This window comes from Pistacia vera, unplaced genomic scaffold (assembly GCF_008641045.1).
Source record: "Pistacia vera cultivar Batoury unplaced genomic scaffold, PisVer_v2 Contig598, whole genome shotgun sequence".
Lineage (NCBI taxonomy): Eukaryota > Viridiplantae > Streptophyta > Magnoliopsida > Sapindales > Anacardiaceae > Pistacia > Pistacia vera.
In genome coordinates this window covers 763680-907858 of record NW_022196443.1, presented here as the reverse complement: position 1 = coordinate 907858, position 144179 = coordinate 763680, and the positions used below count along the sequence as shown (strand labels likewise).

The window sequence follows — 144179 nt, the reverse complement described above, 5'->3', positions numbered from 1 at the left end:
CGAGTTCATTCATTCCCCCGCTACTCTCCTTGGAACATTCCTTACCGAGGGTCTCATGTAGCTATTACTAGCCATCACCTCAATAAATTTGTAAGCTTCCTTTTGTGTTTTATTGTTAAGAGCACTTCCACTTGATGCATCTACCATGACTTGTGTATTAGGTAGCAAACCGTTGTAAAATATTTGCACTTGCAGCCAAATCGAGAACCCATGGTGAAGACACTTTCGTAAGAGGTTTTTATATCTCTCCCAAGCTTTATATAGTGACTCCATATCTTGTTAGAAAAAAATTGCTTATGTCACTTATCATCTTTATGGACTTGATAGGTGGAAAATACTTTGCAAGGAATGTTTGAACCAGCTCATCCCAAGTGGTGATTCCTTCAAGTGGTTGTGATACTAACCAAGCTTTAGCTTTATCCCTACGCGAGAAGGGAAATAGCCTAAGTCTAATTGCATCATCGGATACCCCATTGTGTTTGAAAGTGTCACAAAGGCTCCAAGAAATTTGCAATAAGCAAATTAGGATCATCACTTAGCAACCCTTCAAATTGTACTAATTGTTGTATCATCTAAATAATGGCCGGCTTGATTTCAATGTTGTTCGCTTGAACTGGTGGTCTCTTGATGCTAGAAGCACATTCCTCAATTTAGGACTTGAGTAATCCTTTAATGCTCTTTGAACTTCTTCTTCTTCTGTATTAGCCATTGAACCTAATTCCTCTGTATGATCCAGGACCTAAAAACAAGAAAAATAAAACTAATAAAAAAATTTTAAAAGTAAAAGAATAAAATAAACCTAATAATAAAATGGAATTTATTACAAATACAAGGCAAAACAAAACAAAAATCAAATTAGCAACAAAATCGCTTGCATTGATATGGATAAAACAAATAGTAATTCCCCAGCAACGGTGCCAAAAACTTGTCCTCTAATCTGCAAGCGTACGCAACGTGCAAGTAATGTAGTATGAGTAACGGATGTCGAATCCCAAGAGAATTACTAGTTAGCAACAACCAAAATTTAATATCCTATTACTATTTGGTGAACTAAAATTTTATGAAATGAACAAACTAAAAATAACAATCTAAGATAAACTAAAATATGAAAGAAAATAAAATTAAATGAAAATTGTTGGTCGTAAACAATAGGAATAAACCTAGGGCAAAGACTTCACACCAATTCTACTCCTATATATTGATAATTATTGCTAATATTATTAAGCTTTTTCTATAGGCCAAACTCCCTGGAATTCTAATAATTTTCTCTTGAACAATTATCGGATTAACCCTTTATTACTGACCTAAGATATCTTTAAATTGGATTCAAGTCTTAAGAGATCATTACTCTTTATGGAATTTACCAAAGCTTCACAAATCGTGGCAACCTATCTCTAGCATTCGCTCAACCTATGGTCTTAGTATATTAGACTAAGTAGATTTCATCTCTCAATCTCAACCTTGTCCATTAAATCAATCAACTTCAGGCCTAAAAGAATTGAAGCATTAAGAACCATACTGAAACTTAGAAAATATATGCTTAGCAATAATTAACAACAATACATCAACACATATTCATAGAATTGGGCTATATCTTGTTGGAGTCCCACACTGACTAGGCACGCTCAAGCCTATTAATTTATAAGAGAGGGTAATCCTCCCATTCAACAAGGTCTTATCATGGTATCAGAGCCAAGTTCAGTTGAGCTGAGTGTTTGACTAGCGGGTGAGGAATTAGAGCCAAAGAACTACCTCTGTCAACAGGCATGACCCAATATATGGGCTTGATCGTGAGGGAGAGTGTTGGAGTCCCACACTGACTAGGCACGCTCAAGCCTACTAATATATAAGAGAGGGTAATCCTCCCATTCAACAAGGCCTTATTGGGTGAGAAGCACCTCAAATTTTATCATATCTTAGCCCTAGAAACTTTATTTAGTTCACAATCAAAAAATAAAATAAACAACCATTGTAAACCTAAGTTCAAGAAAAATATAGAAAAAAAAAAAACTTCCCTAGATAATGAACCAAAACCCCAAGAGTTGCTGTTTTGATTTATGAATAACGGCTAGTCTCCTCTCTATCCTCTCTCTCCCTCTAAAACAACTAAAGACACTTTATTTATATCACTAGGGTTGTAAGGTTGTGTTTCTCACAATCCTATTAAAATTGGAACACAAAAGCTAGTTGTAATACAATCAGCGCACAAATTCTAGAAATCATCGTTGTGTCGCGGCATTGTGCCACGGAATAAACAGGAATCGTAAATGTTAATTTTTTGCAAAAGCTGCTCTGTTGCGGCATAAAGACATTGTGACATGAAAAGATGATCAAATATGAGCATGAATATTTTTGAATCTAATGAAGTCATCAACATATGAATTGTAGCTCTTATCATCAGCTATCCAATGGTTCATAAATCATCTCATTACAAGGTCCACAGCTCAAGTTATCTTTAAAATGCCAAAGCATGTTCAAAACTAAAGCATATTCCAAGATTTTCACTTCATCTTCAAAACACCATAACTTTCTCGTTTTAACTCTGATTCCCGAAATATTTGCTTCCAGTCATCACAAATTTCACCGCCAACATAATTCTTCATCCGAATATTATTTTTAAGCATTGATAACCTGAAAATACACATAGAATACCTATGATCCCATAAAAGATATTTATAAATTAATTAAGTCAAATTGCATATATTAAACCTAATTTCCCACAAATAATCCCAATAAACCACTAAGCACAAGTGTATTTTCAAGCTCTTATCATTCAGCTTAGTATTGACCCAAGTAAGTGCTCTATTACACTTTGTTGATAAATTTTGTGATTGGTTGTTAAATTTTAATTGAATTGGTTGATTGTGGTGTTGGTTGAACTTGTGTTGAATTTGGAAGAGTTTTAGGGGTAGAGTTTTAAATTCGCAAACCTGGGTTGAGAATAAATTGCTTCTGGTTTGTTGTTGATTTAAAATACTTTTGTGGAGTGTGTATTTGCTGGAATTTAGTGTCGGTGAATATGGCTCCAAAAAGGAAGGAAATAGGCGAAGGGAGTAAGAGTAAAGGAATGGCGTACAACTTAATGATGCTAGGTTTGTGAGTCTGACCGCAAAAGAACAATTTGAAAAAGCAGTGAAAAGAAAGAAAGGTTTTATAGAGGAGAAAGGGATTGATTTTGACGAACAAAATGTTCGCAGGACTATAGATAAAATCGCCGCTTTGGGTTGGGAGAACTTCTGCAAAGAGTCTAAGGCCATTGTGGTTTCAATAGTGATGGAGTTCTATGCCGATGCCCCGAAGAGCACAACTGGAAGAACAAGGGTTAGGGGTGTAAAAGTAGCTTTTCATTCGACCATTATCAATGTCTATTATGGTTTGTCGAACATAGAGGGTGAATATTAGGCTTACTTGCAAAATGTGGATAATACTGAAGTGATTAGGAAATTGGCCATTAGTGAAGCAGAATGGGAAATTTCTAATGGTCAACATAGGACATTTGATGGTAAGCACTTATTGGGTGTCGCTCGGATTTGGCAAATACTTTATATGTTTTGATTGATGCTGACCACCAATTATAGTACAGTGGATAGAGACCAAGTCACCATGATGTATGCCATTACACGAGATATAAACACTTAAGTTACTTCTTTCCTCTACTCATTATTGCCTTGTGTGCTCAAGCTGGATAGCATTTGCTTCCGATGAAGTGTTGATTCAGCCAGGGTCGCGACTCTAATTTACATAAGGAACCTCACCAGTGGAACAAAAGCTACAAGGTCTAGTAAAAAGGCTTGTTCATCTAAAGCATCGACAAAAAACCAATTGAGCACGTTGAGAGAGGAGATGTAGACATTGAAAGAGTATCAGTTTTAGGGTTTCGAGTGGATAAGTTGACAAATGAGGCTACAAGCTCAGTATATGTAGTCATGTATGCAATCCATTCAAGAGATGCAAAGGTTACAACTCTCCCATGTTGGCATCGACTATAGTCGTCTTAGGCCAGTTCTGGAGTATCAAGGGCAAGAGTTCGTATTTAGGCCACTTGCTGAAGAAGGTGAAGCTCAAGAAGAGGATGAAGCAGATAATCACATGGAAGACTGAGACTTTGGAAATTTCCAATTTTTTATTTTGTTTTGTTTGTTTTTACTTGGCTTATTTTCATTTTCTGTTTTTCTATTTAGTCTAAATGACATTGATGTGTGTTTGTTAATTTGACTCATACCGTTAACTAGTGATGTGTGTTACTAACGTGGTATACCATAAGCCTGACTGTTTAGCTAGATTTGGATATGGATGGTAGAATGACACGAGAGTGGTGACCGAACCTTCAAGCTGAGATACATTTCGCTATTTTTAAAAAGGAGCCTTTTTTTCCTTTCTTTTCTCTATTTCCTTTGTTACATTTATACATTAAGGATAATGTTGACTTTAAGTTCGGGGGTAGGGAAAGTTTTTCTTCAAAAAATTTCAACATTTTGTGTTAATTTTCTTTGGTTTGAGTCACATAAGTCTATGATGAGAGTATGATTGTAGGGGTATATTATGGCTGGAAAATGTTGAATACTGCTTAAAGTTTGAGTTGGTTGACTTCAATTTGATAAGAGAATCTTTGGGTAGTATAACCATGGGAATTATCTATTTGGCATGCTTAGCGATATTTTATGTGAATTTTGTGAGTTCTTAATGGTTTCAACAAATTCTAGAAACTATTTGATGATTGCTTGAGGTGAAATTCTAGATTGGACATTCTTGAGGAGATGATCTACACTATATTTGGATCATTTGAGCCTTTCTAGCCAACCTTTATCATATTTACCACTGGTCACCCTGCTTTTTGATATAAGATAGCCATATTTTTCTTGTATAGCCAAATATGTCGAACCCTTTTCGCATAAACATTTTATCCCTACTCTTTAAGAGGACTATGTAGCATATACATAGCATAAAGAGCAAGGACGATGTGTGTACAAGTGGTTGATCAATAAAACTTCATCCTCCCAAGGCTATAAAAATGATAAGTTTAGGGTTGTGTAAAGTCGGCTTGAAGAAAATACATTCTATTTTCAAAAAAAGAAAAATTAAGATTGTGTTTGCCAAAAGATAAAGGTTGACCAGTGATGAGAAGTTATGACTTAAAGTTTATAGGCTCTTTGTGTTTGCATTGTGATCGAAGTGACTTCCCTTACTTTTTGTATCCTATCCTTTTGCTGGAGCCTATTACCTTAGCCTAACATTACAAACTCCATAAAAACCTTTTGAACTTTGGCAATACTCTAGTCTACATTAGTGGAGAGTTGTTTGAAAAGTAGGCTATGGAGTTTGTAAGAGAACCACAGATATTTGCCTGTTTGCATAAAATGATCTGAGAAGTCTAATGATGATTTGAAATGGGGATTACATACTTCGGGAGCTAATAGAGAAATATGGTTAATTTTTTAGTTCTGAACTTTTGTAGTATTTGGTTTTTTTCCTTAAATAATATATCATAGGCAATCTTTGAGACATAAATTGTGATATAAACTAGTGTTTTGTTTAACTCAATTTATGTTTCTTTTGCTCAAGGACTAGCAAATTTTAAGTTTGGGAGCAAATTTTAAGTTTGGGATTATTTGATAATCCTATTTTCAATCATGTTTTTATTTTAAGTTTTCATGGGATTTAGGTTATTTTTCCTTCTATTTGGCTTTGAATTGCTATTTATTGGAATGATTATTCTTTGTTGGCCTCATTTCTAGTTTTGAACATAAGAGAAGGATGTAGCTAATTTATTGGGCGTTACAACTCGAAATGATCTAAATCGAGCAACTATGGAAAGCCAAGAGGCAGAGCTACCAATTTTATGCCTTGGATTTGGCCTAATTCTATTGGGAAGATGGTGAAAACATGGCTGGAAGTTTCAGGCAGAAGAAGGAAAGCCGATTGGAATAGGAAGAGTCAGTGTTGCGGCATCGAAATTTGGATGTTGCGGCCATGAGATCTCAGTTGTGATTGGAAAAAAAGCACGTAGGGGAAAGGATTTTGGTGTGCCACGGCAAAACAGTCTCGAGAAATCTAGCAATCAGTCGATGTCATGGCATTGAATTTCTTGTGCCATGGCGAGCGTTAAATAAAAATAAACAAGAATTGTATTTGGGTTGGGACTCCTTTGGAGGCTTGGGTTTCTTGTCCTGGACATATGAGGAGTCTAAAAAGAATAGTTGAAGACAAAATAGGGGTTCACAACTGTTAAACTCTAAATATGGCTCATATTCTTAGAGGGGGAATGAATAGGAATCAATAAAAATTATCGCGGAATAAAAACTATCAATACAAGTAATAGCAAATGATGAGTTTAGCAAATCTATGCTCAATAAATAAGCTCAACAACCAATGAATGACAAAGTTAATGTTAATGCAAATGAGCAATAAAGATATCCAAATGAGAACAATAAATACAATCAACTTATGAACAATAAATAAGAGCAATGAATGTATGAACAAGAGTAATAAATAAGTTTTGAGAGAAAAAGAGAGAAATGCTCAAAGATTTATAGTGGTTCGGAGCTATATCCACAAGCCTCCTACATCCATTTCTTCAAGGCAACCTCCTTGAAGTTCCACTATAATCGGATTGCGCCAAATACAATAGTTTTACAAGATTTTGCCACACACACTTAGATTTATGGGATTACACCTAGTTTTATAGGATTTTGCCCCTAAGATTGTAATCAAAGTATTTTGTGAATGATTGCCTCTTTCTATAGGCTTATACACACAATAAGAACAAAGACACTCTCAATGATTTACAAGATGAGTACAAATGAGAGTAAGTCATTTGGATTTGAGCTCAAGGGATTATATGGGAATGTTCTCTGATCTGATATCACTCTTCTCTACCCTTTTGCATAAAAACCTTGAGTTTTTATATACCTTAAAGAGTTAGCCATTGCTTCATTTAAGGCAGCTTTGATAAAGCCTACAGAATCCAGAGAAACGATTGTTCCATAATCGTAAACAGTTGTCCCTAACACAACAGATAAATTTTCTCAAATCTAGGGTTTCTGAAATGAACATTCCACCATCCCGTATGATCGTGCAAAGGCATCGCACAATCATTCCACCACGCAGAATGGTCTCACCCAAATTGCTCTTCCAAATCCACAAGATTTTCCAAAAGCATGCACGGCTTCTTGGAACATTGTCGTGCAAAACTCTTCATATAGGAATGGTCGTGCCACCATGCAGAACGGTCGTGCCCCTTTTGATACATGAGTTTTGACTTGACTGACTTCGGAAATAGTCAAGAGCACGAAGGATTCTGAATTTGAATATCTTGACTTTTGACTTGAATGGAACGGTCATGCAGGATGGTCGTGCAAGTGCCACACATTTTGGCAAGATGATGATGACCATGAGGAACAATGTCCTGTGATACGACATGTTCATCTAGGCAGTTTTCTTCTACTGAACGGTCGTTCCTTGATCTCGCACAATCGTACCACTTGAAAAATCTATTTTCGCATAATCATATCACCTGACAAGTCTGTTTTAGTTTGGTTATGAATAATGTCATACCTTAGCATGTTTTGCTTAGTAATCAATCAACTTTTTAGATAGTTTTGGCATATCAAAACATATGAGAGGTTACAGCAACTTCTTAGAGATGGCTAATCTTAAGGATTGCAAGTCGAGTAAACGAGAGAAGCAACTTTCTTCTTTTATTTGTCTTTCTCCAAGATGTTTTTAGTTTGTTTGTGTTTATTGATTTCTCCATTATGAACTAATTTTAGTTTTACTAAGGCTAAGATGTAGCCTAGTTACAATGATGCAATTTTATTGATTCAATCTAATCTATATTCTATTTTCCTTAATTGAGTGTTTATTACTGTTTTTAATTTTGTTGGATGTTTGTTCACCATTCACTTAGCATTGTTTTCATAATGAGAGTGAAAAGTGATTTATGATGTTAGCTTCTGGTAATAAATATCATAGATTAAGCGAATACTAGAGATAGATAAAAGCAATTTGTGTGACCTTGGGTAGAATTTCATAGAGCGTAATGAACCTAGAACTATTAAACTTCAAGTTTTGGTTCAGAAGGTTAATAGGAAAGAGTGGGTCAATATAACTTAAGAAAGAGCATTGAACAATTTAGGGAATTCGGTCATCAATCAGAAGATAGAGTTGGATTAGTAAGAAGTATAAGTTGTATCGTGATAACTAGGTGAAATCAAATGCTCTAGTGTTTACTCTTGATTGAATCAGCTTGGAAATTTAGATACTTGAGTTATAATTGCTTTCTATTCTTATTTTTTGTTAATTTCTTAATTTATATTTTTAAATTATTCACAGTTTCGGTTCTTCACTTGGTGTTAGGACTAGTAATTTCAGTCATTAATAAGTTAACTTTCCGCGTGGGATCAACACTCTATTCTCCACTGTATTACTTGAGCGATTTAGTGCACTTGCTAAGTTTTACGCATCAATTTTCTATCCCAAACTTCTAAATGAATCCTCTTACCAACGCTAAGGGTGAAATTTTTTAACCTAAGGGCTTAACGCAAACCTAAGGGCTTAACGCAATTAATCCCCCTACATACTTTACATAAACAGCTTCAAATTAAGCTTAAACTTACATTCCCAACTTACATATCTGTTGTTGGAGTACAGGTTCATATTGACATGGTTTTTACGGAAAATAAAATTTCATCCCTAAGGTTTGGCTTTAAAAAAAACATTTTAGTCTAGTGGAATTTTTTAGTAACTTTTCGGTCCCTGTTAGAAACTTTAGTCTATGAGGTTTGCTAATCTCAGGGACTAAAATGTTACTGACATGGATCGAAACATTATTAAAAAGTTATATTGAACTAAAGTGTTACTTAAACCAAATCTCAGGAATGAAATTGTCATTATCCCGGGTTTTTACAAGCACACGCACAAGAATGAAGATGCCCAAGTGTCTAATAACCCTTGTAAGGTAGTGGTATGGCCTTCAATGGAACAGCTTTCCTAAGCGTTATACCCATTCGTTCACTCATATCCATGTTTTCAGGCTTAATCCCATCTGCCAACTTCCAATCAAATGAGTACAAAAGCGACCCTAGTGCTAGCGGAAGCACACGAGAAGCAAGAGGCATGGCTGGACACATTCTACGCCCAGACCCAAATGGTATAAACTCAAAATGATGCCCCTTGTAATCAGCCTTGTCCTTTTCCAAGAACCTCTCTGGCTTGAGCACTAAAGGGTCTTTCCAAGTTTTTGGGTCACGTCCTATTGCCCAAACGTTCACTAGAATTTGTGTCTCCTTCGGAATATAGTAGCCCAACATGTTGCACGAGTCCATGGCCATGTGTGGAACTAAGAAAGGTAATGGTGGGTGAAGTCTCAGTGTTTCCTTTATGACTGCTTTAAGGTATGGAAGTTTTTCAATGTCTTTCTCTTCAATCTTTTTTTTGGGGCCAATGGTGCTCCTCAGCTCATCCTGGACTTTCCTTAGTTTCTCTGGGTTGTGAAGTAGCTCAGCCATTGCCCACTCCAATGTGCTTGTTGTTGTGTCAGTTCCTGCTGTGAACATCTCCTGATAAAAGCATAACATTAATTATGCCTTCTAATAAATTATTATGAAATGACTAATTTTCTTGTTATGACGTCTTAAATTAATTATGTGAGGACCATGTTAATCAATGAATTCAAAAATAAAGTTCTAGATTTCTTAGACTAAAGAATTTTGCATTATGAAATTGAAATAAATTTATTATTAAATAACTTACAAACACGATAACGTTGATGGTTCGTGAAGAAAATTTAGATGGCTCCTCAAGTCCATCACCACGAAATTCCAAAAGCACATCCAGAAAATCTTTTTTATTTAACTCTTTGTTACTCTCGGTCCTTTCTTGAATGAACCCTCCAGCGATTTCAAAGGCTCGATCAACATGGAACTGGGTTTTCCTCCTTATACCTTGAGGATCAAGCCATCTTAATATTGGCAAGAAATCTGCAACGTTTGGTTTGCCAGCAAACTCCATAACTTTACCTGCATGGTAAAAAAAATTGGCCCCTCTTTCTGATTTGGGGTCTAGTAAATCCTTCGAAAATATAAGATTTCCAATCAAATTAAAAGCCATCAAGAAAACGAATCTCCCAACATCAATGGCATTGGTACCACACGAACTGGCGTCTTCTACATACTGTACCATGCGATCGATGCACCGACTCCTCACACCTCGCATAGCGTCAAGACGGCTAGACACAAAGAACTCAGTGGTACACAAACGCCGCAACATACGCCAATGGGGACCATATTGAGATGTTATAATAGACCCCTCAGTTCCATACTCACCTTTCATGGCCTCATAGATTTTTCTTCCCGCAAGAACGACGTCGTGGTTCTTGAACATGTCGCGAGCCACTTCATTGGAAGAGACCACCACGGTACACATTGAGCCTAGCCATAAAGTCATGATGGGGCCATGTTTATTTGCCAATTTGGCAAATGATACGTGTGGAATCAAACCCAATTGAAAGATGTTCCCAACAACTGGCCACCATTTTGGTCCTGGTGGTAGTTGCCTTAGCTCTTCCACACGACGGTGGCGACGCTCGGTCACCATTGCCCATATAACCCATAGCAAAAGTGCTATGACTATTCCCACTATCTCGCTATCCATTTATGTTAAATTATATTATGTTTTGTTATGTTCAAGGCATTGGCAAACCAGGTTGCTTTTATAGTGTTTCTGCACAATTAACAGACAAATGCCTTTGAACATTTTCCAACAGAAGAAACTTGTCAATTATTGCAGGGAATCTTGACAATTTGTTCAACGGAAATGTGAGTTTTGGTGTTTTGTTTTGTATGATATATAAACAACCAAAATCGATTTGATATATGTGCTAAACAGGTTTTACCCTTCTTTTTATCTTTTTTTTTTTTTTTTTTTAATTTAATCTTAGATTTGTTTCTTCGTATCTCTACCAAATTAATTTTCTTGATTAAATTATTTTTGGAGCGTTACACGACGGAGGTAACATCGAGCTTTGATGGAAACAGGTTAACAAGAAAATATAAGAGTGATGAACTGATTGGTATGCATCCGATCATGATAATATTCTTTGATTTTAATTATATTCTTATACAAACTAAAAGAAAAATGTACGTTTAAAATTGAATTTTAATCTATCTTTAATTTTATTTTAAAATTAAAACTAGTTTTTTTTTTTTTTTTAATTTAAAGTGTGTTTATCTGCATATCAGATTGCAATCTAATTTGTAATCTTTTTTAGATATATGATTATCAGAGCTTTTGTCTTCTCCCACAAGTTATTTCCAATTTCATTGCAAAACTTGGGACAGGAGTAAATAATATTCAGCACCTAATTCTTTCAAAATTTCAATTATATTTTTTTTTAAATTGTAATGAATTTTAAATTACAGATTTTATAATCGATTAGTATAAATATTGCAATACATAATTAATATTTCAAGTAAAAATACATATTATTTTATTTTATCAATAATATAATATTAAAAAATATCAAGTGAATAATATTAAGAGGTAGAGATTATCTTTTACAATTAATTCTGACAATTTAATAATAAAAAATATTATAATCAAGATTATGAAAACAGTTTTCCTAATTAATTTTTAAAATTAAAACATTTAAAATGCTTCAAAAACATTTTAATTAATATTTAGAAACCAAGACCAAGAAAAATAATTTAGTCACTTAATGATGTAAAGATAAATCGTGTTGCAGTTTAAACTTTTTCGAAATTACTTATTGAATGAAAAACAAGATTTTATTATTAAAAAATAATAATGTCAATGCAAAAATAATAATGTCAATGCAAAAATGCACCAACTAGAGCGATCCAATCGACTTTGACGGGTTCCGAACTGATGTGTGCGTGATTACGGGTAACCAGCAATGAATAAACAGAAAATGCAGTAAAGTAAATGACAAGAAAGTTTTTAAAGTGGTTCAGCGAGTTTTTCGAGCTCTAACATATGTTTGCTTCTGTTTCAAGTACCCAGAGGTGAGCTGTCGTCATGTCTTCATCAAGCAGCCATACATTTGATCGCATGTTCAACTCCTTGGCGAGCTCGATAGTCCTTGGTGGCATACTCCTTGAGGTTTCCGAGGATATCGTTATGCGAAGTTCAAACTCCGATGCAGCGGGCTCTTCTAACAATGTCTCTGCGGAGGTCGCTCAGCTAAAGAAGTCTCCGTCTCATAGGTCGCGCAAGGAACGACAATCCTCTTATGCACCTCAACTTAACTTGAGGGTTCTGGGAGGCTTCTCCCGAAAGAATCCCCCTATAGGCTATGTAGCAATTTCTGAGTCCCTTCTAAGGTGCGAGATGTCTATCCCCACCTACCATTTCATCAACAGCATTTTGAGACGGTTCGACATCATCTTTCTCTAACTATCCGCGAATTCATACATTATAATTGTAGGTATGTACATAGCATACCAGATAGTCGAGTTAGGCGAGCAGTCTTTTAAGGAGCTCGTTCATTTGTATAGATTAAAGAAACATCAAGACTAGACGTACTACCTCTCCAAGGCAAGGAAGGTACATTTTAACGGTCTTGACGACATTCCAAAGAAAGTCCTGCATTGGGACCCTCAGTTTTTGTTTTAAGAGGTTGAGAAGACCGGCGTTTTTGCTTCGGAAGCTAGTAAAACTTTGACCCCTAGTGTGTGCAAAAAGTGTTTTCAAGCTCAACGGTTGGCTGATTGAATTTCTTTGTTTTGTAATAAACGTCGAGCAGAATTTTCTCCCTGCGGCGAGCTTACAGAGGCTTCAACGCTTTAGCAATCTCTCCGATAGGGAGCGCAACGTCAATGAGATTATCTCGCTTCCTCGGTTGAGGGCATACGACTTTTGCGTGGACAATGCCAATTTCAATACCATCCTCAAAAAAGGTAAAGTGTTTACTTGCTCGCGCTTTTTTTTTTTTTTTTTTTTTTTTTGTAGGTCGCTGATTGTTTGCTTCTCCTTTCATAGAAATGTGTGCCGAAAAACTGAACGGCTTGAAGAAGAAAAAGAAGGCGACTTCTGGGGTTGCCAAGAAGTCACCGATCGCTTTGGCGAAGAGGCAGCCTACCGATGCTGCTGGAACAGTCAGGTTGGATGCCTTGCATCCGGCCCTTAAACAAAGCGGTGGCGAGCTTGGGGAAGACCCAAGTGCCAAGAAGCCCACGACTGCCTCCAAGGCAATCAGAAGGAAAGGTGCCCCTGAGCTGCAAAAGGGGTCGGCAAAGAAAACATCAGAGCCAACTGGAGGCTCGAGGAAACAGAAGGCGTCCGAGCAACATTATAGCTCGGGGAAGAAAAAGATGTCGGAGTAGCATGAGGGCTCCGGCAAAAAGAAGTCGACCGAGCCTCAAGAGGGCTCGGGAAAACAAAAGGTTGGAGCAGCAAGGTGGCTTGGGCAAAGAGGTCGCAGGGCAAGCTGGAGGCCCACAGAAATCCACGACTAAGGACTTGGCCAAGAAGAAGTCCATTCCCATAGGCGAAGCTATTATTCCTGTGGGAAGTAAATCAAGCTCGCCTCAACAAGGAAGGCACAATGTCGAACAAGGAAACTCGAGTTACGCTTGATGCGATAACCAGCCAGCTCCCTGAACACATCAGCATTGGGGCCTCAGCGGTCAGGGACGCTGTCACCCTGCGAACCTATGTAGGCATTAGGGATTCGTTTGCTCCACAACTGTTGACTTGGGTATGCAGCTACGTGACTAAGATATCAGCAGTTTGCACCCCTTTCCCTTTTTTATATACGTTTTTCTTTATTCCTCACTAACTTTCATTATTTTCTTTTTTAAGCCTACGTGTTGAGCAAACTTCTCTATGATGAGTGTTACCCAACATTGATGGGCACTCACCAGTGGTGGCAAGAAACAAAGACGCTCAAGGAGGATGCCTTGGCTAGGGCCGAGGTTGTAAAGAAAGAGAATTACTCAAAGCAAGCCGAGCTTGAGCTGCTTAAAGAGGAAATGGCAGCCTTCAGGGTCAAGGAAAGGGAATTCCTTGACAAAATTCGGGTAATTGAGGCAGCTCAAGCAAAAGCCGAAGCCAAAGTGATTGAGGCTGAGAAGAGTTTAGCACAGTAGCGAGGTACCAACAATAAGCTGATCTCCGAGCTCACCTCAGCTCAAAAAAACTACCTCAAATTGGGAGGCAAAGTTTAAATAGGTCTCACGACAAAAGGTCGAGGCTGAAATTGAGTAGTTGAGGCTTGAAGTTGGGGAGTTAAACTAGGTCGTCACGAACTGAGCTTGGGAGACATCGGTATTCCTTGTACAGAAGTTGCGGAAAGCTCACTCTCGATTGACTTCTCCTTTCTTTTACGGGCTTATCAAAAAGAAGTCGACAAGATAAGGACCGAGGCTCAAGGGATGGCCTATGTTTACTCAGATGACTCCGAGCTTAACGGTGAGGGCAAGAAGGAGGTCGAGGAGGGAGAGGAGGATGCACATTAAGTAGGAAATCGAGGATCCGACTCCCCTGGCTACACTCCCACCTATTGTTGTCGACCTTCCTCCAGTCGAGGCTCCGAAAGACGTCCTAGCTCCCAACCCTGAAGAGGCTACAAAGACTCTTGCTGTTGACGATCTCTCTACCCAAATTGGTGACAATGCCCCCGCTCCTCCAACTGCTTAGAAAAAAAAAATTTAGTTTAGTTTGTAACTAAACTTTACAATTAATTAAAGACATTTTTGCATATATCTGTTGAGCAATTTTTAATTTCTGCAGAGTCGCTTTAATCGTCCTAATTAGATTTATCATGAACAATTCGAATTTGCTCCAAGTTATGCGTAGCTCGATTTTTGAGGAACTTTTTGAATACATATAAGAAAATCTTGTGCGACAACTCTGAGTTTGGACTAGTTGTCTGTCTCAAGTTTTAGCCGCTGGCTTATGACTGATTTTCCTTCAACGTGTTTTACTTCAATTTTTCCAAGTGTAACTTCGTCGATTCGGGGAGTTTCGCCCCTAATGAGTTAGATTTTGGCGTGGTTTACCAAGCTAAGCTGCCTTTTTCCAAACTCTTGACTCTGAGTTTTTAGGTGTGATCGCGTAGGTCATGATTTTTGAAACCAAAGATGGTAAACGATGAACAAGATATTAATAAACAAAGAATGATAAACAAAGTAAAGTTCATGAATAATACCTCTTTTTATTGATGATACTTTGGCCATAAACGACCTTACAATAATTATAAGAGAGAAAACAAAACATGATTGGAACCTGAGCAGCTCATTGGTAATACCTTTGCAAATGCTTGGCATTCCATGCTTGCAATATGGCTTCACCATTGAGGCATTCCAAGTGGAAAGTTCCTGGTACGAGCTTTTCAGAGATCCTAAATGGATCTTCCCATTTGGGCCCAAGTGCCCCCAAATTCGGGTTTTGTGTACCTTAGACAACCTTTTTGAAGACTAGGTCACCCATTTCAAAGTTTTTGTTCTTGACTTTGGAGTTGAAGTATCATCTGGCTCGTTGCTAGTATGAAGCGAGGCTTAGCTGAGATTTGGCTCGATGTTCTTTGATTAAGTCTAGCCTCAAGCGGATAAGATCCTTGTTCATTTCTTTATTGAAGACTTCCCTCCGAAACGAACTAATCCCCACTTCAATTGGGGTCATTGCTTCACACCAGTGCGATAGAGAGAATGGGATTTCTACTGTCGAGCTTCTGGTTATCGTTTTGTAAAACCATAGGGCCTCGAGCAATTCCTCAACCCATCTTCCTTTCAGAGCATCAAGCTTCTTCTTAATAGTGTGCTTGATTACTTTGTTCACAGCTTCTACTTGACCATTAGCTTGAGGTCAATAAACAGCGACGAAGCTCTTCTTAATACCAAGCTATTTGCAGAAAGATCTGAAGTCCTCACTGTAGAACTGTTTTCCATTGTCGGTTATTATTGTGTGGGGGATTCTAAATCTACAAATGATGTTTTTGTAAACAAAATCTTTCAGCTTGTTCGATGTGATGGTAGCTAAAGGCTCGACTTCTGCCCACTTAGTGAAGTAATCTACTACGACCACTACGAACTTAACACCTCCCTTTCCTTGAGCGAAAAGGCTGATCAGATCAATCCCCCAGATTGCAAATGGCCAAGCACTTGTCAAGGTGGTTAACTCTTGAGATGGAGCTCGCAGAACATCTACAAATCTCTGACATTTGTCGCATCTGCACACATAGTCTACTGCATCGTCAAAAACTGTTGGCTAGTAGTAGCTCTGACAAAGCACCTTGTATGCTAGAGATCTTCCCCCTGCATAGTTCCCACAGATGCCTTTGTGGATCTCTCTCAGAATATAGTCCACGTCTTCATGGTCAACACACCATAGGAGCAATGAATTGTACCCACGCTTATACAATTTGTCATTATGAGCATATATCGAGCTGATTTTGCTTGGAATGTCCTGGCTTCATTTCTTCCTTCAAGAACTGTTCCATCTTTTAGGTAGGCAACTATTGCATCCATCCAGTTGCATTTCTACCCTATTACTAAGATTGATTCTTGTGGAGCGAGGATGCTTGGACTTAAGAGGAATTTAACAAGTATTGAATCAGTCTTCTCTTGGCTCATTGCAGAAGCTAGGCGAGCTAGAGCGTCGACCACTGAATTCTTCTCCCTTGGGATTTGAAGAATAGTGAAGGATTTGAACTACTCAAGCTCGGATTTTACTTGCCGGAGATAAGATGTCATTTTCCCTTCCTTGGCTTGATATTTCCCAAAAATCTAATAGACTATGAGCTGAGAATCGTTGTAGATCTTGATGGACTCTACCCCCATTTCTTTGGCTAGACAGACCCCTACAAGCATTGCTTCGTACTCTGCCTCGTTATTGGAGGCAACAAACTTGAATCTGACTGAAGCTCCGATCTAGTTCCTTTCGAGACTTTCGAGCAAGAGTTAAACTCTTGCCCTTCTCATTTGAGGACCCATCTACATACATAGTCCACTGCCATAGATCGTCAAGCTTGGTTTCTGTTGTTCGCTTACCTCCAAGGTGTTTGCCTCTGGCGAGCTTATTTCTCCCTCGAGTTGATAGGAAAATTCTGAAATGAAGTTTGCCAAAGCCTGACATTTTATCGTTGTTCTCAGGATGTACTTGATATCATGCTAACTCATGTCCATTGTCCACTAGATCAACTTGCCCAATGCCTTAGGCTTCGACATAATTTTCCTCAATAGAAAGATAGTTAGCACATGTATAGAGTATGCTTGAAAATAAGGTCGTAGCTTCTAAGTGGCGATGACTAGTGCGTAGGCTAGCTTTTCCATCTCAAGGTAGCTTGTTTTAGCATCGAGCAACCTCTTGCTCATATAGTACACTGGTCATTGCACTCCCGCTCCTTTGTGTACCAAAGCTACCTTGATCACGGACTTAGATACCAATAAGTACAAAAGCAAAGGCTTGCCCTGGATGGGCTTTGATAGCAAAGGAGGATGCCCCAAATGCTTCTTCAATTCTTGGAATGCTTTCTCGCACTCATCTATCCATTTGAAACTCTTATTTCCCTTCAAAGTTTTGAAGAATGGTAGGCACCTATCTGTGGCTCAGGAGACAAATCTACTGAGTGTAGCCACACGCCCTGTCAAGCTCTAAATCTGTCTTATGTTGTTTGGGCTTTTCATGTCCAAGAGAGCTTGAATCTTTTCTCGGTTGGCTTTGACACCTCGTTGATTTACTAGGAAACCCAGAAACTTTCACGAGCTTACTCTGAAAACACACTTCAGAAGGTTGAGTCTTATTCTGTATTTTCTGAGGATGTCGAACATTTCCCCTAGGTGTTCAACGTGGCTTTTGGTGACCTTTGATTTTATGAGCATTTCATCAATATACACCTCCATAGTTTTGCCGATTTTGATTGGTCACCCCAGCACAACATAACCTTGTAACAGTAAATACACCGGTCAGTAATAAATGAGGTGTGTTCTTTGTCGAGCTGATACATCAATATTTGGTTGTATCGTAAGTATGCATCCATGAAGCTAAGTAATGCATTCCCTGCTATCGCATCTACTAATTGGTCGATCCAGGGTAGTGAAAAGTTGTCTTTGGGACAAGCTTTATTTAAGTCTATAAAGTCGACGCAAGTCCGCCACTTGCCATTCGACTTTTTCACCAGGATTGGGTTGGTGAGCCAGTTTGGCTATTTCACTTCCCTGATGAAGTTGATGTTCAAGATTTTGTCAACTTCATCCTTAAGCGCTTTAAAACGCCCGCATCCATAGATCTTCTCTTTTGTCTGATTGGTCAAGCTGTTGGGTCGACGTTCAATCTATGGCACATTATCTTAGGGCTGATCCCTACCATATTCGCATGTACCCATGCGAATACGTCAAGATTTTTCTTTAGAAACCCCACCAAACTGTCGACCATTTCTTTGCTCAGACTACTACTGATCTTTAATACGCGAGTTAGGTCTTCCTCGCTGATAGATATATCCCGTAGCTCTTCTATTGGCCCTACTGCAAGCTCTTCTTTATGGATGTGAGATTCTATGGTATCCTCAAGAGATTTGGGGTTTGGCTCGAACTCTGCAATGACCATAGTTCTCGAGAGTAGCCATTTTAGTGCAGCATCAATGGGCCGATTATAACATTCCTGAGATTCTTTCTTGTAGCTTTTGATTGACACTACCTCGATTAGAGTCGAGAACCTCATTGCTTGGCAACACACTGAAGTGATTACACTCAGATCATCCAAGATCGGCATTTCGAGGATGACATTGTATGTGGTCGGGTAGTCCACCATTAAGAATTTTGTCATCACCGTCCTGATTTTAGGTTCTGTCCCTAAAGTCATGGGCAGTTCGATCGTTCCCTTGGGGACTAGGTTGTCTCTGGTGAATCCATAAAGTGGTGATAGGCATGCCCTTAAATCTCTCTCTGTAAACCTCATTTCTCGGAAAGCTCCCAAGAAAATGATGTTCGTTGCACTTCCATTATCGACCATCACCCTTAGTACTCTAGCATTACCAATCCTGGCTGCAATCACAAGCGCATCATGATTATAGCGAGAAGATTCTTCACACTCTTCCACTGTAAATCCTATCATATCACTCTCTTGTCTGGGCTGCTTCGACGGCTTCTGTTCATAGCTCATTACTTGGGGGACCGAGTCTGTTTTGGCCTCTTGAGCATATTGCTCATGAGAGCACCTTAAGTTCCCTGTAATGTCGAGACCCATGTAGATTATGCCCACTAGGACTTCATTGTTGGCGTTGGCCGAGGCTTGCTGGATCTAGTTATTCTACTCGCCAGTACTTTCGCGAGTTGGTGCCTCCTTAACAAATTCTTTTAGGTGGCCCCTTCGTATTAGATCTTTGATGGCATCCTTCAAAGTCTGGCACTCATTGGTGTTGTGCCCGATGTCTCGGTGGTATTGACAATATTTTTGCCGATCTCTTTGTCTAGGGCCCCCCTCATTCTTTCTAGAGTAGGCAGTCTTTTAGCCTCACGGGAGACTTCATATATGTGAGCTTTGTCTTGTGTGAGGAGGGGTGTATTTTGCATACCGCGGGAAAGGCTACATTTTCCTGCGATTTTCTGTTTTCTGCCTCTTGTGGAACATGTTTTGGTCCAGGTCATTGCGATCTTGACCCCTTCGTTTATCTGATGGGCGATCTTGTCGCCTATCTAAAGCTCTCCGTGGCGAGCTTCTGGCTAGGGCGGCTAACGAGCTTCTGGCTAAGGCGGCTAGCGAGCTTTCTACTCGCTGATGCTTAGCTACCATCTAGTAAAACTTTGCTAGGCTCACATGATCTTCACTTTGGAGCTATTTCCACAGCTCCATTTACAGCCTGATGCCCGCAATTAGCAAAGTCCGGATTGATTCTTCATATGCATCTGCAACCTTTGCCTGCTCATTCTGGAACCTCGTTAAATACGAGATCAATCTTTCGTCTCTCTCCTAATGAATGTTGCTCAAATAGCTGAGCAGCATTGCGAACTATCTCCTTGCTTAGAATTGCTGTAAGTACAACAAGGAGAATTGTTGCCAAAAACTAATGGAGTTCGCCTTGAGTCTTTTGTACCACCTCTTGGCATCCCCTACTAGTGTGACTGCAAAGCAGCAACACTTTGCCAAGTCACAAACCTGATACAGCTCTATCAGGTCGTTGAAAGTGTTGAAGTGGTCTCTTAGATCTCCTTTCCCATCGAAGTTACTTTTTAGCGCCTTGAATCCCTAGGGAAGCGAGGCTTGGCGAACTTTCTCTATAAAGGGAGAGCTCACCATCTCTTCTGCTGCATTGTTCTAGCGGGCTCTTAGATCATCGAGCATTTTTTGTTCCCGATCTAAGTCTTCGTTGTGAGGATTGCACAAGCCGACTCTGTTCAGCCTTACCACGAGCAAGTGAGTTCGTAAATCTATTGCTTGTGAACCCCCTCCATTACGCGCATTGATGTGCGAGGTTGAGTCATGATGACTAGGCTAGTAGGTGTTATCATGCTTGTCAGTGCATTTCTGGCGACGTTGGTTATAACCAGAATGTCGGTCATTACCAGATTGGCGCACATGACTCATCTCGTGAGCTTGCGAGGTTTGAGCCTACCTTAGGCATGGGTTAAAACTAACACATTGACGTTGGGGATACCGCCGAGCAAGTTGAATGTCCCTTGGGCGACCATTACCTTCATTTTCCCCTATTGGTTGTTTTCCTGGTCGCCTCTCAGGGTTAGTTTGTCCGCGGGACTCATGTTCATGAGCGGAATGGACTCTATGACGTCGGGGATGTTGATCACCCCTTAGTGCCGGTGAACCAGATTGGTCACCAGCTGAATTTCGACCTGTCAAGGTGATATCTGTAAAGCGTGGCTGGTCAAGGTCCTAGGAAGTCAATAGCTGATTTCTTAACTTAGCCATGTTCTGTTGCACTGCTTGTGCAACCATTGTTCTGATCATCTCCACCAGTTGGTTGTTCTCGGGATTCAAGGTCCCTACCCCTTGGTTATCCATGGCATGTTGCCCTAGCAGCACTGGTGGTCGACGCCCAGCAGCATCTTGTTGCACCTTCTGGTGGGTGGTTTCCATGTTGTCATGTTTTCTGGTGGTGGTTTTCAATCTTGTACGTACCATTTTGGGCTTTGAGTGATTGGATCACTGGGATTGTTTGCTGGAAATTCTGAGATTTTGGCAGAGGCCCTCCTTCTAATGTCAAAATGTTGGTGTATTTTTGCATCAACAAATAATAAGACAAATTTAACAATAATCCATTTTAGAATCAAATTAGTGACAACGGCTACTCGTCTTATGTGTGATTTACAATTAAAACATGATTTCATGAAACAAAAGAGTTATGATTGTTATCCGAATCTATATAGATTCATTCAAGATTGTTAAAATGTCAATACAAAAGGAACATTTTGGAAATACATGGGGTTTGTTTAGATAATTAAAAAAAAAAAAAGTTTTAATAAGAATTTTTAAATAGTGAGGTTTAATAAGATAAAATATGGATATAATTAATTTATTATACAAAAACTACAAATATTTCATTAATAAAAGATTCATATATAGCAAATATTAATATTTATATAAATAATATTGATACATTCAATTGGGTGTTACAATTTCATTTTATTAAACAATTGTATGAGTGACTTGATGAAACGGTTCCACCTATGTTTTTTCTTACAATACCAGTAACCTAGAATCCCCTTGAAAGAAAAATCTCTTCTATTTGTATGTAGATCTCTCAGCATCACCTTTCCTTTCAAATAAGAACCATAAATTTTTTTTGTAATATATTCATCTAGTAATATATTAGCATATATGTATTTGTTTGACCTTCTCTAAATTTAAGAAATACAAATAGATCAATTGGTGAATTTTAAATTATTATTTTTTGGTAAAAGTCTCGAGAGGCTAAAGGTATAAGACTAATTCTCAATCGAGGATCGGGTAAATGCATTTGGCCACAAGCTGCTTCCAATGAGATTCGAAGCGCTAACATTGTAAGTAAAGTTCGTCACCGAGAGTCCAGTTACCAACTAGACCACATCTCATTATTGTATCTCTTTTAATATTATGAAAGCAATAATGTTTTTATAAACTAATGTGGACGTTGAAGTGTTAACTTCACCTTAATTATAGGTTGATATGATAAAATATTTGTTTTATTATAATTAAAATAATGTTGACACTTTAATAAACACATTTATGGGGATTCTAACTTCGTATTTATTACAATACTCTTATAAAATCTTCATTTGCTTTTTCTGAAATTTAACAAAAATTGTTAAACCTCTCTTAAAGTTACAGTAAATTTGTTGGATTCTTCTATAAAGCAGTAACAAATGAAGATTTAAACTAACCCATCTTTATTTTGAAACTTAAAAAAAGAAAAAGAAGAAAGAGATTGGAACGATAACGAATTGGTAAAGTTGATCTAACAGTAAATGTTCAGTCATTATCTAATATATTTTAAAATAATATAACTTAAAACTAAAATTTCAAAAGATGATCACGAAGCAAAGTAGACATGCACTTATGTTAGATAGTCGGGACCATATATATACAATAAAATATTTTGTCATTTGTGGTACCCTCTTCTTTTTCTTTTTTCTTTTTTGTTTTTATCGAGGTGTCCTATTCAACTTGCATGCAAACTCAACTAATATTCCGAGACCCTAAAATTATCAGTCGAGCATGAGCATTAGTGGTCACCTCTATTAACAATCGAGGTAAATTGAACTCAAAACTTCTTGAGTAATACACCCAATAGTCTTAATTAATCATTCGACTACCTAATGATAGTTGTCATTTTTTCATACTTGCAAAACAATCTAATGACATTGAAGCCATATCTTTGAACTTCAATCATATCATCATCCTAATATGTATAAAAGCCTTTAAGCTTTTATTTGAATGCTAAGTTATAGTATTTTAGGGGCCGTAAAATTTGTCCTAACTTAATTTCAAATTAAAACTTTCTTAGTCAAAATCACACATTTGAGGCCGCACTAAAAACTAATACCAAGGGAGAATAACAATTTCATCCATTAGGTTTACGCAATGACAATTCGTCCCAACATTATTTGATAGTGACATTTTAACCCATATTTTTTGACATATATCAGAAAATTTTTAAGAGTTGGACATATATAGCCAACTCAATAATCATAATTTCCCAAAATGTATAGGTTTTATTTAAAGGACAAATATAGTCGTAAATTCTAATGACTTACCAATTATACCCTTAATAAAATAACAAATTATATATTTTTAATATATAACACTAGACTATATTAGACTATACAAAACTCAATAGTCTAACATTTAACAGTTAGTTTGATATTCTAACTAAACCAAGTTAGATTAAACTTGGTAGTTTAATACATTTAGACTACTTTTGTCCTTGTTACTTTTCATTAAGGATAATTAGATTAAGTCATGTGATTTTTAACGCTAAATTTGTCCTTTAACCAAAACCTTGATATTTTGGAAATTAAAATTAGTAAGGATGGCTATATATGAGAATATTTCAAATTTTAACAATGAAAAGGTAAAATAGACAAATTACACCCAAAATGTTATCAAGATTACCTTAAATTATGTTATCAAATTAAAACCCTAAAAACTCTTGTCCCAAAAAAAAAAAAAAATCTGCATCTCTATCTCCCAATCTCAATTCCAATTCTCCATCTCTTATCTTTAAAGAGTGTTAAAAATTGGTGGTGCAGAGCGTTAAAGTTTAGGGACACATAGTGGTTGCCTGGTTGGCATGGCATGGGGTTACAGATGGTGCAATGGTTTGCTTGGCGACAGTCGGGGCGTTATGGCCTCATCTGGCATTTCAAGGCAAAATTGTAGCTAGTCTTGGTCGAATTTGTATCAACAACGCTAGATTGGCCAACATGTTGCCTCCCATGAATATAAAGCTTTGTATTTCTTATTCATAAGATATGTTTTTCAATTTCTTTCAAAGTTTCTTTGAAGATAATGAGCAACTCTTGTTAAAGAGAATGGTTTTGTTAGGGCCAAAAATCGTCCTTGGCCCAAATAGGAAAATGGGCCCGACACTGATGAAGCAGCCAAGCCCATTCCTGATATGACCCTACCGGGTTAGGTCCATTCGGTACAATGTGTAGCCGGCCCAGACCATGTGGGCACGAGCTTCCTAATCCCAGCCCATTTCTCAAGTCCATGGGCGAGTATAGAGCCCACGATCTCCTCAGAATACTTCCCATTCCTGATCACTTTCCTGTTCGAAGTTACTCTCCTAATTAGAATCACCTTCCTACTCGGACACTGGCAAGACAGCTCACCACGGCCCTAATTCTTCTAGGGTTTGCATTAGAATCATACTAGGACTCCTACTTCTACCAGGATTGGGAGACCAGACAGTGACTATATAAGCAGAGGCCAGCCCTCTCACAGAGGACATTCAACCTTCACACCGAAAGCTCTGACTTGAGAGCTTCACATCACTGCCGTAGTCACAGTCCCCGACTAGACTTCCGGTAACCTTCTATTCCCTAGCCTTCACTATATTAGCCTTTCAGCCTTGCTGACTTGAGCGTCGGAGTGCCTACAACAAACACCACCCTGGTGTTTCCCGTTCGCTTCACGTGTGTGTTTCTCTACGTGTGCAGGTACAGCAGATCGCTGGTGGCCTCAACCTCACGGGATCAAACCCCCTTTTTCGTACAGGTAGAATTTTACGTCTACAGTTTGGCGCCCACCATGGGGCCTCTAGCAATCATTCGGCTTGACGAACCTTGCTACATGGAGGAATATTCCATGGCTGACAATCCTGACGACGTTAACTCAGGTCTTGAGGCCAGACTGGAGGCTTTGACCGCCCCCATGCAACAAAACTTAGACAAGGTGGCCGCACTGGAAGCCGAAAACACATCCATCAGGGTCGAGAACCAGTCGCTAAAGGAGAAAGTAAGTCGATTCTATGATCTCGAGTTTCTGTCCGACCAAGCACCCCCCAATCGGTTCCGCACCACTATCCCATCCCTGCAACCCCTCTCCACACCAGAGCATCAACCCTCGGATTCTGGTAAAGGGCCGCGTCAGTTAAACGCACTGGCGCTCGACTACTCCGTTCTGACTAACGGGGATAAAGATACAACAGTGCGCGGTCCAGTCGACCCATCCCAGCCTCATGATCAAAACGATCCAGCAATAGAGAGCCCGCAGGATCAACCCATCCCCACCATCCCACTTCACCTCCAGTTAACCCAAACACAAACCCGATTCGGCTCGGCTCACCCTCGCGGGTTGAACGGCCAAACCAAACCAACTCCAGCACTTGAGCCCATCCATCCTGACGGACCGAATGACTACCAGACAACTCCCCTGACCCTGCCCGATGAACATACGGACACCTTCAAATCGGCCCTACCGATAAACGTACGGACACCTTCAAATCGACCCTACCGATGAACGTACGGACACCTTCAAATCGGCCCTACCGATAAACGTACGGACACCTTCAAATCAGCCCTGCCCGATGAACGTACGGACACCTTCAAATCGGCCCTGCCGATAAACGTACGGACACCTTCAAATCGGCCCTGCCCGATGGACGTACGGACACCTTCAAATCGGCCCTACCCGATGAACGTACAGACACCTTCAAATCGGCCCTGCTCGATGAACGTACGGACACCTTCAAATCGGCCCTGCCTGATGAACGTACAGACGCCTTCAAATCGGTCCTACCAATAAACGTACGGACACCTTCAAATCGGTCCTGCCCAATGAACGTACGGACACCTTCAGATCGGACTCGCCCGATCCCAGACTCGACACCTTGGGACCGACCACATTCGACCCAAAAGCTGAACTGAAGATGCAACGTCATCTAGGGGACTACACACTCGGTCAGCCAGACCGAATGAATGATTCCTACACCATTGACAAGCAAAGCACCAACCCAGCCCAACATAAGGCCTCCATGCCTTAGCCATTGGGCCACGCTGAAGTAACATACACAAACATAATGCATCAACCAGAAGAGAAATAAAAGAACAATTCATTCATCCAAGGAGACAACACTAGAAATCAAAACAGTCAAAGGTGGTATATATGGCATCAAACGCCCCAGTTCAGAATACAAAAAACGGCACAGACGCTAGACAAAAGGGCATCGTAGGCCCCAAAATACAAAACCTAGAGAGCTCTAAGCCTCCTCAGCATGAGCCTCATCTCCCATCACCAAATCAGTCGCCATGTCTACACCGCTAGTGCTCGGCCCCGTAGCCTGGTCGCTCACACCTCCAACACCCGACTGCCTCGACTGACGAAAGTCAGGCGCCCGTTCCTCGTCTTGCCCCACCGGATGACCAGTTCCTTCTTCCAACAACTCCTGCATGAGCAGAATGTCTTCATCCGAATCCCAATGAGAGGTCCGCCCTTCCTTGAACTCTAGCATGAGCTCGCCTCGGGCCTTGATGATGGCATCATCAGCAATGGAGATGCACTGCTCCCTGAGGGACTCGACCTCCGCAGTCCTCTCGACCAACTCGCGTCGTAACCTCTCGACTTCGGCCTCACTGTCCCTGAGGCGCTGCTGACTCTCCTGCTTAGCCTTCCGGAATGCTGCCTCCTTCTGCCGTAAACCAGCGTTGGCCTTGGATACCTCCTGTATCCGCTTCTCCTGCGCCACGACAGACTTCCTCAGATGAAGACTGCTAGTGAGTACCTGCACAACAATAACTCAGCAACGAGAACAAAGCCAAAAACAGGAAAAATAAAAAATACTGTCGTACCTGAACGGCGCGGGATACACCCCAATCGACGGCAGTAACTGCACCCATGTGATTCAGGCGCGCCTCGTCCGCCAGGAATAGGAAAGAGTCTGCCAGCCTACTCATAGATGTCGCGTCGAAATAAGTCGACGCAGTAGCCGGAATAGTGATAGTAATAGTCCCAGCTTCCTCATCTACAACGGCGATATGGGACGACCCGGCTCCCACTGAAGGCTGTCGACTCGGCGGTTGCTGACTCGACGGTGTCGCCAACACATCTCCTACCCTCCTCTCCTCCCTGGCCAAGGACTCCCTCCTCCTCTCCTCCCTGGCCGAGGACTCCCTCCTCATCTTCTCTCGGCGCCGGGCAATAGACTCGCTCGCGCTCGGGACGGTCAACTTCTTCATCAACGATTCTGCAAGGGCAAATTCTCCAACTGTTAGTGGGTTCAGCCCGGACTCACCAAAAATGATATGGTTGCAGTATCGGCTAAGAAGCACATCCCATGTCTGCTTCAGCGAGGGGAAAAGAGTACCTCTCTGAATAGCCTCTACTCCGGCCCAAAGAATGCTGCTCCTCAGATTGGACTCTGCTAGCACTACTCGCCAATCCCTCTGCTCCAATGGGATGGCTAACACCCTCTGGGTAGCTACGTCCAAGCCGTCCCCGCTCTGCCCAGCACGATTGAAATCAAGCTCTGCAAACAAAAAACACAATCAAGATTTAGTAATCAAAAGTACGAAAGAAACGACTAAGTTCTCACCAGTGGCTCGCCAGCCGATCGGGATCTCGCTCGTGCCCCTCTCTCCAAAAACGGCATGACCCCTTAAGAAAAAGTAGCGGTCTTTCCAGTTCTTATCACTAGACCGCAGGTCGGTCACCAGATGAGACCGGTCGTGCCTCAAATTCAGTAGATATCGGCCCTTCTCCTTATCGTTCTCCTTCAGAAAGTACGAGTACAGCAGCTCATGCAACCCGAACACAATTTGGTGCCGAACACACAGATCTTCTAGGGCCATCAGCAATCTCCAAGCGTTCGACATAAGTTGGGAAGGGGCGATAATGAAGTGGTTTAGCACCTCCTAGACGAGGCGAGGCACAAGCAACCTCAACCCGTCATGAAACCATTTCTCGTACACACAAACCCAGCCCTCAGCTTCCCAATCAACCCACTCATATGACCGCGGGGTCCAGATTTTGACCGAACTGAGGATATGATACAATGTACGGATGTGCCACACGTCACTGTCCTTCAGCATGGGCGGATAATCCCTGGTTAGAATCCCACTGTCCTGCTGGCTCCACTCTTCCTCGGAGCTACTACCGGATGAAGATGGACTGCTAGCCCCTCCGGAGTCTTCCCCACTCCTACCATGCCTGCCCGAGCCACTCGGCCCAGCTTCACTCGACCCTGGAGCAGCAACACTAACTACGGTCGGCACGCCCACCGGGACGCTCCCTTCAGGCATCATCACAATAGTCGGGGCACGCTCATACTCATCCCCAACATCCACATCTCGACTCGACTCTACTGACGTATCGTCTGACATATCGGATCGCTCGCCCGTCCCAACCGACTGACTTGTTCCTTGTTATGGAACACAACTATAAGAAACGCTCAAGTGTCAACCTAGCCCCCGGTCGCCCTTTAACACAGACCGACACCCCCGAAAGTCAAGCCTCTTCAATCTCAGTCGACCCGTCCTCTCGAGAGTGGAACCTTAGAAGATCAGTCGCCCCACCTAACTGATAGACCGAAGGAAGAGGCACGCTACTAGTCGACTTGCCCGATAACCAGACCTCACCCTACCCTTGGTCGACCTCTCCAACCGACCGACCCTGGAACCAGGTTCGACCGAGTACGTCGCTCGCCCCAGACGACCGACCCACCTCCAAGCTCAAACCAAGTCACCTACTCGCCTTGGTCACTAACCCACCAACCTAAAAACTCTCACTCGCCCTAGATGACCGACCGTCTCTTCAGTCCTTTCCACGCGCCCCCTCTCCACCCGGTTGGATGGAACGGATGGCCTAACTCTTGACTCCAACGAGGTTACACCCTATTCGGTCAGGGAGACCGACCGAACGACCTCGTACTAAGCATGACTTTGTCTTCCCGATCCCAACTAAAAAAACCCAGAAAATGCTCGAAATTGTCAGATTCTTCCTGGAAATCGATCGGAAAATCCTAAATGCACACCTCTTTTCTAGTAAAATACGTGGCCTAAACACCTCAAATCCCCCTCAAAGTTCCCAAAAACTTCAAAAAATTTCTCTCCTCTCTAAAAACTCAAATATCTCGGTCTCTCCCGCAAACAAAACCAAAACCAAACGAACAAACAAAATAGCTGAAAGGGAACAGTACTCACCGTAAAGCCGTCCCGGAGACCAACGAAGGAAACTACCGCTGCTCAGGAAAACTGGAACGAAAACGAAAACTGGAAAAGAAAAAGAAAGGACCCAGTTGCAGAAAAAACGCGAATGGAATATGAACGGACCGTTCATCAGTTTTTATAGAAGAGGCCTGACAGAAACAGACACGTGGCGGCTTTCCACTGCACAATGGTCAGGACGCCTTTTCGTTTTCCCGCCTCGAAAACGAGGAGTCAATCCCCACCGAACGCGTGGCAAACATCCGTGGCACCTAGGAAACCGTAAAACTGTACGAGCCGTACTCCATCGCCCTATCTTCGCGGCCGAGCAAGTATACTGCTCCCACCTGGTCGATCAGCTTGGGATGACCCGGCCCGAACTCACTATTGAAAAAACAAGAGGCCTCGCCCTCTCATCCTTCCGTAGCGGACGAACGAACAGTTAAAGGTCAAGGCTCGCGTGTCCGTTCCAATCGATCGCCCGCTCCTTCTGACCAACTCAGCCATTCGAAGCACTCACAATGTCCCATGTTTCGCCAGCCCAGGAGGTCCGGTCGACTGATCGATCAGCTTGGAACGGCACGTTCGGCCCCCTTCAGAACAAAGAGGTCTCACCCGGTCGTCCTTCCGTTGCGGACCAACGAGAAACCTATGTCAAGGTGATTGTATCTCATCCACTGGGTCATCCACACATACCGACCGAGCGAATGATTTTAGATCAATGAACTTCCTATCTCGCTCCACCCGGCATGCCGAGCGAGCATCCAGGCTATGGAATGCTCTCCTATCCAATCGATCGAACGTACCGAACGATCCCGTGAGCTCCAGAACTTGTTTCCCTTACCCTTCGGCTCCTCATACCGTTCTATCATGCTTACTTCGGATCGTGTATGGATACCGAACGACCCCGGGATAATCATCTGCAGGATCAGCTACACCAACAACCGGTCATACCGGAAGGACTACCAAGCACCCATCGGTCGCTTCCTACTCTCTAACTCAAGAAACTCTTAACTCAGAGAGTGGGGGGCAAACTGTTAGGGCCAAAAATCATCCTTGGCCCAAATAGGAAAATGGGCCCGACACTGATGAAGCAGCCAAGCCCATTCCTGATATGACCCTACCGGGTTAGGTCCATTCGGTACAATGTGTAGCCGGCCCAGACCATGTGGGCACGAGCTTCCTAATCCCAGCCCATTTCCCAAGTCCATGGGCGAGTATAGAGCCCACGATCTCCTCAGAATACTTCCCATTCCTGATCACTTTCCTGTTCGAAGTTACTCTCCTAATCAGAATCACCTTCCTACTCGGACACTGGCAAGACAGCTCACCACGGCCCTAATTCTTCTAGGGTTTGCATTAGAGTCATACTAGGACTCCTACTTCTACCAGGATTGGGAGACCAGACAGTGACTATATAAGCAGAGGCCAGCCCTCTCACAGAGGACATTCAACCTTCACACCGAAAGCTCTGACTTGAGAGCTTCACATCACTGCCGTAGTCACAGTCCCCGACTAGACTTCCGGTAACCTTCTATTCCCTAGCCTTCACTATATTAGCCTTTTAGCCTTGCTGACTTGAGCATCGGAGTGCCTATGGCAAACAACACCCTGGTGTTTCCCGTTCGCTTCACGCGTGTGTTTCTCTACGTGTGCAGGTACAGCAGATCGCTGGTGGCCTCAACCTCACGGGAACAGACCCCCTTTTCCGTATAGGTAGACTTTTACGTCTACAGGTTTCAATTTTTTTTTTTTTTTAATAACCGAGGCATTCGAGCCAGCTTACGCGCACCTCAATTGATTTCTAGGGTCCATTGAACACCTTATAAGTTAAATGTTCCAGATAAACCACAACTGTAATTGGTGGCTCCAAGATGATTTAAACCCAGGAAGTCAATAAATAGAGCAAACTTTCTTGACCACTAAGCCAACATTTTAGGGTTTGAATGGTTTCATTTAGTTGATGAAGATTAATTAAGCATGATTGGGAAGAAGAAGATGAAGATGTGCCAATTTAGGGTTTTAACTATTAAAACAAAATTATTACAAACTCAATTATTTGTATATTAAAAATAAAAAATTGATCATTGAAACTGACAAAATTAGTTTAATAAGACAGAACAAAGAGGACGTAATAGTCTTTTTTGAAGAAAGTTTCAAATTTTGCCAACTATCTTAGGGTAAACCTAATGGGTAAAAATGGCATTCCTCTAATATCCATACAAATTTATTTTCCAACACGATCAATCGTAGAGCAAGGAATTATTACAATTTATGGGTTTTTTTATTAAAACAAAAAAGAAAGAAAACCATTAGTTAATTACCGTTGTAATATATTAAAATCTTTTTATGGATATTTTATATTAGAAAGAAGAAGTTTAGAGGTCCAATATTCCTTATACCAACTTTGAGGAAGGACCATTCAATTTGTATACATGTACATGTAGGGTTGGGTGTTGTACAAATATTAAAGAAAAAAACATATATTAAAAGATTTACTTATACAAAGATTCAAAGATATCTCTTGTTTCAAAGAATTCTTAAAAATTAAATAGATATTATATTATTATTTGTTATTTAAATTAACCGTATATGACTGTCTCATTTGTTGGGTAAATTAATTTACTTAAAGAGTAAATAACATTAATCCCTCTCTTTAAGTTTTTTTTAAATAATAGAATTTTTCTGAGTGTTAAGTTTTAGGATTAAAATAAATGACAAAAGGATAATTCCGTAAACATTTATTACCTCATAATAGGATATAAATTCTAACAACCCACAAACAACAAAAAGATTTTTTTATTATTATTATTATTTTAGAAACCTCCAAAAAAATTTTGTATACACAATATCTATGCTCTCACTTTCTTTTAACTTTTTTTTTTTATTTAACTTCTTGTCAAATTGAGTTTGACATGATAATAATGACCTGGAATCAGAATTAAGATTATGAATTAAGTTTGTAAATTTGGTCCCCTCGCTAGAACACAAATATATCAAATTGTTTGCTTAAATCATTTTCCATACTAAATCATATCATCAAATCAAACAAATTTGGTCCCTGCTGACTTTGTCCCCAATGTACTAACATAATGTATCGGCTAATATTTGAATTAGGGACCATGTTTATAAAATTCGATTTTATTAGAATTAAAATAGATAATTTTATTAAAATAAATGTATAATAATAAAATTTGATTTTATTTGAATTAGGGACCATGTTTATAAAATTCGATTTCATTAGAATTAAAATAGATAATTTTATTAAAATAAATGTATAACAATAAATTTCAGGAGGTTACATCAGCCTATACGTATAAATTGTTTGGTCCCCGCTTGCTTGATCAAACCAAGTACCTAATTATAGCTTTGATTGAGATTGAAGTTTGAACTACGTTAATTAAATTTACATCAACCTAGTTAAATAATTGGAACAAAGTTTAATTGGTTATTAATTGGTCCCCAAAACGTACTAATCTGTGGATTAATCAAAAATGGACAGAACAGCGACGCTTAATTTTTGCATTAACGAAGAACTGACATAACAACTAGGTTTAATTTCTAGAATAATAAAGAATCCACAGAACAACTAGGGTTTTGGATTAAGTTACTTGTAGTGTTTCCAATTTTGATTCCCCAGGACCAACAAATTGAAACACAAATTTACGTTATTATCAAGTACTTATCAAGTTATCATAATTAATTTTGACTATCTTAAGTTCTTAACCATATTAAACATTGAGATAATGTTAATTTATTTGAAAAAAGTTATAAAAAAAAAAAATTAAAATAAATTATTTTAGAAATGAACAGTTCAAATTTTTAGGGCTTAACACCCCCTGTGCTTAGCTTTTTTTTATAGTAAATACCCATTGGTTTCAAAACTAGTTACCTAACCCACGTGTCTTTGACATTTTTTGTAGTGAGTACTCGATGGTTTCGAAAATGTAACCCTTTCCTCCATTTATTACTTATTGTTAGGTTATTCTATTTAAGTTTGTGAGAAAACAACATTTTACTATTCCCTTAAATATAATCAATTTAACATCCAAATTTTGTCAAAAATGTTGAAAGGTTAATAAATTTTTAGAAGTTAAATTGATGAGACTATTGACAAATTTGAAGATTGAATTGATAACATTTCCAAAACTAACAAATACTCACTAAAAAAACCAAACACATAGGAGTCAAGGTCGCATTTCGAAACCAACAGGTGCTTACAAAAAGGACCTAACACAAAAATTTTTACAATAAAATAAAATAAAAAAGGGAAGGAGAGGAAATTGTAAAGATGTTAGAAGTTCAGCGGGGTCATGAGCCCCATAGGGCCTTAATGGCATGTCTCTACTTGGCGTCTTTACATAATTACATTAATCAGAAGCCGCAGCCGAGCTAGGGAAGAAGGAGATTCTCTCATGCAATGACCGAGTCTCCTGCTGGAATGTTCCAAGTTTCACTGGCTTCTCATGTTTAACAATTATTATAAATCTTTTAGTTGTTGTGGACAGGTATCCACATCACCAAAAACATATGGCAGCATTTGCATGTAAGATAGGGGTGGAAAAAACCGGTTAACCGGTATCTTGCCGATTTTCGGTTTCAAAAAAAAATTTGTTTGGATTTGTTCAGCCCAATTCGGTTAAGCCCTCCACTTTGATCCTTTTTTCTTTTCCAGGTTTTTTTTTTTTTTTAACTTGAATTAAAGTTATATTAATAGAAATATTAACTAAATTTATCTTATTTTTGTATTTACTCTCCATTTTGTCACTGTCCAAACAATCTGATAAAACCAAACCCAGGGGAATGATTGCAAGGATTTTAGATCCTTCAACATTTTCAAAAACTGCAGTTTTTTATTACACCATTTGATTGCTTAAAACTGCAAAAGAAAATAAAATGCTTGTGATATTTATGCAGAATTGGTCCACCTTCTATTAGTTGAATTCCAAATGCATGTATATAAACTAAGGTCTTTTTATTGAATGGTAGCTGCAAAACATCTATCAAAGACCATGATTTCAGAAAAATGCTGACAATTAATGGAATTTAAAATATAAAATTTTGTTCAAGTCTGTATATGCAGTACATGTTAATAATAACGTAGCATATATAATTAAATTTGGTCTACTTTCTAAAGAGTACATTTGACAGATTCAGCAAAATATTAAAGCTTAATTTTTAGTAATATTTCAACTATTCTTTGGAAATAAGAACAGCAAAAAGTGTTATCACATGGTGAAAGATATAAAGAAGCATTAACAAACAAGTAATGGCTCCTTTAAAATCCATGTAAACAATCATTTACTGCCACAAAATATATGTAGGAATCTTTAAGTTTTACAGGGTTCAAAGAATTAGAATTCCAGAAAATAAAAATTACAACTCTTGGGAGATTATTTATTTCCCTACAATACAAATAATGACACCTTTAGACTTCAATCAAGTCTCTAATCAGATTATGCCGGCTGTAGAAAACAACGGAAGAGAAAAAATATATAACTAAAACAATAACTATACATTAAGTGGTGATAAGATAATAAAGGTTAATGCAGCCTGCTAAGCACATTTGTAAACGTACTTAGATGACGACGTAAATAGGTGAAGAAAGAAAATCAGTGACTAAGAGCAAAAAGTTTCAGACATTTGTACCTGAGGTTGGCTATGGCTGAGGCGTGAGAACTGAGAGAGTGAGAGTTACTGAGACGCGACTGTAGTGAGCCAGCAACTTGGTGAAGGAAGAAGAATGGTGACTGCGATTGGTGACTGTCGACAGTTGAGCAAAAGATCGGTGACTGGTGAGCTTTTCGGTGACTGTCGACTAGTGACTGGTGAGCAAAAGAAAGAAGAATGGTGACTACAACTGCCTGGTGTCTGGTGAGCAAAGATCGGCGATGTGAGCAAAGATCGGTGGCGACGCGGCGTGAGAAATTTGTGTGGCTGAGGCGTGAGTCGTGACCGCATGAGAACAGAGAGTCGGTGGCTGATGCGTGAGAACACAGAGTCTGAGAGGACGGAGAGTGAGCGAGAGACTGAGAGTTAGGGTCTTAGGAATTGCAAAATTGCAAAGTCAAAAACCCCAAAATGCATAATTTGTTTAAAAATTCGGTTTACAAAACCGGTTCTGGGTAACCGGAATTAATTTTACCAAAAATCGAACCGGATATTTAGTTTTTTAAATAACCGAACTGAAACCGAAAAAATCGGATTTTCGGTCCGATTCGATTTTCCGGTTTTTTTCCACCCACTAAGATGTACAAATAAACTGGGTCAATCCGACCCGAGGTACCTAAGGAATATTAACAGCCGAGCCTCAGCCTGACTTTTCAAGCCCGAGGATTAATGTTCGTGGGCCAGCTCGGCTGGGGCCCCAGTGTTAAAATTCTTTATTTTAAAATATATTTATTACATTTATTAATCGAATTCTAACATAATTTCACAAATTCTGTGTGTCGACATTCCTTAAAATTGATATCTTAAAATTTTGCTAATATATAATAACATAATAAAATATCATATATGAGGGATACAATGGAAAACCCAATAAATAAACGGGCTGTAAATAGAAAGCCAAAAAAAATGAAGCCCAAACTAAAAGCCGAATCCAATTGAGGTAGTTCACAAACTAGCAAAAAACTTTCCCACTTGAGCTCTCAACTAAAGCTCAACTGAAGCAACAAGCTTAGTCAGTTACAAGCCAACTGCCACGCAAGAAAGAAAGTGTGAGCAGTTTAAATAAACATGCAAGGCAGCTAAGGACGGTTACAAGTTGTGAAATAGTAAGAACAGAGTAATTGTCAATCAAGCCATTGATGAACTGAACACACAAATGAAACGGGATCAGATTTGTATAAATTTGAAAAGTCCTTTAATAGTTAGAACATTTTTCGGTTAACATTGTTAGTGTACTTTGTTTCATATTTATCTACATGTGCAAAATCCTCTGTGAAATACAAAAACAGCAAGTTTATCATGTAATCAAGATGATTCTTCAACCGGAACAGTTGAGTAGGTACATGTGTAAGTCTCTACCTTCGAGCCGTTTTCTTTAATCTTCGTCCATGATATTTTCCATGTCTTAAGAAGACTTATCCTGCATTGATCAACCCAACAACAAAAGAGACTCAGAAAATATTGGCATAATGCAAAATGCATTAGTTAGCAGCACAGAAGTATTTTCATTTTGTGAAGTATCTTTAAAATCTAAAATACGATTTTCATGTCATTCTTGCCAAAAAAGAAATGCATCTCATATTTTCATTTCATGAAATTTCTGTAAGCCAGTAGTTAAGGTTAATGCCTACAGTTGTATAGCAGAGTATCATCTGAAAGGATCTTGAAATCTAAAATGACATCAGCACTTGAAACTCAAAATTTGCTCAATTCAAAAACCATATAGTAAAACTATCCCAGACGTACTCATTTGCATATAATGATAAAATAATCATAATATCTCACTATATAGATTTATCATGATACAGATCTTAATATCTATGCATTATCTACTATTCATCATCTCCTCCTGGGCTGGCGAGATAATTTTATTAAAATAAATGTATAATAATAAAATTTGATTTTATTTGAATTAGGGACCATGTTTATAAAATTCGATTTCATTAGAATTAAAATAGATAATTTTGTTAAAATAAATGTATAACAATAAATTTCAGGAGGTTACATCAGCCTATACGTATAAATTGTTTGGTCCCCGCCTGCTTGATCAAACCAAGTACCTAATTATAGCTTTGATTGAGATTGAACTTCGTTAATTAAATTTACATCAACGGCCTAGTTAAATAATTGGAACAAAGTTTAATTGGTTATTAATTGGTCCCCAACACGTACTAATCTGTGGATTAATCAAAAATGGACAGAACAGCGACAATTAATTTGTGCATTAACGAAGAATTGACATAACAACTAGGTTTAATTTGTAGAATAATAAAGAATCCACAGAACAACTAGGGTTTTGGATTTAGTTACTTGTAGTGTTTCCAATTTTGATTCCCCAGGACCAACAAATTGAAACACAAATTTACGTTATTATCAAGTACTTATCAAGTTATCATAATTAATTTTGACTATCTTAAGTTCTTAACCATATTAAACATTGAGATAATGTTAATTTATTTGAAAAAAGTTATAAAAAAAAAAAATTAAAATAAATTATTTTAGAAATGAACAGTTCAAATTTTTAGGGCTTAACACCCCCTGTGCTTAGCTTTTTTTTATAGTAAATACCCATTGGTTTCAAAACTAGTTACCTAACCCACGTGTCTTTGACATTTTTTGTAGTGAGTACTCGATGGTTTCGAAAATGTAACCCTTTCCTCCATTTATTACTTATTGTTAGGTTATTCTATTTAAGTTTGTGAGAAAACAACATTTTACTATTCCCTTAAATATAATCAATTTAACATCCAAATTTTGTCAAAAATGTTGAAAGGTTAATAAATTTTTAGAAGTTAAATTGATGAGACTAATGACAAATTTGAAGATTGAATTGATAACATTTCCAAAACTAGCCAATACTCACTAAAAAAACCAAACACATAGGAGTCAAGGTCGCATTTCGAAACCAACAGATGCTTACAAAAAGGAACTAACACAAAATTTTTTACAATAAAATAAAATAAAAAAGGGAAGGAAAGGAAATTGTAAAGATGTTAGAAGTTCAGCGGGGTCATGAGCCCCAGGGCCTTAATGGTATGTCTCTACTTGGCGTCTTTACATAATTACATTAATCAGAAGCCGCAGCCGAGCTAGGGAATAAGGAGATTCTCTCATGCAATGACCGAGTCTCCTGCTGGAATGTTCCAAGTTTCACTGGCTTCTCATGTTTAACAATTATGATAAATCTTTTAGTTGTTGTGGACAGGTATCCACATCACCAAAAACATATGGTAGCATTTGCATGTAAGATAGGGGTGGAAAAAACCGGTTAACCGGTATCTTGCCGATTTTCGGTTTCAAAAAAAAATTTGTTTGGATTTGTTCAGCCCAATTCGGTTAAGCCCTCCACTTTGATCCTTTTTTCTTTTCCAGGTTTTTTTTTTTTTTTAACTTGAATTAAAGTTATATTAATAGAAATATTAACTAAATTTATCTTATTTTTGTATTTACTCTCCATTTTGTCACTGTCCAAACAATCTGATAAAACCAAACCCAGGGGAATGATTGCAAGGATTTTAGATCCTTCAACATTTTCAAAAACTGCAGTTTTTTATTACACCATTTGATTGCTTAAAACTGCAAAAGAAAATAAAATGCTTGTGATATTTATGCAGAATTGGTCCACCTTCTATTAGTTGAATTCCAAATGCATGTATATAAACTAAGGTCTTTTTATTGAATGGTAGCTGCAAAACATCTATCAAAGACCATGATTTCAGAAAAATGCTGACAATTAATGGAATTTAAAATATAAAATTTTGTTCAAGCCTGTATATGTTAATAATAACGTAGCATATATAATTAAATTTGGTCTACTTTCTAAAGAGTACATTTGACACATTCAGCAAACTATTAAAGCTTAATTTTTAGTAATATTTCAACTATTCTTGGGAAATAAGAACAGCAAAAAGTGTTATCACATGGTGAAAGATATAAAGAAGCATTAACAAAGAAGTAATGGCTCCTTTAAAATCCATGTAAACAATCATTCACTGCCACAAAATATATGTAGGAATCTTTAAGTTTTACAGGGTTCAAAGAAATAGAATTCCAGAAAATAAAAATTACAACTCTTGGGAGATCATTTATTTCCCTACAATACAAATAATGACACCTTTAGACTTCAATCAACTCTCTAATCAGATTATGCCAGCTGTAGAAAACAACGGAAGAGAAAAAATATATAACTAAAACAATAACTATACATTAAGTGGTGATAAGATAATAAAGATTAATGCAGGCTGCTAAGCACATTTGTAAACGTACTTAGATGACGACGTAAATAGGTGAAGAAAGAAAATCAGTGACTAAGAGCAAAAAGTTTCAGACATTTGTACCTGAGGCTGGCTATGGCTGAGGCGTGAGAACTGAGAGAGTGAGAGTTACTGAGACGCGACTGTAGTGAGCCAGTGACTTGGTGAAGGAAGAAGAATGGTGACTGCGACTGGTGATTGTCGACTGTTGAGCAAAAGATCGGTGACTGGTGAGCTTTTCGGTGACTGTCGACTAGTGACTGGTGAGCAAAAGAAAGAAGAATGGTGACTGCAACTGCCTGGTGTCTGGTGAGCAAAGATCGGCGACGTGAGCAAAGATCGGTGGCGACGCGGCGTGAGAAATTTGTGTGGCTGAGGCGTGAGTCGTGACCGCATGAGAACAGAGAGTCGGTGGCTGATGCGTGAGAACACAGAGTCTGAGAGGACGGAGAGTGAGCGAGAGACTGAGAGTTAGGGTCTTAGGAATTGCAAAATTGCAAAGTCAAAAACCCCAAAATGCATAATTTGTTTAAAAATTCGGTTTACAAAACCGGTTCTGGGTAACCGGAATTAATTTTACCAAAAATCGAACCGGATATTTAGTTTTTTAAATAACCGAACTGAAACCGAAAAAATCGGATTTTCGGTCCGATTCGATTTTCCGGTTTTTTTCCACCCACTAAGATGTACAAATAAACTGGGTCAATCCGACCCGAGGTACCTAAGGAATATTAACAGCCGAGCCTCAGCCTGACTTTTCAAGCCCGAGGATTAATGTTCGTGGGCCAGCTCGGCTGGGGCCCCAGTGTTAAAATTCTTTATTTTAAAATATATTTATTACATTTATTAATCGAATTCTAACATAATTTCACAAATTCTGTGTGTCGACATTCCTTAAAATTGATATCTTAAAATTTTGCTAATATATAATAACATAATAAAATATCATATATGAGGGATACAATGGAAAACCCAATAAATAAACGGGCTGTAAATAGAAAGCCAAAAAAAATGAAGCCCAAACTAAAAGCCGAATCCAATTGAGGTAGTTCACAAACTAGCAAAAAACTTTCCCACTTGAGCTCTCAACTAAAGCTCAACTGAAGCAACAAGCTTAGTCAGTTACAAGCCAACTGCCACGCAAGAAAGAAAGTGTGAGCAGTTTAAATAAACATGCAAGGCAGCTAAGGACGGTTACAAGTTGTGAAATAGTAAGAACAGAGTAATTGTCAATCAAGCCATTGATGAACTGAACACACAAATGAAACGGGATCAGATTTGTATAAATTTGAAAAGTCCTTTAATAGTTAGAACATTTTTCGGTTAACATTGTTAGTGTACTTTGTTTCATATTTATCTACATGTGCAAAATCCTCTGTGAAATACAAAAACAGCAAGTTTATCATGTAATCAAGATGATTCTTCAACCGGAACAGTTGAGTAGGTACATGTGTAAGTCTCTACCTTCGAGCCGTTTTCTTTAATCTTCGTCCATGATATTTTCCATGTCTTAAGAAGACTTATCCTGCATTGATCAACCCAACAACAAAAGAGACTCAGAAAATATTGGCATAATGCAAAATGCATTAGTTAGCAGCACAGAAGTATTTTCATTTTGTGAAGTATCTTTAAAATCTAAAATACAATTTTCATGTCATTCTTGCCAAAAAAGAAATGCATCTCATATTTTCATTTCATGAAATTTCTGTAAGCCAGTAGTTAAGGTTAATGCCTACAGTTGTATAGCAGAGTATCATCTGAAAGGATCTTGAAATCTAAAATGACATCAGCACTTGAAACTCAAAATTTGCTCAATTCAAAAACCATATAGTAAAGCTATCCCAGCATATAATGATAAAATAATCATAATATCTCACTATATAGATTTATCATGATACAGATCTTAATATCTATGCATTATCTACTATTCATCATCTCCTCCAAGTGAGTGCCAATAAAACACTTAGACTCTTTTAATGATCATTTATCAAATAAAAGAAATTTAAGAAAAGTGCAATACTACACTTAAAACCCAATCTCATAACTTTTCTCTCATAATTTCGACGTAACAACTCACAATTGGTTTCTAATAAATTTTTCTGTCTAACCAATTAAAAGCTACAACATCAGAGTTGTAAGAGAGAATTTGTGAGATTGGATTGTGAGCCAATCTTCATTGTTAAGAAAAATACACAAACTTCTAATATTATATCACAATCCAAGACCTATCAAGACATGCTGAATTTTCCACGTGTATACAGTCTCCATGAGGGCAAAATGTTGCCAGGCTATTTGCTGCAACGTTAGAAATCTGAAACTCTCACACACTTGATTCTGTGATGTCTTCATCGTTTCTTCATCGTTGTTTTCAATGTTATAAACAATAGACTAATGTAACTACTTCCACTTCATTCACCCAATATCTTAATTCTTGATTCCCCTGTCTTGCCCGCTTTTAGACTTAAAACATCAATCCCATAATATTTCTCCTCAATTAGCCTTTTGTCATACTTACCACCATTCTTTAGATTACAACCTCCTTCAGTTGCATAGAGCTTAGAATTCTTGGGTGCAAGTTAATTTAGTTATAGCAAGAATTATCATGGACCCTCCCTCTATGATGTAGTACACGAGGGAACCAATGTGCCAATGTCTACTCACAATGCAATGATAGCAACATAAGACCATGAGATTTGATAGTAGAGTAGGCTCAAATTCTTATTAATGTTGTAGGCTCCCAATTTCCTTGCCAAATACCTTAAAACTTACATAAGCATGGTTGGAACCACCAGGAGGTAGGATAAATAATAAGTTCTTGGGGAACCAAAGGTAACTTATATGCTTTTTCTTTTTTCTGTTTTAAACCAATATTCTAACCAAGTGTTGAATTTTTATTTAAAAAAGAGGAAACATAAGAGTGAGTTCTCCATGGTGTCACAGCCTTTTGAAAACTCAGTTTATGAAGATTCACCATTTTCAGAATGATTGAGCAGAAGGTCAATAAGTACAACACAGACAATAAATTTGTTTGCACTTCAACTAGGTACTTCAAGGTTTCTGGATACTATAGACTCAACATAACAAATAAGTTTACATGTTTCACTAATTCCTGATCCAAGATCAATTTAGCAGTAACATATTTATCTAAACCATGATTTTACATTATAAATATCCTATACTAGTAGCAAAAAAAATATGCACTAGAGACAGGCAGCAGTATTAGGGACAGAAAGACATTGGCCAGGGAGAGTCTAAGAGAGAGACCCACAATAAGCATAGAAGTTTATGGCGCTGAACCATAAGTTCATAGGACAAATCTACTACTGCAACTCATATATTCATCAAAAAGTTTTTTTTTTTTCTTTAAAAAAAAAAAAAAAAGAAAAAACCTAAAGAGCAACATATCCCTCAATTTGCACTACCATCAACCTTGGTTAACATACAAAGAATAGTAATTGGTACTTAATGGGGGAATATTGTAAATTTTTTAAAAAGGCATATGACTACTAATATAAACTAAAATATATGAAATGCATTCAGTAACATACACTGCCAAGGAAACCTGATCAAAGGGAGTAATGTCAAAGTGGCCTTTTAGCAAGGACATATCCCTTTTTATGTTTAATCATTTAATCATTCATTGAAAAATTTCTCTCTCTACATCATTCCAATGAAACATTGAAGTTTCAGGGTAGAAGTCATACGGTCACAACAAAATAAATAAATAAAATACCTTTGTGTTTCAATACTTCTCTTTGCAAGCATGAGTGTCAAGAAGACAGGAACCATTGCAGCACACAGATGCTTAAGAGTGTGGCCACTGACAATGTGATGAGTCCATCTATATATTGGTTTATCTGCTGCTTCTTCTACCTTAGCTAAAAGATAAAATGCTGCAATTATGAGATTGAATTCAGAGTCAGTAATGCGAAAGAACCACAATACTGCCAGAAAAATGAGAGAGGAACCCGCAAGATGAAAAGCAAGAACCTGCTGCCCAAAGCCAGTAAGAGGAATGTGTGTACATTGGAGGCAACAATATAGCCATCAGAGGAATGGCAATACAAGGAACAAACTGGACCAAAGCATACGGCCTCAGGTCATCAAAAAACCTGCAGAGGAAAACACAGCATAATTAGGCAAATTTGGTCAATAGGGACTGTCTATCACAATAATCTCCACCAATGTTTAACCCATCAAAACTTTTACATCAATAAAAGCATAGATATCAAAATCAACTTGTCACAACACTATACAAACCATATATGACAATTCCAACTTCAAACCATGGTTTTAAGAGTATCTCCAAAGGACTCTTTATATGATCCAAACTCTTTATTATAAAGAATTTGTCCATAAAAACAAGAGTCTAATAGACTTTTTATTCTTTAAATATAAATTAAAGAGTGAGTTTAGCTCTCTACATCTAAAGAGTCAAATTTCACTCTCTGTCCCAATTTTATTTAATAAATTACAAGTTTTTATACATTTTATTATTAATTCTCTCTCCTATTAAGTCTTTCTCTTATTCATTAAGTCTAATTTAAAGAGTCCATTAGATTTGAATACAAATTTTGTTCTTTATATTTAAAAATTAATGAAGATGCTCTTTATTTATGTGAAATATGCTTTTTAAAATAAAGATCACCATTAGAGATACTCTAACAGCTGTACAAGAGCACTAAATCAGTGCACAGCAGCAAAACCTCTAATTCTTTTTGTACAAGAAAATACTTTCACTAATTTAATGCCTAAACCATGCAACACAAAAGCCAGATCACAACAACCATGGTAATAGTATATAAATAAATAGCTGATAGTGACCACTAAAAACTAAAGAAGCAGCATTCTCACCTCCAATACAAAATGCTAACTACACCAGCCAAAACTAGAGGTATAAGTGACACAGTTCCCTTCTGCTCATCAATCCTTTCAATGATAAAAATCGCAATTATCGACGTGAAAGCAATTGTCATCTACAATTTCCACAAAAGAACATATGCAAACATAAGGAACCAAAACCAATATAACAAAAACTAACTCCCCATTCATAGCAAGAACAATAAAACTCACAGGCAACCGATCCCACACAAGACGAGCATCATTAGGCTTGAGATGATAGTATGATGATCCAATACCAACCGCTGCCACGCCAATGAAAAAACATGTCCAACCCCAAAGCTCACCTTGCAAGCTTTTCAAGTCCAAAATATATAAATTTCAAAATCAATAACCATAAAACAAAAAATATCACTCTTCCTGCTTCTGATATTATTGTAATTGGTTAAATTTTCAATCAAATTACCCTAAGAGTAGCCTAATTAAAAACAGACCCACGCAATCTAATAAAAATTATCTAATTGAGAATACCTTAGCTTAAAATAATTGCCATGATAGCAGAGCACTAGCCCGATGAGACCAATAACAAGAAAGGGAAAATTGGAAACGACATTTAGAGTATTAGGTATACCTGAAATTAACATTAGAGAACAATTCAGTCAATTCAATAGAATAAACTCTTTAAAATTCGAAAAATTATCTAAAAATCTATGAGAAAGCGAGAAGAGATACCAAAGAACTCGCGTTGGTCAGCGAAATCGTGATATTCTTGAGACTGAGGGATGGCAGGCGTGACGATCATCAGCACAATGAAGCAGATAATCGCCACGCTCCATGCGTAAACGGTGCGCTTTCTCATTCTCAGCGTGCGTGTGCGTAGAGGGACTTCCTATCGATTTTGTTGCTCGAATTTCCGTGGACTTCTTAATTGCATCGTACCGAAATCGTGTACAAATCACCCAAGGTTACATACGGTTAAACTTGGATTCTGATTTTGGGCTTCTTGTAGAAAAATCGACAATCTCACCAAAGAAGGGCTAATTAGACATTTACCTTTCCTCCACCTCAAATTTTTTTTTTTTTTGGGGGGGGGGGGTGGGGGGGGGGGGGTTCGGGCGCGGCGTGCGTTGTTAAGTGCTTTAATATAGAAGTGAAAGAATATACAAAGGCCTTAAAAGCGGATCATCCTACCTCAGACATGCCCCAGTTTAGGAACAAAAGAATAGCCTAAGCCTAAACAATCTTTGCTTTTTCCAATCCGTTGGCAAGGGATTAGAATCAAGGAAGACCAACCAAAACAAAAAAGAACCATCTTACCATAGGACAAACCAACCCAACAAAACAAAACAATAGGCATATGATTTACAATGACAATACTATAACCAGAAGGCCCAAATCCAGGCATGAGAAGCAAACCTACAAAGAAGAAAGGAGTTTAATCCAATTAAGGTTCAAAATGGCCATAGGTAAACCCGAAGAACTAGAAGTCTCCTATGTCCATTGAGTGTACTTTGGTAATATCCCTAGCCCTATCCCTAACTAAGTTCCTTATCATATTATGAATTTTTAGGGCAATATCCTCCCCAAAAACTCTAATGTTTCTTTCCTTCCAAAGAAATAAATAGTGGCCCCAAACAAAGTTTCCAATAATATATTTCAACCCTTGCCTTCATCTTACAGAGGTTATCAATATACTCAAGCCAAGGTTTAAAACATATCCCATAGAACTCAACTCAAGGATTTGCTCTAAATATTCTTTGTGGAGGACAAGCGAAAAATAGGTGGTCCAAAGTTTCTGGTTTGAATTACAAAAACAACAAACATCACTAGAAATGACACCATACCTCACAAGTTTGTCTTTGGGAGAGGCGATTTTTGCATGCATCAAGTATAAGGGAGTGTCTTGGGATTGCTTAGGGAACCAAACTAGATGATGCCAAGTCACTTGGCTCCCATGACGTCTAACACATCCCAAGCCGATTTGATTGATAGCAACTCGAAGGGCTTGGTTGCCATTTACTTTGTCTTCATTGCCCAAAGGTAAGAAGTCCACATTATTTGGACATCAAGAAGATCACAAGAACTTGCCGGAGGCCATTTCCAAATTCCATCTTCACAAACTTCACTCACCTTTGCATTGTAGTGAAGGCTAGAGTCATCGCTGATACGGGAGTCATATCTATGTAAAATACATTCATATTCCAATATTCATATAAAAGTGATAATACAATCAATTTCAAATAAAATCTCCATGGAAATATGCGGAAGCAAATGGAAAACCTCCAGCCATAGCAATGTGTGTTTGATCTTCTTGCTTCTTTAAAAATTATAGGATCTTCCACTAACTGCAATTTTAAAGTGATGGTTTTGAAACTAAAATAAAAATTGTGTCACATGGGGACCTGTAAAGTCTCCTTCTTATATGCAGTTGTCTTTCCATCAAAGACAATGCTCAGAGACACAACCGTATGACCACATCAGTCTAATCAGTAGGACCAAAATGTATTATATGAAAGTGTAGGACCATATGCGAAAAGTCTAACATTCTCCCACTTGGTCCAAACTTGTATAATATAATCCAGAACAAAAGAGATGATATGCGGTATGTTCAATTAGAAAGGGGAAATTACATAAATCATAGCGGTAAGTCCCTTTTAAACAAGTATTACCTTCCATGTATTACAATGCAATTTTCTCTTTCTAAATAAACGCTTAAATGTGGAATATCACTTTATGAACAAACCTCAAATGTTGTGCTAGGTCCTCTAGAATGTTCGTTTGTCTCCAACCAAAATGTATACAACTTAAAAGAGAAACAAACTAAATTACAAAGTTTCAGACAATGAAAGTATTACCTCTCATAGTGACAAAGCAGGACATAATCCCATTTGAACAACATGATCCTTGAACGTCTTTGGTGGCATGCCTTTGTTAGAGGATCAGCAATCATCTGCTCGGTAGTATGGTGTTAATGAGCACTTCTTTGGCTTAACGTGCCCTTATTGCTAAGTACTTAATATCGATGTGTTTACTTCGACTTCCACTCTATTATTCTTAGCAAAGAATACAGCAGTTGAATTGTCACAATATAGCTTTATTGGCCTAGAGATAGACTCAACAACTCCAAGCCCAGAAATGAAACTTCTCAACCAAATACCCTGTGTAGTTGCCTCAAAACAGGAAACAAACTCAGCTTCCATGGTAGAAGTGGCAACTAAAGATTGTTTGGCACTTCTCCAAGATATAGCACTCCGGCAAGCATAAAAACATATCCGATGTTGATTTTCGAGAATCAACGCAACCAGCGAAGTCTGAGTCTAAATATCCGACGACTTCTAAAATGTGGATCGTCTATAGTAAGCATGAAACCTTTAGTTCCTTGAAGATACCTATGACCTTCTTGCAGCTCTTAATGATCCAAACCTGGATTACTTTGATATCTTCCTAACATGTCAACTACAAAAGCGATGTCAAGTCTAGTATAGACTTGAGCATACATTAGGCTTCCAATAGCTGAAGCATAAGGAATAGTTTTCATTTGTTCCTTTTCAATCTCAAGTGTAGGACATTGGTTCAGATTGAACCTGTCACCCTTAACAATGGGTGCAACATTGGGTGAACAATCTTTCATTTAAATCTCTCAAGAATTTTATAATATAGGCTTCCTGAGATAGTCCCAAAACATGTGAGACCTATCCCTATGAATCTTAATGCCAATGACATAAGACGCCTCACCCATATCCTTCATACTAATGTGAGAGAGAAATTGTTTCACTCATGTAGCAAACTCAAATCATTGGTTGCAAGTAGAATATCATCTACATATAACACAAGAAAGATGATTACTCCCACTGACCTTATGGTATATACACTGATCCATGACATTCTCTACAAAACCAAATGAAGAGATAACAGTGTGAATCTTAAATACCACTGTCGGGAGGCTTGTTAAGTCCATAAATAGACTTCTTAAGCTTGCAAAACAAATGCTCACCATCACTTGAAATGAACCATCAGGTGTGTTTCATATAAACATTTTCTCCAACATCCATTGAGAAAAGCTGTTTTCACATCCATTTGATGTAAATCTAAATGAAATGGGCAACTAATGCCATTATGATACGAAGGAATCCTTTTAGAAACTGGAGAAAAGGTTTCCTTATAATCTATTCTTCCCTTTGTGTGAACCCCTTGGCAACAAGTCTAGCCTTGTATCTCTCAATGTTGCCTAATGAATCCTTTTGGTTTTAAATACTCATTAACACAATAGGTTTCTTTCCAGTAGGCAACTCACAAGGTCCCAAACTTCATTATCCGCCATAGAATTCATCTCGTCTATCATGGCATTAACCGTAACTTAGATTTACTACGTGTTCATAGCTTGCAAAAACGTGTCTGGATCATCCTCAATACCTATGTCACAGTCAAACTCTTGCATATACACTTCATAATCATAGGAATTGCTGATCTCTTTGTTCTAGTAGATCTCCTTAATGTTGTATCAAACAGTCTCTTGTGAGACTGTTGCACAACTAGTTGTTCCTCCTGTATCGGAGGTTGTTCAAAATGATCTTCTAAAACAATCTCATCAGAATGTGGATTTTGATTAAATGGTTCCTCATTATTCACCCTGTTGGATGAACAACCAATCTTTTACTAATGTAGAAGCATTGTCTAAAACATCAATTTTCTCAAGGACTGAGTCTCTGATTTGATCACTCCCACTAACCACATCATTTTCAAGAAATTGGCATTTCTTGATTCAACAATTCTACTGGAATGGTTCGGACAATAAAATTATATCCCTTGGATTTTTCCGCATATCAATAAAATATGCACTGATAGTCTTAGGATCTAACTTCGTTCTTGTGGATTATAAACTCTAACTAACTGCAACCCCAGATGCGTAAATGACTTAAACTTGGTTTCCAACCCTTCCATAATTCGAATGGCATTTTGGGAACCGCCTTAGTTGGAACTCGGTTTAATATATACGCTGCAGTTTTGAGAGCTTCAGTCCACAAGAATGAGGAAGTTTGGAGTTACTCAGCATACTCCGTACCATATCCATTAATGTTCTATTTCTCATTTCTGCTACACCATTCTGAGATGGTGTGCCAGGCAAGGTGTACTGAGCCACAATACCTTACTCTTGAAGAAATTTAGCAAATGGACCAAGTGCTTGTCCTGTATCAGTGTATCTACCATAATATTCACACCTCTATCAGATCTCACGATCTAATTGTTTTCCACATTGTTTCTCACTTCTGCTTTATATATTTTGAAAGCATCCAACGCTTCATCTTGTGATAAAGCAAATAGAGTACATATATCGTGAGTAATCATCAATAAAGGTGATGAAATATTTCTGACCACTAGAGCTCATGTCAGGGCAACAAATCTGTGTGTATGATTTCTAAAAGTTTAGAACTCTTCCTGACACCCTTCTTGGATTTGTTAGTCTGCTTTCCCTTAATACCGTCTACACAAGTATCAAAGTCAGTAAAGTCAAGAGTTTCAAGAACTCCAGCATTTACAACCTTTAATCCTATCAATGGAGATGTGTCCTAATCTTCTATGTCACAAAAAAGAAGAGTTTTCATACATTACGTTTCAATAGTGTTAGCATGTGAAGTCATAAGACTATAAGGAACATTATCACTTAAATGAATTTTAAACAAACATCAACCAAAGTATCATTTCCAACAATAGATGAGTTCTTAATTAAATTAAAAGAACTACCATAAAAGTTGAAAGAGTATCCACAAGATACAAGTTTAGAAACTGAAATTAAATCCTAGAAAAACTAGGAATATAAAAGGTTCATTCCAAATCCAAAGCATAATTAGTACTAAAATAAGTCTAAATGTTCAAAAGCTTCAACACGTGAAGGCATCCTGTTTCCTGAATAGATGTAGCATTCACTTCCCAATGGCTTCCTTTGATCCAGAAAACCCTGTATGGTATTAGAAACATGGATGTAGAACCAGAATCAATCCACCATCATTAGTGAAACACAAATCATATTAGATCATAACACACAAAGATAAGAGGTTACCTTCTTGTCAAGCCAGGCCTTCCTCTTAGGACAATCCTCTTCACGTGTCCTGTCTTTTTACAGAGAAAACACTTGATATTGTCCTTATTACCTTTGCTCAAACCTCATGCAGCTTGCCTTTTCCCTTCCACTTCTTCTTGTTTGAAGTGTACTTGACATTTCCTATCACCAGATGTGCAGTTTCATTCACTTCCTGAAGCAGTCTCTCCTCCTCCTGAACACACATGGTCAAAAGCTCATTGTGACCATTTATCCTTCTGTGTGTTATAAGATATCTTGAAAGGAGTATAATGAGACGAGAGAGAGTTCAGGACATAATGCACCCAGAATCATCATTAATCACCATCTGAAGGGATCTCAACTGAGTAGCGATGTCCCGCATTTTCATAATATGCTCACTGACTCCTTAATGCCAGTGAATTCATGGATGTCAATCTACTCATTAGGATGCTTCCTAATGCCTTGTCTGATGTTTCAAACAGTGCATGAATTGCCTCCATCAGATCCTTGACATTTTCACACTCCGGTATCGACCCACGGATACTAGTCGTAATGTGAGATTTGATAAACATCTTGCTTAAACGGTTAGATCGCTCCCACCGTTCATACAAAGCAATCTCAGCTTGAGAACTAGTATCTGTAGGTGTAAGTGGCTCTTCCTTACGAAGAGCATAGTCAAGATCAATGCACCCTAAATGAAGAAGGACAGCCTCTCTCCAGGATTTGTAGTTATCACCATTTAAACTAGGAACCTTATCCTCATCCATCATCAAAGTTTGATCAACTGTAGGTATATCAATAGACATGCTTACTAAATAAATAATGAGGCACAAACCATAATAACAATTATAAGTTTACCAATGTAAAACAAATAATAAATCATAAATGAATCGACATATCATAAAATCTCCCTGTGGGTAAAGACATTATATATTATGATTCATTTTCCTTTAATTATGAAACCTAAATTATTAATATTTCTAATACATGTGGGCTATAAAAATAAGAAAAATTTCATTTTCACCCTAATTAATCATAAAAATATACATTCCCTGTGGGTAAAATGATATATTAATATGATTAACTACAAAATGATGTTATTAACCTTAATATGATCATAAATAATATTACTTAATGCAATATTATCATAATTTAGATGTTGTGGCTACTCTAAATTAATCAATATATACGATCATAAAACATCAAATAATTTATAACATGAATTATATAATAACACAAATCAATACAAAATAACACATTATTATGCATAACAAAGCAAATATGACATAAAAAACCATATACAAGCTGTCAACGATTAAAATGCCACCGTGACTAAAACACGTGTCCCCACGCGCCTTCACGTGCCGCCAGAAGATAGCACACATTCCCACGAGCCTTCACGCACCTACATAGCACCGTCACGCGCCTGACGCAAGCACAAGCTCTCTCACGCGCCAGCACGCTACGGGTCTGAATCTGGGTCGGTTTGACCCGTTTGACCTGGTCGGGTTGACCCGGTTCAGTCCATTGGGCCGGTCTAAACTGTTGACCGGTCTGACCCGTTGACCAGTTCATTGACTGACCTGACCCGTTGACCGGTTCGTTGACCGGCCTGACCCATTGACTGCGTTGACCGGGTTGGATTGATCTATCGGGTTTTGGGCTTTTTTTACTAGGTTGTTTGACCCGTTTTGACTATTGACTTGGACCGGGTCAGTTTGACCCGTTTATCCTATTGGGCCGGTTCTTCTTGACCCGTTTCTGTAACTTTTTACCCATGTTTTCTGCAACATTTTAACAGCCCGTTTCCAGCCATTTTTCTGGCATTTTAAAGGGGACTTAAATGTGTACATATAACCTATATCGGTGACATCCCAAATGACAATTTCGTTCTAAATCAGTGCCGGAAATGGCATCCGAAAACACCCAAACAATAATTTCTAACCAAAACTTTAAATTAGCATAACTTTGCATCCAGAACTCCATTTTTGACAAATAATATACCGTTGGAAAGCTTTTTCAACAAGGATTCCAATGACACCAAAATCGAAAACATATTCTATTTATAATAAAAGTTATGCTTGATTTACAGTACGGGTTTTAATGGAAAAAATCCCAAATTTTATGCAATATTTTTCAAATTTGCAACAAACAACTTCATGCTAGGCAGAGATTCAAATAATGCTTTGATACCAAATGTAAAATACATTCATATTCCAATATTCATATAAAAGTGATAATACAATCAATTTAAATATAAAATCTCCATGGAATATATGCGGAAGTAAATGACAAACCTCCAGCCATAGCAATTGTTGTTTGATCTTCTTGCTCCTTTAAAAATTACAGGATCTTCCATTGACTACAATTTTAGAGTGATGGTTTTGAAACTAAAATAAAAACTGCGTCACATGGGGACTTGTAAAGTCTCCTTCTTATATGCAGTTGTCTTTCCATCAAAGACAACTGCTCAAGAGACACAACCGTATGACCACATCAGTCTACATCAGCAAGGACCAAAATATAATTATATGAAAAGTGTAGGACCATATTGTAAAAAGTCTAACAATCTACTCTTCAGAGGTCCATGGGAGTGCCAATTATCATGCCAAAAGGAGGTGTACTGCCCATTTTCCGATCACATGAATAATCCTATCCATGGCTTCTCTTCTCAATTTAAGCATGCTTCACCAAATCCAAGAGGCATCCTTGGGGGTTTGCATTTTTGCAGCCAATAAGGTACTCTTTAACCCAATCAACCCAAACCGAGTTGTTATGAGATTGGGAGATATTTCATACATGTCTTAACATAGCCACCTTGTTCCACTCCTTGGATTGAAAAATGTCGAGCCCTCCTCCTTCCTTTGGTAAGCAAACTTCCTCCCAAGCAACCTTAGCCTTAGATGTTTTCAAATTCGTGCCCGCCGAAAGAAAAGCTCTGAGTTTACCGTCAATCTCATCATGGATTTTGGAGGGAAGGGTAAATAAGAATGACCAATAAACTTGGATACTTGAGAGGACCGATTTGATGACAGTAGCCCTTCCGACATAAGAAAGAAACTTACTCTTCCAAAAGCTAATTCTAGCTAAAATTTTATCCAGAAAAGGTTTGCAATAGACATGACTAAGCTTTTTAGTAATGAGAGGCACCCCCAAATACTTCATCGTCAAAGACTTTTCCTCAAACCCAAAAATATCTAACAAGGCACCTTTTTGTCCACCTTCCACCCCAGAGAAGAAAATGTTACTCTTCATGGGATTAGCTTTGAGGCTTGACCAAAGAGTGAATTTGTCCAAGGTAGTCTTCAACAACTCAAGAGAGTTTTTATCCGCATGACAAAAAAGCAATAAGTCATCTACAAAACAAAGGTGAGCTAGTTTTAAAGACTTACACCACCAATGGTACTTGAAGGCTTGGGCCAAGGAGACTTTATTCAAGAGTCTAGAAAGAACTTCCATAGAGTGACAAAGAGGTAAAGCGAAATAGGATCTCTTTGCCTTACCCCTCTTGAACCCCCAAAGAACCTGCTAGCTCACCATTAATAGCAATAGAGATTTTAGAAGACTTAATGCAATCATCAATCCAAACAATAAACCTCAAAGGAAATCCAAACCGTTTAAGCACATCAATAATAAAATTCCATCTCAAGAAGTCATAAGCTTTCATTAAGTCGACTTTGATTGCACATTTCCTTCCTTTGGCCGACTTCCTATTGTAATGGTGGAGAAGTTCTTGGCTTAATAAGACACCATCCCAATCTTCCTACCTCCCACGAAGGTCGCTTGAGCTTTACTAATAAACTTCGGTAGCACACCCTTAATTCTATTAGCCATAATCTTGGAAATGCACTTGTAAATTGTATTACAACAAGAAATCAACCGGAAATCATTACAAGAAAGACTTCCCCCTTTGGGACTAAAGCAATAATAGTACAATTCATTTCCTTTAGAAGTTTATCTAACTTAAAGAAATTTTGGATAGCCGCCATAACATTATCACCCGCAATGTCCCAAGCTTTTTGGAAAAACAAGACACCATAACCATCTAGGCCCGAGACTTTGTCTTTGTTCATTTAAAAAATAACCTTTTTGATTTCTTCTCTAGAAACTTTAGCCTCCATACTAATAGCTTCCTCATTAGTAATGACCGGCATGATCAGATCATCAAGACCATCAAAAGTACCTCTCGGCTCATTCTCCATAAACAAGTTTTTGTAGAAACTCACAAACTTTTCTTTAATTAACTCCCTATCACTAGTAGTTCCCCCCCCCCCCCCCCCTCCCAACTCGTCCTTCATAGAGACAATCCTATTTTGATTTTGGTGCCCAGAGATAGATTTATGAAAATAAGAGGTGTAGGAGTTCCCTTCCTTGAGCCATTTAATTCTAGCCTTTTGCTTGGCAAGAGACTCCTCAGCTCTAGACAACTTATATAAAACCCCCGCTTTCTCCTTTTCTTCTTGGTAGTACATATCATTAAGAGGATCTTCTTAGATTTTTCCTTGAACAAAAAAAAAAAAACTCATCCCTAGCCACTTTAACTCTTATCGATATGTTCCAAAATTCCCTCTTGTTCAAAGCACAAAAATTCTTTTTTCAAAGGTTTAAGTTTAGATACCAACGTGAACATAAGATTGCCGATGACATCCATCTTCCAAGCATTTTCCGCTAACGGTAAGAATTGGTTAGTCTCGACCCAACAATTAAAGAACTTAAAAGGAGACTTCCTATAATAATTAGGTACCCCACAATCCACAACCATCGGGCTATGATCAGAAATTCCCAGGGATAAAAAAGAAGCATAAGAAGAAGGGAAGCACAAACTCCACCTATCGTTAGACATCACCTTATCAAGCTTACACCACATTTTCCTATTCACATCACCCTTGTTGTTCCAAGTATAAAACGCACCCACGGATCTAAGACAATCTATTTCAGCTATGTTGCAAATCTCATTAAGATCCTCCCAATGTGGCTTCTAAGTTATGGAATCCCCCATTTTCTCATTCGTACCTTTTATGGAATTAAAGTCTCCCATTACAACCCATGGATTATGACCATGACTCCTAGATATATGGATCATGTTTTGCCATAAAGATTTCCTCTCAACCAAGCTATTAGACCCATAAATAATTGAGCAAAAGAAGCGGTTATTGGTTTTCAGCACCGAAACAATGCAATGGAAGGCTTGGGCCGAGCCATGAAAATTTGCACATGCACCTTCTCGTCATTCCAACCCAACCAAATCCTACTTTTTCCGCAAAAAGATAAATTGTCAACCACTCTCCAATTTCTAAACACCGAACTCCTTATTCTATCCCTATTACTCTCCTTGACTCTAGTCTCAAGAATAGCACATAAATACAACTTCTTACTACTAATCAAGTACCCAACTTCCTTTTATTTAATAGAGGAATTAAGACCCTAATATTCAATGTGGCTAAGTAAATCATGGCTAAGAACTAAGGTGAGTGCTCTCCTTCTGAGTCAATTTCTTCTTTTGACTCCTAGTTAGAGTTATAATGCCCTTTTCCTTGCCATCTTTTTCATCAACGCTTTTCAAGTTCCCAAACAATGCAACTAAAGGTGAGTTTGAGCCAAAGTCACTATCCTCCATATTGCTATTCTTAACCTCAATTCGGAACAGTGAACCCTTCTCCTCTGCCTCGGCTCCCTCACCCTCCTTTCCACCCAAGGACTCCAATCGCAACCCTGTCTCATGATTAAGATCTTTAATCCCACTCATGTCACACTCATAAAAAACAATCCTACAATCATCATCCTCCTCACCTCTTCCATGTTTACTAATATTCCCTTTTTTGACATTCACCTCGCTTTTACCCCTTTCCCCTACTTCAACCAAACCCTCTTCCCTCAGAACAATCAAATTGGTTTCTAATGCAACCTGCTCACATTCTGATTTTTCTTCATTGCCCTTGACCCCACTCTTACCAAACTCACCAATCTTGTACCCCTCACCCAACTCAGCCACACTAGTTTCAGCAAGAATAGCAAACACGTTAGAGTTCTAACGAGTAGAACTAACCTTATCTTTGGGCTGGATTTTGGACGAGCTAGACTTTGCCACCTTAGAACCCTTTACATCATGTAAATTGCGATTTGATACTTGTCTCCACTCTTGGGTACTATGAGGTCTCTTGATGGGAGGCACCGATGGAGTTTCCTTAGGAGCATAAATACAATGTTTTTGAATATGTCCAAAGGCCTTACACCAAGCACAAGTGATAGGTGTCCAAGCGTACTCCACTTTAATGTTAACCATCTCACCATTCAACAAATCCATTCACTCATCTCCCTAAACATCAAGGATGAATCCATTTCAGTACAAAACTTTGGCATATTCTAGCTTATCTCCAAAGTCCGTAATAGTATCCATATGGAGAGGTCATCCTATGGCACTAGCCACATAGCTTAAGCCCTTAGAAGTCTAGAACTCAAGAGGTATCCCATAGAATTTAACCCAAATTGGAACCTTAGAGACTTCATTAATACAAATGTTCATGTTGGGACACCATTTCCTCAAGAATAAGGGTTGTCTGCNATTTTTCTTCATTGCCCTTGACCCCACTCTTACCACACTCACCAATCTTGTACCCCTCACCCAACTCGGCCACACTAGTTTCGGCAAGAATAGCAAACACATTGGAGTTCTCACACGTAGAACTGGGTTGGATTTTGGACGAGCGAGATTTCTCCACCTTAAAACCTTTCACATCATGATGAGATTGATGGGAGGCACCAATAGAATTTCCTTAGGAGCATAAATACAATATTTTCGGATATGTCCAAAGGCCTTACCCCAAGTACAAGTGATAGGTTTCCAAGCATACTCCACTTTAATGCTAACCATCTCACCATTCGGCAAATCCATTTCAATCATCTCCCTAAACACCGATGATGAATCCATTTCAATACAAACTTTGGCATATTCCAGCCTATCTCCAGAGTCCGTGATAGTATTCATATGGAGAGGTTGTCCTACGACATTAATCACATAGCTTAAGCCATTAGGAGTCCAAAACTCAAGAGGTATCCCATAGAATTTAACCCAAATTAGAACCTTAGAGACTTCATTAATATAAGTATTCATGTTGGGACACCATTTCCTCAAGAATAAGGGTTGTCCGCCAATAAACCAAGGACCATTCTTCAGGACATCAACCATGGTAACACCATCCGATAAGTAACAATTTCACCCAAAACAAGGGCTAATTTGACATTTACCTTTCTTTCCACTTCAATTCTAAGTAAGTCAAGGATGTACAATACTTAGACCCAAACTTTCTATTGACCAATCTTATAAATTTAAGGTGTATTATTAATTGGAGGACAGAAGTACTTTTTATGATGCATTAATGCTTTGATCTTATATATAAGTTTTCCTTCAATAGTCATTTAACTTAAAATTTTGAATTAATTTGTCCCTAATTCATAGTTATTTAAATTTTAATCCAATTGTAAAAAATGTAATGAGGTGAGACAATGAAATAATTATTAACTTTTTCTTCATAATTATTAAGGATAGATGGCCATCGATCTATCCATTTGGGCAAATTGCGATTACCGACAACACCAAAGGTGACATCAAACTCAACAATCGTGTCTATCGACCACCATGTGTGACTTCACCTCTACTGTCTTTGATGAGCAAACTCTACCCAAATCGACATACCACCAACCATCGATCCTTCACGCATCGATGGTGATGCTAATAGTGTGTAGGACAATCATCATCCGACCACATTAACCAATGGTGGACAAATTTGAAACATTATATTTAAATAAAAAGAATAAATTATATTTATCGTTAATTATATTATATTGTTTTATTTATAATTTTTAAATTTAATTTAAATGTTTTATGAAATATTTTGAATTATGGGGTAATTTTTGTCAAATTAACTTTTAGTGTATTCCATTTTGTGATAAAATATACATATATACTCATTTAAACTTAAGGGTATTTTCATTCAAAAATCATAAATTTTATTTCACTCTATCAACGATTTGTTGCTACAAACTTACAAGTAGAAGGTAATCCTAATTAGAGCTGGGCATTTGGGACAGAGCCCAAAAGCCCAACCCCAAAACCCGGTCTTAGGCCTGGTCCTTGAGAGGACCGGTCCTAGGAGGCCTGGTCCCAAAACGGGACTAGGCCTAAGGAGGAGGGCTCGGGCCCTCCTCCAAGGCCCGAGCCTGGGCCCAATTTTTTTTTGTATTTTATCCTTTTAGTCCCCTATAAAATTACATTAAACCCCTTATTAATTTTAAATAAGTATAAATTATAAGGACTAAAATGAAATTTTACAAAATTTATTTAAAAAAAAAAAAAAAGTATTTTAACTTTTTAAAACCGTTGGCTACCAACGGTCACAGCAGCCAATGGTTATAATTATATTATTAATTATAAGTTTTTTTTTTTATTCTCCCCCCCCAACTACACTATAAATAACCCTAAAATCTTTCATTTTTTTCACACCAATCAATCTCTCATTCTTTCATTCTCTCAATCCCTCTACTCCAAATCTCCAATCAATTTCTCATTCAATTTATATTTATAATTTATTCATATAATTTATTTATATTATTCAAATTTTTTTTCTATTTTTCAATATCATCATAATTTCATATTATTATTTAATTTCTTTTCATTTTAATTATTTATTATTTTATCATAAATTTATAATGTCTTCCCCAAATGAGTTTTACGTTCCATCCACCGAAGAAATTGAAGCCTTCAATCCATTTTCACCATTTCCTCCAGAGGAAGCAGCTGTAATTCCACAACCACATTCGGCCGGGACGAGGTGTAGCCAAACACATGTGAGCTGCGAGTCAACGGGCACGGACATAGCCCAACCCCCCCGACCGTCAAAGAGGGTCGTGTCCGATGTCTGGCGATACTTCACCAAATCAAAACGGCCAAAGACAAATGGGGAGGGGGAAGAATCGTGTGGGATATGTAATTTATGCGGAACCATTATTGGGGCTGAGAAGGGGACTTCGACGATGCGACGACACGTAGAGAAGAAGCATCCCCAAATAAATGCATCTTCAAGCGGATCAGGTAGACAAATTCAAACTCAACTTAATTTTAATCCACAATCCTCAACTCTCTCAACATGGCAATACAATACACATGTTGCACGAGAGGAAATAGCAAGATATATAGTTGCTACGGACTCTCCCATTTGTTTATCTGAAAATCCTTTTTTTGTTAATATGGTTAAAACTGCATTTTGTCCAGCATATACCCCTGTTAGTAGAACTACAAGTAGAAGAGATATACTAAAACTTTATAACAAAATAAATAATAAACTTAAAAACGAATTTCAAAATTTTAGGAATATATCTATTGCACTTACATCAGACATATGGGCTTGTAGATCAAAAACCGATTTTTTAACTGTTACAGTACATTTCTTAGATCATAATTGGGGTTTACAACAAAAATTGATAGGTTTTAAACCATTATATGAAAAACATAGTGCTGAAACTATTTATTTTACGATTCTTGAAGTTTTGCAAGAATATTTATTAACTGATAGAGTTGTAGCGCTAACGCTTGATAATGCAGCTGCTAACACCGCGGCAATATCTTTATTTGAAAAGAAATTGGATCCGCTTGGTGAAGGCAAATTTTATCACCAGAGATGTGCTTGTCACATCATCAATTTGATAGTTAAAGTAGGTTTAGATGCTATACATTCAAAGATGGAGAGGGTGCATAGAGCTATCGGATTTATCGTCGGCGGTAGCAATAAAAGATGGCAGGAGTACGTCAAATATTGTAAGCAAGAGGACCCACCGGTTCGACCTTTGAAGTTATGTACAGACATGCCTATCCGTTGGAACTCTACCTACTTGATGTTGGAAAAAGCTTTGCCAACCGCGAAACAAATTACAGATTTCGTCAACCGGAAGAACTATCCAGAGGAAGTTGTCAACTATGATGATTGGGCGGTTTGTGAACTTTTTTATTCATTTCTTAAAATTTTTTATGATGCTACTAATACTTTAAGTGGTATTTATTATCCAACTACTAATTTAGTGTTAGATATTTTAGTTCAAATTGCTAAAACTTTTGATCAATATAGATATGATAACATTTTTAGTGAAATTGTTTCAAGTATGGAAGAAAAATATAAGAGATATTGGTTAGATATTCCATTCTTATATGGATTAGGCCTTTTTCTAGATCCTAGGTTTAAATTATCCGTAGTTAACGGTGTAATTACTGAGTTAGGCCATTATTTAGGACATGATTATACGTCTTATTTGACTGACTTTAAACACAAATTGGATAGACTTTTTTCTTTATATGAGAACAGATACAATGGAAGTAGAAGTGGAAGTGGAAGTGGAACGTCTAGGAGAGGCGATCAGGACCTTGATGTAGCCCCCCCTCAATGGTCGAGCAAGTGGGCGTATGTGGGACGTGGCGGAAGCTCCAGCTCTAGCTCCAGCTCGTACATACATAGACCAAATGAGATGACTCGCTACCTACAGGTGGACTTGACCTTTATGACGATGAAGGAGCAACTTGACATGGATATTCTTCAATGGTGGAACCAACAAGAAAGTCAATTCCCCATTATATCCCAAATGGCACGTGACATTTTATCTGTGCCGGTTTCTACAATTGCATCCGAGTCAACATTTTCAACGAGTGGTCGGATTGTTGAAGACAGAAGATGTTCTTTAACCGATGAGATGATTGAAGTGATAACGTGTTTACGGGATTGGACTCATGGAGAAAGAAGACTACAACAGCACCCTGAAGATCCCGAACTACTCGAACTCTTTAGGAATACAGATTTGAATAATGTAACTAGTGTTGACGATGAAATTGAAGATGAATAATTTAATAAAAAAATTATTTAATTGTTTATTTGTAAAGCGTGAATGTGTGAAATGTGAATATTACATTTATGTTAAAAATTAAAATTAACTATTAATTTATTATTTTTTAAAATTAATTAAATTTTTAGAAACTTATTAATCAACCCCTAAAAATTACTAAAAACCCCCTATAAAACTTCATTTCGCCCCTAAAATATAAAAAAATATCGGGGGGGGGGGGAGAATTATCCAAGCCCATAGGACCGGTCCTAGGCCCATAAGACCAATCCCAACCAGGCTTAGGGCCTGGTCCGGGTCCTGGTTTTTCTCATGGGGTCCCAGGCCCATGAGTGATGGGACCAGTCCCAAACGGGCCTAGGCCTGGGCCCGCAAGGGACCGGTCCCTACCCAGCTCTAATCCTAATCCTTTAGTGGACCATTACATCACACACTCCATATTCTCATTCCATTCCCACTTTTATCCTATTCACGGAGTAAAACTGTAAAAGCTGCCTGATTGGTTTTGACACATGACATAGTGTAGCATTAGGTAAACTGTATTACACTAAATAATACAAAATTCATAATAATGCAATCTTATAAATTAAATAATGATTATTAAAACCATTGCAGTGGTTCATGCAACTTTACTTAACATTAATTGCCAATTAACTTTAATTTTAATTTTAATAAATTTAAATATGCAGTGGCCAGTCAAACATTGGTCAATGCAATCCAACGGTGTCAGCCATTGTTGATCTATTTGACCAATGCTTGATTGATCATGTTTGACCACAGTTTTGACTTCTGTGGATTGGCTTTAATCGCTAGAAAGAATTCAAGTTTTGAATTTATTAGTTAAATAATAATTGAGAAATATATATTAGTTTTTAATAAAATGAATTTTTTTTTTAGAGAACAAAAGTAATATTATACAATGCAATTCATACTTCAAACATAGTATAATATAAAAATAATATAATGCAATGTCCTTCCAAACATCATACAACATTAGGTATAACATTATATAAGGGTGAGTTTGGGGTTGCTACAGCTTATCCCATCACTTATTTCTTGAGCAATCATTCAAAATGTGTTTGGTAAACACATTTCAAAAGTGATTATAAAATAATCTACTTTTTCAATAATCTATTTTAGAGAAGGATTTCAAAAGTACGTAATTTTACTTTTACGTTTCAAAAACACTTTTAGAATAGTCAATTACTAAAATTCCCTAAAACTATAAATGCATTCTAATTATTTTTTAATTAACTTTTAAAAGTAGATCAATAAAGTAATTATGCACACACACACACACACACACACAAAAAAAAAGGTCTGGCAGAGTCACCAACCAGTTGCCCCCGCCAATGGTTGGGAACTGTCGTCGATGAACCTATCGACAGCAAATGGAGGATCACTGCTAGCACTATTGGAATCAACGGTTGGCGATCTATCATATGGTGCTAGCGATTTGATCAAAGAATGTGGTGTTTTGCCACACCGAGCCAACAAAGGTTCGACCAAACTTTGTCGACTCACTACGACAACGCTGCAATATTTGACAACACGGCCGACACCATCACGTATATCACCGGCATGCGAGCACAATAGTGTCGGCGTTGTCAATATACTTGCTATTGGAAAGTTTGCCGGCGGTGGTTGTCTGGTAACTCTTAGTCTAGTTTTTTTACTTTTTATTTAAAAACCTGAATTTAAATTTATTTTAAATAATACAAAAATGATTTCAAATATATCTATTGTAATTTTACATTGTTAATATATCATTTCCTAAAAATGAAGTTGATTTTAAATTTAAGAAAAACAAACATTCTAATAGGTTATTTATAAAGTTGATTATTTTTAAAGGAGTAAAGGACATTTTCCCACCTAAGTTTTGACGAATCTGTAGTTCCCACCCCTGCTTTCATAAATTGCACTTCCCACCATTAAATTAACACCGTTACTTTTCTCTCAAAATAACCCTCACATCTCAAATTTCTCTCAAATAACCCCTCGAGGAGATCCTGGCCAAGCCAAAAATATGGCCTGATTCCAGTCCGAATTTGGTTGGAAAGGGGCGACAAAACACAAAAAACTACAGGAGAGGCGACGGCGATTGGCGGGCAATTGCAGTTGGCGATGTTAGAGGTTTTGGTGGTTAGGGTGGTTTTTGGTGCCGAGACCTACCGAAATTTGGATGAAACACTAACTGGCACTAAAAGCAGTGGCCGACAGTTAGGGGGTTCAATCAGGCGGGGAGTGTAATGACTCTTTCTAACTTATATACTTGGGAAATATAATACTTTAAAAACACATAAACATGTAAGTAAAAGATAATGGGCCCGAGTAATTTCTTTACTTTATATATAAAATTCTTTACATTAATAAAAGTTTCATGTACATAAGCTCAAAAATAGTAGACAGTGGTGCCATTTTCCTTCCGTCTCTCGACGTCTATCCGACCGCTTCTCACATATTTCCTGCAAAAACAAAGAAATCAACGGAGTAAGCACTAATTGCTCAGTAAGTAAACCCGCTGTACTAGCCTTTTCTCTCCATTGCTCACATTCTAATTTCTTTCCTTACGTTACTCTTCTCTATTCTTCTCTGTTCTATCCCTGTTTTTCTCTATTCTTATCTCTCTGTTCTTTCTTTCTTTCTAATTTCTCATTACTTCTTCTTTATTTCTTTCTAATTTCTCACTACTCATGATAGTAGGCATAATGCCATGCATAAGTGTGATGCACATGCACAAATGCAAGAAGTGCACATTTTCTTTTCTGTTTTCTATTCTTTCTTTCTTTCTTTCTATTCTTTTTTTTTTTTCCTCTTATGCTTTCTTATTCTTTGCCGATCGGGCTCGGTTGAGGCATGGATTTGGAACCCTGGCCGTGTGAGAGTATTTTTCTTTCTTGGGTACAACCCTCATCCACATGCACTCTTACGGGCTATACCAATTTCTCTTCTTATTCTTAGGCCGCTCACTGAAGGCGGCGTGCATGCGGGGAAATTCTTCTTGTCACTCACAGGTTCCCCATCGCAACAACTTGTTCTTTTCTTCTTTTAGAGCATTCTTTAATAACTTTTCTTTCTTTCTCTTTATTCTTTAAATTCTTGAACATATGTAGATGGCTTATGCTCATTATTCTATATAAATGAAAATGTTTAAATGCAAGGATGCCATGTAGCATAAAAATAAGTTTTCTCTCTACCATCTACAAACTCATGTCAATTCATAAATGAATAAAACTCATGCATACACTTCTCTTGGACATTTCATCAAACATATTGCATGCATAATAAAACTCTAATTTGGCTACAATTCTATTTCTTTCTCAAGCCACCAATATTTGGAGTAAGACACCCTTAAACAAATTACTAAACCTGTCTAAAACAATACACTCCCAAAAACTTCTACTCAACTCTTTCTAACTTCAACCAAACTTCAATTAATCATTATATAACCAAAACCACTTCTCATGGCTAAATTCTACTCATCAATAATCATCAATTTCATCAATAATTCTCAAAATCATAAGCATATACATATATGTAAAATCTTTACACACTTGATTTCTCAAATCATAACTTGGGTTTGATTTACTTATCTTGTGCTTGAGTAATTCCACTAGAATCTTTCTTTCTTTAGTAGACTTGTTCTTTCTCTAAACCCCTAAGCATAAACACTATGAGAATTCAACACTTTTAAAAAATTAATCTCACATCTATTGCAAGAATTCTTACCTTTGGGTGCTTAGGATCAAATCTCTACCAAAATCCAACCAAAAGCCCTCTAAAATCTCTTGGAAATTTGATGAAGAGATGAGAGAAATTGAGAGTGGAAGTGGCGTGTGGGGTGGAGAGAATGATAGGGTCTTTGTGCTTGAACCCTTAATATCTCATATAATATGCATTCTTTCCCATTTTGCCCTTACACTTTATAGAAAATTCCATCTTTGTCCCTTAGTAAAGTACAAAAATGCCCTCATCACCATCGCATTCTTCATAAAATTTCATTACTTTTCATTCCCACATTTTCAACTAATTAGGGGTAGAATGGTCACTTTGCCCCTAAGGAAGATTTCTCTAGAATTTCCTTAAGAATTACAGTCGACTCTTCGCCTCGGCGAAAAATTCCAAGGCATACGTCGACGCAGCGAAGTTTGCGCTTCCCAAATTTTCAACCTTTCACCTTAAAGCAAGCAACACTAAGGGTAACCAAGCAAAACTAAAGGGCATACAAACATAACTAAGGGCAAACAAGTAAAAACAAGCTACGTACCTCAATGTAGGCGTTACAGGGAGGTTACGGGTTTTGATGTGGGGGTTGAAGGGATTGTAATGGTGGTGTTGGGAGGGGTCCACTGCGTCAAAAATAGGCTGGAATGGCGTGAAATTGCCGATGGGGTGAATTTGAGAAGTGACGGGTTATTTTGAAAATTTTCGGTGGGGTGAATTTGAGAAGTGACTGGTTATTTTGAAATTTTCATCTTTGGAATGACCATTTAACCCTTTTAGTTGTTAGATTAAATAGTTTTCTGTTAATTTAAGAGTAAGAATCTGCGATTTATGAAACCGGGGGTAGGAATTGCAAATTTGCCAAACTTTGGGTGGGAAAATGTTGTTTACTCTTTTTAAAGTCAATCTATAGATGATTATAGTTATTATAGAATAAGTTACACCAATTTTAGACTAAGTCTAATACAATTTGATGTTATGTTATATTATACAATTTTCTTTTATACTATGTAATATTGCACGCCAAAACAACCTTATATTAAAAGTATATCAAATCACTCATTGGAGATATTATGTCTTATTTTGCCCTACCTTAATAACAAACAAATATAAAATTATTTTTGACATTCATTTTCTTAATATGCACATATAAATATCAATAATGATTGACTTACAACCCAATCTTATAAACTTTCTTACATAACTCTAACGTGACAGTTAACAATTGAGCAGATAGAACACGTTATGAGTTGATAAATTATGAGTTATTACGTCGATATTGTAAAAGAAAAATTATGAGTTTAGGTTGTAAATGTTGACGTAATATTACCCTATAAATATAAATTTTATAAATGTTTAACGGAGCGAAAAAGGACAATGAAAGGCCAAATGTGGGCGCCATTACGAAACTTCCAAGCTCGGCCCACCACACCTCTCAGTTTCACTAAACACCAATTTCAATTTTTCAAACCTCACCCTCTCCACTTAAATGAAGTGAAACAAGCGCAAACTTCTCTGCTGCAATTCCAAACACAATGAAGGGAATGCTACTTTACAATATATACAGAACGCTGACCTACAGTGTATCGCCCTTGGTGTACCTTCACCTCCGATGGCGAAAATTCCGAGGCCTCGGGCACCCTCGCCGTTGGCCAGAGCGTTTGGGCCATCCATCTGTGGCTCGCCCCACGGGCCCGCTCCTCTGGTTCCACGCCNCCTATAAATATAAATTTTATAAATGTTTAACGGAGCGAAAAAGGACAATGAAAGGCCAAATGTGGGCGCCATTACGAAACTTCCAAGCTCGGCCCACCACACCTCTCAGTTTCACTAAACACCAATTTCAATTTTTCAAACCTCACCCTCTCCACTTAAATGAAGTGAAACAAGCGCAAACTTCTCTGCTGCAATTCCAAACACAATGAAGGGAATGCTACTTTACAATATATACAGAACGCTGACCTACAGTGTATCGCCCTTGGTGTACCTTCACCTCCGATGGCGAAAATTCCGAGGCCTCGGGCACCCTCGCCGTTGGCCAGAGCGTTTGGGCCATCCATCTGTGGCTCGCCCCACGGGCCCGCTCCTCTGGTTCCACGCAGTCTCTTTAGGTTCCGTATCTATACTTAAATTAAACTTACACCGTGTTGCTTTGCTTTTATGAAGCCAATTATAGGTTTCAATTAATATTTGTGTTATTTATTTGTTAATTAGGTGAAGGAATGGCTGCCATTCCTGTAATTAAACATTGCCATCGGTTAAGGCCTGATTTAACCATTCTGATGACTACTGCTACATACTCTGCTTTGTAAGTGCGTTTATTTTTCTTCTGTAATTGAACCTTATAAGTAAACTTATCTTGCTTGCAGTTCAAGCTTTAATGTAAATCGAGTTTTTAATTGAAAAATAAAATAGAAATCTTACTGGGGAAAAAAAAAAAAAAAAACAAAAAACCTTTATTTGAATAATAGGCAAAATAAAAATCATGATAAACATTTTTTTAAATTGGTCAAGATCTTTTTTAATGTTTTACTGTTATCAAAAACCTCCAGTGTTCCTAAATTCCAAACAAGGGATTTTTTCGGTAATTCTATTTGAGGCCTGTCTGGACTTTTATTTTGTAGGCATGTAACTAAATGAATGAGAGTACTGAATTTAAGCAAAAGAAGTGAATTGGAGTCTGAATGGAGAAGTTTGATCCCAGGTGTGAGTTTGTTCATGTTAAAATGGGTAAAATGCAAGGCAATGTTGGTAGAAGTTGTAAGCGATGTACAATCTAGTTGGAGTGACTCAAAACTATAGCGAAGTAGTGCTCACAAAACATGTAGTCCACTTCACAATAACTTGAATCTGATAACTTTGACAAGCCTCATTAGGATGGGTGGTCGCTCAGCTCAAAAGAGTAAAATGTTACTTGCAGTGGTCATCCTTCTTATACCATGACTATTAATGGATCCATGTGGAATTCCTAGACTTTTACAAGCAACAACATTGATATTGCAAATAGTTTATTCTTGACTCTTAAAATGCAAGAGCTTTAATCTATGTTTTGCCATCCTTACTAGTTTAAGTTTTTAGTTCTAACAGTTACTTAAAATGTTATCAAAGCTAAGGTCCTTAGTTTTAATCCCCATGTATCAGATTCTACACCCTTAGTTTGAATCCCCATGTATCACCTTCTACATCCTTTTACATCTCTCTATTTGAGCTTAACTGCTATTGTTGCCTTCACCAACAATTTAAGAGATCAAGTGGTTATTTAATTTGGAGTGTTCTTGCTTCATTTTTTTCCATTATTTTAGTGAAAATATTCCTTGTAGAAGAAACATGACGATTACTTATTTATTTATTTTATTTTGCTGCAGTGAAGTGATAAAAAGTCGACTTCCAAGTGGTGTCATATATCAGGTGCATCTCTAGGGTTATTCTCTCATGTTTAGTGCTTTAATGAACATGTACCTCCCTTCCTTTTTCCTTTTTCTCAATCAATGTCTAATCTACAGAGAAACTTGGCAGGCTGTTTTCAGTTTATAAAAAAAAAAAAGGAAAATCTTGTCCAAGGTGATCTAAGGATTTTATTAAATTAGTCATTGTCATGATAAGCTGCTGAATTCACTAGATTGATAGAAGTAGAACTTGTTTTTTACTGCATTGTTGTTTTCTTGTTGCCAGTACCACATCGTTGTCCTGTCTTCTAGTAAATTTGCGTTAATTTACTCTATTAAGCATGCCCCTGCTCCGCTATTCCTTTAGAAACAGTTTTCTAATGAAGCTTTTCTTGAAGTTGTTCAATTTATTATACTTTTACGGTTTTACCTCGTCTGTTGTGCATGCTGGCTTTTTATGACAGGCATTTTTCTAACTTTTATTAGTTTAAAAGTGTTTTTGGTTACTGCTGTTATTCTTTTGCCATGTCATTGAACTTTAAGGCATAATTTATTTTCTGCTTATGCTAATAAAAAATAGATATCATGCTTCCTTATGGTTTGTTCAAACTTTCTTATGAAACCAGTTTTGTCCCCTTGATACTCCCGCTGCTATAGATGCTTTCCTTGGCTATTGGAAGCCAAATGCAATCATTATAATTGAGAGTGAGCTGTGGCCTAATCTTATTATGGGTGCTTCAAAACATGGTGTAAGTTATTCCTTCTTGTTGATGCCTGTGTACACACTTTTAAGAATTAAAAGAACAAAGAATCAATCTTATATTCGATACCTGTATTTCTCAATCGTGTAGCACTTTTAATTGCTATATATTTGGTTGTTGAATAGTTTCTCTACAAGCTTTAAGCAGGAAGACTGATTTCTTGACTAGTGTAAAATTTTGTTGTAGGCAATTAATATTTTGTCTTAAATGGCTTGAGTTTATATCAATATATAAAATCATACCAAGGGGTGCATCTACTTGTGTGTGTATTTGTGTTTTAATTTTTCATCATACAATTCACATAATGTGGTTATTTGTTGTTTAGTATTATGACTTACTATAATCACTTCTTGTTTGTGCTTTTCAGATAGCATTAGCTTTGTTAAATGCTCGTGTGTCTACTAAATCTTTAATACAGTGGTCCCGACCATTGCTTCTTCCACTGATATCATTGTTACTGTCAAAATTTTCCTTGATTGTACCTTTGGTATGTGCACCTACATTTTTATCAAGTTAATTGACACCATTATCAAGTTGTCACTGATCTTGTTGTATATGACAGAGCACCTCACAGGCAATCTGTTTTCAGCTACTGCAAGCCCCACCTTCAATCATAAACTTTTCTGGTGACTTGAAATATGGTATATAGATATATTATGTATTGCATTCACCTTCAGTTGTTGCACGTTGAATTAACTTGGTTGACAACAATTAATATTTTTTGTTTTTCCCAACTTTGTACATAAACCAGTTTTTGTAACAATATTTATTACATTTCTTTTGGCAATGCCTTCTAGAATATGTTGTTTACCCTGAAGAAGTTTGTATTTTTTATTCTTTATTGATTGTATACTTTAACAATTTTGATAAACATGGTCTGTTATAATCTGGATTTCACTTTCTTTCCATTCAGCAGTACATGAATATGATGATTCTGAGGAATATATGGGAAGTATAGAAGATCTGAAGGGATTGCTTGACAACAGGCAGGTTTGGATGGCTTCTTCCATACATAGGGGCGAAGAAAAAGGTTGGTTCCTGCAAGTTTATGTTTACTAATGTATTGAACTTCAATTCTTGGCCTGGTATATGCATTAGAGTTTTATGCACCGAGCTTCATTCCATTACTTGGTTAATATGTCTATGATGGGTTCTTGAAAGTAAAGATAAAATAAAAGTGGATGAGTGCAATTTAGAAGAAAATAGAAATGGGGAATTTAGAAGAAAGGGGAGAAAACTTGAGAGAAAGATAGAGGGAAGAAAATCTTATTTCATCGTCCACTTTTCTTTAACACTGAAGTAAGGCCCTATTCATAGGGCCAAGCCTTATTCTTATGTGGCAGATAATTATTCTAGGAATATACAATCATTAAATCAAATATCCTAGAAATCTAGCTTCAAATTACAAGGTAAGGAGATCTTAAATAAATTGGGAAACTAATAAAAATAAAATAGGAAAGAAATAACAATTATATTACAATGCAGCCATTAAATCTCTAGGTTTCCCTCATAGGTTGTCCTACATCAATGTGCCACTGCTAGAATAATTTTCTTTTCATTTATCCTGGACTAGTTGTTTGGGCATTTATAGCATTAGCTGCTGAGTTTGTTGTGGTACAGTTGAGCAATATTATACTAACGTAATGATTTTTGTTTGCATGTTTTCTTTATAGTATTTGGATACACTTTAATAGATTTTTTAAGGAATCTCACCTTCAAGCTGGTTTTAGTCCTCAACAAGTAATAAGGGAAAAAGTTTTACTTCCTGATAGTTAAATTTATCTTGGATAAAGCACTGACAATTATTATCTGCAGTAATGTTAGAAGTTCACAAAGGGCTCGTGAGAATGATCCCCAATATAGTCACTATTATTGTACCTCGACATCCCCAACATGGAAAAGAGATTGCTCATGTATGATTCTGCTACTGTTCTTTTCAATTTAATTAATGATTAATATCAGACTGTTTATATTATTCTATCTTTATATTCCCAAATATTTTATTCTGAATATATTATCGTCATACTCAATTCTTCAATGGGGTGTGAAGTATATTCCGTAATAGGGGTTTAAAGTCGATTCTTCCCCAATGAGCAGATACATTTGGTTACCTAGTTATTATAGGAACACGATAATGTGCAATATATAAAATTTTGGACCCTTTTGTATGTCCTAGTCACTTGTATTGACCTATTTTTGTATAGTCTACTTGTCAGTAGCTGCTTTCTTTTTGTAAATCTTTTTATATGTTAAATATATCAATTAATTTAAAGAAAAAAGAAAGAAAGAAAATCTTCTTGACAATCCATGTAGGTCTTATACTCAACTTGCTTGAAATTCATGCTTTTGTTTAGGAGGTTTGTCTGATTGTCTTCTGTCTCTCCGTATCAAAGCCCTTTGTGTTTGGAAGGAATATTTTTATTTAATGAAATTTTGATGGATAATGAGAATGGGTTTCTGTAATATTTACTCTAAGCGTTGCTTGGCTACCGAGTTTGACTTTCTAGACCTGCTTAACTATCCATAGAAACTAACCACACAAATGTCACACCTACGGAAATTATTTTGCCATATTTCTGTATTTGTGTTTTTGTGGGATCTTCATTTATGAAAAACATAATTTACGAAGCATATTTGAATTTACTGTTTGCATGGAGCAATATTAGAATATGATGAGTTACTTTGGACAATATCAAAAAAATGGGGCAGATATAAACTTTAATTTTGGAGTAAAAGATTTTTGTAAATGGAAGTAGGTATGCCACATTATTTTGTTTACGTGATATTTGTCACTTAACTTTTTTTTGGTTATTTATTTGGAAACTGCTCATGTCATTATTAACACCTGTGTATGATTGATGATTTAGTTATATTTGACAGATTATTTCTCTCTTGGATGATTAAGAATATATTAATTTATAGCTTCATTGAGATTTGTTGGCTATGTGAAACCTAGTCTTGTATTAGAAATTAATGCATCTTGGATTAGCACAGGAATTGCAGAAAGAAGGGCAAATTGTAGCTTTGAGATCTCGACATGAAATGCTAACACCAAGAACAAATGTATATGTGGTGGACACATTAGGTTTGCACTTTCCTCTTATTCCTTTTTTTTCTTTGTGGGTAAGTATGTTTTGCTTTCTGAAATGCACATTTGTTTTCTCCCAGAAACTATTTAATCTATATTAATCATCACTTATTCTTAATTACTATTATCTGGTGCTCTCATCATGATTACACATTTAAAAAATAATAATAATAAAAAAAAAAAACATGATTAATTAGTAAGTTGCCATAGTGGCAAGCTGACAGAATGAAGTACTTGTATTCATTTTTATGCTAGACTTTCAGAACAATGGTTCATAATGTCATTATTTTCTTTTCCAACTTGTGTTGTAGGTGAATTGAGACAATTGTATAGAATAACTCCAATAGCTGTTATTGGAGGTTCTTTCTTGCCCAGTTTAGCTGGCCATAACATATCAGAAGCTGCTGCTGCTGGCTGTGCTGTTTTGACTGGTGATTTTTTGCTTTCATACCCCATAATAGCTTCCATGTGTGCATCTTAGCATTCTTCCCCTAGAAGCTTCGTTGTTTTGCTAATTTCAGGTCACCACATCGGACATTACTCAAACATGGTGTTGGAAATGCAAAGGGTAAACCCTATGTCAGTTTTTCAGGTATGAAGAACCCCTTCTTGTTATTGAGATTCCTTTTAGAGTCATTCTGAGATGATGACATAGTACTTGCAAATCTGTTTTCAGTCTGTAATTGACTCAGTTGAGTTCCTGGTCCATGCTATTTAAAATAGTTAGTCTAGTGCTAATCTGATTTGTTTCATGATCTTTTTCTCACAGACCTTTGTTCAGTTGACTATAGATTGGGTACTCCAGTTCCTGATCTGGAAGTAATTCAACATTATCTCTTTGTTATTTAAATGGTTTTGATGAATCCAGATGGACGTCTGTTAACCACATTAAAATGCTTAAATCTAGCCCAGTTTTGAATTGAATTCTTAAAGCATGGCATCACATTTTTTTATAGGTATAAATGCTCAATTTGTGTTTCAAAGTTTAGTTGATAATTAACATACATCATGTACAAGGAAGTTTTATTCTTGGTAGAATCACAATTGTATCAGTTGTCCTATTTGGTCAAATTTAGTGGTCAAACATCAACCTGGGCTTTTCCTTGTCATTGCTTATGCAGGTGTCTGGAAAACTAGAACTTGAAGAAGCTCTCAAGGAGCTCTTTAGTGATGCCAGACTATTGGAAGCACGACGAGTGGCTGCAAAACAAGCATTCTGTGCTCTATCAAGTGGCATTATTGCCAATGTTTGGAATCTTCTAAACTTTCACATTTTTAGGCAGGCTTTGGACTAGAAATACACGAAGACTTTCCCGCAACATCAATAAAACTGGTTAGTGAAGTTGCAAAGTTGCAGCTGCACTTCATAATATATGGTATTATATAGCTCAAGGTCATATAAGCCAGTAACTTCATCCTGGGACAAATTTTGATAGCAGCTCTACCTCTAGCTCTTTGTTTTTTATTTTTTTAAAGTTGATCAAACTATATAGAGTGATTCTGCAAAGCTAGGAATGTTCACACTCATCAAACTCACCCTAAGCCCTAGAACACTCTGAGAAAAAATACTTTCAGTGAGCAAAGTAGCCATCCCTGGAATGTGAAACCATAAATGGCCTGGATATCAGAAAATTAAGATACAGTCATGCTAGGAAAGATTAGATTTTGTGTCCAGATTATATCTGATATAATGCTTTATCTGCTTGAATCACGGCACTTAGCATGTTTCTCTTTCCCCTGTATCTGCATATCCACCTGCAATAACAACTGTACTTTGAAGTATGAATAGAACACACTTATTGTTTTCCTTCCCACCTAATCTATTCTTTTTCCCTTGATGATTGGTGACAAGTGAGTTGCACGGAAACTTTCTAGTGCAATGTAATTTAACTCATGACAGTTGACTTTTGGCAATGTTTTAATAACCAACCTGGGGTGAAACCCGGCAAAGTTTCCGGGTCTTGGGTTGACCGGTTTAACCGGTTTGACCAGCCGGTCAAACCCAGTGACAAAACTTTTAAAATTCTGCAAATATACCCCTGAAAATTACAGTTAAGTCCCTACGGTTTAAAATTTATCAAACACATCCCAAATACAAATCGGCTTTGACTGGTTGGCCGCGGCGACACCCCACATGCAATATCAATCATCCCTTGAGCCCATTCCCCATAAAATCTATCCAAGATCTGGTCGAAATCAGTTCGATTTCGGTCAGATCTCATCGACGCTGGCGTCGACATTCTAGGCTAGATCTCACCGATACTGGCGTCGACAACCGTCCCCATCACCCCGAAAAAACTCCCCTCTTCCTTCTGACCAAAACCCACCTCACCCCACCCCCATTAGCCTCACCAATCACCGGCAAAAGCCGGTTGTTGCCACCGCTTTTTTTTCGATTTCCGATCGATTCACTCACCAGAAATCAACTATGTCGCCACCATTGCACTCACTAGCACTTTCTCTTCAAAAGCCTCAACATCTCGGCCTTCAATTGTTCGCTGATCATCATGGTTTTGGGTGAATAGAGAAATTGTTAACCTGGCCCGGTGAAGCTTTCGGGTCCTAGATAAACCGTTAAAACACTGCGTTTGGTCACAAACTGCTTGGCTCTTGATCAAAGTTGGTTGCTGTCTTTAGAAGTTTTTCTCGGGCGCTCAAACTTGAAAGGGAGAACATGGTTAACTGAAAAAATATGAAGATGCAGAAGGTAAGAGATTTGGGCTTTTGAGTTATTGTTTTATTAGATATATGGCTTTTAATCTGATGCTAAATAACAGCCTGTGAGAATACTGGCAACTTTTTATGCATTACAAACATTTTACTTTGTGTGCAGTTTTTCTCTTCTGGACATGGATAATTGGTTGATATAGTGGTTCTTAGCTGGTAAGTCCTCAGAGAAATTTTCATATGACTTTTTATTTGGAAGTTTTGGGGAGGAAATAGCAGGTTTCTGTTAGTCCATTATGTTTTACATGTTCTAAGGATCTTCAGTTAGCATTGTTGGACCTTTTTAGTATCTTGTAGTAATTTGTTTTCATTCAGACAAGCTCTGCCCTTGCTACAAATAATTTATTCCATTCATCCCTTCTGTGAGTACCTGTTTTTAAGGTGGTTATTGCTAACTTTACAAATGAAAAGCAATGCATATACTTAGACAAATGGTTAATGTTTTACAAACCTTTCCTATCAAAATTTAATAAAGGCTGCATATTTGTTGATTTGCAATGTAAAAGCATAAACGTGCAGGAAAGAGATTTCATTTTTGCTTTACCTCTGCTTTGGTGATGCAGGAGAGATGCAGAAACCACTTAGGATGTTGCTGTCAAATCTACCATGCCGTAGCTGGTCCTCTAAAATGTCAGTCTTCTCAATAAGCCATGAAGAAGAGCCCTCAAGCTCATCAGTGAGTTCAATTCCAGCTCAAATGAATTTGCTCATATTTATTACACCTATGATAGAATGGATAATTTGTTCAAAGAGACTAATTGAAACATAATGCAGCAGATGTCACCTGGAGGCTGGAACGCTCTGCTATAGGAGCCATGAGGTGAAGCTTTAGGTGTCGAGTTTTCAGTGGATCTAGCTGTGACTTAGTCTGCATTGTTTGTCTCCCACAGTTTGAGCATTTGCAATTCAGAACCACATGTTAATATCTCTTTTGTGTTTGCTTCATAATAATTTGAAGATTATACAACTATACTCCATTACCTACGTATTCGAGTTCTTTGTTGTTAGGCCATTTTTTCTGTACTCTCATCATGGAATAAAAATGAATGGCGCATTTAGCATTTCTCCTCTGTTCATTGCAGATGCTTCTGGCAGGACTGGTGCAAAACGGTTTCGGATTCCTGGATATTGCGTGTCAGTAAAGGTATGCTTGTTGATTGTTGAATACAAAATGAATTCTCACGCCCAGAATGTTATTGATTTGAGCCTACGGTCATACTATAAATACAATCAAAACTTATATGACAAAAATTAACATATAATGTTTAGCTAATATGATCTCCTATTGTTGTACAAAAGGTTTGTGATGCTCACACTGAGAATTGGGCTTGGGGTTTTTTCTGTTTGAATGTAGATGTTAAAAATTTTCAGTGAATTTTGAGGGACAGCTTCATTTGGGTTCTATAATAAATGTAGAATATATGGAACTTATTAAAATCTGACTGTACAAACAATCAAGCACCATAATTTGTTCTAGGACAATAATTCAAAACAATCAATGTGTCCTTTTAAGACAACCGACGTGCCTGCTGTCATCTATACTATTATAAGGGTTACGGGTTTATTTTTGGCTTTTCGCTTGTGAGATCTTTTAAAATGAATTCATTTGCTTTGTTAGAAAAAAAAAACTTTTTAAAATATATCAAAAGCCCTCTTAAAAATATAAACATCTTCTTACAAAATTATCAAAAACTTTGTAATAGAGATATTTAATACTTTTTGAATGAAACAGATGTATTTTATTATAAGCGATTTTATAATGGGAAAATTTAATTAAACACATATACTCACCACCGGTACCATCTGAGAGGAAATAATGTTATCGTCTCTTAGTTATATAATTAAAGACGAAAAAAAGTTAAATGTACTAACAATTTAATCCTTGAAAATAATTGACGTGAGAAATTAGAATATGAGTTAAAAGGACGAAGTTGCCCTTGCGAATAAGACAAAAAATTAAAAATCTTGGAAGGAGCCGCTGTTGCCCTAAGGTTCTATTGCTTCTCCTTTAAATCCTGGGGATTGCACCATTAAAAAGCAACTCTTGCACAAACACAGATTCGTACCACAATAGAAATTGAATTTCTTCCTAGCAAGTAGCAACCACATTTCTAAAACTCATACATACACCAAGGAAATTTCTAAAACTCATACACCAAATGCACAAGCAAACCAACATATTTTCTTCACAAAGACATGAAAAATCACAACTTGCATGAAGGTCCGCTTTCCAACACCACATTGGAATGATGTGAATGAAAAGGCCTAATTTTAAACGATAGCCAATTGAAGCATCATACATGCAAGAGCACAAACACATACCTAGGGAACACCAAAACACCAGTAGGCACATACACACAAGATCAAATACTCTGCCTTCAGCAAATAAATTTTAAAACATCATTACAAGAGTAGTATTTCCAAGAAATAAAAGAATGAGTTCATCAACTAGCACAATTCTTAATGAGGGAATACTGTAGATATTGCAAATGTGGGAGGAAGTGCAAATTTCATAATCAATAAAGAACCCAAATTCTTGTGGTTTTTATAGCTTCTTATGAAATGGTTATAGGTAAAACAAGTTCATTTGTATAAATTAAATTATCTAAGTAAATCATTACAATCATTTTATTAAAAAAAAAAAAAAAGTTTATTAATAATATATTAAATTACAATAGTTTGTAAAAAAATAAAAATTTAGAAAATGTTTATTCCTATCCTATGTATTAATTATATGTCAGTAACAATTAAAGGCTTATCTGGCCGTTAATTTCAGGATCCTGAGGAACTGGTTGAAGTGCGCAAAAGTTGTTCCGGATACCCCTGGATACCAAAAAAAAAAGATAAAAAAATTGTAAATAAATTATTTTAGTATATGAATTATGATTAATAATATAATTTCCAATAATTAAGATAAAAACAAAATAAAAATTTTATATTAAATAATACAATATATATGCATTAAGTACTTGTATTTTGTATTAAGTTATACAATACAAAGTTCACACCAAATATTCTAATGTATTAAGCAAGAAGATTAGACGATATTTTAAGCTATACAATATCACACACCAAACATGTTTTTTCCTTTTATCAATGTCAAAAGAAGGAAATTACATGCTTGGTCAACTTTTCTCTAGAACATGATTGGAAATTCTCTAGACGATAAAGGTACTGAGTTTGATGGTGCTTACAATGGTCAATGCATGATCACTTGTCATTGTTAGGTGAGGCTTTAACATTTCTAGTTTCCCAGCGGTGTGTTGGTCATTTTACAATTTTAGCCCTTGTGAATTTCTTTTGACCCTTAATTAATGGTTACCAAGGAAGGTCTAGGATAATTTTTCAAACGCGAGGCAAAAATGAAAAATGATATACTATACCTTTGGGGTGTTTTTGTAAAATCGAAACGTGAAGGGAGGTCAGGAATGATAACCCCATTGGTTCTTACGATATAACAAATAACAATGGAAATGTGATAGGAGAATTACCATAGTTACTGAGCTATTGATATAGTACTCAGTCATATAAATCTAGGCCCCATCGATGAAGATGAAGGATAAAATTATATTATTATATGCAAACTCAACCTTCTGTTTTGGCCTTATCCCTGTACAGGAAAAGTTTGTTGCACTTTGCTTCATTTCCCAACGATAAGAGAAAAAAAGTTAATTAAAAAGAGAAAACATGTTTTAGTTGCCTATAAATTGAGTACAGTGGTGCAGTTTGTTTTGTCCATATCCTGGACCTGACACAAATTCAGAACGCCAATCCCGCCTTAAATCTCTCTTTTTATTTTAACTTTGGTAACAAAAAGCAAAAGCAAAATGGTTTATAATGAATTGCCAGAACAAAAAAGCTGAAGTGTCTCCTCTACTTTTGCAACATTATCACTGTACTCATGCACCAACTTTGCCCTACCATGTGCCTTCCAACACTTGTTGCCATTTATCTAACTTTATTTCTTTTTTTCTCTTTCATCAAATAATTCTCTAGCTTTTTTTTTTTTTTTTTTTTAAATGAGATATCTAAGTCAATTTACACACATCTCAAATAATTTTCGAAATTCATTAAACAACATACAAGATTAATATTTTAAATAAGTCACAAATATGATAAGTAATTCTAAAATAGTTTAAACCTAGGAAAAGAAACAAACTTCCTTTACCATAGGCCAAACCTTCTTTAGCTCTTTCACATTCACATGAACATTTATTGTAGTGCACATGAAAAAATTTAATAACAATGAAATAAAAAGGGTAACTATTAAAATATGTTAATGTAAATTATAAATAGATTATAGCAACTCATTATATGATCAAAACTCTTTATTATAAAGAGTTTATCTATAGAAACAAGAGTCTAACAGACTCTTTATTCTTTAAATATAAATTAAAGAGTGAGTTTGACTCTCCACATTTACAGAGTTAAATTTCATTCTCTATCCTAATTTTAAGTAATAAATTACAAGTTTTTATGCATTTTATTTATAATTTATCTCTCCTATTAAGTTTATTTCTTGAAAAAACATATTTTCTCTCTTAAAATTTAAAGAGTCTATTAGATTTAAATAAAAAATTTGTTCTTTATATTTAAAAATCAATGAAAATACTCTTTATTTATATAAAAAATGCTCTTTAAAATAAAAAGCTCCATTGGAAGTACTCTAATGTATTGCATAAGGATCATAATCTTGAAAGGTCCTTGTCTATTTCCTAGGAAATTAATGCATCTATATGAAAATGATTGATTGAAACTAACAAGAAATAACAAGAGGTTCATAAATCAATTCCATCTTATACTGCACATCATTTGGCATTAAGAGTAAATGATGAAACTGAAATGAAGCCAAATATATATTATCATTTGGCATTAACGTAAAATTTAGATATATAACATTATTTCTTATTTTATTATCAGATTCAAAGTGTTTTAGCATTAATTTCATGTCACTACTCTTATTTATTAGGGTATTAAGGAAACAAATGGAGTTGGGGAAAAGACAAGGGTCAACCATCTGTTAAGAGAGCAGTTTATTCATGTTCACTACTTTTTAATGTATTTTATGTTAATCAACCCAAGATTAATTAGTCCAGCAATAACAACTTTGCTTTAATGGGACTTAAAGTTATTGTGACCTTCTTCCTTCCACGATGATTAAAGAAAGGAACCAGCAGACAAATCAAATTAAGATTTCTTTCTTTTTTTATGATAAATCTTATAAAGTTTCCCAATCAACATTTCACTTTTCTCTGCTTCAAATTGCATCTAATATCGCATCACCGAGTCATATTAAGCATCTATATTCATCCAGCTACCCATAATTGGATGCATGGCAACCTCTATTTAGCGCTCCATGAAACTAGTGTATTATGAAACTTTTAAGACTCTTAGTGTATTATAGTCCTTTAAAATATATACTACTAACATTAATTAAAAATTCAATTATTTTTATTGAAAACTTTAAGCATCTTTATTTACTGTAAAGGAAAAATCATATAGAATTAATGTTGTTAACACCCAAAAACAATTTTAGGGTTAACTAGTGTTGTGTGTAATCTTTCCATCATGCTTGGAGAATTGCAAGGTTATAGTTTGATCCAGGATTAGTTCGACCCAGCATAAGCTCGTCGAGATGTAGCTCGACCTAGCACAAGCTAGTCGCGACCAATCCCTACAGTTGTTCAACCAACTCACAGATAACTTCAGATCCCAGATATCTCGGAAGAGATCTGATCGACAACAATCTTGGTGCAGTCTCAGCGCTCAATCGCGAGAATATCATAGTTGCATTTTAATCTTAATTTTAATCCCTTTATTTTCGTTATTTCCTTTGTACAAAATCTATATATAAACCCCCTCCAATGATAAGAAAGGGGTTAGCAAATTGTTCTAGGAATATCATTGTAAGCTCTCATAGCAGTTACAAAGACAGTGGACGTAGACTCAAGAGTTTAACTCGCTGAACCACTTTAAAAATTCTTTATGTCATTTACTTAATCATTCTTGATTCATTACATTGCGGTTACTTGTAATCACGCATACATCCGTTCCGATTCTGTCAAGGTCAATCGGATCGCTCTAATTGTTGCAAAATCTTGTATCAACATTTTGGCGAAGAGGGCCTCCGCCAAAATCCCAGAATTTCTGGCAAACAATCCCAATGACCCGATCACTCAAGACCCACAATGGTTCGTACAAGATTAAAAACCACCACCGGAAACCATGAAAACATGGAAACCACCCACCAGGAGGTGCATCAAGATGTCGTCGGGTGTCGACTACCAATGCCGCCAGAGTAACAGGCCGCGAACCAGCCCGGACAGAGACGTCGAATCCCGAAAATGGTCAACTGGTGAAGATGATCAGAACAATGGTTGCACAGGCGATGCAACGAAACGTGGCTGAATTGAGAAACCATCTACCGACCCCCTAAGACCTTGACCGATCGTGCTTCACCAATGGTACTCCAAAAGGTTAGAATTCAACCGACAACCAATCTAGTTCGTCGGCACTGAAGAACGGTTGACGATCCTGGCACTGTCGGGCATATTTTTCTCATGAACAAGCATCCCATGGACAAACTAACCCTAGAAGGCGACCAGGCAAAGAGCCCATAAGGGAAGATGAAGGCAATGGTCGCTAGAGGGATACTCGGCTTACTCAACGATATCTCCAACATTAGCTTGCCAATTTTAACCCACGCCAAAGGCATGTTCAAACCTTACAAGTTCGCGAGATGAGTAATGCGCGCCAATCTAGCAATGACTGATGTTCCGGTTATAACCAACGTCGCAGGCAATGCACTGATGAGTACGATAGCACCTACCAGCCTAACCATCATGACTCAACCTTGCGCATCAATGCGCACAATGGAGGGGGCTCACAAACAACAGATTTGCAAACTCACCTGATTGAGGTACGACTGAATAGAGCTATCCTGAGTAACCCTCATAACGAAGACTTAGATTAGGTGTAGAGGATGCTCGACGACCTAAGAGCCCACCAAAACAATGCGACGAAAGAGATAGTGAGCTTTCCATTCATAGAGGAAGTTTGCCAGGCCTTGTTTCCCTAAGGATTCAGGGCACCAGAAAGCATGTTCGATGGGAAAGGAGATCCTAGAGACCACCTAGACTCTTTCAGTGACCTGATAAAGCTACACCGGGTTTGTGACTTGGCAAAGTACTGCTGCTTCGTGGTCACATTGATAGGGGGTGCCAAGAGGTGGTCCAAAAGACTCAAGGTGAACTCAATTAGTTCTTGGCAACAATTCTCCTCGTTGTACCTATAGCAATTCCAAGTGAGGAGACAATTCGCAATGCCGCTTAGCTACTTGAGCAATATTCGTTAGAAGAGAGATGAAACACTAACCTCGTATCTAATGAGGTTTTAGAACGAGCAGGTAAAGGTCGTGGATGCACCTGAAGAGTCAATCCAGATTTTGCTAATCGTGGCTATCAGGCCACAAACGGAGTTATGGAAAGAGCTCCAAAGTGAAGACCATGTGAGCCTGGCAAAGTTCTACCAAATAGATGCTAAACATTAGTGAGTGGAAAGCTCGCTAGCAACCTTAGCTAGAAACTCAACAGGAGAAACCCCATTCTCACTTTCATACGGGTGTGAAGCAACGACCCTAGTTGAAGTGGGGATTAGTTCGCTCTGGAGGGAAGTCTTTAATGAAGAAAAAAATGAAGATCTTCTCCGCCTGAGGCTAGACCTAATCGAAGAACATCGGGCTAAGTCTCAGCTAAGGCTCACCTCCTATCAACAGTGAGTCAGACGATACTTCAACTCCAATGTCAAGAACAGGGACTTTGGAGTAGGTGATCTAGTCCTCAGAAAGGTCATCTAGGGTACACAAAACCCAAACTTGGGGACACTTGGGCCCAAATAGGAAGGTCCTTTCAGGATCTCTAAAAAGCTCATACCAGCAACTTTACACCTGGAACACCTCAATGGTGAAACTGTATCGCGAGCATGGAACGTCGAGCATTTGCGATGGTATTACCAATAAGCAACTCGGGTTCCAACCATGCCTTGTTCTTTTCTTTTATATTCAATGTAAAGTCGTTTATGGCCATATTTCTTTCAATAAAAAAGAGGTATTATTCATGAACTTTATTTTGCTCATCACTTTTTATTTATTGTTATTTTGTTTGACATTTATTATCTATTGATTCAAAATCGCGACCTACGCTATCACATCCAAAACTCAGAGTTGAGAGTTCGAAAAAATGTAGCTTAGCTTTGTAAGCCACGCCAAAATTTAACTCATGAAGGGAGAAATTCTTCAAATCAAGGAAGTTAAACTCGAAAAAACTCAAGTAAAACACGTCGAACGAAAATTGGTCATAAACCAGCGACCAAAACTCAAGACGGACAATTAGTCTAGACTCAGAGTTGTCATACAAGATTTTCTCATATGTTCGAAAAGTTCCTTAAGAAGCAAACTACACACAACTTGGAGCAAATTCAAATTTTTTATGTTTAAGTCCGATTAGGATGATCGAAACGAATATGTAGAAATACAAATTGCTCGATAGAAATAGGAAAAATAAAATTTTCATTAATTGTACTGGTTTAGTTACAAACTAAACTGAAAAAAAAAAAAAAAAGAGATATATAAAAAAAAAAAATCTCTAAGTAATAGGAACAGGGGCATCATTGCTAGCAGAACCAGGGAGTTCATCGCCAATGGGGGCAAAAGGATCATCAACAGAGAGAGTCTTGGCAACCTCTTCAAGAGCAGGAGCCGGGACATCCTTTAGAGTCTCGACCAAAGGAAGGTCGACAGCAATAGGAGGGAGAGTGGCCAGAGGAGCTGGATCTTTGACCTCTTGCTTAACACCAGGATCCTCCTCTCCCTCCTTATCCTTCTCCTCACCTTCACCGTTGGGCTCGAAGTTATCCGAGTAAAAGTATTCCATGCCTTGAGCCTCGGTCTTCATCTTGTCGACCTCCTTCTGATAAGTCCTCAGAATGAAGGAAAAATCGAGTGAAGGATGAGCTTCCCATAGTTTTTGCACTAGGAAGACCAACGTTTCTCAAGCACGGCTCGTGATGGCCGAATTTAGCTCTCCGATGTCAAGCTTGAGTTGTTCAGCCTTAGCCTTGCCCTTTGGCGACCTTTCACCTCCTCAATGAGCTCATGCGAAGCTTTCTTAAACTTAGCCTCCCAGTCCGAGGCAGCCTTCTGAGCCGAGGTAAGCTTGAAATTTAGTTTGTTGTTGGCACCCCGTTGTTGTGCCAAACTCTTCTCAACCTCAACCGCTTTTGCTTTAGCCTTTGCTCGGAATGTCTCGTTCGCCTTGATTTTGTCAAGGAACTCCCTTTCCTTAACCTCAAAGGCCATGATCTCTTCCTTAAGCCGATCAAGCTCGGCCTGCTTCAAGTCCTTCTCATTTTCTTCCAAGTCAACCTAGCCAAAGCATCCTTCTTTACCTTCTCCACCTCCTGCCACCTTAGATGAGTACCCTCCAATGTGGGGTAACTCTCATCAAAGAGAAGCTTGGTCACCACGCAAGCCTGAAAAGAAAAGAAAGTCAATGAAGAAGAAGGAGGAACATATAAAAAAAGAAAAAGGGCAAACTATTAATACCTTGGTCACATAGCTACATGCTAAAGCAAGTTGTTGGTGAGGAGACGAATCTCTGATACTCGTGAAAGTCCGCAGGGTGATGACATCTTTGACCGCTGAGGCCCCAATGCCAATGTGCTCGAGGAGCTCATTGATTAGCCGTCAAACGCGGCCTCATTTGCCTTGTCTGCCTTTTTGTCTCCCTGCTGAGGCGAGCTTGATTTACTTCCCATGGGAATGGCAGCCTCACTCGTGGCGACAGACTTCTTTTAGGCCAAGTCCTTGGCTGTAGATTTCTTAGGGCCACCAGTTTGCCCTACAAGGTCCTTGCCTTTGCCCGAGGTACCTTGTTGCTTAGAGACCTTCTGCTTTCCCGAGCCCCCTTATAGCTCGATCGATTTCTTCTTCTAGAGCATTCCTACTACTCTGGCACCTTCTTCTTGCCCGAGCCATTATGCTACTTGGGCACTTTTTGTTGGAGGCACCCTTCTCCTTAACTGCCTTGGAGGCAGTCGTAGGCTTCTTTACATTTAGGCCTTCTCCGAGCTCGATGCCACTACGCTTAAGGATCAAGTGCAAGATACCCTGTTCGGATGCCCCATCAGTGTTAGCAGATTGTTTCTTTGCCAGAGTGATCGACAGTTTCTTGGCAGCCCCAAGTGCTGTCGTTTTCTTCTTTAGGCCCTTGGGTTTTTCGACCTACATATTTGTGAAGGGAGAATCAAACAGTCAGCAATCTAATGGAGCAAAAAAAGAAAAAGCAAAAAAGTAAGCACTTACCTTTCTAAAGCATGGTATTGAATTTGGCCTCGTTGGCACAAAAGTCGTACTCTCTCAATCGAGGAAGCGTGATAAGTTTGGTAACGCTGCGCTCATCCTTGAAAAGATTGTTGAAACGTTGAAGCCGCGCTAAGCTCGCTCCGGGAAGAAAATTTTGCTCGACGTTTACTACGAAGCAAAAGAATTTGGTTAGTTTGGTCGAGCTTTAAGACATTCTTTGCATGCACAAGGGTTAGAATCTTACTAGCTTCTGAAGCAAAGACGCTGGTCTCCCCAACCTCGTAGAAAAAGTATTGAGAGCCCCAATGTGGAACTTTCTTTGGGACGTCGACCAAACCATTAAAATGTACTTTTCTTGCCTTGGAGAGATAGTACGTTTGGTCTTGACTCTTTTTCAATCTATACACGTGGACGAGCTTTTCTATAGAAAGCTTGTCCAAGTTAGCTACTTGTTACACTATGTACATGCCTACTATGATTATATACAAGTTCACCGACAACTAAAGAGGAACGATACCAAAATGTTCCAAAACATTGGCGACGAAGTAATGATGGGGAATAGACATCCCACACCTCAAGAGTGTGTCAAAAACTGCCATACAACCAGTAGGGGGATGTTTATGGCCTAATATCCTCAGCCCCAACTGAGGAATGTGGTTCCTTCCAGGGCCTCTGGGTTGGAGATTTCTTCGGCTGAAAAATCTCTATGAAAGCACGGTCAGAAGAGCCCACTGCATCAAGATCCGAACTCCGTGCAACGACGTCCTCAGAAATCTCAAGGATTAAATTCCCGAGAACCGTTAAGCCTGTTGGAGAGTCGAACATGCGATCAATGTTATGGCTACTCGGTGAAGACATGGTTAAAGCTCGCCTTTGGGTACCTGAAACAAAAGCGAACATGTGTCAGAGCTCGAAAATTTGGTGACCTATCTACACTTTGCTTTCAGTTTAGGCACCCAGAGTAGCTCGCGTCGGACAAAAGACATAAACAAGCTACCAAGATTTTGGCGGCCGCCACCAGAAACCCTCCTTAAACCTAGAATCGTCGGAAGCATACTCAAAAAACCCTAACAAAGCCCTAAAATACTCAATGTGACCACGACAATGGCCACCCACCACCGCAAAAAGGTATAAAAGCAAGTAAAGGAGGAAAAAGAAGCCTTATTGAAGCGTAAAGATAGAAGAAACTCGTCGAAAAAGCGTCGTGAAAATGAAAGAGCAATGATGGAATAAGCAAAGAAATCTGAAAACTTTTGCAAAGTGTGTAGATGTTCTGACGAGGTTGTCCGCTTTTACAGTGGTTTGCATGGGAGACGAAGGGATAGAATTTGATTGTAGCCGTCGATCTACAGTGAATCTCAACCCTCTATTCGTCGGACAATCCTAGCCATTGGGCGTGGCCACATGTCAATCATTCGCGAGGGTCGGTCAACTGTGAAAATTACACATATGCCCCTCATTTCAAATTTTGAGTTTACCAAGAATATCATAGCAGAGGAAAAGCCAGGTGTTGAGTACGTCAACTGGATATGAGTCCAACTCATGAAACTCGGCCAGATTTGCATTCATCACATAACCGACGAAGTCTGAGCTTGATATCAAATCGAGCAATAGTTTTCAAAGCTCAGAACAAGCACTAAACACTAAGGGGCAAATGTTGTGCGTGATTTTTCCATCAAGCTCGGAGAATCACGAGATTATAGCTCGATCTAGAATGAGTTCAACCCAACCGATTGTCCGACCTAACATAAGCTCGTCGAGATGTAGTTCGACCTAACACAAGCTAGTTGCGACCAATCCCCCGGATATCTCAGAAGGGATCAGATCGACAACGATCTTGGCGCAATCTCAATGCTTAATTGTGAGAATATCAGAGTTGCATTTCAATCTTAATTGTAATCCCTTTATTTTCGTTCTTTCTTTTGTACAAAATCTATATATAAAGCCCCTCCAACAATGAGAAAGAGGTTAGCAAATTGTTCTAGGAATATCATTGTAAGCTCTCACCACAAATACAAAAACAGTGGACGTAGGCTTAAGAGTTTACTTAATTGTTCTTGATTCATTACATTACTAGTTACCCGTAATCACGCACACATCCGTTCTGATTCTGTCAAGGTTAATCAGATCGCTTTATTTGGTGCAAAACCTTGTATTAACAACTAGTAAGTTGGAGTGGATTGGTAGTAATGAAATCTTCTGCCCCGACGAAGCTTTGTTGATTCATCTTTGAATAAGAACTTCAAGTAGTTGCAAAACAAAGAGTGCATGGTAAGGAGGCTTAGTTGGTAAAGGGTTTTATAGGCGTCGATTCTCCGATGCTCAAATTAGAAAGAAAACAAATAAAAGCTTCATCGAAGTTTTAAGCAAGGATGGGTTTACAGTAGAGGTGGAACAAATGGGCTGGGTTCAGTGGGTCAACCCTAACCCGGCCCACATATACCTCGCTAGGTGAGCTAGGCCTTCATAGGCCAACCCGGCGACCCGGTGGGTTTTTTAAAAAAACAGGTTGGACAAAAAAAATTAAATTTTTTTTTTTTTTTTTTTTTCAAAACCACATTTTACCCTTGAAATATAGACGTTTTATAGCAATTGGAGGGGTTTTTTTGGTCATTTTCTTTTCCTATTTTTTCTATAAATAGGGCATAAACTCTCCTATTTTCTCACATCCCAAATTCTCTCATTTTCTCTATTGAAATCTCTTAATCTCTATTGTCAATTTACTTTCATTTTAATTTTTATTAGTTTTTGCAATTTTCAATTTATATTTCCAAATTCTAATTCTCCTTCTTTAATTCTTTATTTCTTCTATATCCATTTTTTTTTTTTTTTTTTGATAGATATTTCCATCCCATCAATTTCGATGATGAAGAAAATTATCCTAGTCCCCCTGAATTTACTAACGTGCATGCAATAGATTCAAATAGTCCCGCTTCCCATTCTCAGAACCCGATACACCTCATAATATTCCCCCTTCCTCCCCATGCTGCTATAACTCCCTGTCGTTCTAGAAGTCATCCTTTTAATCGTCGTCTTCGTCCAACTCCATCTCAAGCAGAAGTGGGTTCATCAACTGCAGTTAGAATTGACAACAGGCACACATTAGACGTTTGGGTGCATTTCGATAAGTTTTACGAAACAAAAAATGGAGTTCAAGTGAAGAAAGCAAGATGCAAGTATTGTGGAAATATTTATAAAGCTAATGCAGGTAATGATACTAGTACTTTAAAAAGGCATGTCAATAAACATATGAATCAAACATGGAAATAGAGAAACCAGTCAAATTCAAATAACTAATATGGGTACTACTTGGCGTTATAATTCTGATGTATATAGGGAACAATTAGCTTTATATATTGCTTCAACTGATCAACTTGTTAATATGGCTGAAGATAAATATTTTGAAAGATTTATTAAAAATTCATTTTTCCAGGATTTAAAAGTTATTCTAAACTTGCAACTAGAAATGATTTAATAAAATTGTTTGGGAAAATGAAATTAGAATTAAAAAATAAAATACATAGTTGTCATGTTAGTGTGGTTCTAACCGTCGATATTTGGAGTGGTAGAGCTGAACAAGATTATATTTGTGCGACTAGTCATTATTTTGATAACGAATGTAAATAAAATAAATCTTTATTGGGATTTAGATTAATGGATGTGGATCATAGTGGTCAACAAATTTATAATAAAATTGTTGAAGTTTTAGAAGATTATGATATTGTTCACAAAGTGATAAATTTAACTTTAGATAATTTAAGTGCTAATAGTAAAGCTATAGATTTTTTTCAAATAAATTTTCCTTTTTATGACATTTTGAAGTTTTTTCATCAACGTTGTGCATGTCACATTATTAATTTAATTGTGAAAAGTGGTATAAAAAAAATTAGAAATAATATTGATAGAATTGGGGATTCTTTAGTTTGGATTACTAGTAGTAATAAAAGAAATGCTGAATTTCAAGATGCTTGTATAAAATCAAATATGTCTCCTAGAGCTTTTGCATTAGACATGCCTGTTAGATGGAATAGTACTATTTAATGCTTGATTCATGTTTACCTTATGCAAATTTAATTAGTTATTTTGTAGCAAATAATAAGGGTCCTCATTATTTGATAGACAGTGATTAACATATAGCTCAAAAATTTTATTCTTTTCTTAAAATTTCTTATCAATCCACTTTACAACTTTCTGGTGTGTATTATCCTACTAGTTCATTGGTAATACATACAATTATAAAAATTTTAGATTTATTTAAAAAAATAGAAACAATGAAATTTTAGCGGGACCAATAGAGGCAATGGAATTAAAATTTAAAAAATATTGGAAACTCATTCCTTTTCTTTATTGTTTAGCTGCTATATTTGATCCTAGAATTAAATTAACACGTTTAGAAAATGGTTTAGACATGTCAAGTGAAAATTTATGAGACAAAGCATATGCCAATCAACTAGAAGAGATAAGAAAGTGTCTTGCAGAGGTATATTTGCAATATGAAAACATGTATGGGAACCAGCGAAGAGGCAAAATACCCGAGGAAGTAACATCAGAAGAAACAAATGAAGACTTCGACTCATGGAGTGCACTTAATAGGTCAAAGAGGACCTGAACCCAAAGCATAACCTCTTCTTCAGAAGCATCAACAATGAATGTATTGTCCCTTATGCAGCTAAAGAGTAATGAGTTTCACCAATATTTGGGAATCCCCGACGTGCTACCAGTAGATCCATAACAAAGAGCCAACTTTGATGTCTTAGAATATTGAAAAACTAGAAAATGTATTTTTCCGGTATTATCAAAACTTGCCCTGGATGTTTTCTCTGTTCCTGTCTCAACCTACTCATCCGAACAAACATTTAGTGCAAGTAGAAGAATTTTAAATGACAAGAGGACTAAACTTTCACCAAAAATGATTGAAGTCCTCACATGTCTTCGAGATTGGGAATGGTCATGCCATCAAGAACAATGCGAGGTTGTTGATGATACTTTAATAGAATCATTTCAATTTTGTAATTTAGATGATACAGAAGAGGGAGGTCCTAGTCAACCCTCAAATTAGTTGTTTTGTAAATTGTAACTTTGTAATTTGTAAATTAACTGTCAATTATTGCAATCTTTTTTCCTTACCAAGTTTTTGTCTCAATTGGGTTTTTCTTGGTAATGTTTTTAACGAGGCAATAATTGTTGTAATTTCTTATTTCTTATTTTATTTTTTGATAAATGAATAAATCTAATTTTTCTTATATTACAATTTAATTGTATTAAAATTGAATTAATATTTGAAATGTTAACAAAAAAAATTAATTTAATTAAATTATTGATATTTGAAAAGTTAGCTAAAAAAAAATTACACAAAAGAAAAATAAAAAATTTCGGGCCAACCCAACCCGGCCCACACAAAAACCCGTCGGGTTAAGGTTGGCGGGCTGGGCTAAGCCAACCCTTCTGGCCAAAGAGGCAAGCCTAACCCAGCCCGCAATTTTGCTTAACCTGCCACGGGCCAAGCCAGGCAGGTTATTTTTCCATCTTTAGTTTAGAGCATCTCCAATGGTGCTATTTATTTTAAAGAATATATTTCTTATAAATAAAGAGCATTTTCATTAATTTCTAAATATAAAGAATAAAACGTTTATTCAAATCCAATGGACTCTTTAAATTTTAATTCTCTCTCCTATTAAGTTTCAAGAAAGAGACTTAACAGAAGAGAGAATTAATAAATAAAGTGTATAGAAACTTGTAATTTATTAATTAAAATTAGAATAGAGAGTAAAATTTGACTCTCTAGATGTGGAGAGTCAAACTCACTCTTTAATTTATATTTAAAGAATAAAGAGTCTGTTGGACTCTTGTTTTTATGGATTAACTTTTTATGATAAAGGGTTTGGATCATATAAAGAATCTTTTGGAGATGTTTTTATGTTAACTGAGGTTTTAGAAAGCTTCAAACAAGATAGAGAAGTGTCAACATAAATTTTGAAGAACAATAAAAACTTATCTTGTTTGGTTGTACTTTTATTTATGGAAAATGCTATACCCACAACCTCTTCTTACAAACTTTTTCTCACAGTCCCGACTTGACAGCTCGTTATTGGTTAGCTCGCAAATGGGAAGGCGGGACCCATTTTGTGAGCTGACCAATGACAAGCTGCCATGTCGGGGTTGTGAGAGAAAGTTTGTGAGAAAAGATTGAGGGTGTAGCATTACTCTTTATTTATATATGTTTAGGTCGGGTTTGAGGGCCTACCAACAAGTGGCCCTCTTGGCTTGCCTTGTTAATCTAGGGCAAGATCATCATATATTTCCTAACCATTTTGTTATTGTATGGAAATAGTATATCTAGCAAACCTTAGGAAAGATCCAAGGACGGAGCCACTTAGGGGTGAGTGGGGGCTCTTGCCCCTACTAAGCTTGGAAAGTTTTCTGTTTGCCCCCTTCTACTATGTGTTGTAAATTTAGCACCCATTTATTTTATTTGCCAAAGTAACCTAAAATCCCAACATTATCACCACCTTTATTTTATTTTTCTTGTTGTGCTTGATTTTTTGAGTTGTTAGATTCATGCCACCTATCCTTTGACCAAACCAGATCCTAGCGATCAAGATTGTCTCACATGTCGCCCCTATGACAAGTGACTTAAACGATGAGTTCATCAGCTTAAGGCATATGATTATTCTGACTTAATAATTACCCAGGCACAATGACCACTCTAATTTGCACATGGATGAATGTTTGACTCAGATCCAAATTGGAAGGGATTATGCGTGTGAATCTTCCCATAATTGTCAATTCCCAGCAGCTAACAAAAGATAATCCGTAAGGAAGACTACCTCCATCTCAAAAGCAGGAGGAATAGCTCAAGAGGTCAACCCGCTAAAGCACTTGCATGCAAGTTAAGCATCATCCACACATTAAAAGCTGGCAATAAGTTAGACTTCACTTACAATTTTACTAGTGTAACAGCCTATAAAAACAGATTTCCTACCTAAATGAAGGGGACCCTTTCTCTCTCTCTCTCTCTCTCTCTCTCTCTCTCTCTCTCTCTCTCTCTCTCTCTCTTCCATTCATATAAGCCCCTTGGGCAAAGAGATCTTCTGTTCTTCTACATACATAACGCATTAGAAGAGAGGAGCAACTCTTTGTAATATGTAAATAAAGCGAAAAACATCCATAACAATAACATAACAATGGATGTAGGCTTGGATTCAACTTGCCGATCCACTTTAAAAATCCTACTTCGTTTTATCTTTCACTTACGATCTATTCACATCCCATCAATGGTTGAATGCGATCACGCTCCCATCTGACTTAGTCCCGCTAAGGTTTATTAAGTCTTGCTGGTTGCTGCGAATTTTCGTAACAACATTTCTCAAATCTCAAATATATTTTAACTTTCTTTCTTTTAATGTACTAAAAGGTCAATTTGTCATGAATAACTTTTTTATATGTAATTTTTTTTTCTTTGCCCCCACTGAAACAAAATTTGGCTCCGTCCTTGGAAAGATCTTTGTTTGGTTTGCACATATATTGCCTGTTAAAAGGGAGTGAGCTTTTAGATTCATGGTGATCTGGGGAGTCCACATGGACCGAGCTCTTTCATTGTTGATTGAAACTTGTCTTTGCAAGGACTATCCAAGCCTTCAGATTGTCACCTAATAAAGGGATGGTCTCATCGAGGGATTAAGGATAACTCTCTTAAGCCCTCATAGGATTCTTAAGCTCTCAATTTTCCCTAACAATTGAGAGGTGGTGACCTTCATGCTCTTCTCTATGGGAGTGGGCGACCGACCCTTATAAGGATCCATTATTATTGTACTTGATGATGCCCCTGTAGGCAACTACGTGCTTGTGATCCTTCTTGAGGTTTCCAAAATATATTTTAGCATTGTGATTTTTATTTAAAACATGGACAATACTATACTTACAACTCAATTTTACAAATTCTCTCTTACAACCCCTAGGTAGTAACTCCCAGTTTTTTGCTGATGAATTTTGAATTTGGGAATTGCCACTTAGGGGTTGTAAGCCAATTTTTTTTGTTAGAACATACTTTATTGTTAATTGATAATATTAGTTACTAACTTTTACCCTTAGGTGACGGTCAAAGATTTAAATTGACCAATGATCCAATAGTATTAATTTATGTACTTAGCATGACAATAACATGTATAGCATTTTCCATATTTGAAGAAACAACATTTCAAAACACATAATGAGCATCATCAAAATTTTACAACAACTTTTGAGTTATTCATTCAATTACATGCAATCTTTCCTTGGAAGCTATATATGCATTTAAAATAAATGTCGGATGCACATAAATTCCATGGTCAAACCAAAATTTGTTACTTAATACGGTCCATCATTTAAGAGGCATTGTGTAACAAATCCCACATTAGAAGCGTATTGGGGAGGTCTTGGGCTTATAAATAGGGGGAGTCCCTCCACCTAATAGGTTAACCTTTTGGGTGTGAAACTTTTAGCTCGTGACAAGTGGTATCAAAGCAAACCTGGTCTATCATTTGATGTCTCGCCAAGCGCCCATGCAAGGGCGTCCATGTGTGATTGTGGGTCCATACGAGAGTGAGGTGGATGGGTAGGCAGGGGGCCCCACCTGTGACGAGGGTGTCACAGAATTGGGTGAGGGAGAATGTAACGAATCCCACATCAGAAACGTATTGGAGAGGTCTTGGGCTTATAAATGGGGGGAGTCCCTCCACCTAATAGGTTAGCCTCTTGGGTGTAAAACTCCTAACCCGTGACACATTGACTCCACTTTCAAAAGTTTAGATACACAAAATCTTCTAATTAAGTTGAGCCTTGAAATTGAATTACCAAAGTGGGAAATAAAATACAATGCAATGCAACCCATTTTAGTAAACACACACACAGTGCTATAATCAAATCAAATCAAATGTCTCATGTTATCATCTTAATGGTAAAAAGTAAAATTTCCTTCTGAAACAAATTTCCCATTCTTCTATAAAGCAGCAGATGTTTTACGTTAGGATAAAAGAAAAAGTTTTGCAGGAGTATGCACTTTATCAAAGTACGAAAAACCGAAACTCTGCATAAAATTAAATTTATTAAACATATATTTACTATAGAGTATAGTAAAAATAATTAGTAAAACATCTTGACTTAGAAAATTTTAGTTACAATATGAATGAGTTTGATATTTCAACCGAAACCGACACCAACAGCTCATCAATCATCACTCCCATGTGATAATCAACCTAAAATTGAACCAAAATATTGAGTTTACTTTGGAAAATTGAACATATGATATGAAAGAAAAATGATACCTAGAGTCTAATCAAATACAAGTTTGGGAGGTTATTTTATTTTCTTCCGGTGAGATCAACTAATATGAAATAAAAATTCATTTTATGAGAAATAATGGCTAGAGAATTTAGGTAATTGGTAAAATAAAAAGCAGAAAAGTTGAAAAAAGTGATTTAGTTACTCATTCCAATTGTAAGAAGTGGAGAACAACAATGATTCACCCATATTCCAATTTCTCCCTTTAATCATTCAAACATACAACAATACCCTTCATAATAAAACCTCTCCTTTAATCATTTCACAACCCAAACAATAAAAAAGCACCACATGCCAAAGGGCTTAACAACTATTTCCTCCTCAAAGTTACAGGAAATGATTAAACACACCCAAATATTTCAGATAGTATAGTAATACATACATTCCAGAAATTGAATTTTACCAATAAAGACTACAATACACCTTGTTCTAGTAATATATTATTTTAACTGTATAAAAACTGAAGAAATAATAGTTACAAAGAAACTGAAACTTTGTTCGAAAAGACTTTAGTATCATTTATCTTATTATATCCCCTCTCCTATTTTATTAAGTATATAATTTAATTAAATTTAGGTTTTATTTATTTTATAAAAGTAGATTTATTCTATAAAATTGGTTAATAAATATGATTATTTAAATAGTTAAAGTATAAAATGTAGAAACAAAAATTGAAAAGAATATATAATTATTAGATAAAGTAATCAACTATTTGGGTGCATTTGTAATTATCTAAAACTCTTGGGTGTGTTTATTAGAAATCGTTGTAAACCCATGCGAAAAGAAAGCACTTATTTTAAAAGCAGTCTTACTATATTTTTAAAACACTTTGTTCAGTCTCTCTTCCCGCTCGCTCCCTTTGAGATTTCTCAGAACATGAACAACAAATCTTATCTCTTTCTTTTCTCTCTAACTCTCTCTCTTTTCTCACTCTCTCTATCCTCTTCCCTCCACAATGACACTAATGCCCTCACATTGTTTCGCCTTCAGGCCGACACTCACGGTAGCCTTCTCTCCAACTGGACCGGCGCCGACGCCTGCGCCTCCGCCTGGCGGGGTGTCATTTGCTCCTTAAAAGCCAATCGTGTCGTTGCACTCTCTCTTCCTTCGCTTTCGCTACGTGGGCCCATCACTTCTCTCTCTCTTCTCGACCAGCTACGCTTTCTAGACCTCCACGAAAACCGCTTAAATGGGACCATTTTGCCGCTCACCAACTGCACCGACTTAAAACTCGTTTATCTCTCCGGTAACGATTTCTCGGCCCAGATTCCGCCCCAAATCTCGTCTCTCAAGCGAATTATCCGCTTAGATTTGTCGGATAACAACATCCGTGGCCCAATTCCCAAAGAAGTAACAAACTTGACCCAGCTTTTGACTCTCCGGTTACAGAACAATGAACTCACCGGCCGAATTCCCGATTTATCGGCTTCGCCTCCCAACTTACAAGAACTGAACTTGTCTAACAACGAACTGTACGGCCGGTTACCGGATGGTCTGCTAAAGAAATTCAGTCAACGAAGCTTCGTCGGAAATGAAGGACTATGTGGGTCCAGTCCGTTACCGGTATGTTCCCTCACAGCTGATAGTGCTCCACCGGATGTTGCATCCACTGAAACGGTGCCGTCTAATCCAACCTCAATGCCACAAACGCCTAAACTCGGTGAAGATAAAAAGAAACCCAAAAATGGTTTTAGTACTGGAGCTATTGTGGCAATTGTGTTAGGCAATTGCGTCGCTTTATTAGTGGTGACGTCATTTGTTGTGGCCTATTGTTGCCGTAAAGATCGAACAAGTTCAAGTGAGAAGCAGAGGAGAAAAAGTGGGAGCGGTTATGGAAGTGAAAAGAGAGTGTATGCAAATGGAGGTAATGACAGTGATGGAACAAATGCAACAGATAGAAGTAAACTTGTGTTTTATGAAAGGAAGAATAAGTTTGAATTGGAAGATTTGTTGAGGGCTTCAGCTGAAATGTTGGGGAAGGGCAGTCTTGGAACTGTTTACAAAGCTGTTCTTGATGATGGAAGTGTTGTAGCAGTGAAGAGGTTGAAGGATGCTAACCCTTGTGCAAGAAAAGATTTTGAGCAATATATGGATGTGATTGGGAAGCTTAAGCATCCAAATGTTGTTAAACTTAGAGCTTATTATTATGCTAAAGAGGAGAAACTTCTTGTTTATGATTATCTTCCTAATGGAAGCTTACATTCACTTCTTCATGGTGAGTTTTTTGTTGTTGGAGTTTTATTATATGATTTAATAAAATGTGTTTAGATTTAATAAAAATTTGTGATTGCTGATCAGGGAACCGAGGACCTGGGAGAATTCCATTGGATTGGACGACAAGGATCAGTTTGGTTTTGGGAGCAGCCAGAGGATTGGCGCGGATTCATCAAGAGTATGGTGCATCGAAAATACCACATGGAAATGTGAAGTCTTCTAATGTGTTACTTGACAAGAACGGTGTTGCTTGCATTTCTGATTTTGGGTTGTCATTGCTTTTGAATCCGGTTCATGCCATAGCGAGATTAGGTGGATACAGGGCTCCGGAACAACTTGAAGTCAAGAGGCTTTCTCAAATGGCTGATGTGTATAGTTTTGGGGTGTTGTTGTTGGAAGTGCTTACTGGGAGAGCTCCATCACAGTACCCTTCACCGACTCATCCTCGTGTCGATGAAGAGGAGCAAGCAGTGGATCTTCCCAAATGGGTGAGATCAGTAGTGAAGGAAGAGTGGACAGCAGAAGTGTTTGATCAAGAGCTTTTGAGGTATAAGAACATTGAAGAGGAACTTGTGTCAATGCTTCATGTGGGGTTGGCCTGTGTGGTGCCACTGCCTGAAAAGAGGCCTACAATGGCTGAAGTGGCTAAGATGATTGAGGATATCAGGGTGGAGCAGTCTCCTCTAGGGGAAGAATACGATGAATCGCGCAATTCACTCTCACCTTCCCTTGCGACCACAGAAGATGGGCTAGCTGGATACTGATTTTTCATTGCCACTGCTAAATTATTAGTTCCATTTTATCATTTGCATTTTCTCACTGCAAAATGTTACCTCTTGCAGGCTCTCCTTAAGACTTATGGTTGTCTTATGTATTTTCTGTAATATTTACAAGCCTTGTGTTTTCTTATAGTTAAGGGTGACAAGATCTGGTGATCTTGCCACCAACAAGATAATTTATTTTAGTATTCTGCTATGTAATGTAATTTTCAGATTTGTATTAGTAATTAGTATTGTTCAAAGCTCAAGCAACTTTGCTCAATGATCTTGATCTTGAGATTGGATTGCATGTCAATAGCAACAAGTGATTAGTCATTAATAGCTACACCATTAAGGCCAAGAACGGAAATCTTTAAGCCTTTTTCTGCATGTTTGTTGCACAAGAATAGAAGGATCCTCGAACAGATGGAAATTTCACTCTAATCAAAGTGAAATAAAATAGCATTTAATACGACTAGGTGTTTTGTTTCTCTTGACTGCTTTGTCGTTTGCGTATTCCCATTGCGGAAACTACGTATACAGTAAATTTTTTATACAAACTCAAAAAAATATTTTTTTTTAATTCACAAATAATTTGTTTTTATTTACTTTATTGATTTTTTTACTTTCACTTTTCTATTCATGTGTCCAATATTCTTTCTTAGAAGAGGTTTTCTTAAAATGTACTACAAGATCATAATCTATTGACTAAAAGAATTTATTTAAAAAATCATAAGCATTTTTTAACCTTTTTTTTTTTAAGTTATTTGATTGCATTTTAGAAGAGTTTATTAGATTTAAAATAGCTATTCTAGACTTATTTGAACTCTTCCCATAAACTCTTATTGAACTTATTTAGAGTATCTCCAAAAGACTTTTTATATGATGCAAACTCTTTATTATAAAGAATTTGCCCATAAAAACAATAGTTCAATAGATTTTTTATTCTTTAAATATAAATTTAAGAGTGAGTTTGACTCTTTACATCTAGATAGTCAAATTTCACTTTCTACCCCAATTTTATTTAATAAATTACAAGTTTTTATGCATTTTATTATTAATTCTCTCTTATATTTATTAAGTCAAATTTAAAGAGTCTATTGGATTTGAATACAAATTTTGTTCTTTATATTTAAAAATTAATGAAGATTCTCTTTATTTATGTAAAATATACTCTTTAAAATAAAGAGAACCATTAGTGATGTTCTAGATTGTTAAAATTTCATGATACTCGTATTATATTTTATAAATTTGACTTGATTTATTATTATATATTGAATTTTTTTTGATAAATTAATACTAAAAACTTTGTTACAATTTTCTAACTAAACGACTAACAAATTTTTTCATAAAAGATATATTTTCATAATTTCTACTCCAATAAACTCTCTTTTTATAAGTTCTACTCGAATAAGTTGTACCAAACGCACCTATAAATTCTTTAGCCGCATCTGATGGGACACGTAGAAAGAAAAGAAAAAAGATTAACATTACGATGGAAAAGTTAAAAATTCTGATTATTTGATAACATGGCTACCTTAAAAATGAACTTCTCAAAATAAGCATATAAACTAATGAAGGGAGAATGATTTCAAGAAAATAAAATTAAGGAATTAAAGAATATGCAATTTAATTATTTATATTTTTCATCTAAGATTTTATGTTAGACTATATATATATAATCATTGTCCAATGTGGATAGTTCAAATTTTTTTAACGTGGGCATCAAAGAGGAGTGATGCAAACAGTGGATTGTAGTGCCTCAGAGTTTACTTAATTGTTCTTGATTCATTACATTGTGGTTACCCGTAATCACGTACACATCCGTTCTGATTCTGTCAAGGTTAATTTGATCGCTTTAGTTGGTGCAAACCTTGTATTAACAATAGTAAGTTGATGGTGTGTGGTAGTGAAATCTTCTTCCCCGGCAAGCTTTGTTGATTCATCTTGATCAAACTTCAAGTAGTTGCAAAACAAAGAGTGCATGGTAAGGAGGCTTAGTTGGTGAAGAAAACAAATGAAAGCTTCATTGAAGTTTCAAGCAAGGATGGTTTAGAGTAGAGGTGGAACAAATGGGCCAGTTTAGGCGGTCAACCCTAACCTGGCCCATGTATACCTCACCAGGCGAGCTGGGCCTTCATAGGCCAACCCGGGGGTTATAATTTTTTTTTAAAAAAAAACCGTTTCGACTCTGGTTGGACAAAAATTAATTTTTTTTTTTTGCCAAAATCCATTTTACCCTTGAAAATAAACCGTTTTATAGCAGTTGGAAGGTCTTTTTGGTCATTTTCTTTTCCAATTTTTTTTTATAAATAGGCCCTAAACTCTCATATTTTCACATCACAAATTCTCTCATTCTCTCATTTTCTCTATTGAAATCTCTCAATCTCTTTGTTGTCAATTTGTTCTCATTTTAATTTTTATTAGTTTTTGCAATTTTCAATTCATATTTCCAAATTCCAACTCTCCTTCTTTAATTCTTTATTTCTTCTAATCCATTTTTTTTTTTTTTTAACTAGAATGATGATTATTCCATCCCATCAATTTCGATGATGAAGAAAATTATTCCAAGTCCCCTAAATTACTAACGTACATGCAATAAATTCAAATAGTCCCCTTTCCCATTCTCAGAATCTAATATATCTCATAAATCCCCCCTTCCTCCCCATGCTGCTATAGCTCCCGATCATTCTAGAAGTCTCCTTGTAATTGTCATCTTCGTCCACTCCATCTCAACAGAAGTGGGTTCATCCTGTAGTCGAAACTGACGACATGCACACATCAGACGTTTGAGTGCATTTTGATAAGTTTACGAGACAGAAATGGAGTTTAAGTGAAGAAAACAAGATACAAGTATTGTGGAAATATTTATAAAGTTGATGCATGTAATGATACTAATACTTTAAAAAGGCATGCCAATAAACATATAAACAACATGGAATAGAGAACCAATCAAACTCAAATAACTAATATGGGTACTACTTGCGTTATAATTAGATGTATAGGGGACAAATTAGCTTTATAATTGTTGCAACTGATCACCTATTAATAGGGCTGAAGATAATATTTGAAAGATTTATTAAAATTCATTTTTTTCAGGATTTAAAAGTTATTCTAAACTTGCAACTAGAAATGTTTAATAAAATTGTTTGGAAAATGAAATTAGAATTAAAAAATAAATATATAGTTGTCATGTTAGTGTGGTTCTAACACCGATATTTGGAGTGGTAGAGCTAAGCAAGATTATATTTGTGACTAGTTATTATTTTGATAACGAATGTAAATAAAATAAATCATTATTGGATTTAGATTAATGGTATGAATCATAGTGGTCTACAAATTTATAATAAAATTGTTGAAGTTTTAAAAGATTTGATATTGTTAAAAAGTGATAAGTTTAACTTTAGATTGCAAGTGCTAATGTAAGCTATAGATTTTTTTCAAATAAATTTCCTTTTTATGACATTTTGAAGTTTTTTCACCAACGTTGTGTATGTCACTTATTAATTTAATGTGAAAAGTGGTATGAAAAAAATTAGAAATAATATTGAAGAATTAGCGATTCTTTAGCTTGGATTACTAGTATTAATAAAAAGTGTTAATTTCAAGTGCTTGTATAAAATCAAATATGTCTCTTAGAACTTTTGCATTAGACATGCTTGTTAATGGAATAATACTTATTTAATGCTTATTTCATGTTTACCTTATGCAAATTTAATTAGTTATTTTGTAGCAAATAATAGGGATCCTCATTATTTGATAGACAGTGATTGGCATATAGCTCAAAAATTCATTATTTTCTTAAAATTTCTTATCAATCCACTTTACAACTTTCTAGTGTGTATTATCCTACTAGTCCATTGATAATACATATAATTATAAAAATTTCAGATTATTTAAAATAGAAACAATGAAATTTTAGCAAGACCAATAGAGGCAATGGAATTAAAATTTAAAAAATATTGGAAACTCTTCATTTTCTTTATGTTTAGCTACCGTATTTGATCATAGAATTATTAGCACGCTTAGAAAATGTTTAGACACGTTAAGTGAATTTATGAGATAAGCAATAGCCAATCAACTAGAGAGATAAGAGAGTGTCTTGCAAAGTTATATTTGCAATATGAAAACATGTATGGGAACCACGAAGAGGCAAATACCTGAGGAAGTAACATCAAAGAAAACAATGAAGACTTTGACTCCTGGAGTGCCACTTATAGGTAGAAGAGGACCTGAGCCCGAGCATAGTCCTCCTATTCAGAAGCCACAACAAAATATATACTATCCTCCATGTAGCTACGAGTAATGAGCTTCACCAATATTTGGGAACCCCCAACGTGCTACCAGCAGATCCACACAAAGAGCCAACTTTGATGTCTTAGAATTTTGGAAAACCAAAAAATGTATTTTTTCAGTATTATCAAACTTACTCTGGATGTTTTTCTCTGTTCCTGTCTCAACCGTCTCATCCGAACAAACATTTAGTGCAAGTGGAAGAATTTTAAATGACGAGAACCAAACTTTCACAAAAAATGATTGACTCTTAGTGCACTTAATAGGTAGAAGAAGACCTAAGCCCGAAGCATAGTCTCTATTCAGAAGCATCACAACAATATTATCCTCATGTAGCTACAGAGTAATGAGTTCACCAATATTTGGGAACCCCGACGTGCTACAGCATCCAAACAAAGAGCCACTTGATGTCTTAGAATTTGAAAAACTCAGAAAATGTATTTTTTCATTATCAAAACTTACTCTGGATGTTTCTCTGTTCCTGTCTCAACCATCTCATCCGAACAAAATTTAGTGCAAGTGAAGAATTTTAAATGACAGGAGACAACTTTCACAAAAATGATTGAAGTCCTCACATGTCTTGAGATTGGGAATGGCATCTCATCAAGAACAATGCGAGTTGTTGTACTTACTTAATAATCATTTCAATTTGTAATTTAGATGATACAGAGAGGGAGGTCCTAGTCAACCCTCAAATTAGTTGTTTTGTAAATTGTAACTTTGTAATTTGTAATTAACTGTCAATTATTGCATCTTTTTCCTTACCAAGTTTTTGTCCAATGTGTTTTTTCTTAGTAAGTTTTTAACGAGACATAATTTTTGTAATTTCTTATTTCTTATTTTATTTTTTGATAATGAATAAATCTATTTTTTCTATATTACAATTTAATGTATTAAAATTGAATAATATTTGAAATGTTAACAAAAAAAACTATTTAATTAATTATTGATATTGAAAAGTTAGCTAAAAAAAATTACACAAAGAAAAAAAAATAAAATTAAAAACCAGGCCACACAAAAACCCGTTAGGTAGGTTGCGGGCGGCTGGCCAACCCTTCTGGCCAAAGAGGCAAGCCTAACCCACGCCCAATTTTGCTTAACCTGCCACGGCGCGGAGGGTTATTTTTCCATCTTTAGTTTAGACATCTCCAATGGTGCTATTTATTTTAAAGATATATTTTTTATAATAAAAAGCATTTTCATTAATTTCTAATATAAATAAAAAAGTTTATTCAAATCCAATGGACTCTTTAAATTTTATTTTCTCTCCTTTAAGTTTCAAGAAAGAGACTTAAAGAAGAGAGAATTAATAATAAGTTATAGAAACTTGTAATTTATTAATTAAATTAGATAGAGTAGAAATTTGACTCTCTAGATGTGGAGAGTCAAACTCCACTCTTTAATTTATATTTAAAGAATAAAGAGTCTGTTGGACTCTTTTTTTATGGATTACTTTTTATAATAAAGGGTTTGGATCATATAAAGATCTTTGGAGATGTTTATGTTAACTAGGTTTTAGAAAGCTTCAAACAGATAGAGAAGTGTCAATATAAATTTTGAAGAACAATAAAACTTATCTTGTTTGTTGTACTTTTATTTATGGAAACATCCCACAACTCTTCTCAAAACTTTCTCTCACAGCCCAACTGACAGTCTTATTGGTTAGTCTACAAATGGGAGGCGGGACCTATTTTGTGAGCTGACCATGACAAGCTGCCATGTCGGGTTGTGAGAGAAGTTTGTGAGAAAAGTTGAGTGTAGCATTACTCTTATTTTATATGTTTAGTCGGGTTTAGGGCCTACCAACAAGTGGCCCCTTGGCTTGCCTTGTTAATCTAGGCAAGATCATCAATATTTCCTAACCATTTGTTATTGTATGGAAATAGTATATCTAGCAAACCTAGGAAAGATCCAAGGACGAGCCACTTAGGGGTGATGGGGGCTCTTGCCCCTAAGCTTGGAAAGTTTTCTTTTGCCCCTTCTACTATGTGTTGTAAATTTAGCACCCTTTATTTTATTTGCCAAAGTAACCTAAAATCCCAACATTATCACCACCTTTATTTTATTTTTCTTGTTGTGCCTGATTTTTTGAGGTTAGATTCATGCCACCTCCTTTACCAAACCAGATCCTAGGGATCAAGATTGTCTCACATGTTCGCCCCATGACAGTGGACTTAAACGATGAGTTCATCAGCTTAAGGCAATGATTATTCTGACTTAATAATTACCCAGGCACAATGACCACTCTAATTTGCACATGGATGAATGTTGACTCAGATCCAATTGGAGGGATTATGCTTGGAATCTTCCCATAATTGCAATTCCCAGCAGCTAACAAAAGATAATCCGTAGGAAGACTACTCCATCTCAAAAGCAGGGGAATGCCGGAGGTACCCGCTAAGCACTTGCATGCAAGTTAAGCATATCCACACATTAAAAGCTGGCAATAAGTTAGACTTCACTTACAATTTTACTAGTGTAAGCCTATAAAAACAGATTTCCTACCTAAATGAAGGGGCCACTCTCTCTCTCTCTCTCTCTCTCTCTTCCATCATTAAGCCCCTGGCAGAGAGTCTTCTGTTCTTCTACATAACACATTAGGAGAGAGACAACTCTTGTGATTGTAAATAAAGCGAAAAAAATCCATAACATACATAACTGGATGTAGGCTTGATTCAACTTGCCATCCACTTTAAAAATCTACTTCGTTTATCTTTCACTTACGATCTTTCACATCCCATCATGGTTGAAGCGATCACCTCCATCTGACTTAGTCCGCTAAGGTTATAGTCTTGCTGTTGCTGCGAATTTTCGTAACAACATTTCTCAAATCTCAAATATATTTTAACTTTTCTTCTTTTAATGTACTAAAGGTCATTTGTCATGAATAACTTTTTTATATGTATTTTTTTTTTCTTTGCCCCCACTGAAACAATTTGGCTCGTCCTTGGAAAGATCTTTGTTGGTTGCACATATATGCCTGTTAAAAGGGAGTGAGCTTTTAGATTCATGGTGATCTGGGAGTCCACATGAACCAGCTCTTTCATTGTTGATGAACTCGTCTTTGCAAGGACTATCCAAGCCTTCAGATTGTCACCTAATAAGGGATGGTCTCATCGAGGGATTAAGGATAACTCTCTTAAGCCCTCATAGGATCTTAGCTCCAATTTCCCTAACAATTGAGAGGTGGTGACCTTCATGCCCTTCTCTATGGGAGTGGGCGACCGCCCTTAAAGGATCCATTATTATTGTACTTGATGATGCCCTGTAGGCAATACGTGCTTGTGATCCTCTTGAGGTTCCAAAATATATTTTAGCATTGTGATTTTTATTTAAAACATGGAAATACTATACTTACAACTCAATTTTACAAATTCTCTCTACAACCCCTAGTATACTCCCAGTTTTTGCTGATGAATTTTGAGTTTGGGAATTGCCACTTAGGGTTGTAGCCATTTTTTTTGTTAAAACATACTTTATGTTAATTGATATATTAGTTACTAACTTTACCCTTAGTGACGTCAAAGATTTAAATTGACCAATGCCAATAGTATTAATTATGTACTTAGCATGACAAAACATGTATAGCATTCCATATTGAAGAAACAACATTTCAAACACAATGAGCATCATCAAAATTTTACAACAACTTTTGAGTTCTTTATTCAATTGCATGCAATCTTTCCTTGGGCTATATATGCATTTAAAATAATGAAATGATACAGTCACGAAATGATCACATCGAATTCTGCCCAATGATGTTGTGCTATCCTGACCGTTGATGTAATTATGATTAATATAATCGACGATCAGGATTTTTCACTTTTCGGTACTGATTCGGTGCGCTTCTTGGTAACTGTAACATTCCTCTTAAATAAAGTCGTAGCACAAATTCCTGGTAAAACCAATTTTGTTACTTAATCGGTCCATCATACGAACCTTGACTCCACTTTCAAAAGTTTAGATACACAAAATCTTCTAATTAAGTTGGCTTGAAATGAATTACCAAAGTGGAATAAAATACAATGCATGCACCCATTTTAGTAAACCCACACAGTGCTTAATCAAATCAAATCAAATGTCTCATGTTATCTCTAATGGTAAAAAGTAAAATTCCTTCTGAAACAAATTTCCCATTCTTCTATAAGCAGCAGATGTTTTACGTTAGGATAAAAGAAAAGTTTTGCAGGAGTATGCACTTAATCAAAGTACGAAAACGAAACTCTGCATAAAATTAAATTATTAAACATATATTTCTATAGATATAGTAAAAATAATTAGTAAAACTCTTGACTTAGAAAATTTTAGTTACATTGAATGAGTTTGATATTTCAACCGAAACCGACACCAACATCATCATCTATCACTCCCATTGTAATCAACCTAAAATTGAACCAAAATATTGAGTTTACTTTGGAAAATTGAACATATGATATGAAAGAAAAATGATGATACCTAGTCATCAATATAAGTGTGAGGTTATTTTATTTTCTTCCGGTGAGATCAACTAATATGAAATAAAATTCATTTTATGAGAAATAATGGCTAGAGAATTTAGGTAATTGGTAAATAAAAGCAGAAAAGTTGAAAAAAGTGATTTAGTTACTCATTCCAATTGTAAGAAGTGGAGAACACCAATGATTCACCCATATTCCAATTTCTCCTTTAATCATTCAAACATACAACAATACCCTTCATAATAAAACCTCTCCTTTAATCATTTCACAACCCAAACATAAAAAAGCACCACATGCCAAAGGGCTTACAACTATTTCCTCCTCAAAGTTCAGGAAATGATTAAACACACCCAAATATTTCAGATAGTATATAATCTCATTCCAAATTGATTATTTTACCAATAAGACTATAATACACCTGTTCTAGTATATATTTTTAACTGTATAAAAACTGAAGAAATAATAGTTACAAAGAAACTGAAACTTTGTTCGAAAAGACTTTAGTATCATTTATCTTATTATATCCCCTCTCCTATTTTATTAAGTATATTTAATTAAATTTAGGTTATTTTTTTAAAAGTAGATTTATTCTATAAATTGGTTAATAAATATGATTATTAAATAGTTAAAGTATAAAATGTAGAAACAAAATTGAAAAGAATATATAATTATTAGATAAAGTAAATATCAACTTTTGGGTGCATTGTAATTATCTAAAACTCTTGGGTGTGTTAAGAAATCGTTGTAAACCCATCGAAAAGAGCACTTATTTTAAAAGCAGTCTTACTATATTTTTAAACATTTGTTCAGTCTCTCTCCCGCTCGCCCCCTTTGGATTTCTCAGAACATGAACAACAAATCTTATCTCTTTCTTTTCTCTCTAACTCTCTCTCTTTTCTCACTCTCTCTATCCTCTTCCCTCCACATGCACTAATGCCCTCACATTGTTTCGCCTTCAGGCCGACACTCACGGTAGCCTTCTCTCCAACTGACCGGCGCCGACGCCTGCGCCTCCGCCTGGCGGGGTGTCATTTGCTCCTTAAAAGCCACGTGTCGTTGCACTCTCTCTTCCTTCGCTTTCGCTACGTGGGCCATCACTTCTCTCTCTCTTCTCGTCGACCAGCTACGCTTTCTAGACCTCCACGACAACCGCTTAAATGGACCATTTTGCCGCTCACCAACTGCACCGCCTTAAAACTCGTTTATCTCTCCGGTACGATTTCTCGGCCCAGATTCCGCCCAAATCTCGTCTCTCAAGCGAATTATCCGCTTAGATTTGTCGGATAACAACATCCGTGGCCCAATTCCCAAGAAGTAACAAACTGACCCAGCTTTTGACTCTCCTACAGAACAATGAACTCACCGGCCGAATTCCCGTTTATCGGCTTCGCCTCCCAACTTACAAGAACTGAACTTGTCTAACACGAACTGTACGCCGGTTACCGGATGGTCTGCTAAAGAAATTCGGTCAACGAAGCTTCGTCGGAAATGAAGGACTATGTGGTCCATCCGTTACCGGTATGTTCCCTCACAGCTGATAGTGCTCCACCGGATGTTGCATCCACTGAAACGGTGCCGTCTAATCCAACCTCAATGCCACAAACGCCTAAACTCGGTGAGATAAAAGAAACCCAAAAATGGTTTTAGTACTGGAGCTATTGGCAATTGTGTGGCAATTGCGTCGCTTTATTAGTGGTGACGTCATTTGTTGTGGCCTATTTTGCCGTAAGAGCGAACAAGTTCAAGTGAGAACAGAGGAGAAAAAGTGGGAGCGGTTATGGAAGTGAAAAGAGTGTATGCAAATGGAGGTAATGACAGTGTGGAACAATCAACAGATAGAAGTAAACTGTGTTTTATGAAAGAGAATAGTTTGAATTGGAAGATTTGTTGAGGGCTTCAGCTGAAATGTTGGGAAGGGCATTCTTGGAACTGTTTACAAAGCTGTTCTTGATGATGGAAGTGTTTTAGCAGTGAAGAGGTTGAAGGATGCTAACCCTTGTGCAAGAAAAGATTTGAGCAATATATGGATGTGATTGGGAAGCTTAAGCATCCAAATGTTGTTAAACTTAGAGCTTATATTATGCTAAAGAGAGAAACTTCTTGTTTATGATTATCTTCCTAATGGAAGCTTACATTCACTTCTTCATGAGATAAAATGTATATACAAACTATATACATTCACATATATATACAAAACATAATGCCTCGGAACCGATGACACGATTGGTTCCTAGGGCATACACTAACAATTTCTTCTTGCTAGAGCCTTCCTGCTGCTTTGGCACCTTCTTTTTGCCCGAGCCATCATGTTGCTCAGGGGCTTTTTGTTGGGGGTACCCTTCTCCTCGACTGCCTTGGAGGCAGTCGCGAGCTTCTTTGCATTTGGGCCTTCCCCGAGCTCACTGCCACTACGCTTAAGGATTGGGCGCTAGATACCCTGTTCGGACACCCCAGCAGTGTCAGCGGGCTACTTCTTTGCCAGAGCGACCAGCGGTTTCTTGGCAGCCCCAGGTGCTATCGTTTTCTTCTTTAGGCCTTTGGGTTTTTTGACCCACATATCTGCGAAGGGAGAATCAAACAATCAGCGACCTAATGGAGCAAAAAAGAAAAAGCGAATAAGTAAGGACTTACCTTTCTGAAGAATGGTATTGAATTTGGCTTCGTTGGCACAAAAGTCATACTCTATCAATCGAGGAAGCATGATAAGTTTGGTAACTCTGCGCTCATCCTCGGAAAGATTGTTGAAACGTTGAAGCCGTGCTAAGCTCTCCCTGGGAAGAAAATTTTGCTCGACGTTTACTACAAAGCAAAAGAATTTGGTTAGTTCGGTCGAGCTTTGAGACATTCTTTGCATGCACAAGGGTTAGAATCTTACTAGCTTCTGGAGCAAAGACGCTGGTCTCCCCGCCCTCATAGAAAAAGTATTGAGAGCTCCAATGTGGAACTTTCTTTGAGATGTCGACCAAATCATTAAAATGTATTTTTCTTGCCTTGGAGAGATAATACGTTTGGTCCTGACTCTTTTTCAATCTATACAAGTGGACAAGCTCCTCTATAGAAAGCTCGCCCAAGTTAGCTACTTGGTACGCTATGTACATGCCTACTATGATTATATACAAGTTCACCAACAACTAAAGAGGAACGATACCAAAACGTTCCAAAACATTGGCAACGAAGTAATGAGGGGGAATGGACATCCCACACCTCAAGAGTGTGTCAGAAACCGCCACACAACCGACGAGGGGATGTTTACGACCTAATATCCCCAGCCCCAACCTAGGAATGTGGTTCCTTCCGGGGCCTATGGGCTGAAGATTTCTTCCACTGAGAAATCTCCACGAAAGCATGGTCAGAAGAGCCCGCCACATCAAGATTCGAACTCCTCGCAACGACGTCCTTAGAAATCTCAAGGATTACATTCCCGAGCCCGCTGGATAGTAGAACACGCGATCAATGTTGTGGCTACTCAGTGAAGACATGGTTAAAGCTTGCCTTTGGGTACCTGAAACAAAAGTGAACATGTGTCAGAGCTCAAAAATACGGTGACCTATCCACACTTTGCTTTCAGTTTAGGCAACCAAAGTAGCTTGTGTCGGACAAAAGACATAAGCAAGCTACCAGGATTTTGGCGGCAGCCACTAAAAACCCTCCTTAAACCTAGAATTGTCTGAAGCACACTCAAAAAACCCTAACAAAACCCTAAAAAACTCAATGTGGCCATAACAATGGCCACCCACCACCGGAAAAAGGTATAAAAGCAAGTAAAGAAGGAGAAAGAAGCCTTATTGAAGCATAAAGATGGAAGAAACTCACCGGAAAAGTGCCTTGAAAACGAAAGAGCAACGATGGAATAAGCGAAGAAATCTGAAAACTTTTGCAAAGTGTGTAAATGTTCTGACGAGGTTGTCCGCTTTTATAGTGGTTTGCATGGGGGACGAAATGGCACAATTCGATTGTGGCTGTCGATTTACAGTGAATCTCAACCTTCCATTCGTTGAGCAATCTTGGCCATTGGACGTGATCACGTGTCAATCATCCGTGAGGGTCGGTCAATTGTAGAAATTACACATATGCCCCTCATTTCAAATTTCAAGTTTACCAAGAATACCATAGCAGAGGAAAAGCCAAGTGTTGAGTATGTCGACCGGATATGAGTCCAACTCATGAAGCTCGGCCAGATCTGCATTCATCACACAACCGACGAAGTCTAAGCTTGATATCAAATCGAGCAATAGTTTTCGAAGCTCAAAACAAGCACTAAACACTGGGGGGGCAAATGTTGTGTGTGATTTTTCCATCAAGCTCGGAGAATCATGAGGTTATAGCTCGATCCAGAATCAGTTCAACCCAACCAATTGTCCAACCTAGTATAAGCTCGTCGAGATGTAGCTCGACTTAGCACAAGCTAGTTGCGAGCAATCCCTCGGATATCACAAAAGGGATCAGATCAACAACGATCTTGGCACAATCTCAACGCTTAATCGCGAGAATATCGGAGTTGCATTTCAATCTTAATTGTAATCCCTTTATTTTCGTTCTTTCTTTTGTACAAAATCTATATATAAAGTCCCTCCAATGATGAGAAAGGGGTTAGCAAATTGTTCTAGGAATATCATTGTAAGCTCTCACTGCAAATACAAAAACAGTGGATGTAGGCTCAAGAGTTTACTTAATTGTTCTTGATTCATTACATTAGTGGTTACCCGTAATCACGTACACATCCGTTCTGATTCTGTCAAGGTTAATTTGATCGCTTTAGTTGGTGCAAAACCTTGTATTAACAACTAGTAAGTTGGAGTGGGTTGGTGGTAGTGAAATCTTCTTCCCCGGCGAAGCTTTGTTGATTCATCTTTGAATCAGAACTTCAAGTAGTTGCAAAACAAAGAGTGCATGGTAAGGAGGCTTAGTTGGTGAAGAAAACAAATGAAAGCTTCATTGAAGTTTCAAGCAAGGATGGGTTTAGAGTAGAGGTGGAACAAATGGGCCAAGTTAGGCGGGTCAACCCTAACCTGGCCCATGTATACCTCACCAGGCGAGCTGGGCCTTCATAGGCCAACCCGGGGGTTATAATTTTTTTTTTAAAAAAAACCGTTTCGACTCTGGTTGGACAAAAAAATTAATTTTTTTTTTTTGCCAAAATCCATTTTACCCTTGAAATATAACCGTTTTATAGCAGTTGGAAGGTCTTTTTGGTCATTTTCTTTTCCAATTTTTTTTCTATAAATAGGGCCTAAACTCTCATATTTTCTCACATCACAAATTCTCTCATTCTCTCATTTTCTCTATTGAAATCTCTCAATCTCTTTGTTGTCAATTTGTTCTCATTTTAATTTTTATTAGTTTTTGCAATTTTCAATTCATATTTCCAAATTCCAACTCTCCTTCTTTAATTCTTTATTTCTTCTATATCCATTTTTTTTTTTTTTTTAACTAGAATGGATAGATATTTCCATCCCATCAATTTCGATGATGAAGAAAATTATCCTAGTCCCCCTAAATTTACTAACGTACATGCAATAAATTCAAATAGTCCCGCTTTCCCATTCTCAGAATCTAATATATCTCATAATATCCCCCCTTCCTCCCCATGCTGCTATAGCTCCCGATCATTCTAGAAGTCATCCTTGTAATTGTCATCTTCGTCCAACTCCATCTCAACAGAAGTGGGTTCATCAACTGTAGTCGAAACTGACGACATGCACACATCAGACGTTTGAGTGCATTTTGATAAGTTTTACGAGACAGAAAATGGAGTTTAAGTGAAGAAAACAAGATACAAGTATTGTGGAAATATTTATAAAGTTGATGCATGTAATGATACTAATACTTTAAAAAGGCATGCCAATAAACATATAAATCAACATGGAAATAGAGAAACCAATCAAACTCAAATAACTAATATGGGTACTACTTGGCGTTATAATTATGATGTATATAGGGAACAATTAGCTTTATATATTGTTGCAACTGATCAACCTATTAATATGGCTGAAGATAAATATTTTGAAAGATTTATTAAAAATTCATTTTTTTCAGGATTTAAAAGTTATTCTAAACTTGCAACTAGAAATGATTTAATAAAATTGTTTGGGAAAATGAAATTAGAATTAAAAAATAAAATATATAGTTGTCATGTTAGTGTGGTTCTAACCACCGATATTTGGAGTGGTAGAGCTAAGCAAGATTATATTTGTGTGACTAGTTATTATTTTGATAACGAATGTAAATAAAATAAATCATTATTGGGATTTAGATTAATGGATATGAATCATAGTGGTCTACAAATTTATAATAAAATTGTTGAAGTTTTAAAAGATTATGATATTGTTAAAAAAGTGATAAGTTTAACTTTAGATAATGCAAGTGCTAATAGTAAAGCTATAGATTTTTTTCAAATAAAATTTCCTTTTTATGACATTTTGAAGTTTTTTCACCAACGTTGTGTATGTCACATTATTAATTTAATTGTGAAAAGTGGTATGAAAAAAATTAGAAATAATATTGATAGAATTAGCGATTCTTTAGCTTGGATTACTAGTATTAATAAAAGAAATGTTGAATTTCAAGTGCTTGTATAAAATCAAATATGTCTCTTAGAACTTTTGCATTAGACATGCTTGTTAGATGGAATAATACTTATTTAATGCTTAATTCATGTTTACCTTATGCAAATTTAATTAGTTATTTTGTAGCAAATAATAGGGATCCTCATTATTTGATAGACAGTGATTGGCATATAGCTCAAAAAATTCATTATTTTCTTAAAATTTCTTATCAATCCACTTTACAACTTTCTAGTGTGTATTATCCTACTAGTCCATTGATAATACATATAATTATAAAAATTTCAGATTTATTTAAAAAAAATAGAAACAATGAAATTTTAGCAAGACCAATAGAGGCAATGGAATTAAAATTTAAAAAATATTGGAAACTCATTCATTTTCTTTATTGTTTAGCTACCGTATTTGATCATAGAATTAATTAGCACGCTTAGAAAATGGTTTAGACACGTTAAGTGAAAATTTATGAGATGAAGCATATGCCAATCAACTAGAAGAGATAAGAGAGTGTCTTGCAAAGTTATATTTGCAATATGAAAACATGTATGGGAACCAGCGAAGAGGCAAAATACCTGAGGAAGTAACATCAAAAGAAACAAATGAAGACTTTGACTCCTGGAGTGCACTTAATAGGTAGAAGAAGACCTAAGCCCGAAGCATAGTCTCCTATTCAGAAGCATCAACAACGAATATACTATCCTCCATGTAGCTACAGAGTAATGAGCTTCACCAATATTTGGGAACCCCCGACGTGCTACCAGCAAATCCACAACAAAGAGCCAACTTTGATGTCTTAGAATTTTGGAAAACCAGAAAATGTATTTTTTCATTATCAAAACTTACTCTGGATGTTTTCTCTGTTCCTGTCTCAACCATCTCATCCGAACAAATATTTAGTGCAAGTGGAAGAATTTTAAATGACAGGAGAACCAAACTTTCACAAAAAATGATTGAAGTCCTCACATGTCTTTGAGATTGGGAATGGTCATGCCATCAAGAACAATACGAGTTTGTCAACGATACTTTAATAGAATCATTTCAATTTTGTAATTTAGATGATACAGATGAGGGAGGTCCTAGTCAACCCTCAAATTAGTTGTTTTGTAAATTGTAACTTTGTAATTTGTAAATTAACTGTCAATTATTGCACTCTTTTTCCTTACCAAGTTTTTGTCCCAATTGGTTTTTTCTTAGTAAGGTTTTTAACGAGACAATAATTGTTGTAATTTCTTATTTCTTATTTTATTTTTTGATAAATGAATAAATCTATTTTTTCTTATATTACAATTTAATTGTATTAAAATTGAAATAATATTTGAAATGTTAACAAAAAAAACTAATTTAATTGAATTATTGATATTTGAAAAGTTAGCTAAAAAAAATTACACAAAAGAAAAAAAAATTAAAAATTAAAAAATTTCAGGCCACACAAAAACCCGTTAGGCTAAGGTTGACGGGCCAGGCTGGGCCAACCCTTCTGGCCAAAGAGGCAAGCCTAACCCGGCCCACAATTTTGCTTAACCTGCCACGGGTCGGGTTGGACGGGTTATTTTTCCATCTTTAGTTTAGAACATCTCCAATGGTGCTATTTATTTTAAAGAGTATATTTTTTTATAAATAAAAAGCATTTTCATTAATTTCTAAATATAAATAATAAAATGTTTATTCAAATCCAATTGACTCTTTAAATTTTAATTTTCTCTCCTTTTAAGTTTCAAGAAAGAGACTTAATAGAAGAGAGAATTAATAAATAAAGTTTATAGAAACTTGTAATTTATTAATTAAAATTAGGATAGAGAGTGAAATTTGACTCTCTAGATGTGGAGAGTCAAACCCACTCTTTAATTTATATTTAAAGAATAAAGAGTCTGTTGGACTCTTATTTTTATGGATTAACTTTTTATAATAAAGGGTTTGGATCATATAAAGAGTCTTTTGGAGATGCTCTTATGTTAACTAAGGTTTTAGAAAGCTTCAAACAAGATAGAGAAGTGCCAATATAAATTTTGAAGAACAATAAAAACTTATCTTAGTTTGGTTGTACTTTTATTTATGGAAACACCCACAACTTCTTCTCATAAACTTTCTCTCACAGCCCCAACGTGACAGTTCATTATTGGTTAGCTTACAAATGGGGAGGCGGGACCTATTTTGTGACCTGACCAATGACAAGTTGCCATGTCGGGGTTGTGAGAGAAAGTTTGTGAGAAAAGGTTGAAAGTGTAGCATTACTCTTTATTTATATATGTTTAGGTCAGGTTTGAGGGCCTACCAACAAGTGGCCCACTTGGCTTGCCTTGTTAATCTAGGGCAAGATCATCAAATATTTCCTAACCATTTTGTTATTGTATGGAAATAGTATATCTAGCAAACCCTAGGAAAGATCCAAGGACGGAGCCACTTAGGGGTGAGTGGGGGCTCTTGCCCCTACTAAGCTTGGAAAGTTTTCTGTTTGCCCCCTTCTACTATGTGTTGTAAATTTAGCACCCATTTATTTTATTTGCCAAAGTAACCTAAAATCCCAACATTATCACCACCTTTATTTTATTTTTCTTGTTGTGCTTGATTTTTTGAGTTGTTAGATTCATGCCACCTATCCTTTGACCAAACCAGATCCTAGCGATCAAGATTGTCTCACATGTCGCCCCTATGACAAGTGACTTAAACGATGAGTTCATCAGCTTAAGGCATATGATTATTCTGACTTAATAATTACCCAGGCACAATGACCACTCTAATTTGCACATGGATGAATGTTTGACTCAGATCCAAATTGGATGGGATTATGCTTGTGAATCTTCCCATAATTGCCAATTCCCAGCAGCTAACAAAAGATAATCCGTAGGGAAGACTACCTCCATCTCAAAAGCAGGAGGAATAGCTCAAGAGGTCAACCCGCTGAAGCACTTGCATGCAAGTTAAGCATGATCCACACATTAAAAGCTGGCAATAAGTTAGACTTCACTTATAATTTTACTAGTGTGATAGCCTATAAAAACAGATTTCCTACCTAAATGAAGGGGACCCTCTCTCTCTCTCTCTCTCTCTTCCATTCATGTAAGCCCCCTAGGCAGAGAGGTCTTCTGTTCTTCTACAACATAACACATTAGGAGAGAGGAGCAACTCTTTGTGATCTGTAAATAAAGCGAAAAATATCCATAACAATCACATAACCGTGGATGTAGGCTTTGACTCAACTTGCCGAACCACTTTAAAAATCTTACTTCGTTTTATCTTTCACTTACGATCTGTTCACATCCCATCAATGGTTGAACGCGATCACACTCCCATCTGACTTAGTCCTGCTAAGGTTGATTGAGTCTTGCTGGTTGCTGCGAATTTTCGTAACAACATTTCTCAAATCTCAAATATATTTTAATTTTCTTTCTTTTAATGTACTAAAAGGTCAATTTGTCATGAATAACTTTTTTATATGTAATTTTTTTTTCTTTGCCCCCACTGAAACAAAATTTGGCTCCGTCCTTGGAAAGATCTTTGTTTGGTTTGCACATATATTGCCTGTTAAAAGGGAGTGAGCTTTTAGATTCATGGTGATCTGGGGAGTCCACATGGACCGAGCTCTTTCATTGTTGATTGAAACTTGTCTTTGCAAGGACTATCCAAGCCTTCAGATTGTCACCTAATAAAGGGATGGTCTCATCGAGGGATTAAGGATAACTCTCTTAAGCCCTCATAGGATTCTTAAGCTCTCAATTTTCCCTAACAATTGAGAGGTGGTGACCTTCATGCACTTCTCTATGGGAGTGGGCGACCGACCCTTAAAAGGATCCATTATTATTGTACTTGATGATGCCCTTGTAGGCAATTACGTGCTTGTGATCCTTCTTGAGGTTTCCAAAATATATTTTAGCATTGTGATTTTTATTTAAAACATGGACAATACTATACTTACAACTCAATTTTACAAATTCTCTCTTACAACCCCTAGGTAGTAACTCCCAGTTTTTTGCTGATGAATTTTGAATTTGGGAATTGCCACTTAGGGGTTGTAAGCCAATTTTTTTTGTTAGAACATACTTTATTGTTAATTGATAATATTAGTTACTAACTTTTACCCTTAGGTGACGGTCAAAGATTTAAATTGACCAATGATCCAATAGTATTAATTTATGTACTTAGCATGACAATAACATGTATAGCATTTTCCATATTTGAAGAAACAACATTTCAAAACACATAATGAGCATCATCAAAATTTTACAACAACTTTTGAGTTATTTATTCAATTGCATGCAATCTTTCCTTGGAGGCTATATATGCATTTAAAATAAGGAAAATGATACAGTCACCGAAAGGAGCACATCGAATTCATGCACCAAATGATGTGGTGCAATCCTGACCGTTGATTAATTATGAATTAATATTAATCGACGATCAGGATTTTATCACGTTATTCGGTACGTGAATTCGGTGCGCTTCTTTCGGTAACTGTAACATTACTCTTAAAATAAATGTCGGATGCACATAAATTCCATGGTCAAACCAAAATTTGTTACTTAATACGGTCCATCATTTAAGAGGCATTGACTCCACTTTCAAAAGTTTAGATACACAAAATCTTCTAATTAAGTTGGGCTTTGAAACTGAATTACCAAAGTGGGAAATAAAATACAATGCAATGCAACCCATTTTAGTAAACACACACACAGTGCTATAATCAAATCAAATCAAATGTCTCATGTTATCATCTTAATGGTAAAAAGTAAAACTTCCTTCTGAAACAAATTTCCCATTCTTCTATAAAGCAGCAGATGTTTTACGTTAGGATAAAAGAAAAAGTTTTGCAGGAGTATGCACTTTATCAAAGTACGAAAAACCGAAACTCTGCATAAAATTAAATTTATTAAACATATATTTACTATAGAGTATAGTAAAAATAATTAGTAAAACATCTTGACTTAGAAAATTTTAGTTACAATATGAATGAGTTTGATATTTCAACCGAAACCGACACCAACAGCTCATCAATCATCACTCCCATGTGATAATCAACCTAAAATTGAACCAAAATATTGAGTTTACTTTGGAAAATTGAACATATGATATGAAAGAAAAATGAGTGAGTACCTAGAGTCCAATCAAATATAAGTTTGGCAGGTTATTTTATTTTCTTCCGGTGAGATCAACTAATATGAAATAAAAATTCATTTTATGAGAAATAATGGCTAGAGAATTTAGGTAATTGGTAAAATAAAAAGCAGAAAAGTTGAAAAAAAGTGATTTAGTTACTCATTCCAATTGTAAGAAGTGGAGAACAACAATGATTCACCCATATTCCAATTTCTCCCTTTAATCATTCAAACATACAACAATACCCTTCATAATAAAACCTCTCCTTTAATCATTTCACAACCCAAACAATAAAAAAGCACCACATGCCAAAGGGCTTAACAACTATTTCCTCCTCAAAGTTACAGGAAATGATTAAACACACCCAAATATTTCAGATAGTATAGTAATACATACATTCCAGAAATTGAATTTTACCAATAAAGACTACAATACACCTTGTTCTAGTAATATATTATTTTAACTGTATAAAAACTGAAGAAATAATAGTTACAAAGAAACTGAAACTTTGTTCGAAAAGACTTTAGTATCATTTATCTTATTATATCCCCTCTCCTATTTTATTAAGTATATAATTTAATTAAATTTAGGTTTTATTTATTTTATAAAAGTAGATTTATTCTATAAAATTGGTTAATAAATATGATTATTTAAATAGTTAAAGTATAAAATGTAGAAACAAAAATTGAAAAGAATATATAATTATTAGATAAAGTAATCAACTATTTGGGTGCATTTGTAATTATCTAAAACTCTTGGGTGTGTTTATTAGAAATCGTTGTAAACCCATGCGAAAAGAAAGCACTTATTTTAAAAGCAGTCTTACTATATTTTTAAAACACTTTGTTCAGTCTCTCTTCCCGCTCGCTCCCTTTGAGATTTCTCAGAACATGAACAACAGAGGTCTTCTGTTCTTCTACAACATAACACATTAGGAGAGAGGAGCAACTCTTTGTGATCTGTAAATAAAGCGAAAAATATCCATAACAATCACATAACCGTGGATGTAGGCTTTGACTCAACTTGCCGAACCACTTTAAAAATCTTACTTCGTTTTATCTTTCACTTACGATCTGTTCACATCCCATCAATGGTTGAACGCGATCACACTCCCATCTGACTTAGTCCTGCTAAGGTTGATTGAGTCTTGCTGGTTGCTGCGAATTTTCGTAACAACATTTCTCAAATCTCAAATATATTTTAAATTTCTTTCTTTTAATGTACTAAAAGGTCAATTTGTCATGAATAACTTTTTTATATGTAATTTTTTTTTCTTTGCCCCCACTGAAACAAAATTTGGCTCCGTCCTTGGAAAGATCTTTGTTTGGTTTGCACATATATTGCCTGTTAAAAGGGAGTGAGCTTTTAGATTCATGGTGATCTGGGGAGTCCACATGGACCGAGCTCTTTCATTGTTGATTGAAACTTGTCTTTGCAAGGACTATCCAAGCCTTCAGATTGTCACCTAATAAAGGGATGGTCTCATCGAGGGATTAAGGATAACTCTCTTAAGCCCTCATAGGATTCTTAAGCTCTCAATTTTCCCTAACAATTGAGAGGTGGTGACCTTCATGCACTTCTCTATGGGAGTGGGCGACCGACCCTTAAAAGGATCCATTATTATTGTACTTGATGATGCCCTTGTAGGCAATTACGTGCTTGTGATCCTTCTTGAGGTTTCCAAAATATATTTTAGCATTGTGATTTTTATTTAAAACATGGACAATACTATACTTACAACTCAATTTTACAAATTCTCTCTTACAACCCCTAGGTAGTAACTCCCAGTTTTTTGCTGATGAATTTTGAATTTGGGAATTGCCACTTAGGGGTTGTAAGCCAATTTTTTTTGTTAGAACATACTTTATTGTTAATTGATAATATTAGTTACTAACTTTTACCCTTAGGTGACGGTCAAAGATTTAAATTGACCAATGATCCAATAGTATTAATTTATGTACTTAGCATGACAATAACATGTATAGCATTTTCCATATTTGAAGAAACAACATTTCAAAACACATAATGAGCATCATCAAAATTTTACAACAACTTTTGAGTTATTTATTCAATTGCATGCAATCTTTCCTTGGAGGCTATATATGCATTTAAAATAAGGAAAATGATACAGTCACCGAAAGGAGCACATCGAATTCATGCACCAAATGATGTGGTGCAATCCTGACCGTTGATTAATTATGAATTAATATTAATCGACGATCAGGATTTTATCACGTTATTCGGTACGTGAATTCGGTGCGCTTCTTTCGGTAACTGTAACATTACTCTTAAAATAAATGTCGGATGCACATAAATTCCATGGTCAAACCAAAATTTGTTACTTAATACGGTCCATCATTTAAGAGGCATTGACTCCACTTTCAAAAGTTTAGATACACAAAATCTTCTAATTAAGTTGGGCTTTGAAACTGAATTACCAAAGTGGGAAATAAAATACAATGCAATGCAACCCATTTTAGTAAACACACACACAGTGCTATAATCAAATCAAATCAAATGTCTCATGTTATCATCTTAATGGTAAAAAGTAAAACTTCCTTCTGAAACAAATTTCCCATTCTTCTATAAAGCAGCAGATGTTTTACGTTAGGATAAAAGAAAAAGTTTTGCAGGAGTATGCACTTTATCAAAGTACGAAAAACCGAAACTCTGCATAAAATTAAATTTATTAAACATATATTTACTATAGAGTATAGTAAAAATAATTAGTAAAACATCTTGACTTAGAAAATTTTAGTTACAATATGAATGAGTTTGATATTTCAACCGAAACCGACACCAACAGCTCATCAATCATCACTCCCATGTGATAATCAACCTAAAATTGAACCAAAATATTGAGTTTACTTTGGAAAATTGAACATATGATATGAAAGAAAAATGAGTGAGTACCTAGAGTCCAATCAAATATAAGTTTGGCAGGTTATTTTATTTTCTTCCGGTGAGATCAACTAATATGAAATAAAAATTCATTTTATGAGAAATAATGGCTAGAGAATTTAGGTAATTGGTAAAATAAAAAGCAGAAAAGTTGAAAAAAAGTGATTTAGTTACTCATTCCAATTGTAAGAAGTGGAGAACAACAATGATTCACCCATATTCCAATTTCTCCCTTTAATCATTCAAACATACAACAATACCCTTCATAATAAAACCTCTCCTTTAATCATTTCACAACCCAAACAATAAAAAAGCACCACATGCCAAAGGGCTTAACAACTATTTCCTCCTCAAAGTTACAGGAAATGATTAAACACACCCAAATATTTCAGATAGTATAGTAATACATACATTCCAGAAATTGAATTTTACCAATAAAGACTACAATACACCTTGTTCTAGTAATATATTATTTTAACTGTATAAAAACTGAAGAAATAATAGTTACAAAGAAACTGAAACTTTGTTCGAAAAGACTTTAGTATCATTTATCTTATTATATCCCCTCTCCTATTTTATTAAGTATATAATTTAATTAAATTTAGGTTTTATTTATTTTATAAAAGTAGATTTATTCTATAAAATTGGTTAATAAATATGATTATTTAAATAGTTAAAGTATAAAATGTAGAAACAAAAATTGAAAAGAATATATAATTATTAGATAAAGTAATCAACTATTTGGGTGCATTTGTAATTATCTAAAACTCTTGGGTGTGTTTATTAGAAATCGTTGTAAACCCATGCGAAAAGAAAGCACTTATTTTAAAAGCAGTCTTACTATATTTTTAAAACACTTTGTTCAGTCTCTCTTCCCGCTCGCTCCCTTTGAGATTTCTCAGAACATGAACAACAAATCTTATCTCTTTCTTTTCTCTCTAACTCTCTCTCTTTTCTCACTCTCTCTATCCTCTTCCCTCCACAATGACACTAATGCCCTCACATTGTTTCGCCTTCAGGCCGACACTCACGGTAGCCTTCTCTCCAACTGGACCGGCGCCGACGCCTGCGCCTCCGCCTGGCGGGGTGTCATTTGCTCCTTAAAAGCCAATCGTGTCGTTGCACTCTCTCTTCCTTCGCTTTCGCTACGTGGGCCCATCACTTCTCTCTCTCTTCTCGACCAGCTACGCTTTCTAGACCTCCACGAAAACCGCTTAAATGGGACCATTTTGCCGCTCACCAACTGCACCGACTTAAAACTCGTTTATCTCTCCGGTAACGATTTCTCGGCCCAGATTCCGCCCCAAATCTCGTCTCTCAAGCGAATTATCCGCTTAGATTTGTCGGATAACAACATCCGTGGCCCAATTCCCAAAGAAGTAACAAACTTGACCCAGCTTTTGACTCTCCGGTTACAGAACAATGAACTCACCGGCCGAATTCCCGATTTATCGGCTTCGCCTCCCAACTTACAAGAACTGAACTTGTCTAACAACGAACTGTACGGCCGGTTACCGGATGGTCTGCTAAAGAAATTCAGTCAACGAAGCTTCGTCGGAAATGAAGGACTATGTGGGTCCAGTCCGTTACCGGTATGTTCCCTCACAGCTGATAGTGCTCCACCGGATGTTGCATCCACTGAAACGGTGCCGTCTAATCCAACCTCAATGCCACAAACGCCTAAACTCGGTGAAGATAAAAAGAAACCCAAAAATGGTTTTAGTACTGGAGCTATTGTGGCAATTGTGTTAGGCAATTGCGTCGCTTTATTAGTGGTGACGTCATTTGTTGTGGCCTATTGTTGCCGTAAAGATCGAACAAGTTCAAGTGAGAAGCAGAGGAGAAAAAGTGGGAGCGGTTATGGAAGTGAAAAGAGAGTGTATGCAAATGGAGGTAATGACAGTGATGGAACAAATGCAACAGATAGAAGTAAACTTGTGTTTTATGAAAGGAAGAATAAGTTTGAATTGGAAGATTTGTTGAGGGCTTCAGCTGAAATGTTGGGGAAGGGCAGTCTTGGAACTGTTTACAAAGCTGTTCTTGATGATGGAAGTGTTGTAGCAGTGAAGAGGTTGAAGGATGCTAACCCTTGTGCAAGAAAAGATTTTGAGCAATATATGGATGTGATTGGGAAGCTTAAGCATCCAAATGTTGTTAAACTTAGAGCTTATTATTATGCTAAAGAGGAGAAACTTCTTGTTTATGATTATCTTCCTAATGGAAGCTTACATTCACTTCTTCATGGTGAGTTTTTTGTTGTTGGAGTTTTATTATATGATTTAATAAAATGTGTTTAGATTTAATAAAAATTTGTGATTGCTGATCAGGGAACCGAGGACCTGGGAGAATTCCATTGGATTGGACGACAAGGATCAGTTTGGTTTTGGGAGCAGCCAGAGGATTGGCGCGGATTCATCAAGAGTATGGTGCATCGAAAATACCACATGGAAATGTGAAGTCTTCTAATGTGTTACTTGACAAGAACGGTGTTGCTTGCATTTCTGATTTTGGGTTGTCATTGCTTTTGAATCCGGTTCATGCCATAGCGAGATTAGGTGGATACAGGGCTCCGGAACAACTTGAAGTCAAGAGGCTTTCTCAAATGGCTGATGTGTATAGTTTTGGGGTGTTGTTGTTGGAAGTGCTTACTGGGAGAGCTCCATCACAGTACCCTTCACCGACTCATCCTCGTGTCGATGAAGAGGAGCAAGCAGTGGATCTTCCCAAATGGGTGAGATCAGTAGTGAAGGAAGAGTGGACAGCAGAAGTGTTTGATCAAGAGCTTTTGAGGTATAAGAACATTGAAGAGGAACTTGTGTCAATGCTTCATGTGGGGTTGGCCTGTGTGGTGCCACTGCCTGAAAAGAGGCCTACAATGGCTGAAGTGGCTAAGATGATTGAGGATATCAGGGTGGAGCAGTCTCCTCTAGGGGAAGAATACGATGAATCGCGCAATTCACTCTCACCTTCCCTTGCGACCACAGAAGATGGGCTAGCTGGATACTGATTTTTCATTGCCACTGCTAAATTATTAGTTCCATTTTATCATTTGCATTTTCTCACTGCAAAATGTTACCTCTTGCAGGCTCTCCTTAAGACTTATGGTTGTCTTATGTATTTTCTGTAATATTTACAAGCCTTGTGTTTTCTTATAGTTAAGGGTGACAAGATCTGGTGATCTTGCCACCAACAAGATAATTTATTTTAGTATTCTGCTATGTAATGTAATTTTCAGATTTGTATTAGTAATTAGTATTGTTCAAAGCTCAAGCAACTTTGCTCAATGATCTTGATCTTGAGATTGGATTGCATGTCAATAGCAACAAGTGATTAGTCATTAATAGCTACACCATTAAGGCCAAGAACGGAAATCTTTAAGCCTTTTTCTGCATGTTTGTTGCACAAGAATAGAAGGATCCTCGAACAGATGGAAATTTCACTCTAATCAAAGTGAAATAAAATAGCATTTAATACGACTAGGTGTTTTGTTTCTCTTGACTGCTTTGTCGTTTGCGTATTCCCATTGCGGAAACTACGTATACAGTAAATTTTTTATACAAACTCAAAAAAATATTTTTTTTTAATTCACAAATAATTTGTTTTTATTTACTTTATTGATTTTTTTACTTTCACTTTTCTATTTATGTGTCCAATATTCTTTCTTAAAAGAGGTTTTCTTAAAATGTACTACAAGATCATAAATATCTATTGACTAAAAGGATTTATTTAAAAAATCATAAGCATTTTTTAACCTTTTTTTTTAAGTTATTTGATTTCATTTTAGAAGAGTTTATTAGATTTAAAATAGCTATTCTAGACTTATTTGAACTCTTCCCATAAACTCCTATTGAGCTTATTTAAAACATCTTCAAAAAACTATTTATATGACGCAAACTTTTTATTATAAAGAGTTTGTCTATAAAAACAATAGTTCAATAGATTCTTTATTCTTTAAATATAAATTAAAGAGTGAGTTTAACTCTCTACATCTAGAGAGTCAAATTTCACTTTCTATCCCAATTTTATTTAATAAATTACAAGTTTTTATACATTTTATTATTAATTCTCTCTTATATTTATTAAGTCTAATTTAAAGAGTCCATTGAATTTGAATACAAATTTTGTTCTTTATATTTAAAAATTAATGAAGATTCTCTTTATTTATGTGAAATATACTCTTTAAAATAAAGAGAACCATTAATGATGTTCTAGAGTGTTAAAATTTCATAATACTCTTATTATATTTTATAAATCTGACTTGATTTATTATTATATATGAATTTTTTTTTGATAAATTAATACTAAAAACTTTGTTACATTTTTCTAAGTAAACAACTAACAAAAATTTTCATAAAAGATATATTTTCGTAAGTTCTACTCCAATAAACTCTCTTTCTATAAGTTCTAATAGAATAAGTTGTACCAAACGGACCTATAAATTCTTTAGCCACTTCTGATGGGGCATGTAGAAAGAAAAGAAAAAAGACTAACATTACGATGAAAAAGTTAAAAATTCTGATTATTTGATAGCATGGTCACCTTAAAAATGAAATTTAAGCCAATTATTACTAGTAATATAATAGAGTCAAGCAAGTAGTAAAAAAAGGCTAAACTTCTCAAAATAAGCATATAAACTAATGAAGGGAGAATGATTTCAAGAAAATAAAATTAAGGAATTAAAGAATTAAAAAATATGCAATTTAATTTTCTATATTTTTCATCTAAGATTTTATGTTAGACTATATATATATATAATCATTGTCAAATGTGGATAGTTCAAATTTTTTTAACGTGGGCATCAAAGAGGAGTGATGGACTAGACACTCATCTTTGATCCTCACATTGAAAATTTCAAGATGTCCAATATATAAATATTGTCCGCTTTGGGTCTTGGGTCGGACAATTTTGTCCTAAAAGGGTGCCTTTAGATGGTAAAGGTGTCTTTGTGCTATATAAGCGACCAAAACTCTTGTCTCCTAGCTGATGTGGAACTTTGGCACCAACACATCTCCCTAGGGAGCGAGGGGCTTAAGAGTGGCTTAGGCCTTCCTTCTAGTAGCAACTATTGTATACTGAATCTAAACACATCATAGGTGGGTTCTTAAAGGTATTGTTCACTTTAGGCCATGGACTCATATGATTTTGTCCTGAAAAGGCACCTATGGATGGTGAGGGTGTCCTTATGCTATATAAACGACCAAGACCCTCATCTTCTAATCAATATAGAACTTTGACACCAACAAATAAGAAAAAAAAAAAAACAACGATAATTTCTTCAAGGCAAGAATTGAATATTAATAAATGAATTGACTTATCCTTAAATTATCAATAATGAAATAAGAAATCGAGTTCGAGTGATTTACTTCAAGCCAAAAATTACAAACAAGGAAAAGGAGAGTAGAGGTAAAAGATTTTGAAACAGTTTATTAAAAATTCAAAATTCTAGAAAGTCTATTGTTGTGTGTGGTTTTTCCGCCAAGCTCGGGCTAACGCGAGGATATAGTTCGACCCAGAATGATCTCGGCAACTATGATTGATAAACCCAACGTAAGCTCATCGAGTCGTAGCTCGACCCAGCACAAGCTAGTCGCGGACAATCTGAGGAATTAATCAATTAATCCCCAGATTACTTCAGATCCCAGATATCGCAGGAATGACAGGATCAACAGTTGTCGTTGTGCTATTATAGTGCCCAATCGCAAGGATATCCGGATTATGATTCAAATAATTCGTAATACCCTTAATTTCGCTCTTTCCTTTATATAAATCTTGTATATAAATCCCCTAAAACTATGAGGAGGGGGATACGAATTCTGGATAAAAACTACATTGTAAGCTCTCACAACATATACAAAAAACACAGTGGACGTAGGCTATTAACTTCGCTGAACCACTTTAGACGTTCTCTTTGTCATTTACTTTTTAGCGTTATCATTCACTCATCGCTGATTACCCGTAATCACGCACACATCAGTTCTGATCTCGACAAGATCGATCGGATCTCGCTGGTTGGTGCAGAATTTTATATCAACATTTTGGCCGCTAAGAAGGAAGCCCCCCCCCCCCACCCCCCCCCCCCCCACCCCCCCCCCCCCCCCCCCCCCCCCCCCCCCCCCCCCCCCCCCCCCCCCCCCCCCCCCCCCCCCCCCCCCCCCCCCCCCCCCCCCCCCCCCCCCCACCCCCCCCCCCCCCCCCCCCCCCCCCCCCCCCCCCCACCCCCCCCCCCCCCCACCCCCCCCCCCCCCCCACCCCCCCCCCCCCCCCCCCCCCCACCCCCCCCCCCCCCCCCCCCCCCCCCCCCCCCCCCCCCCCCCCCCCCCCCCCCCCCCCCCCCCCCCCCCACCCCCCCCACCCCCACCCCCCCCCCCCCTCCCCCCCCCCCCCCCCCCCCCCCCCCCACCCCCCCCCCCCCCCCCCCCCCCCCCCCCCCCCCCCCCCCCCCCCCCCCCCCCCCCCCCCCCCCCCCCCCCCCCCCCCCCCCCCCCCCCCCCCCCCCCCCCCCCCCCCCCCCCCCCCCCCCCCCCACCCCCCCCCCCCCCCCCACACCCCCCCCCCACACCCCCCCCCCCCCCCCCCCCCCCCACCCCAAAAAAAAAAAAAAAAAAACTATTTCAAAGATCTCGCAAACGTTCATCACGATTTACCTGTCCCAGGACCAAAATGGTGTTCACCAAATCAAGAACTACCACCGAAAATAACGAGAACGTGGAAACCGCCCACCAGGAGGTGCAACAAGAGAACGTTAGACGCCGACCACCTGTGCCGCCAACTCAACATGCCACAAACAATCAGGGGGCAAAAACATCAAATCCCGAGAACGACCAGTTAATTGAGATGATCAAAACAATGGTTGGCACAGGCGGTGCAACAGAACGTGGCTGAGCTGAGGAACCAACAACCAGTCGCCCAGAACCCCGACTAGCTACGCTTCACCAATGTTACCCTAACATGTATGAATTCTGCAGGTCGATAGTTTGTTTCGTCGCTACGAGGGGGCGATCAACACCTCCAACCTCGCAGACAACTCCTCACGCACGAGCGGGAGTCCTGCAGGCAAACAAACCCATGGAGGCAGCCAATGAGGGAAAGTGAAGGTGACAAATACCACCGAGAAGCTCGACGGTATCCCCAACGTTAGCGTGACGGTTTTAACCCACGTCTAAGACAAGATCAGTCTTCGTAGGCTCCCGAAGCGTGCCATGTGCATCAATCTGCCAATAATTGACGTTTCGATTATGACCGATGTTGCGAGCAACACACTGACGAGCATGATAACACCTACCCACCCAGCCATCATGACTCGACCTCGCGTATCAACGCACGCACCGGAGGAACTTCGCAAGCGATAGATTTGCAAACCCACTTGCTCGAGGTACAGTTTAACAGAGCCAACCAAGGGAACCAAAATGAAGACCTGGATCGCATGCAAAGGATGCTCGACGATCTAAATCTCACCAGAACAACCTAGCAGAAGAAATAGTAAGTTCCCCCTTTACGGAGGAAGTTCACCAGGCCCCGCTCCCACAAGGATTCAGGGCATCAAAAAGTAAGTTCAATAGGAAGGGGGACCCCAGAGATCACCTCGACAACTTTAATGACCTGAACACTAGGTCAGTGACTTAGCGAAATGTCTGTGCTTTGCAATCACATTAGTCGGAGATGCCAAGAGGTGGTACAAACGGCTCAAGGCGAACTCCATCAACTTCTAGCAACAATTCTTCGCCTTATATCTACAGTAGTTTTAGGCAAGAAGACAGTTCACAATGTCACTTAGCTACTTGAGCAACATTCGCCAAGAGCGAGATGAATCACTAACCTCGTATTTAACGAGGTTCTAGAACAAGCAGGGAAAGGTCACTGATGCCCCCAAAGAATCCATTCGGACTCTCCTGATCGCAAGGATCAGATTTAACACGATGCTGTGGAAAGAGCTCTAGAGTGAAGAACATGTGAGCTTGGCCAAATTCTACTAGATGTCACAAAATAGCAACTAGTAGAGAGCTCGTTAGTGGCACTAGCCAAGAGCTCGACGCAAGGGGCCCCGAACAGGAGACAAGATCACCCTTCGGATAAGCGTAGGGGACAAGACCGTAGCGACGAGGATTGCAACACATTCCCAAAGAAACAGAGAGTAGATAACCACAAAGACAAACAACCTTTCTTGCGGTATGCAGAGTACACGCCTCTTACTCAAGACATCGCCCACATCTATGAGGTATCCCGAGAGGCGAAGAGGTTGCCCGCTTTGGAAAGAATGAGGAGGGCTCCAAGAAGAAGAGATCGACAAAAATATTGTCGATATTACAGGGATGTCGGGCACAATACGAATGATTTTCGGGCTCTGAAGGACGCCATCGAGGACCTGATAAGAAGAGGTCATTTGAAAGAATTTGTTAAGGCAGAACCAGCTCGAGAGAATCCTAACGAGCAAAGTAACCAGGTCCCAAGCCAAATACAGACCCCAGCTCAACAAGCCCTACCAAACCCCAATGAGGTCTTCGTGAATATGATCTACAAAGGACCGGATATAGTGGGAAGCTCGAGGCAAGCCCACGAGTAATACCCTCGGGAGGCCAAAACGAACTCGATCCCCCGAATAATGAGTTGCGAACAGAAGCCGCCCAAGTAGCCCAAACAGGAAAGCAAGGTAGTGGGGTTCATAGTCAATGAATGCGAAACATCCCCTCATCACAATCATGACGCGATTGTAATCACAGCCAGGATTGACAACGCAAAGAGTATTAAGGGTTATGATCGACAACGGGAGCATAGCAGACATTATTTTCTTGGGAGCCTTCTGAAGAATGAGATTCACAGAAAGGAACTTGTGAGTGTGCTGCCGCTGTATGGGTTCACCGGGGACAACCTGGTTCCCAAAGGTACTATCGAACTTCCATAACTCTAGGGGCTGAACCGAAGGTCAAAACTGTGATGGCAAAATTCCTGATGGTGGACTGCCCGACCACGTATAACGTCATCCTTAGAAGGTCAATCATGGATGATTTAAGTGCGATCACGTCGATGCGTTACCAAGCAATGAGATTTTCAACTCTCGGGGGAGTTGCGACAATCAAGAGCTACACCAAAGAATCACAGGAATGTTATAATCAGGCCATAAATGCCGCACAAAAATGGCCAGACCCAAAGACCATGGTCATCGTAGAATTCAAGCCAAACCTCGGACCGCTAGAAGACACCATAGATCCTCGCAGCCACAAAAAGGAGTTCGCTGCGGCACCAATCGAGGAGCTGATAGGAATAAGTGTTAGGGAGGAGGATCCAACTTGCATACTGAAGATCGGTAGCAGCTTGAGCAGAGTGATGGCTAATAATCTGGTTGAGTTCCTAAAGAAAAACCTCTACATATTCGCATGGGTGCACGCTGATATGATTGGGATCAGCCCCGAGGTGATATGCCATAAGTTAAACCTCAACAAAGAGGCTCGGCCCATAAGACAAAAAAAAAAGGGTCATGGATGCAGAGCGCTCTCAAGCGCTCAAAGATGAAGTCGACAAACTCTTAGAAATCAATTTCATCAAGGAAGTCAAGTACCCGGACTAGCTCGCCAACCCAGTCCTAGTCAAGAAGCCAAATGGTAAATGGCGGACTTGTGTCAACTTCATGGATCTAAGCAAAGTCTGTCCAAAAGACAGCTTTTCGCTACCACGGATTGACTAGTTGTAGATGTGACGATGGGAAACACAGTACTTAGCTTTATGGACGTGTACTTAAGATATAACCAGATCCCGATGTACCAGCCTGACAAAGAGCATACTTCTTTTATTACTGACCGTGGAATTTATTGTTACAAGGTTATGCCGTTTGGCCTTAAGAACGCTGGCGCGACCTACCAACGCTTGTTGAACAAGATGTTCACCAATCAAATCGGTCATTCCATGTAAGTATACATTGACGCATGCTCGTCAAATCAAAGGTCGTTGAAAGTCATATGAAGCACCTAAGGGAAATGTTCGACATCCTCAGAATATATCAAATGAAGCTCAATCCATTGAAATGTGCTTTCAAAGTGAGCTCCGGGAAAATCCTAGGCTTCCTCGTAAACCAATTGGGAATAGAAGCAAACCCGGAGAAGATTCAGGTCTTACTCGACATGAAAAGCCCAACTGCATTAAACAGGTACAAAGTCTGACTTGACATGTGGCCACACTCAGCAGGTTCGTTTCTCGAGCCATGAATAGGTGTTTACCAATTTTTGAGACCTTGAAGGGGAAGAAATGTTTCAAGTGGACAAAGGAGTATGAAAGAACCTTCCAGAAGCTCAAGAAACACCTTGGACAACCCTCCTGTTGTCAAAGCCCATCCAGGGCGAGTCTCTACTACTGTATTTGTCAGTATCCAAATCCGATGTCAACACAACATTTGTACTCGAAAAGGGAGGAATACAATGGCCAGTGTACTATGTGAGCAAGAGACTGCTCGACGTAGAGGCAATGTACCTAAAGATGGAAAAGCTCGCCTACGCCCTTGTTGTTGCATCCAGGAAGCTACAACCCTATTTTCAAGCACACTCCATCCATATGCTGACGAACTTCCCTTTGAAGAAAATAATGCAGAAGCCTGAGGCATCGGGTAGACTGATCTAATGGATAATAGAGATGAGTCAGCATGACATCAAGTACATCCCAAGGATGTCGATCAAAGGCTTAGTCGTGGCGGATTTTATATCTGAGTTCTCTTATCAGCCAGACACCGAGTCAAGCCCACCAAAGGTAGATACTTCAGGAGAGATAGAGCAACAGAAACAAAAGAGTGATGACTTATGGCTATGGACTCTGTATATAGATGGCTCCTCAAATGAAAAGGTAGTAGGAGCAGGCCTCTTGCTTGAAAGTCCGGAGGGAGATCCAATCAGAGCCGCGGTAAGATTCGGGTTCAACGCCTCTAATAACGAAGCTGAATATGAGGCATTGCTCGTAGGTCTTTGTCTCGCCTGGGAAATGGGGGCAGAGTCCATCAAGATCTATAGTAACTCATAGCTCATGGTTCATCAAGTTACGAGGGAATATCAGGCAAAGGAAGACACGATGACATCCTACCTCCAGCAAGTGGAGACCGAGCTCAGAAAATTTAGATCCTTTACCATCCACCAGATCCCAAGGGAGAGAAACTCGCAGGCAGATGCACTAGCTCGCCTGGCCTATGCAATGAACAATGAGAAGGTTGATTCAATCCCGGTTAAATTCCTCCCGAGACCAAGCATTTCCGTTTCACAAAATCTGGTGTTAGCCACAAGTCAAAGGTATAGCTAAATGGATGCAATCATCGCCTACTTGAAGGATGACACACTGCCAGAAGACAGAATCAAAGCAAGAACACTCCGCACAAAAGCAGCTCGATACACGCTCGTCAATGATAGACTGTATAAGCGAAGCTTCAATATACCATTGCTACGATGTATTGACCACGAAGATGCAAATTATGTTCTAAGAGAGATACATAAGGGCATTTGCGAAAACCATGCAGATCTCTAGCTTACAACGTGCTCCACTAGGAATACTATTGGCCAACAGTTTATGATGATGCGGCAAACTACGTTTGCATATGTGACAGATGCCAAAGATTTGCAGACATTCTGCTAGCTCCCCCGCAAGAATTGACCACTTTGACAAGCCCTTGGCCATTCGCGATCTGGGCATTGACTTTATTGGCCCCTTGCTTAAGGGAAAAGAGGGCGTTAAGTTTACGGTTGTTGCCGTAGATTACTTTACTAGTGGGCGGAAGTCGAGCCATTGGCGACGATAACGTCGAACAGGTTGAAAGATTTTGTCTATAAAAGCATCATTTGTGTGTTTAGAATTCCCCACACAATAATAACCGACAATGGGAAGCAGTTTGACAATGAATATTTTAGGACCTTCTGCGAGCGGCTCAGCATCAAAAAGAGTTTCACAGCCATTTATCGACCTTAAGCCAAGGGACAAGTAGAGGTTGTGAACAAAGTAATCAAGAAAACCATAAAGAAGAAGCTCGACAACCGTAAAGAGAGGTAGGCCAACAAGCTGCCGGAAGCTCTATGGTCTTATATAAAGATTGCCAGGAGCTTGACTGGTGAGACCCCGTTTTCTTTGTCTTATGGATGTGAAACAATGGTCCCGATCGAAGTAAGAATCAGTTCGTTCCGAAGAGAAATCTTTGAAGAAGAAGCCAACGAAGACGTACTCCGCCTGAGGTTAGACCTGATCGAAGAACATCGGGCCAAATCTCAGTTAAGGCTCGCCTCTTATCAACAGCAGGCCAAGCGGTATTTCAATGCCAAAGTCAGAAACAGAGACTTTGAAGTGGGCGATCTAATTCTCAAGAAGGTTATCTAGGGTACGCAAAACCTGAACTTAGGGGCACTTGGACCCAGGTGGGAAGGTCCCTTCAAGATCTCCGAAAAACTTGCACCAAGATCTTTCCACCTGGAACACCTCAACGGTGAAGCAATAATGCGACTTGGAACGCCAAGCACTTGCGAAGGTATTACTAATAAGAAGCTTGGGTTTTATTTATTTCTATGAACTACATTTGTTGTAAGCCTATTTACGATTGAAAAACTTGATCAATAAGAGAGGTATTATTCAGTACTTGCTTTGTTCATAATTTATATTTTTTAGTTCGTCGGCAATTAACTACCGATCAATAAATTGCGACCCCAGCGATGGAATTCCAAAAGAAAACTCTGAGTGAAGAGTCTAGGAAAGGCAGCTTACCTCGAAAAAGCCATGCTAAAATCCAACTTTTTGAGGATAAAACATCCTAAATCGACAAAGTTAAACTTGAGTTTTAAAATCAAGGAAAAAACATGTCGAAGGAAATCGGCTCTAAGCCGACAACCAAAGAACTCAAAAAGGACAGTAAAGTCTAAAATCGAAGTTATCGTCGCATCAGATTTCCTCATATAAATCGGGATTGAAAATCTCAGGTCGATAAAGTTAAACTTAGAAAAATCCAAGAAAAATCACATTGGAAAAAATCAGCCTTAAGCCATTGACAAAAGCCTGAAATGGACAATGAGTCCGAAATAGATGCCAAACGTCGCATAAAGATTTTTTCGCAAAAAATCTGAAAAGCTCCTAAGGAAGCGAACTACGCATGACTTGGAACAAAATTCGGGTCCCAAAGTCTGATTAGAACGAATTAAATGACTCCGCATAAATGAAACAAACATTGCTCGAAAGAGAAACGTTGAAAAATGTTCTTTCATTAACTAAAAGTTTAGTTACATTCGGGCAAGAAAAAAAAAAAAAAAAAGACTAAGATTTTTTTGGCTAACGGGGGAGCAGGGCATTCGTCTTTGACCTCGTGTTCGGGAACCTCACTCGGGAGGATTGTGTGTTAGAGTAGGTGTCCTAGAGCCAATCTATTATTGTGAGTTTAACTCTATAATAAATGTTTATTCATCAACAAAAAGGCATATCCTTCTATATCGTGTAAATCATAGTGATATGTAATGATATATGTCCTTAGGATGGTAGAACAGTGACGAAGGTATCAAATGTTTCAAATCTTGATAGTAAGAACTCTATGATCATATATGGTGGTCATTTTAGAAATTTCCATAGCCCCAGTATTATTTTGATCAAGGACATAGATAATACGGTAAGGCTATCATAACGTTGAACGACCTTGTCGAAAGGCAGTGACTGATCTCACTTGTCAAAGTTGTTTGTCGACAACCTAGTGCAACGCATGGGTGCTTGCTGGAGGCAAGTTCACTGGACAGACCCACCAGAGGATTCCATATGGATGGTAACCCCAGTGTCTATGGAATAAATCCTTTAACGAATGGTGGTGCCTGTGATCCTTAGACTTGAGATCACTAGAACGCCTTGTGCACCAATTGGTGTAGTGTGATACTAGCCCAACGTAATTCTATTCAGAGCTATCAATACGATAGTGATTGGCTACATCAAGGAGTGTATCAAGACTATGGTGGATCAACAAAGGATTCATCACTCTTGGGTACGGGAGAAGTTATCTCACTGGGTAATTCAGTAAATGGCAATGACACTAAATCTGTGGCCATAGTGGGATTGAGTTGTTGCTCAATCTAATTTAATATTCCTGTCATTGGTCCAGTAACTGAATACAAACATGTCGAGGATATCTAAGGTTGACACTATTTTTGTACCTCAGTCTCGATGAGATAATAGTTGATGAAAGGATTTGATTACACGGTAACCATACCGTTGACAGGCTACGGTTTCGCTAAATCCGAATCTATCGGGTGGCCATGATGCCTTGCTAGGGGCCAATCTTGGTCTGTGTGTAGTGAGATAATTAATTGGTGTTAATCGCAATACTACACACTACCAATATGATGAGGAGCCTACGGGTCACACACTTAGAAGATAATTTAAGAATCAATTTGTGAGAAGGGTATTTTCGTTTTTTAGGACGAAAAGGTATTTTGGTAATCTCGTAGTGCAATTAAATTTGCTGAGGTTGTTGCCTGTATTTAATTTGATATTAAAATTAAAGACGTCAGATTATATTTAAATATATGTATGCATATATTTAAATGAATTGTTATTATTAATTAAATGTTAATATATTATTATATATTAACTGATTTTAATTATAATAATAATTAGATTAATTTAGAATATCAATTACATGATGTTTGGTTGCAAGGGTAAGCTTGGGTTGGTGTCCATGGGTATTCCTTATTGGAATAGGGTTTTAATTAATTAAAACACAATGTATGCTTTTATAAAAACAAAAACCCTAGCCACCCTATATATATATATATCTCACACACACATTTTCACTCTTTGAGTGCAAAAGAACCTTTTTTTTTCTTTTTCTTTGATTGTTTTTATTCTTGAAGCCAACAATTGTTCTAACAAAACAATTGTCGGTTCTTCGGATTATCTTCGTGTGGATTTCCATGAGTGTGATCCTACATTGGATCGATTAGTGAACAGTAGCCGGTGAACAGTAGCCGATAAACAGTGTTTGTGAGCAAAGTCAAAGATATTCGGAGGAGCCTCCAAACATGGGTATGAACTAAATCCTTGTATGGATTTGTTTTTACACAGATTTTATTTTACGTTTTAAGTTTATGTTTGTGAACAATACAATCTACGCCTGGATTTTGGGATGTGCAAGTGATTTTCTCGTTTGTATAATTACATTTTTCCACTGCGTGAATCTGGTCACTTACCAACACTGTGGTCAGAGGAACAGGGTCTTGAACCTCCAACTTGGGCCCAACCTCCTTGCCACCCTTCTCGACCTTTTCCTAGCCCTTGCTGTCATCCTCGGAGTCATCCGAGTACATGTAGGTCATCCTCTGAGTCTCGACTTGCATCATTTCGACCTCTTTCTGATAAGCTCACGAAAGGAAAGGAAAGAAAAGTCAATTGACAGATGAGCCTCCCATAATTTCTGCACGAGGAAGACCGACGTCTCCTAGGATCGAGTAGTGATGGCCTCGTTCAGCTTCTCGATCCTAAGCCTGAGTTTCTTGGCCTCACTTTCGACATTTTTCCAACCCACCATTTCCTGGGTAAGGTCGAGCGAAGTCTGCTTGAATTTGGCCTCCCAGCTCGTTGTTGCTTTCTAGGCCAAGGAAAGCTCAGAGTTTAGCTTCTTGTTGGCTCCACATTGTTGAGCCAAACTTTAGTCAACCTCTGCTACCTTAGCTTCAGCCTTACCCCGAGCAACCTCCCTCGCCTTGAGTTTGTCAGGGAACTTCCTTTCTTTGACCCCAAAGGCCGCAACTTCCTCCTTAAGGCGTTCGAGCTCGGCTTGCCTAGCTCCCTATCTTTCTCCGCAACCTCGGCCCTAGCCAAGGCATCCTCTTTTACCATCTCCGCTAGCATCCATCCCTTGTGAGTTCCCTCCAAGGTTTGGCCACATTCTTCGTATAGGAGTCGGCTCGCCATGGCAACCTGAAAACGAAAAGGTAAGGAGCGAGCAAAAAACAAAAATAGCATTCAAAAAAGGGAAGCGAGCTACCAATACCTTAGCCGCATAACTACAGGTTAAAGCCAATATCTGGGAGGGAGCTGAGTCCTTGATGACACCGAATGTTCGCAGGGTGATGCAATCCCTGGCCACCGCAGCCTCAACACCGACATGGTCAGGGAGTTGGTCGATCAAAGCGTCGACGTCAACCTTAATCGCTTCGCCCGTCTCCCCATCCTTTGGCTTGGACGAGCCAAGTCTACTCCCCCCTAAAGCAACTATCGCACCCGCAGGGGCAAGCTTCTTCTTGGCCAAGTTTTTTGCCATGCTTTTCTGAAAGTCGCCAGCCTACGTGGCAACCTCCTTGCCCGAGCGCCCTTGAGGCTCAGTCACCTTCTTCTTCCCCGAGCCATTGTGCTGCTTGGGTGCTTTACCTTTTCCCAAGCCTTCGGTTGGCTCGGACATCTTCTTCGTTGACCTCTTGTAGGCCCGATGGCGTTTTTCCCACCAACTGCTTTAGAGGCGGTCGCGAATTTCTTCACGCTTGGGCCTTCCGCAAGCTCGCCTCTGGCACACTTCATGATGGCAACATCCACAGGGCTGTTTCGTCACTAGAGCAGTCGGTGCCTTCTGGGCAGCCGCCAAGGCTACTGTTTTCTTCTTAAGGCTTTTGGGTTTTTTGGCCCATATTTTTGCAAGGAAAAAGGGAAACAAGTTAGCGATTAATTTGCGCGGGAAATCAAACGCAAACAAGCAACAACTTGCCTTTTTCCAAAAGCACTAAAAATCTGGCCTCGTCCTTACAAAGTCGTACGCCTTTAGGTGAGGAGGCATAAAAACCTCATGGACATTGCACGAATTGTCAGGAAGATCACTGAAATGCTGCAATCTTTGCAACCTCGCCTCCAGAAGATAGTTCTGCTCGACGTTAACTGCAATAGAAAGTAATTCGGTTAGATAATGAAGCAAAGCTCGAAACTTGTCCTCGCGTATGCGAGCAACCAAAGCCTTACTCGCTTATGGAGCAAAGACACCACTCATCTCGACTTCGTAGAAGAAGAATTAGGAATCCCAATGTGGGACCTTCTTTGGGATATCGACCAGCCCATTGAAACGTACTTTCCTTGCCTTGGAAAGGTAGTATGTCTGGTATTGCCCCTTTTTGAGCCTGTACAAGTGGACAAACTCTTCAACGGACAGCTCGCCTAGCTCAGCGATCATGTACGCGATATATACCCGGTAATGATCAAGTAAGAGTTGGCCATCAGTTGGAGATGAGCGATGTCGAATCGCCTTAACACTTTATCGATGAAAGGGTGCGGGGGAATGGATACCCCGCACCTAAGGAGAGTCTCGGAAATTGCCACCTATCCAGCTGGAGGGTTCTTCCGAGAGTGTTCTCCCGGGACCATCAGGTTGAGCTGCAGCGCGTAGGTCACCCTGATGCATTCAAGATCCTTGAGGGTGATTGAAGATTGTGGCTCTTTTCATAGCTTATGAGTTGGAGGGTTCAGGGAATAAGCCAATTGGATCGAAGCATGGTCGGACAAGCCCACAACATTGGGGTCTAAACTTCTGGTGACAAACTCTTCAGATATCTCGAGAGACATCCCCTAGTGCTGCCTAGCCAACCGGTGAATCGAACATTTGATATATTGTGTGACTGCTAGACAAGGATATGGTTGTAACTCGACTCTGGGTACTTGAAAAAAGAAGCGAACATGTGTTAGAGCTTAAATAACTCGACGACCATTCCACATTCGCTTCTATCTCAAGTACCTGAAATAGCTCGCGTAACACAACAAAGCCACCCGACCTACCCAAGACACCGGTGGCCACCGCGATTAAACCCCTTTAAGACCAAAGACCGTCGGAAATGCACCCCAAAAGCCCTATTAAAACCTTAAAACATCTAATGTGACCATTACAGCAGCCACCCTTTAGCACAAAAGTCAGGAAAATGAGCAAGGAAGAGAAAGAAGTCCTACCAAAATGAAGAAGAACGCTGAGAACTCATAAGAAAGACCACCGCAACGACGTAAGAGTAACAGCAAAGAAAAGCAAGAGGGTGGAAGAACTTTCAGAGTGGTTGTTCTGACGATATTCGCCACCTTTTATAGTGATTTTTGCATGGAAGACAAAAGGGCAGAGTTCAATCTCGACCATCGACTTACAACTGATCCTAGCCTTTTGTTCGTTGAGCAATCTCAGCCCTTAGACGTGGCCACGTGTCGACCATCCACGAAGTGCGATGAACCGTCGGATTGATTACCATGATAACCGTCGTCGCATGACGACTCAACTTCGCACGTAACAACTATTATCGCCCATGCGGGACGAAACGTAACTGACAAAGGCTACCACATTTAATGCGACACGACCACATGGAAATTACATTTATACCCTGAATTTTTATATTCTAAGTTTTGACAGGTGGCACAGGTAATAATGTTCAAGCGTGAAGAATGTCGACCAGACGTAAGCTCGGTCGTGGAAGCCCAATCAAGCATGCACTCAGAGACTCACTGTTGAAGCCGAGAATGGCATCAAATCAAACGATAGTCTTCGAAGCCCGAAACGAGCATCGAACATTAGGGGGCAGATGTTGTGTGTGGTTTTTCCGCCAAGCTCAGGCTAACGTGAGGATATAGCTCGACTCAGAATGATCTCGGCAACTATGATTGATCAACCCAACATAAGCTCGTCGAGTCGTAGCTCGACCCAGCACAAGCTAGTCGCGGACAATCCGAGGAATTAATCAATCAAGTCCCAGATTACTTCAGATCCCGAATATCGCGGGAACGACTCAATCAACAATTGTCGTTGCGCGATCATAGCGCCCAATCGCAAGGATATCGAGATTATGAATAAAATCATCCGTAATCCCTTTAATTTAGTTCTTTCCTTTATGTAAATCTTGTATATAAACCCCTTAAAACGATGAGGAGGGAGATACGAATTCTGGATAAAAACTACAGTATAAGCTCTCACAACATATACAAAAAACACAATGGACGTGGACTGTTAACTTCGCCGAACCACTTTAAAAGTTCTCTTTGTCATTTACTTTCTGGTGTTATCATTCACTCATCGCTGACTACCCATAATCACGCACACATCAGTTCCGACCTCGACAAGGTCAATCGGATCTCGTTAGTTGGTGCAGAATTCTGTATCAACATCTATAAAACTAATTTATTAAATAAATTGTAAAAAAAAAATATAATTAAATTAAATAAATAGATGGTCATTTAGAATTACAGTATCTTTAAAAGTTTTAAAAAGTAGAAAAACTTGTAGAAAATTTTAATATAAATAGTACTTTTTTGTAACTTATATATATATTAATTAAAAATAATAATAATAGGGTTTGCAAGAGTTTTGGTGGGTTTTTGAATAACTACGCTCAAAATCAAATTCACAAAACTAATCGGACCATAATCCGCCCTAAGAGTAAGAGGGCGATGGAGGTTCATGAACAAATAAGTATGGGCTAGCCCGCAATCTTGGTAATCGCAAGCCTGCCAGGCGAGGCCCAAGCCACGATGTGGCCATTTTGCGGTCAAGTGCAGCGTTACCAGCCACAAACTAGCCCGTCTGAATTTGATTTTCTTTCTTTCTTTTTTTTTTAATTTTTAATTTCTTTTTAATTAGGGTTTAAAGCAAGAAATTGTTTAAGACTTGTTTCCTGATATATAAAATGAAAGAAATGACAAAATACCTTTTAATCATCGAAGTTAACGTCTAAATTTGAAAACAGGGGCTAAAATACATTGCATTACATAGGGGGTCGAAATTATTCAGCATTTTTATAAAGTTAAATAGGGTTTCCTTCGCTTAAACAGTAATGGGCAAAATTTAATAATTATAATAATAATAACAAAATACTTGGTGTTATGGAGAAAACAACTGCCAAATTTTAGAAGATGCCTTAAGACACCAGTTTCACTAAATTGCAAACTTTTGATACATGATCAAGGGTTTTACTGCCGAAAGTTCTATGATAGACAATTTCACGATAATAGCCCAGTATAGCATAAATCTCTGCCACTACAAACTGTGAAGAACCATTGAAGATCATGAGATGCAGTCTTGTATATATAATACAAATTTCATTGTACATGAACCCCTGATGACTAACCATATATCCTATTCAACATCGGTATTGCTACTACTCGCTAATGCTACAAGCACAGTTAACTGTTAATCAGTCCAGCAATAACTATCCTTACACATCTAACCCTGCTAATAAGTCAAAATTTTACAAGTAAAAGATACAAGCAATATCGACTCCAAGCAAGGGATTCAAGTCATCGACAAAGTAATCAACTCCTAGCAATAACTTACAGCATCAGGCAATCAAAACCTTCTCCAGAAGTGTATCTCAAAAAAAAAAAAAAAACACCATCCAAGCATAATCTGGTGTAGCCGAACAGCTGAATTACGGTTAATTGACATTAACTTAAAAGTAATGGAGTTAGCTAGAGGTTAGGTGACAGCACCTGGTAATGCACCAGAATGAAAGGATCCACAGATTAGACAATCTTTCCAGTTAGATCAATATATGTACCAACTTGTTCTCCACATATAGCTTTTGAGATGTTTGCAGGTTCAAGAAGATTAAAGATCACAACTGTCAAAAAAGTAAAACAAATTAGAGGGGCTGGGATCAAATCCCAACAATAATCCAATAACAGAAATTCCAGAGCCTTAGATTATTTTTCACAGCATATCACCATAGAATGGAAAGTGTTCATTATGATCAATAATAGTAGTTCTGTCACGGGATTATAGAACTATAAAACTAACAATCTTGTCTTCTGACCATTAAAAGTAGTAGGCTAAAACAACCTCACTACGGGAAATCCTTAAACATTCAAATAGATGCAATCAGACAACCAAATCAGCTAGAGATCCCCGTATCAAAATGAAAATGAACTCTGAAACAAAACAATTATAAGGAAAAATACCAACCAGGTATGCTGTTTTCCTCACAGAAGGAGAGTGCCATCGAATCCATTGGTATTACACCTCTAGAGTCCAACTCCCTGAAAGAGATGTGCTCAAAAGAAGCATTGCTGTCCCGGAAGCGAAAATCATATAAACCATCAAAATTGGTACCTTTGAGGACAGCCTCAGCATTAACTGGAAAGCAAAGAGAGAGTCAGTAAAATTTAAATAAATGCAACATTGAACACACACACAGATATTAAATAGAAATACAAGATTTATCGGACAATCTTAGCAAAATCAATGGTTGGAGCAGAAATATACTCTCTGTAGCTCTAAGTGCTGCAGCTGTGTCAGTGGAAAAGAGTGGATTTCCAATCCCAGCACCAATGCCACCAAATATTACAACTCTTCCTTTCTCAAGATGCCGTATAGCTCGTTGCCTATTGTATGGTTCAGTAACCTCCTGCACTGGAAAAGCAGTTTGTACGCGTGTCTGAACACCCATCTTCTCTAATGCTGACTGGAGCAATATAGAATTCATCACACTTGCCATCATTCTGGTACAAATTGCAAAGTCACAACTGGCTTAGGTCATAACTAATGACATATTTATGAATCACAGTCATATTAATCAAGTGAAATCAACAAATAGCATTGAAAGAAATATATATCCTATTATTTCATCCAAACTGATATAGAAAACAAGGTTCTTTCATATGAATTTCCATCAATCCATCATTATAGCATATGATCATCCAAACCTTTGTTCTATTGACGGTAACCAAAACGACAATTCCAGATCACACAGGCCATGTCACCCCTTACCATAAAACATATCTTCCTCCCTTCCTCAAAAAGTTATTACAGTGAATTGATATTGCAATTTGCAAATAATGTTCAACTGGAGATGACAACTAAGGGAAGTCGAATTAATAAGCTCTGATAAGGCAGTTATATATTAAACCTCTTGTGTTCTTAACTCATAAGATTTCACCCCTTTATCTCCCCTTATAAAAATAAATAAATAAATAAATAAAAAAAGGTCAAAGAAATTAAATTTTAGAACTTCAATAAGTGCCTACTTCTAAATATAAGACAAATCTATATTTAGTTACGAAATTTCTTCAGTCTATCTCGTTAAACTACCTATCGCTTAATTATAATTTCATCAGAAAAAGGCACTTCATGAAATTTTAGCCAAAGGTCAACTGTGATTGTTATCAAATCATCAATCAAATTACAATCACAGGTATACAGGAAAAACAAGATATATATAACATTTACAAAAGATTATCAATACAAAAACAAACAAATGGCTTGCTTCATCTTGTATGCTTTACTTTAGACATTAAAATGATTTGACATAAAACCTGATGTGTTTTGGGAAAGCATAGATAATGCACTATTGAGTCTAGTAAAAACCACATTACCCAATTTGGTAAGCAGTACTTCTATCTGAACCCGTTTCATTTACCCATGTATTTCCACAAAAGAAATTACGACCTCCAACAACAATTGCAACCTGAAATACCACACACGAAGAAGAATGTTACATGTCGCATAGAAAAAGGGAAAGATAAAGAGAGAATGCAACTGTCCCAGGTTGCAGATAATAAATGTGGCTACGAATACCTCTATTCCAAGGCGGCAAGCAGTTGAAACTTCTTCCGCAATCAGCATGGCCACCTAACATAAACAAAATCAATTTGAATAAGGCTCTAATCTGAGCACAAACATTGAGGTCAGATTGCTCTTCACTTGATAACAAGGTCAGCAACCAAGGCTATCCGTTTAAGTTTCTATATCTAGAAAGATGTCAGGATGAACCTTTGAGTCAATGTTGCTATGGTCAGCACCAGAAAGAGCAACACCACTAATTTTGAAGACTACTCTCCGCCATCTAGGGCTTGGCTTGGGCTTCACATTATTTATCGGAACTGTTGAGCTTGGTGTAGCTGCACTATATCTGAAAATAGCAAAAAAAAAAATATATTATAAGAATTATAATAATACCCCTCAATTTTTCTGATGCGAAAAACATATGACAAACACAGAAACCAATACTCAAGTTGAAAGGCAAAACAAAGAACATAACAAAGTCTAAAATTTCAGAGAACATTATAAAATTTGTATTGCCACATCTCAATGGTGACCGTACAATCAATAAAATTTTAACACCAATGAAATGGAAGAACCAAGCCACTTCAAAACGAAATCAAATAAACCGAAACATAAACTATCAAAGTCTAGCGGATAACAGGACTAGAAGATACGCCTATTACATTTGAAGGGGATAGGGACAGTGGAAATGAGATAGCTAGTTTAATTGGCAAAATGGTTTTATTGCCACCCAAAAGAAGAGGACCGTAAAAGCATGTTATGTTACATGCAATTACAATCCATTAAATGAGCAAAGCAGCAAATTGTGGCCAGCTAAAAGCAAATAAAATGATTAATTAAGGATGCATCTTACTGCAACACAATAAGCCTTGATTAAGTAAGCTCAACAAGTAAACAATCAACCTACCATTCTATTTAATAAAATGAAATCTAAAATAAAAATAAAAAACAGAAGAAGTGCGCAAGCCATTTACCCATGTGCTGAAAACAGAAAATAGCGTTGCCAAGGAATACAGTTGATGCGATATTTACAAGAAACAGCAACCAATGCACAAATGATTTCTGAATGTATTTTCTCAAGCCATGAAAACCACAGCTAATAACAGATTTAAATTTTGGGAACATATAAATGACACATCAAAAACAAGTATATTAAACACAAGCAAGCTGAAAGGAAGATCATTTAGTGGCTACATTTCCACAAAGGTAATGTAGAATCAAAAGTGCCCCTCAAGAGACAAATTTTTCGTCTCTTTTCA

The 144179-nt window shown here is 37.5% G+C and overlaps 6 protein-coding genes, 1 long non-coding RNA gene and 1 pseudogene across 10 annotated transcripts in view; 5 read left to right on the top strand and 3 right to left on the bottom strand.

The window, feature by feature from the left end:
* Positions 1 to 8939: 8939 nt before the first annotated feature.
* On the bottom strand, positions 8940 to 10650 carry LOC116110178 (iridoid oxidase-like). Its single transcript, XM_031396400.1, has 2 exons — positions 9751 to 10650; positions 8940 to 9557 (listed from the first exon to the last, which is right to left on the bottom strand). The coding sequence occupies exons 1-2, from the start codon at positions 10648 to 10650 to the stop codon at positions 8940 to 8942; spliced, it is 1518 nt and encodes a 505-aa protein (XP_031252260.1).
* A 29333-nt stretch (positions 10651 to 39983) lies between these two features.
* On the bottom strand, positions 39984 to 44796 carry LOC116110135. 2 transcript variants are annotated; one of them, XM_031396367.1, is made up of 8 exons: positions 44585 to 44796; positions 44384 to 44483; positions 44087 to 44207; positions 43868 to 43989; positions 43004 to 43125; positions 42747 to 42906; positions 40478 to 40538; positions 39984 to 40146 (listed from the first exon to the last, which is right to left on the bottom strand). In XM_031396367.1, the coding sequence occupies exons 1-8, from the start codon at positions 44709 to 44711 to the stop codon at positions 40132 to 40134; spliced, it is 828 nt and encodes a 275-aa protein (XP_031252227.1). In that variant the 5' UTR covers positions 44712 to 44796; the 3' UTR covers positions 39984 to 40131. The 2 variants fall into 2 exon arrangements, with proteins under 2 accessions (XP_031252227.1, XP_031252226.1); XM_031396366.1 differs by lacking the exon at positions 39984 to 40146 and having other exon boundaries at positions 40276 to 40538.
* A 21594-nt stretch (positions 44797 to 66390) lies between these two features.
* On the top strand, positions 66391 to 73203 carry LOC116110134 (probable 3-deoxy-D-manno-octulosonic acid transferase, mitochondrial). Of its 2 annotated transcripts, none has more exons than XM_031396365.1 (12): positions 66391 to 66625; positions 66729 to 66822; positions 67880 to 67922; positions 68527 to 68649; positions 69029 to 69148; positions 69224 to 69302; positions 69578 to 69691; positions 70477 to 70574; positions 71656 to 71746; positions 72061 to 72180; positions 72271 to 72341; positions 72871 to 73203. In XM_031396365.1, the coding sequence occupies exons 1-12, from the start codon at positions 66436 to 66438 to the stop codon at positions 73042 to 73044; spliced, it is 1317 nt and encodes a 438-aa protein (XP_031252225.1). In that variant the 5' UTR covers positions 66391 to 66435; the 3' UTR covers positions 73045 to 73203. The 2 variants fall into 2 exon arrangements, with proteins under 2 accessions (XP_031252225.1, XP_031252224.1); XM_031396364.1 differs by having other exon boundaries at positions 69575 to 69691.
* Positions 73204 to 73221: 18 nt separating this feature from the next.
* On the top strand, positions 73222 to 75870 carry LOC116110133. Its single transcript, XR_004124851.1, has 4 exons — positions 73222 to 74456; positions 74583 to 74632; positions 75040 to 75152; positions 75254 to 75870. It is a non-coding gene; the product is annotated as an uncharacterized LOC116110133 (long non-coding RNA).
* A 19127-nt stretch (positions 75871 to 94997) lies between these two features.
* On the top strand, positions 94998 to 97427 carry LOC116110109 (leucine-rich repeat receptor-like protein kinase PXC1). Its single transcript, XM_031396338.1, has 2 exons — positions 94998 to 96369; positions 96453 to 97427. Exons 1-2 carry the CDS (start codon positions 95031 to 95033, stop codon positions 97130 to 97132), a joined length of 2019 nt encoding a protein of 672 aa, XP_031252198.1. The 5' UTR covers positions 94998 to 95030; the 3' UTR covers positions 97133 to 97427.
* A 9381-nt stretch (positions 97428 to 106808) lies between these two features.
* On the top strand, positions 106809 to 108640 carry LOC116110177 (annotated as a pseudogene).
* A 12663-nt stretch (positions 108641 to 121303) lies between these two features.
* LOC116110108 (leucine-rich repeat receptor-like protein kinase PXC1) lies at positions 121304 to 123735 on the top strand. The gene is made up of 2 exons (XM_031396337.1): positions 121304 to 122675; positions 122759 to 123735. Exons 1-2 carry the CDS (start codon positions 121337 to 121339, stop codon positions 123436 to 123438), a joined length of 2019 nt encoding a protein of 672 aa, XP_031252197.1. The 5' UTR covers positions 121304 to 121336; the 3' UTR covers positions 123439 to 123735.
* Positions 123736 to 140410: 16675 nt separating this feature from the next.
* The window catches only part of LOC116110190, a 6946-nt gene continuing 3177 nt past the window's right edge, over positions 140411 to 144179 (bottom strand). The window contains exons 5-8 of one of the 2 annotated variants that reach the window (XM_031396412.1): positions 141622 to 141857; positions 141322 to 141492; positions 140850 to 140980; positions 140411 to 140766 (exon numbers count right to left, since the gene is read on the bottom strand). In XM_031396412.1, the coding sequence (XP_031252272.1) occupies positions 140883 to 140980; positions 141322 to 141492; positions 141622 to 141857 (505 nt within the window). In that variant the 3' untranslated portion in view covers positions 140411 to 140766; positions 140850 to 140882. Of the gene's footprint in view, positions 140981 to 141321; positions 141493 to 141621; positions 141858 to 144179 lie in introns of both variants that reach the window. The other variant, XM_031396411.1, reaches the window with a different exon arrangement.

Excerpts from the sequence above, each read along its gene's own strand:
- LOC116110178 (XM_031396400.1), bottom strand. The coding sequence starts at position 10,650 with ATGGATAGCGAGATAGTGGGAATAGTCATAGCACTTTTGCTATGGGTT. Across the intron at positions 9,558-9,750 it reads CCATCAACGTTATCGTGTTT|GAGATGTTCACAGCAGGAAC; the intron begins GTAAGTTATTTA and ends TGCTTTTATCAG.
- LOC116110135 (XM_031396366.1), bottom strand. The coding sequence starts at position 44,711 with ATGAGAAAGCGCACCGTTTACGCATGGAGCGTGGCGATTATCTGCTTC. Across the intron at positions 44,208-44,383 it reads GGCAATTATTTTAAGCTAAG|CTTGCAAGGTGAGCTTTGGG; the intron begins GTATTCTCAATT and ends GGACTTGAAAAG. Across the intron at positions 43,990-44,086 it reads TTGTGTGGGATCGGTTGCCT|ATGACAATTGCTTTCACGTC; the intron begins GTGAGTTTTATT and ends TGGAAATTGTAG.
- LOC116110134 (XM_031396364.1), top strand. The coding sequence starts at position 66,436 with ATGAAGGGAATGCTACTTTACAATATATACAGAACGCTGACCTACAGT. Across the intron at positions 67,923-68,526 it reads CAAGTGGTGTCATATATCAG|TTTTGTCCCCTTGATACTCC; the intron begins GTGCATCTCTAG and ends TTATGAAACCAG. Across the intron at positions 68,650-69,028 it reads TGGGTGCTTCAAAACATGGT|ATAGCATTAGCTTTGTTAAA; the intron begins GTAAGTTATTCC and ends TGTGCTTTTCAG.
- LOC116110109 (XM_031396338.1), top strand. The coding sequence starts at position 95,031 with ATGAACAACAAATCTTATCTCTTTCTTTTCTCTCTAACTCTCTCTCTT. Across the intron at positions 96,370-96,452 it reads CTTACATTCACTTCTTCATG|GGAACCGAGGACCTGGGAGA; the intron begins GTGAGTTTTTTG and ends ATTGCTGATCAG.
- LOC116110108 (XM_031396337.1), top strand. The coding sequence starts at position 121,337 with ATGAACAACAAATCTTATCTCTTTCTTTTCTCTCTAACTCTCTCTCTT. Across the intron at positions 122,676-122,758 it reads CTTACATTCACTTCTTCATG|GGAACCGAGGACCTGGGAGA; the intron begins GTGAGTTTTTTG and ends ATTGCTGATCAG.